The sequence below is a fragment of the Hemitrygon akajei genome, chromosome 20 (genome assembly GCF_048418815.1).
Source record: "Hemitrygon akajei chromosome 20, sHemAka1.3, whole genome shotgun sequence".
Lineage (NCBI taxonomy): Eukaryota > Metazoa > Chordata > Chondrichthyes > Myliobatiformes > Dasyatidae > Hemitrygon > Hemitrygon akajei.
In genome coordinates this window covers 15,786,770-15,930,948 of record NC_133143.1, presented here as the reverse complement: position 1 = coordinate 15,930,948, position 144,179 = coordinate 15,786,770, and the positions used below count along the sequence as shown (strand labels likewise).

The 144,179-nt window shown below is 41.0% G+C and overlaps 1 protein-coding gene across 2 annotated transcripts; it reads left to right on the top strand.

Moving 5' to 3' along the window:
- Window positions 1-26,415: 26,415 nt before the first annotated feature.
- On the top strand, window positions 26,416-111,203 carry tmem170b (transmembrane protein 170B). Of its 2 annotated transcripts, XR_012095675.1 has the most exons (4): window positions 26,416-26,711; window positions 66,442-66,612; window positions 101,437-101,657; window positions 102,216-111,203. XR_012095675.1 is itself a non-coding variant. In XM_073023914.1 (3 exons), the coding sequence occupies exons 1-3, from the start codon at window positions 26,567-26,569 to the stop codon at window positions 101,565-101,567; spliced, it is 447 nt and encodes a 148-aa protein (XP_072880015.1). In that variant the 5' UTR covers window positions 26,416-26,566; the 3' UTR covers window positions 101,568-111,203. The 2 variants fall into 2 exon arrangements, 1 of the variants encoding a protein (XP_072880015.1); XM_073023914.1 differs by having other exon boundaries at window positions 101,437-111,203.
- Window positions 111,204-144,179: the final 32,976 nt, after the last annotated feature.

Here is a 144,179-nt window from a genome sequence, read left to right as displayed (position 1 = left end):
CATATCGGGAGGGGGGGGGGGGAGGGGGGGAGAGATAATGCTTCAGTTTGATTCTGTGTACACATGATATGTATGATACAGCTATCAGATGACATATGCAGTAATCAAGTCCCTTTCTTTGATTACAATTTTCCAGTGTTTTCTTTTTTTCAAATTTCAGATTTAAAGCATCTGCCCTTTATTTTTGGTTTGTTTCATCAGGCATGACTTACTCATGTTTTTGGGCCATATGATAGAGTGGAAGAAGGAAGTTCTTCGCAAACTGAGACTTCTGCTTCTGTCGAGTTTGTTGTTGATCTGAACTCTGTCTTCTAAAAAAAAACTTCCTCCCAGTTCTAATGGTGAACTCAGGACCTAGACTGCTGGTAACTGGAGGCAACATAGTAAAATTGGTCAGGACTAGTCAAGTTGGATGATATATGGTTCTAATGAAATTTGATGTAGAATTATAATCGTTTTTCAAATCTCTTGCCTATCCAAATGCTTTGAACAAGTTGGAGAATATGGTGATAAAATATAGTAGACCATCAATTCAGTGAGGGCTGCATAATCTGTAAACAACTCTTAGCTCATCTACTTCAATTATTAAATTTACTAATTATTCAATTATTCATTGCAAAGTGTTACGAAAACCCCGTAACCAGGTAACTTACCAGCAAAGATAGATGGATCAGCTGAGTCGGATGCTACTATTTTCAAACGTTTTATTCAACAAGGGCACAAACGTATGGTTAATACAAAACATTCAAACCGTCAACAACTCAATCTAAAACACCGGTGTAACCATAATCAATCAGAAATAAGCTCTACAGTTGTCTAGGGGGTAATACTGAGTCCAACGGAAGTCTTAAGAGTCACTCAGAAGTTTGCAGGCTTTTTCCTTTATAATTTAGAAAAGATGCACACTTGCCCGTCGTCTTGGCAGAGCAAATCCTTGGAATCAGGGGAGCAGACTTCCCCGTTGTTATTTTAAAAGCAGTCTTTCGTTGGTTTTAGCCACAGATTCCAAGTCGGAATCTAGCGTACGTGGCTTCCTTCAAAATGGCGTCCCGCTCCCACGGGAATCGATCTCGTGTCTGCTGGGTGCATCTGCTGGGTGCATCTGAGGGTCCTCCCCTCAGACCCGCCTTTATACTTCTTCACGGGATCGCAGGTATCAATCAAGTTGCAGGTAATGCGATCTTTCTCTCAACCAGCCCACTTTGCCCGAGGGCTTTTCACGTGGTTTCCATGAGACAATAATCAAAGTCACCGTTATTCTGCTTCTTGAGAGAACGTGGTCTTCCGCACGTCTCTCTCTTTTGGGTCAGCTGACCCCCCCTTAACTAGAGTTCTTGCGATTTTCACAAAGGAGGGGGCCAACGGCATAACACCTCCCCCCATAATGGGTTTTTAACCAGCGGTTAAAAACAGGTTGACACCGGATTTTTTTTTCTCTTTCTTTTGAATCTACATACTACACAAGCTTTTCTCTTCACAGAGTACTACTGTTATACATTCAAGTCAGTATCTAAACAGGTAACAAGTACAGTGCCCCTTTTCTTTAATACCTTACCCTACCATGCCATACATCGTATACTTAATTCAGCACCTGGATAAACAATCCGCTAGCACATTATCACTCCCCTTTATGTGCTGGATCTTAATATCAAATTCTTGTAGCATCAGACTCCAGCTTAATAACCTTCTGTTTTTATTTTTCATATTGTTCAAGAATACCAGCGGGTTGTGATCGGTATAGACCACTAGGGGTCTTTGCGCCGGACAAATGTACACTTCGAAATGTTGTATCGCTAACACAAGCGCTAACAATTCCTTTTCCACGGTAGAGTAATTCCTCTGGTGTCTATTGAACTTCCGAGAGAAATATGCTACCGGGTGCTCCACTCCATCCCCCGCTTGCTGCAATAGGACTGCTCCTGCCGCCTCATCGCTGGCGTCCGTGGCCAAGGAGAAGGGGGTTAACAGATTGGGCGCTTTTAACACCGGGTCATGGCACAATACGGCTTTTAACTTTTCAAAGGCATTCTGACAAGAATGACCCCACTCAAATTTTTCCTCCTTCTGCAGTAATTTTGTAAGGGGGAGCGCAATGTCCGCAAAATTTTTACAGAATTTCCGATAGTATCCCACCATGCCCAGAAACCTCCTCAGGGCCCTTTTATTGGAGGGTACCGGGACCTCGGAAATAGCCCGGACCTTCGCCTGCACAGGGGCCAACTGCCCGTCTCCCACCACATACCCCAGATAGGTGATCGTGGCATGACCAAACTCACTCTTGGCGAGGTTTACAGTAAGGTGGGCTGCCGACATTCGGGTAAACAAACTTTCTACAGCCCCCAGATGCTCCTCCCAGGTGTCATTCCAAACTACCACATCGTCAAGATAAGCCTTGGTGTGGGTTAACCCCTTTATCACAGCGTCTATCATCCGCTGAAATGTCCCTGGGGCATTTTTCATCCCAAACGGCATAACGTTGTACTCGTACAACCCAGACGGGGTGACAAAGGCTGAAATCTCTCGAGCCCTGTCCGTTAAAGGAACGCACCAGTACCCCTTTAGCAAGTCAATTTTTGTGATGTACCTTGCCTTCCCCAGTTGATCAATGCAATCATCCACCCGGGGAAGAGGGTAAGCATCGGTCTGGGTAACCGCGTTGACCTTCCGATAATCGGTACAGAATCTTATGGTCCCGTCCGGCTTTGGGACAACCACGCAAGGAGAAGCCCACGCGGATGAGGATTCGCGGATTATCCCAGCAGCTAGCATATGTTCAATCTCCTTCTCTACCAGCTGGCTCTTTTCAGGATTCATCCGATAAGGGGCTTGTTTAATAGGTTGGGTTGAGGTAGCTATCACATCATGTTGCGTCCCATTACACCTTCGGGGAACATCTGGGCATAAGTCTGCATGCCGGTTAACGAGCTGTATTACCTGCTCCCGCTGTTCAGGCTTTAAGTGGCCAACTTTACCCGCAAGATTCGCCAATACGACAGAGTTCTCTAATCTGGTAGGGACTATACCTATCTTGTCGAACCGTTCTGGTTCCTCCTTACCGTCCCCCCCTACCTCATCGGCTTTCATGGCCGCGCCAACAACCGTGGGGGTGGGTTCGTGATACCCTTTTATCATGTTCACGTGAACTAACTGGGTCGGCTTTCGTCGGTCGGGGGTTTCGATCACGTAATTCAGCGAGTCTATTTTCTTACGCACTGTATATGGTCCTTGAAACCTCGCCCCCAGGGGGTGAGTAGCTACCGGGAATAGGACCAGGACCCGGTCGCCCACGTGAAACTCTCGTTCTCTCGCTCTCTTGTTATACCACTGACCCATTTTTTCCTGAGAGGCTTTAAGGTTTTCGTTTGCCAAGGCGCATACTTGACGCAGCCTTTCCTGGAATTTCAGCACATAGTCGACCACACTGACTTGGGCGGTCGGGTTAGACCATTTTTCTTTCAGTAGGGTTAGAGGTCCCCTGGGCCTGTGACCGAAAACCAGCTCGAACGGACTGAACCCCAGGGAGCACTGGACTGTATCTCGTACGGCAAATAACAAAAGGGGTAAAGCCTCATCCCAGTCTCGAACGTTCTCCTGGCAATAAGCTTTAAGCATGGTCTTTAGGGTAGCGTGGAACCTTTCCAACGCTCCCTGTGACTCCAGGTGGTACGCAGAGGCCATAATCTGCTTCACCCCGAGCTGGGTCATCATCTGCCGAAATGCGCTCGACGTGAATGTACTTCCCTGGTCTGATTGTATCTCCTTGGGTAGCCCCACGGTGGTAAAGAATTTGATAAGGGCCTTCACCACCGCAGAGGTCCTAATACTACCCAGAGGCACGGCCTCGGGAAATCGTGTAGCGGCACACATCAGGGTCATGATATACTGCCGCCCACTCGCAGTTTTAGGTAAGGGTCCCACAAAATCCACAATGATTCGGGAGAAAGGCTCCTCACATGCGGGAATAGGTCGGAGGGGGGCCTTAGGGATAACTTGATTCGGCTTACCCACCACCTGGCAGGCATGACATCTTTTACAATACTCAGTAACATCTTTTCTCAGATTGGGCCAATAGAATTCTCTCTGAACCCGCTCCACGGTCTTCTTTATTCCTAAATGCCCGCCTAAAGGTCCCTTATGGGCTAAGTCAAGAATGTCGTCCCGATATACTTTCGGGACTACTATCTGATGTAGCACCGCCCAGTCCTCATCGGCCTGCACCGCAGGGGGTCTCCACTTCCTCATCAACACCCCCTCCTGGAGATAATAACCCTCTGGCTCTGCCTCCAGTTCAGTCTCAGAGAGAACCGACTCTCTCAAGGCTACCAGCTCCTCGTCACCATTCTGTTCCCGTACAAACTCTCTTCTGGCTAAGGACCGGTCTACCTCTTCCCGATTTCCCACTCGTTCCTCCCTACTCTCCGTTTTCCTTTCCTCGGACTCTCGTTGGTACAGAGTTGGTAAAAAAGTTTCGGCCAAATCAAAACTGGCCAGATTCCACCCGCTCTCGGTCTCAGCGGCCCTTTTCGACATGCTGCGAGTGACCGCACATGCGGGATAGAATTTTTTTTTCTGAGGGAGGGTCTTCAACTCTCACGGGCTGGGTGGTCAGCTTCACGGCGGCACCCATCTTCCCACCCGCTAGGTCGTTACCCAGAAGGACGTCCACTCCTTCTCCTGGCAATTCCGGCAGGACCCCCAGATCTACTGGTCCCGACACCAACTCACAATCTAGAAAGACCCTATGCAAAGGCACGACCTCGGTTCGGTTCCCGATACCTCTAAGGGCTACCTCCCCCGTGCGAGGGCCGAATTTTAACACATTACGACTAATTAACGATAGTTCCGCCCCCGTGTCTCTCCAAATTCGTACGGGAATTGGGGGGTCCCCTTCCTTCAAAGCCACGGTTCCTTCGGACCTAAATGTCTCCCGCCCCTCCTGTATTCCATCTGTCTGGGGCCTGCTTGTCGATTTTCGGATCGACGCAACACAGCCTATGGAAATAGCTGCTTTCCCTCGTTCCGACTCCTTCCTCGGAGCAGTGCATTTTGATGCAATATGTCCCACCTTCCCACAATTAAAACAGTTTAAACCAGGAGATCTCCAGGTTTCCTGTCTGTTATCCTCACTTTTTGTGCTAGCTCCCGGTGGAGTTTCTCCCTTAGCCGGCGGACTTTCCCTACCATTCCGACGGTCTCTCGGGTAACTTTTTGGCGAGGAAAACTTTGTCTTGTGGGTTAGGGCATATTCATCTGCGAGCCTAGCCATCTCTGAGATGGACTGATTCGTCCTCTCATTTAAATACATTCGGATCTCTTCCGGAACGCAACCTTTAAATTCCTCAATCAAAACTAACTCCCTGAGACGCCCATAGTTCTCGGCCACCTTTTCAGCTGTGCACCAACGGTCCAAGAGCACACCCTTCTCATGGGCTAGCTCGGTATACGTTTGATTCCACCCTCTTTTTAAATTTCGGAACCTTTGTCTATACGCCTCAGGTACTAACTCGTAACCTCGGAGAATGGCCTCCTTTACTTGATCATAATTCCCGTCCCTTTCTGTGGGCAGCGCGGCATATACCCACTGTGCTTTTCCTCGTAACACACTTTGTAACAACGCCACCCATTGCTCTCTGGGCCACTGCTGATTCCCTGCCACCTTTTCAAAGAGCAAGAAATAACTATCAACATCCGTCTCCTCGAACGGGGGGACCAACCTCAACGCCTGACTAATATCAAACCCCTCCTCTCTCTCTTCCCCTTGAGTTCTTCGCTCTTGCTTTTGCCTGTCCAGCTCCAATTCATGGTTCCTTTGTTTCTCTTTCTCTTCTGCTTCTGCTTCTAGCTGCTTTAGTTTGAACACATGCTCTCTTTCCACAGCCCTTTCCCTCTCAGCTCTCTCGGCTTCTCTTTCCCTCTCAGCTCTCTCGGCTTCTCTTTCCCTCTCAGCTCTCTCGGCTTCTCTTTCCCTCTCAGCTCTCTCGGCTTCTCTCTCTGCAGCCTTCTCAGCTGCTTCTACTTCTAGCTGCTTTATTTTAAACTCATGTTCCAGCCTTGCTTTCTCCAACTCTGCCTGATTTGTCCCACTCACTAATCTCCTTTCGGGAATATTTTCCAAATCCTCAGCTGCAAACACCTTCTTCCCAACGTAATGCTGTTGTATGACCCTTCGCACTTCCTGCTTTTTCATTGCTGGCTTCACCGCTGTGAGGTCTAATGCCTGCGCCAAATTTACCAATTCTGATTTTGTAGCTTTCCATAGCGCCTCTACCGTCGGGTTTCTCCTAAATTCCTGCACATCCATCTTTGCTGGTTTCCCGTCTGGCTACCTGCGTAACCAGATTTAAGTTTGGACTTACAGCCCGATTCACTGACCCTCCCGTTTGGTTTCAAATCCCGGACGAGCCCCCACTTGTTACGAAAACCCCGTAACCAGGTAACTTACCAGCAAAGATAGATGGATCAGCTGAGTCGGATGCTACTATTTTCAAACGTTTTATTCAACAAGGGCACAAACGTATGGTTAATACAAAACATTCAAACCGTCAACAACTTAATCTAAAACACCGGTGTAACAACTCTTAGCTCATCTACTTCAATTATTAAATTTACTAATTATTCAATTATTCATTGCAAAGAAATTCAGCATGTCCCCAATGACCTTTACAGCTATACCATAGAAAGTATCCTATTCAAATGCATCATTAACACAAAAAATTCTACATATACTTGAAATCCAGAGCAACTCAAAGCAACTGGAGGAACTCATCAGGTCAGGCAACATCTATGGAAATCAAAGGTCCAAAGGTTCATTTATTAACAAAGTATACAACTCTAAAATTCTTCTTCTCCAGATAATCACAAAACCAAGAAAGAAAATAATGGCATGATTATGAACCCTGAAATCTCCCTCCCCCATGCAAAAAATGAACAAAAATGGAATAGGAATATCGACTCCCAAAAATAAGTCCATAGTCCAAGTCCATATCCATAGCCATATCCAGATGAACAAATATGGAATAGGAACATTGACTCCCAAAATATAAGTTCATAGTCTATAGTGCAAGTTCATATCCAGAGCCATATCCAAATCCGTCAGACACAGCAGGGGGCCACACAGGCACCCCTCTCCAGCAGTACATCGAACTCACTAGCAAACAAAAGGCGGGCAGCCAGTGCTCACCTTCCACATTTGCCTTGATGTTTCAAACTCCCTCATTGTGGTGACCCACTTTCCAGTGCACTCGAACCGGCTCACAAAATGGCACGTGCCAGCAGAGAGGCCGGCCCCAGAAAGGGTGTCAGGCCTTCTTCACCAGCAAGGGGAAAAGCCCGCATGCGGGGAGGGATTGTGAATATGCACCCTCTACAGCATTCCCGCCTGGGGAGGGCGGAAACGGGAAGGCTTAAAAGCGAGGCCACGAAGTTTGAATAAATCTTTTAAGTAACCGCAACTCACCGTCTACGTGTCATTATTCCAGCGCTGTGTGTAGCGCACCACTACAATTGGTGATTCCAACGGCCCAAATGATATTTGGACCGAAGATGAACGACGCTGCATCTGTTCATGCAGTTTCGTTAAAACTGCCAAGCTTCTGGACGTTGTGACCTCACCTATGGTTTCAACAAGCAGAAGCCCAATTCCACATTCAGCAGATAACCTCGGATTCCACACGTTACTACTACGTGGTGAGCTCCCTCGACCAGGAGACAGCCGCCCAGGTTGAGGAGTTCATACAATCGCCCTCGGAGGACGGCAAATACACAGCATTCAAAGCCCTGCTCATAAGGACTTTTGGACTCTCACGGCGCGAGCGAGCTGCCCGCTTACTGCACCTGGATGGTTTGGGAGACAGGCCGCCGTCGGCATTAATGAATGAGATGCTGGCCCTCGCTGAAGGATACAAGCACTTTAAGTGAGACATGCACATTTTAAGTGGCAGCACCATTACGTATGCAATTAACTTATTTTTACATATAACCCATATTGAATTATTTCAATGAACAAGGCTGCTTAATCAAACAATATATTCCAAACATTTAAAGATTTGAAGTACATTTATTATCAAAGTACGTATGCCATATATAATTCTGAGATTTGTCTTCTCCACAGTGAGCCTTGAAACATGGAACTAAAAGAAAAACATCAAACCTCCTCCATGCAAAAAAGCAAATAAAAACAAATTGTACAAATTGCAACAAAAGAAAAAGAAAACAGAATATAAAACACAAAATTGAAAGAGTCCAGGCATAATTCAGTTCAGCACAGTGTTCATTATCTGTAGGCTGCCCTGATTCACAATTGCCCAAAATAGCAACAAAAAAGGAGCAACCAGAAACACGATATAACATGAATACAGAGTAATAATTACAATATTACTCAAGTACTTCTGAAACATTAAATGCATAATACTTTGATGTACTTATGTATGGAATGATCTGTCTGGATGGCATGCAAATAATGTATGTTTTCAGAGTATCTCTGTAAATGTGACGATAATAAGTTAATTACGTTAGTAATTGACAAATAGACCACCATTTCATCTGAGGTACAGGGTAAATGAAAATCACATAAAATCTGAGGATGTTGGTAATCTGATATAAAAATGGAAAATGCAGAAAAAAGACTCAGCAGTTCAGGTATATCATCAGTTAGAAAGAGAAACAATTGTGTTTCTGGTCCAACTTCCTTCATCAGGACTGAGAAAGTAAAGAAACAAGTTAGTTGAGGCATTAGAGAAGCTGGGGGAGGGTAGTGGGTGGAACAAAGGGAATTGCTCAATGAGGTGGAATAATGAGGCATTTGAAGTGACCATAGGATTAGGTTGAACTTCCTTGTCTACGTTATATTGTTTTGTGTGGAATGTAATGCCTGAGCCAATGGGGCAAGTCTAGCAAACCTCACTATATAAATTTTTTTAAAAATCTTGTCAAATAAATGACAATAAATTACATCTAGTATAGAGAGATCACAATCCCGAAGTCCAGTCTTTCATTCTCAGCTATTTCATTTCAGCATTTCAACCATTGATACTTTTCCATACAGCTTCGAGGGTGCGGGCGCCATTTCTATTCACCTCTTCCTCGGAGAGCCAAATAGTCTCTTGTAAAGCAGTAATTCACTTGCACTTCTTCCAATCTAGTGCAATGCATTCAGTCTGCTCTACTTTTGGAAAAACCAAACAGAGACTGGATTATTGCTTTGTAGACCACCCATCTCAGCTCATGGCAGTGACTCTGAACTTCCAGTTGCTTCCATTTGAATTTGCCATCATACTTCTGCTTTGACCTCGCTCTGTGACCTCCTGCACTATTACAATAGAGCCCAACACAAGCTCAAAGAACAACACCTCATCATCCATCCAGGTGCATTGCTTTAGAAATTCGCCTGCTCTTAAAATAATTTATGCTTTTAGCTATCTGTATTACAACAGGCAAATTTTGCCTGCTACCTTCTTTTTCTTTCATTTTCAGTACAGTTGGATCTGCTGGACACCATTCCACAATTAAACAACATTTTTGACAAATCGCCAGTAATGAAACTTAATTTGATTTCAACTACATAAACGCAAGAGATTCTGTGGGCTGGAAATCCAGAGCAACAGGCATAAAATGTTGGAGGAACTCAGCAAATCAGGCAGCATCTATAGAAATGAATAAACAGTCGATGCTTTGGGTTTATACTCTTCTTCAGGACTGGAAAAGGAGTGAGATGCAAGAATAAAATGATGAGGGGGGCACGGATCATGTGCAGGCCAAAGAGATTCTGCGTTGTGTTCAATGCAGCTATCATGGGCTGAATGGCCTGTCTGGTGCTGCATTATGTTCTATTAGCAAAATACTCAGCTTCTCAAACATTACTGACACAAGTTGAAACAGGAGTGAGATTTAAATGCCAAACAAATGAGTGAGCCAGTGCTCAGTTCTGATTCACTCCAAGGCTGCTGTGGGCAGAGTTGCTTTAATATGTTTTTAGATACATTTATCCCTTCCTACAGCAGTATGCAATTGCTGAAAGAACTACCATAAGTGCATCAGGCAGCATCTGTGGAGAAAAAGGGATGGCCAGTGTTTCAGGTCGAAACCCTGAAACAGGACAGTGCAGAGTGAAATTAGCCAATGTCTATACGAGGGACGGCCAGTGATTGGTAGAACCCAGTGAGGTGGGGGGAGGGTTAATGGGCAGTTAACACCAGCTGGAGGAGGGAAATAGTTCTTTGTAATGGGGTAAGGTATGGAAAATGTGAATAGATGGTGATAGACCCTGACTGCTAAGAGTAGGAACGGAAAGTGGTGGGGAATTCCTGAAACTGGAGAATTCATTGTTCATACCATTCATCTGTAGGCACCTCAGATTGAATGTGACGTGTTGTTCTTTTAGGTTGCATTTGGCCTCACTGTGATGGTGAAGAATGGTGAGGACAGGTATGAGCATGGAAAAGAGTTGAAATGACAAGCAAACAGAAGCATGAGATGGCCATTTTGAACAGAATGGTTGCCTAATCTATGTTTGACCTTGCCAATGTAGAGGAAGCCACATTAAGAGCAGTGAATGCAATCAATTAGTTTAGAGGAGGTGGTGAAGAGAACCTCTACACCACCTGAAAGGACTGTTAAGATCCTTGGATAATGGTGAAGGAAGAAGTGTTGCATTTCCTATTTACTTGCTGCCCTTTATGCTGCTGGCATTTAGGGAAGCAATGAAGGTCTTCCAACTCTGTTTGTATAGAAGGATTCTTCATTGCTACTTCCACATTAATTTTTTTTTTGACCAGTCAGAGTTGTTAGCCCTGAGCACTGACCTGGACGACCAGTGAACCACTTTGTCTGGCCTCTACCCTTTGACCTATTTGGCATGGGTGACCCAACCAAGAACCAAAGCACAAGGCCTGACTCCAGTCAACAGATGTCCAGGTCATTGAGGCACACAAGCTTCCATGACAAGGTTATGGTCCTCTTGCAGATACACCTTCTACAGTTGGAGAGGAAACTGCCAGGATAAGTGAGGGGTGGGTAGAATGAATGAACAGACCAGAGGAAATGGTCAATGGGGAAAGCAGAAAGGATGAGGGAGGTAAAGCTGTGACTAGTGATGGTGTCAGGTTGGATATAACAAAAATGGTGAAGGATAATATGTCAGATGCAGAGACTTATGGGGTGAAAGGCAAGAAGCAAGGCAACTGCATTTCTGTCCTATTGGGGAGATGGGAGAGCAGGCATTTGTGAAAGAGGGAACCCTTGTAAGGGCTCCACCAATCACGAGAGAGAGAAAACCCCATATTTCCAGAAGCAGCAGCACATTTCAGAAGTCTCAGAGTGGAAAGACTCACCTTGAGAACAGGTTATGGACAAGCTGGGGGAAAAAAATGGCATCCTTACAGGGGACAGCTTGGCAGGAAGTACCTGTGGAGTCAATGATTTATACTAGATATTGGTAACTAGTTTGTCTCTTGAGGTGAAGACAGAGGAACCTAGAAAAGGAAGAGAAGTATCAGAAATGGTCCAGGTGAATTTGTAGGCAGTGTGGATGTCACAAGGTGACATGGGGACTGGACCCAAATGCAGGACACAGGCACTGAAGTACTAGGGGCAGGACAGGAACAACTGAAGGATAGAACAAGATGGGGAGACTGTGGCATGCATGAAGGATGTGGCATCCAAAGGTGATCCTAGGGTTCAGAGATAGTTCATGGCAAGGCAGGACCCTGGCTAGGCTAGAGGATGGGTCTATGGGACAAGGAATGCTGGGAGGATAGCCCCCTGGGCAGGCCACATAACTCCTGGGCAGGGCCCAGCCTCCCAGGCAGGAGCACAGGGGCCTGTGTAGGTCACAGGGCTCCTGGGTAGGTGCAGGGCACAACCCATCAGAAGAGAGGGGTAGGAAAAGGTCAGAGTCCCCCACCAGGCAACAGCAGTCCAGCCTGCTTACCTGACAGAGGCAAGGGATCAGAAGGGAGCTCAGTCCAGGGTGACTACAAGAACAGACTTACAAAACTAGTTGATTAACAGTGGGTACTCCAAGCCAGAGCAACCCCCAACCAGCCTCAGTCCCAGAGCTCCTTATATACACCTGCCAGCCGATAGGCATCAGGTGCGCCTCCTTAAACCAAGATGATCCTATTTGGGCTTAAGGATGAAAGGAGGGACGGCTACAAGACCCGGAGTCCGGAGTCTGGAGTCTGCAGATCATCCAGATCAAGATCCGGAATGTGGGCTCCGGACCAGACCATAACAGTGGAAGTCGATGACAAAGATGATAACATTGGTAAGTACAGGAATTGGCACCCATGCAGTCATCAATATAGCAGAGAAAGATTAGGGGAGGGAGGATTGGAATGAGAGCTATTCCATGTAGCCATCTCCTGCTGCAGCCCTGTGCTTGCATGTGGAGCTGCCTCCAGGGAGGGTACCGGAGGGGAGCTGCAGCTTGAAGAAAGATATAGAGGCAAAGGATGAAAGGATCCTTGGCATAGCAGTAATTCAGTGGACTTGGAATGCCAATTAGGCCAAAGTACGCTGACTCTGGCTGGTGCTTCTTTATACAGCTGCCATTCACACTGAAGCAAGTCCTGGATTTAATTAACACACACACACACACACACATTATGGGAATTAATCACAGAGGTTTGTGGGGAAGGGGGAGTATAGTGACTGGCCTGTCAACACTTGACTGTGGACTCCCCTTCAAGAAAAGAGTAGGTCCTGTCTTGCTGAATTTCCTTGTACTCACACTGGGAAAAATGACCACTCCAGTCCTACACCAGGTCTGACCCATTGCACAATCAAAATTCCATTCCCAATGTGCAGATTAAGATGCAAAGTATAGATTTTTATTAAAATAATTTTTCTTTAGTTTAATAACTTAAATTATTTTATTTTTCATTAATAATTTTCTTCATTTTATTCTATTTTAATTACTCCAAGCTTTTTCAATTCAGTAACAGTTTTAAAGCTAGCTGTGGTGTTTATCAATGTCTACCAGGGTAGTCTGGAGTGGGGACTTCCCCACTGTGTTGTCTGAGGCCCTGATGCCTCTAGAGTCGATGGGAGGTGCTGGGTTTTAGATATTTCAGAAAGGATAGGGAGGGAGGCAAAAGAGGTGGGGGCATGGCACTGTTGATCAGACATAGAGACACGGCTGCAGAAAAGGTGGACGCCATGGAGGGATTGTCTACAGAGTCTCTGTGGGTGGAGGTTAGGAAAAGGAAAGGGTCAATAACTTTACTGCGTGTTTTTTATAGGGCACCCAACAGTAACAGGGATATCAAGGTGTAGATAGGGAAACAAATCCTGGAAAGGTGTAATAATAACAGAGTTGTTGTGATGGGAGATTTTAATTTCCCAAATATCGATTGGCATCTCCCTAGAGCAAGGGATTTAGATGGGGTGGAGTTTGTTAGGTATGTTCAGGAAGGTTTCTTGTCACAGTATGTATATATCCCTAGGAGAGGAAAGGCTGTACTTGATTTGGTATTGGGAAATGAACCTGGTCAGGTGTCAGATCTCTCAGTGGGAGAGCATTTTGGAGATAGTGATCATAATTCTATCTCCTTTACAATAGCATTAGAGAGAGATAGGAACAGACAAGTTAGAAAAGCATTTAATTGGAGTAAGGGGAATTATGAGGCTATCAGGCAGGACATTGGTGACATAAATTGGAAACAGATGTTTTCAGGGAAAAGTATGGAAGAAATGTGGCAAATATTCAGGGGATATTTCTGTAGAGTTCTGTATAGGTAGGTTCCAATGAAACTGGGAAGTTATGGTAGGGTACAGGAACCGTGGTGTACAAAGATTGTAATAAATCTAGTCAAGAAGAAAAGAAAAGCTTACAAAAGGTTTAGAGAGCTAGGTAATGTTAGAGATCTAGAAGATTATAAGGCTGCTAGGAGGGAGCTAAAGAAGGAAGTTAGGAGAGCCAGAAGGGGTCATGAGAAGGCCTTGGTGGGCAGGATTAAGGAAAATCCCAAGGTATTCTACAAGTATGTGAAGAGCAAGAGGATAAGACATGAAAGCATAGGACCTATCAAGTGAGACAGTGGAAAAGTGTGTATGGAACTGGAGGAAATAGCAGAGGTACTTAATGAATACTTCACTTCAGTATTCACTGTGGAAAAGGATCTTAGCGTTTGTAGTGATGACTTGCAGCAGACTGAAAAGCTTGAGCATGTAGATATTAAGAAAGAGGATGTGCTGGAGCTTTTGGAAAGCATCAAGTTGGATAAGTCACCAGGACTGGATGAAATATACCCCAGGCTACTCTGGGAGGCGAGGGAGGAGATTGCTGAGCTTCTGGCGATGATCTTTGCATCATCAATGGGGACAGGAGAGGTTCTGAAGCATTGGAGGGTTGCGGATGTTGTTCCTTTATTCAAGAAAGGGAGCAGAGATAGTCTAGGGAATTATAGACCAGTGAGTCTTACCTCAGTGGTTGGTAAGTTGATGGAGAAGATCCTGAGAGGCAGGATTTATGAACTTTTGGAGAGGTATAATATGATTAGGACTAGTCAGCATGGCTTTGTCAAGGACAGGGTGTGCCTTACAAGCCTGATTGAATTTTTTGAGGATGTGGCTAAACACATTGATGAAAGAAGAGCAGTAGATGTAGTGTATATGGATTTCAGCAAGGCATTTGATAAGGTACACCATGCAAGTCTTACTGAGAAAGTAAGTAGGCATGGGATCCAAGGGGACATTGCTTTGTGAATCCAGAACTGGCTTGCCCACAGAAGGCAAAGAGTGGTTGTAGACGGGTCATAGTCTGCATGGAGGTTGGTCACCAGTGGGGTGCCTCAGAGATCTGTTCTGGGACCCTTACTCTTCTTGATTTTTATAAATGACCTGGATGAGGAAGTGGAGGGATGGGTTGGTAAGTTTTCTGATGACACAAAGTTTGGAGGTGTTGTGGATAGTGTGATGGGCTGTCAGAGATTACAGCGGGACATTGGTAGGATGCAAAACTAGGCTGAGAAGTGGCAGATGGAGTTCAACACAGTTAAGTGTGAAGTGGTTCATTTTGGTAGGTCAAATATGATGGCAGAATATAGTAGTAATGGTAAGACTCTTGGCAGTGTGGAGGGTCAGAGGGATCTTGGGGTCCGAGTCCATAGGACTCTCAGAGCTGCTTTGCAGGTTGACTCTGTGGTTAAGAAGGCATACGGTGCATTGGCCTTCATCAACCGTGTGATTGAGTTTAAGAGCCGAGAGTTAATGTTGTGGCTATATAGGACCCTGGTCAGACCCCACTTGCAGTACTGTGCTCAGTTCTGGTCACTTCACTACAGGAAGGATGTGGAAACCATAGAAAGGGTGCAGAGGAGATTTGCAAGGATGTTGCCTGGATTGGGGAGCATGCCTTATGAAAATAGGTTGAGTGAACTCGGCCTTTTCTTCTTAGAGTGAAGGAAGATGAGTGGTGACCTGATAGAGGTGTATAAGATGATGAGAGGCATTGATTATGTGGGTAGTCAGAGCTTTTTCCCAGGGCTGAAATAGTTACAACAAGAGGACACAGGTTTAAAGTGCTGGTGAGTAGGTACAGAGGAGATGTCAGGGGTAAGTTTTTTACTCAGAGAGTGGTGAGTGCGTGGAATGGGCTGCCAGCAGCGGTGGTGGTGGCGGATACAATAGGGTCTTTTAAGAGACACTTAGATAGGTACATTGAGCTAGTAAAATAGAGGGCTATTTTACTTATAAGGTAAGCCTAGTAATTTCTAAGGTAGGGACATGTTCGGTACAACTTTGTGGGCCGAAGGGCCTGTATTGTGCTATGTTCTATGTTCTAATGCCATAACATTAACACAGATAACTATGATCTTTGAAGCTCATTCACTCACTCATTGTATAGAGATTCAGATTAATTTATTGATCACATGTACATTGAAGCATACAGTGAAATGCAGGGTTTGTTTTAACAACTAACACAACCTAATGATGTGCTGGGGGCAGAGTCACAGACATCAAACCCCAGCCTTCTCAGTGGACTTGCTTTGGTCCTCAGGCCTCAACTTCTGGACTTGCCAGTTTCGTTCTTCAGTCAGGACGTTCAGCATAGGAATTTGGACATCATGTTGCAACTGGACAAGTTACAGGTAAAATCAGATTTTGAGTGTTGTTTGCAGATCTGGTCACCCTATGTTAGAACGAATGTTATTAAGATGAAAATGTTGCAGAAAGTAATTCCCAACGATCTTACCAAGATTGGATATCTTGAGTTTCAAAGAGACAGTAAACTATTTTCATGGAAATTAGGGTGCTGAGAGTGATGCTATAGAGATGTACAATCATGAGGAACATGGATAAAGTCTTTTTCACAGAGGAAGAGAGTATAAAACTAGAGGGTATCGGTTTAAAGTGAGAGGAAAAGATTTGAAAGGATCCTGAGGGACAATATTTTCACATAGAGGGTGGTGGGTGCTTGGAACAAACTGTAGAGGAAGCTGTAAAGGTGGGTCCAATTTAGAGGCCTTGGACAGATAGGTGGATATGAAAGATTTAGAGGGATATGGGCAAAATACAGGCAAATGAGATTGGTTGAGATTGAAAGTTGAAATCAGCCCCATTTCCCTGCATCTGAGACTAACTCAAGTGCTGTATAACTCCTATTCTCTACTCAGTGGATATGGGTGTGTTGTCAACAATTGCATACCCTTCAAGAGCAGACAAAGTTAGTAGATGGGCAGACACCAGAAATATATAACTAATAAACACCAGCCTTCAGTCCCATCTGTGTTTCTATGAAATGTATGTAAATGCACAACATTAAAAACCTTTGTCTTAAGTATACCTGTATCTGTGTGCTATAACAAATGATGGACATAATTATACATTGATCTTGATGTGATGCTTGATCCATCAGCTCCAGCTGAGATGTGGGATGTGACAGCTGAGAACAGCCAGGATTCAAGATGTCAGCCAACACCAAGGCTGAATCATCAAAGGCCAGGACCACAGACAAGGCTAAGGTGAGGAACGAAAGAAGACATGTTGAAAATTGTTGAAAAGGTACTAAAAAGTAATTAGTTAGGCTGTGTACAGTAATCTGTTTTCAACTACATAACACTGAAAATAAATAGGACCATGCAATTCTTTTCTGGGTCAATGATTCCAGCAGTAGTGAATCCTACTTTAAATTTATGTTGTGAGGTGTTAAGTGAATTTAATAACATAGTACTATCAAAGTTTAGTACTCTAAAACTGAGGGAAATGTTAATCTCAGCTGAATTGGATAAATACCATAGTAAAAGCTATAGTGTTGAATACTTTGTACATCTTCAAAGTTGGATAGATCATGGGGAGGGTAGTTTTAATATTTTTGCAATCAAAATGCAAATCCCAATAGAATATTAGGGAAAATATTTTGCTTTCCTCAACTCAAGAATGTTCATTTTCTAAGTTTTCTGGGGAGGCACGGCTATTGTGTCACAGCACCTGTCTTTCTAGTTTGCTTTTTTATGGGGGGTGTTGGGGGGAGGTTCCTTCCTGTCACACTGATTTTATCTGGAGTGGATACTACTTTAAGGTAATTGCTACAAGCATGATGATCTGGGAAGAGTAATTGAAAACTGGATGTTGACTGGGATACCAAAGGTCTAACCTTCAGAAAAGAGGAACATGTTTTTGGATCATGTAGGTTGTGAGAGTCTTGTGACAAATCCTACTTTCAAGAGCAAAGAGGAAAGCTGTTGAAACAGAATCTCCACTTCTTGGCATCTGATCACCCCATCTGGGGATATTCCTTTCACGAATGGGATTGGTTTGTGAAAATGACCGGGAGAAGAACCAAGTCCATGTCCCTTATCAACAAAATATACCTCATGATGGCCATCACTGGTCTGTCCTCTGTAAACTATGTATCTATATAATATGGCCCATGGTCTCCTCTTGTGCCACGATGAGGCCACCTTCAGGGTGGAGGTGCACCACTTTATATTCCATCTGGGCAGCTTCCAACCTGATGGTATAAAAATAGATTTCTCCTTCCAGTAAAAAACCCTCCTCCACCTCTCTCTTTCTATTCCCTACTCTGGCCTTACCCCTTCTCACCCGTCTATCACTTCCCCTGTACCTCTCCTTCTTCCATTTCTCTTACAGTCCACTATCAGATTCCTTCATCTCCAGCCCTTTACCTTTTCTAATCATCTGGCTACACCAACCACCTTCTTGTTATCTTTCTTCCCCTCCCTTTACCTTTTTTTAAATCCTGGTGTCTTCTCCCTTCCTCTTCATTACTGAAGAAGGGTCTCAGACCGAAACTTTGTCTGTTTGTTCATTTCCACAGATGCTTCCTGACCTGTTGAGTTCCTGCAGCATTTTGTGTGTGTTGCTTTGGATTTCCAGAGTAGCTTTTTTTGGTATATATTTTTCTTCCTGCTGCATTGCAGCTGATATAAATGATAACTGGATCTTACAGAAATTAGTTCTTCTCAAGTTGCCACTGATTGATATAATTGTGAATTTTTCCAATTACATAACTAATTTAACTCATATGTATTTAAATTTGATATTTTGCTCAGTGTTTATTCAGGTAAAGCATATACAATACTTTAATTATTGAACATTATGACACTACCTGATCCATTAAGTTCCTCCAGCATCTTATGTATTGCTCCAGGTTCCAGTGTCTGCAGTTTCTTGTGTCTCCAGTCATTTGAAATTACTCCTGGAAAACATTTCTGGTTGACCTGGTCTTTCTCCTGAAACTGCAGCATGAATCAAGGTCTGGGGTCATCAAGCCATGGAAGATGACAGAAAAAAATACCAAGAAATGTGGAAGATGGAAGAAATATGAAAAAATAAGGACCTATCAAGTGAGACAGTGTATATGGAACCGGAGGAAATAGCAGAGGTACTTAATGAATACTTTAATTCAGTATTCACTATGGAAAAGGATCTTAGTGATTATAATGATGACTTGCAGCAGACTGAAAAGCTTGAGCATGTAGATATTAAGAAAGAGGATGAGCTGGAGATTTTGGAAAGCAACAAGTTGGATAAGTCACCGGCACTGGACGAAATGTACCCAAGACTACTATGGTAGGCGAGGGAGGAGATTGCTGAGCCTCTGAAGATGATCTTTGCATCATCAATGGAGACGGGAGAGGTTTCGGAGGATTGGAGGGTTGCAGATGTTGTTCCTTTATTCAAGAAAGGGAGTAGAGATAGCCCAGGAAATTATAGACCAGTGAGTCTTACCTCAGTGGTTGTTAAGTTGATGGAGAAGATCCTGAGAGGCAGGTTTTATGAGCATTTGGAAAGCTATAATATGATTAGGAGTAGTCAGCATGGCTTTGTCAAGGGCAGGTCGTGCCTTACAAGCCTGATTGAATTTTTTGAGGATGTGACTAAACACATTGATGAAGGAAGAGCAGTAGATGTAGAGTATATGCATTTCAGCAAGGCATTTGATAAGGTACACCAAGCAAAGTTTACTAAGAAAGTAAGGAGACATGGGATCCATGGGGACATTGCTTTGTGGATCTAGAACTGACTGCCCATAGAAGGCAAAGAGTGGTTGTAGACGGGTCATATTCTGCATGGAGGTCGGTCACCTGTGGAGTGCCTCAGGGATCTGTTCTGGGACCCTTACTCTTCTGATTTTTATAAATGACCTGGATGAATAAGTGGAGGGATGGGTTAGTAAGTTTGCTGATGACACAAAGGTTGGAGGTGTTGTGGATAGTGTGGAGGGCTGTCAGAGATTACAGTGGGACATTGATAGGATGCAAAACTGGGCTGAGAAGTGGCAGATAGAGTTCAACCCAGATAAGTGTGAGGTGGTTCATTTTGGTAGGTCAAATATGATAGCAGAATATACTATTAGCGGTAAGACTCTTGTCAGTGTAGAGGATCAGAGGGATCTTGGGGTCCAAATCCATAGGATGCTCAAAGCAGCTGCACAGGTTGACTCTGTGGTTGAGAAGGCATATGGTGTATTGGCCTTTATCAATTGTGGAATAGAATTTAGGAGCTGAGAGGTAACGTTGCAGCTATATAGGACACTGGTCAGACCCCACTTGGAGTACTGTGCTCAGTTCTGGTCGCCTCACTACAGGAAGGATGTGGAAGCCATAGAAAGGGTGCAGAGGAGATTTACAAGGATGTTGCCTGGATTGGGGAGCATGTCTTATGAAAATAGGTTGAGTGCACTCTGCCTTTTCTCCTTGGAGTGAAGGAGGATGAGAGGTGAGCTGATAGAGGCGTATAAGATGGTGAGAGGCATTGATCATGTCAGAGGCTTTTTCCCAGGGCTGAAATAGTTGCCACAAGAAGACATAGGTTTAAGGTGCTGGGGAGTAGATTCAGAGGAGATGTCAGAGGTAAGTTTTTTTACTTAGAGAGTGGTGAGTGCGTGGAATGGGCTACCAGCAACTGTGGTGGAGGTGGATACGATAGGGTCTTTTAGATAGGTACATGGAGCTTAGTAAAATAGAGGGTATAGGTAAGCCTAGTAATTTCTAAGGTAGGGACATGTTCAGCACAACTTTGTGGGCCGAAGGGCCTGTATTGTGCTGTAGATTTTGTATGTTTCTATGTTCCTCCACACCAAAGCTTGACCAGCTTGAGCAGTTGATGTGTCCAGTGGTATGAGGGAAAAACTGTTCTAAAGAGAAACAGAAAATAAAATTTAAAAAATGAACTGTAGGTGCTGGATGTCTGAAATAAAAAGAGAAAACAAGCCAGATACTTTTGTTATTTAAGCTCTAAATGTCAGCCTACAATGTTTATTGACTCAGTGTTCCTCAGAACTGAATTGGACACTGTTGATGGCAATGGTTGAATACTGATCAAGTTTCCAAATCTGGACTTTCTTCTACCAAAAGTATGCAGGCATCCAGATTAGGGATAGTAAATTGTGGACATGCTATGTTGGCACACGGAAGCATGGAGGACATTTGAGGCTGCCCTCAGCACAGCTTTGGACTGTGTTGGCCATTGACATAAAGGTTGCATAAAGGTGAACACAGAACACAGAAATTTACAGCACATTACAGGACCTTCGGCCCACAAAGTTGTGCTGACCATGTAACCTACTCTAGAGACTGTCTAAATTGTCCTTAGAGTATAGCCCTCTAGTTTTCTAAGCTCCATTTACCTATCTAAGAGGCTCTTAAAAGACCCTATTGTATCAGCTTCCACCACCACCGCCGGCACCTACCACTCTGTGTGTGAAAAGCCTACTCCTGACATCCCCTCAGTACCTATTTCCAAGCACCTTAAAATTATGCCCCCTCATGTTAGCCTTTTCAGCCCTTGGAAATAGCCTCTGGCTATCCATATGAGCAATGCCCCTTAATTTCTTATGTACATGTGTTTTGATGTTTCACTGTACATGTGATAAATAAGGCTTATCTTTATTATCTTTATCTCTATCACTAGTTTATTTTCTGCTCCAAGCTTTATATTCAATCAAAGTCCTGGAATTCACTGTCAAAGAGGAGCAGTTTCACCAGATAGACCACTGATCTTCCAGATCATTACCACCATTTAAAGGGCAGTTAGGGACTGTAACAATGACAGATCTTCCCAAGAGTGTCTTGTTTTCAATATCTTGCCTTCTTTAGCTACTGAAGCTATGCCACTGAGAATCTCTGCAAGCAAAACATTCTGTGATGACCTGATGGAGAATCTCACCTGGTCCCTCAACACCAGCCCCATAGCAAAGAAAGCCCAGCAGCATCTCTACTTTTTGCGAAGGCTGAGGAAAGTCCATCTCCCACCCCCCATCCTCATCACATTCTACAGGGGTTGTATTGAGAGCATCCTGAGCAGCTGCATTACTGCCTGGTTCAGAAATTGCACCATCTTGGATCGCAAGACCCTACAGCGGATAGTGAGGTCAGCTGAGAAGATCAGCGGGGTCTCTCTTCCTGCCATCACGGACATTTACACTACACGCTGCATCCACAAAGGAAACAGCATTATGAAGGATCCCATGCACCCCTCATACAATCTCTTCTCCCTCCTGCCATCTGGGAAAAGGCTCTGAAGCATTCGGGCTCTCACGACCAGACTATGTAACAGTTTCTTCCCCCAAGCTATCAGACTCCTCAATACCCGAATCCTGGTCTGACACCTTGCCCTACTATCCTGTTTATTATTTATTGTAAAGCCTGAACTGTTTTTGTGCACTTTATGTAGTCCAGTGTAGGTCTGTAGTCTAGTGTAGCTTTCTCTGTGTTTTTTTTATTACGTAGTTCAGTCTAGTTTTTGTACTGTGTCATGTAACACCATGGTCCTGAAAAACATTGTCTCATTTTTACTATGCACTGTACCAGCAGTTATGGTCAAAATGACAATAAAAATTGACTTGACTTGACTTGAAGTCATTGGATCATAGAGCTGTGCTGTACACAAATAGGCCTGTCGGCCAACTTTATATAAATTTATATAAATTAACTAGTTTGTATCACTCAGTACCTCTACATTGAGGATTTCAATTTTGGCAGTGACAGACACCGTTTGGAGTTTGGAACCTTGGAAATACAGTTTCATTACTTTGAAAGAGATAGCAATACCTGGAGTGCAAAAGAGCTGGCAGATTATTCCAAAACATAACCAAAGCATTAAAAAATCAAAGATTTAAAAATCAAAGTTGATTTAAATATGTAGAATAATGGTTAGTTCATTCCATTAATCTTTGGGTTGAAAAATAGTTTTTTTTCCAGTGTGAGAATCAGCCTTCTGTATTTAATAAATGATGAATGATGTAGCCGGACAAAAAAAAATGGCATTAGCACAAAAAGTCTTGTCTACTGTATTCTGCAAACCAATTTCTATTTCTTTCCACAATCTTATCCATTCCCCAACATATCCATAGTTTTCAGCCACTGTAGCAGTTACTTGCAAACAAACCAAAAGTGCTCAGAGAATAAGCACAGGGGTTGATACTGTACGATGTGCTATCCACAATACCAAAGTTCTAAGTCAAAGAAGGTATATTGAATCCTTTATTAAGAAACCAGCAAAGATGAACAATCTTGTAACAATAAAAACTAACGAAACCGACTAAGTGCATTTAAAAGTATTTAAGTGTACTTAAGCATTCCAATTAGCGTTCTTCAGTGGTCTACAAAAAATATCATTCCCCCGACCTTCCTGCTGCTCCAGCTAAACTAAACTGACCCAAGACAAAGTGTGAATATGTAACTATACTCTTTCACTTCTACTACGCCCCAACCTATGTGACAGATTCCAATAACAACACCAAATATACAATATAGACAGACAGAAAATGGGTACATGGCTCCTACAGCCACTATAAGGCCACGTGCCCACCATAATCATTGCTCTCATTTAAAACTGTGCTTGTAAATTACATCAGATTAGAGGTGGGAATCTAAACAATAGTGGACATGCAAGAGCAAGACTACCAAAGAAATTTAAGTTTGCTATCTTCTGTAGGGGCATCGACTGTCAATTCGTTTCCTTAGATGCTGGCTGACCTGCTGAGTTCCTCCAGCACTTTATGTGTGCTGCTTTGCACTTCCAGCATTTGCAGACATTTTTTTTGTGTTTATGATTTTATGGGTTTAATGTCGACATGGCTAACCTTTAAAAGTTATATATTTTGGATGAATATTGGGGCTGGGGGAGTCCATCTCCCTGCTTGCCCAGACTTGCACACTTTCCTACTTTGCTGGGCAAACAAAATACAAAGGAATCAGAATATGTTAATGTAGATTCGTAAAGAACAGGTAAATAGTAGGAACACAATCAGATCCATTAGCAAAAACTGAGCATCAGATTTTATTTATATATGGTTCAAAGGTTCCATTTAATATCAGAGAATGTATACAGTATAAACTGAAATTCTTGCTCTTCACAGACATCAATAAAAACAGAAGAAAAACCCCAAAGAATGAATGACAGAAAGACATTAGAACCCCAAAGACCACTCACCCTCCCAAGCACAAGCAGCAGTAAAGCATCAGCCTTCCCCCTCCTCCTCACCAGACCTGTCTGAGCAAAAGCATCGGAACCCCATCATCCACCATGAAAGCTAGAGCAAAACCCCAAAGGGACCACAATCTAGAGTCCATCAACAAAACTACTGTTCATATCTCTCTCCCTCCCTCCCTCCCTCTCCCTCCCTCCCTCCCTCTCTCTCCCCCCCATCCCCCACAACAGCTTGCTGCTTTGATGTTAACTGGAAGAAGTCGCCCTCTGGTGCCATCTTAATATTCATCATAATATCCCTGCATATTTGAGAGAAACGTAGGCAAATAAAAACATTGATGCTGTGCCATACATGGTTACCGAGGGCATGTGGCCAAAGGCTTAGTCATGGAGCTATGTTTTAAGAAGCATTTTAAAGAGTTAATAGAAGTAGAAAGGCTTTTGAAAGGAATCCAACTGTAGGGCCTTGACAGTTAAAAGGCTCAGCCATCAATATCAAAGGGATTAGATTCAGGGTTGTTCAAGGGCTCAGAAAGGAGGACTACATGTCTTTGTAGGGGAAACACTTCAGAGAGAGAGGGAGGGGTGATGCAATGGAGGGAGTTGAAAGTAAGGATGAGAATTTTGAAGATAGGGCATTGTTTAAGCAGGAGCCAGGACTTTGAGTTAAGATTTAGACAGCAGAATTTCAGATGAGCTGAAGTTTACGGGGGCAGGTTAGAAGAGGAAAAAACAAGGAATGAATTAAGGCTTCAGCAGCAGGTGAGATGAAGTAAGAGCGGGAAAATGCCATGGAGAGAGGAAATCACAGCCTTGCCAATGGTATGGATATGGATCTGCAGCCCGAAACTTGGACTAGTATTATGATTGGTTAATTTCAGTTTTAAGAAGTTGTCTCTGAGACAGATAGAGTTGGTCAGTCTGGCTTGTGATGGGGATCTTTCAGTTTTCAATTGGAAAATGTTTCTTCTCATTCAGTGCCAGATATCAGACAATCTGGTGGTGGAGGGTTCAGGATATAACAAAAAACGAGTCTGCAACACTGGATAATTGAAACATTCAGCATTTTGTCTAACAACAATAATGTCAGGGAACAGGATATGTATGTATGGCTAAAGGGTTGACAGCTCTGGGTGGTAATATTACCACACCTGGAGTACCATATTCAGTTCTACTTGCTGTATTTCAGCAAGGTTACCCAGGCTTCCTTTAATGTGGTTGACATTACTCAAGTTGAAACAACTCAAGTTGCATCTCCCAATCCCCAAGGTTTGCTTAAAGTTATCTGTAAAGTTATCTATAACTGCTGAATGCAAGTGTCCTGCCTGAAATTTTGTTGCAATATTTGGTGTACCAAGTTCCCTAATAACTCATTCATGAGCAAAACCACCCAGGAGCTCACTCTCTGTTCTCCATTTAAAACCCTTTTCAAAACCTCTTGTTCACTCTAAATTTATTGCTTCTTGGGCCAAATACTGTCCCTGCAATCACATCACCATGTTAACTGTTCAAATTATTCCTCTACTTGATTCTGAATATTAGATTGCCAATCACCTGTATGGCACCCACTAATATCTAGAAATCCACAGTCTTGCATCAGGAAACAGGAAAAACTGCAGTGGGATGGATGAATAAATGATGATCTGAAGAAGGAAGATTCAGCTGTTTCTTTGGAGGCAGGAGCATCTGACACCCCAGGCATTAATGAGAGTAGATAACCCTGAAATCCAGTACCGCTGTATTTGGCCAGGTCAAGCCAAGTCACATCAAGACAAGTTTATTGTCATATGCACAAGTACAGCAATATACAGATAAGATGAAAACAATTCTTGCTGTAGCATCACGGCATGTAGATTCAGATAACACCCAGAACATCAATAAGAAAAGCCAGTGAAGAAAAAGATAGTGCAAGACAAGACAAGACATTAGTGGAAACAAAAGCACATTCAGAGACAAGTGGGCAGTAATGCAAGAAGTGGTCAGTGTTTTATTGCTGAAGTAGAATTAGGGTTAGATAAGTTGTTTGAAGAATTTGATGTTTGCAGGAAAGTAATTGTTCATATTCACAAAGTGTGGAACTTCATGCTTCCTGTCTGATGGAAGCAGGCAGAAGAGGAAAAGGCAAACCAAGACATCATTCACCAAGGAACCATGAATCCCTCATGATACATTACTATATTTATTATGACCCTGTATACTGTTTATTCTGTGAGTATCACTCCAGCTAGGAATTTCATTGTACCCTGCCAAAAGTGACAATAAATTTATCTAACTCAAAATCTAATCTAAATCATCAACCTGAAGCCTTTGCTTTCCTCTCTCCCAGATGCTTCCTGACTTACCGGCTTTTTTTTCTTTCAGATTTCCAGTACAGTATCTGCAGTTTTGTTTATTTCTGAAACAAAGCCCTTTAAGAGAAACATTGTGGCAGTCAGATATTTTTTCCCCCTGAGAGAGAGCAAATCCCTTTAAATGTGCCTGCCTTCTCTTAAAGGCGTGCTCTTCGTTGTTGGAGCGGCAGAGAGTGAGCGGTGTTGGGTGGCGGGCGGTCTTATGTGACTTTGCAGCGCCTGTGTAATCTGCGAGTGGGCGAACGGGAATTGTCGTGAACTGTGTGCTCGTCCATCTCAGCTGTCCTGGCCGTTCCCCTTTCCCGACTCCCTGCATCCCAATGCCGGCCGCCTCGAGTAAGAGCGGCCCCCAGCAGCAGCAGCGAGCGGGCCGTTCAGCCATGGCAGCCAGCGACTATTCCATCAACTTGACAGTGCAGCAAGTGCTGAGCCTGTGGGCGCATGGTACCCTGCGGCATTTCACAGGTAGAGAACGGTGGGGGTGGGTGGTGGGTGTAGGGGAAGGAGGGAGAGGATGGCGAGGCAGTGACTGGGTTTGTGCTAGAGCAGTTCGACACAAGACAACAGAGCAGGGGTAGAGACTCCCTATCTACCCGTACATCCCCTCCAGGCAGCAGAGGCGCCTTACTCATTCATTCCCTCCCAAGGACAAAGGGTTCCTATCTATCCACCCATTTCCTCTGAGAGGGTATCGGCTCCACATCCAACCAGAGTCTCCCCGCTGCGGCCCGAGCTGCCGGCGACCCAATCCGGCCAATGGACGCGCTGGGTTTAAGCTCCTCGGGGTGAAACTAACCATTCTGACGCATTGAAACCCAGCGCTATCGATTTAAAGGCCAGGGCTGCTCCTGGAACCAGGTTAAAGCTACTCTATATTGTTGAGAAAATTTGAGAGCGTTTGCACAATTTTGTTCTCCATCAGCTGAAGGAACGAAATTGCACAATTTATTTGATCTGTAGAGGAAAAGAGAACGTGCACATTTCAAAACTTTCTTTTTATATATTCCTTATTTTATGAATTATGCTGAATAAAGAGTTAATTACATTACTCACCGTGTAAGTGCTGAGGAAATAAGAAACTGCATCGTGAATTATACATCAAACTACCAGCCTGCTAGAGGAATCGCTCTTTGTCTGGGTTTAGATGACAGTAACACCATTGGCAGTCGGATTACTAAATACTATTTAGTAACTACTTGTACAGTATACAAAGTGCTTTTGAGTTGGAACCTTGTATATATTTAAAATTTATCTAAAATAATTAAAATAGTGTTTTAAGCAACTTTCATTGCAAGTTTTGAATTTAATTAGGCTATTAGAAAAAAATGGAATTTGATGTTGCCTTGAGTGCAATCAAATGAGAATGAAAATGCACTTTGAGTAGTTCATAAATGTGGGACAAGCAGCCCTTTGGCCATTTGATCTTGACACCTGTTTATATGCTGCGTGGGTATGTGAGCGCCAATGGGCTGCAGAGACATTTCCAATAGAATGGGATAGCTTGGAGTTGGTATGCACTTAATGGGCTGAATGGTCTTCCGTTACTTTAAATGGTTTAACTATTTGATAAAACTTTAGGTTGTAAAGCAGAGTGTGTGTCTTATCCAGTAATTAAAATCATATTTCTTTGGTAAATATATTTCCTTACTATTACTAATATTACTATGTAATATTTCTTTTAAAACTGACATATGGCAAAACCATCTAGCAAGTTGGTATGTTTTATTGGCCAGCACTGATGCACAGAGCTAGAGTGTGTTATGTGAAACCATTGGCGGTCATGCTTTTAGTTGTCTAGTCCTTGAGCTGTGGAGTTTCCCTCCCCTATACCTCTTAAACCACCCTCCCCCATCTGTCCTTGTGATTTCCTGCAGCATTAATACAATGTTATTGTGGGGGCTTCAAAACTGCTGGCATTCCAGTGTTTTGTAGTGTCGTGCCTGGCTACCAAATACTTGCACAGTTTACTATTTCTTGGTACACTCTCTTTGCTATGGCCTGGACTTGGTCTAGGTTTACATCCCACACAATTAGAGTGGATGTGATCAGAGGGAATTGCTTTTACTAATGCGAGGAAAGCTCTCTTTTCCACACCATTAGAACACACAGGTTGAAATAATTTCATCATCTATAGATCTGTATTGAGTATATTTTTAATGGTGCTATGAAGTCTGAATTTTAAAGCCGATTAATGCAGCACTGGCTTCATCTTGCAGGATTTCAGTTGATGAATGTTGACCTTGTTCAACTTTACAGTGCCTGGAAAGGGCCACCACAGCATTATACTTTGAACAATAAAGCTTGTTCCCAGTCCTCTTGACAACTTCCTGTTAGATTTGGGCATGAAAAGCAAGGGTATTATTGATTTTTGTTTCACTAGTTTGCCTTTCTAATATGGCTGCACTTTATGCCCAGAGTATGGCTGGGTTGGAGCCTTCTGCTTTTGATTGTAGGTTCCTTCACTCTTATTTGTAAATAGTTAAAATGAGTGTCCCATCATTTTTTTTTATTTTAAATTGCGCTTTTCAGTTGCATGGAAGAACGAGTTTCAAAGCTTGGTTTCACAGTTATTCAGCTGGAATAGGTTTATTATTGTCATGAGCACTGAAATAGAGTGAAAACTTTTTTGTATGTCATCCACACAGATGATTTAAAAACATAAGTAAATTGTTGTCATACAGATGGAAAAGCAATAACATTGCAGGGTACTGTATACAATTAGAGTAAGAGTGCAAATAAATAATGAGGTGCAAGGGCCATAACAAGGTAGATGGTGAGGTCGAGAGTTTATTTTTAATATACAAGAGGTCACTTAAGGGACTTGTAACTGCATGGCAAAAATTGTACTTGAGCCTGGTGCGATGTGTGGAGATTGACAGTGTGGAGAGACCTGGAGCATTTGTGAATTCTGGTAGCTTTGGAGAAAAGAGTTAAATTACGATTTCAGTCTTAGGGAGGTGGTCACACCGGGACCACAGGAGGCAGGTAGGTGGGTCATGGTTAGGAGGGGTAAGGGGAAGAGTGAGGTACTAGAGAGTACCCCAGTGGCTGTATCCCTTGACAATAAGTACTCCTGTTTGAGTACTGTTGGGGGGGACAGCCTACCTAGGGGAAGCAACAGTGGCTGTGCCTCCGGCACAGAGTCCGGCCCTGAAGCTCAGAAGGGTAGGGAAAGGAAGAGGAAGGCAGGAGTAATAGGGGACTTGATAGTTAGGGGGTCAGATAGATGATTCTGTGGACGCATTCAGGAGACCTGGATGGTAGTTTGCCTCCCTGGTGCCAGGGTCCGGGATGTTTCTGATCGCGTCCAAGATATCCTGAAGTGGGAGGGTGAGGAGCCAGAGGTCGTGGTACATATAAGTACCTATTCCTACATAGGTAGGAAAAGGGAAGAGGTCCTGAAAGGAAAATATAGGGAATTAGGAAGGGAGTTGAGAAGAAGGACCACAAAGGTAGTAATTTGGGGATTACTGCCTGTGCCACATGACAGTGAGAGTAGAAATGGATTGAGGTGGAGGATAAATGCATGGCTGAGGGATTAGAGCAGGGGGCAGGGATTCAAGTTTCTGGATCATTGGGACCTCTTTTGGGGCAGGTGTGACCTGTACAAAAAGGACAGGTTGTACTTGAATCCTAGGGGGACCAATATCCTGGCGGGGAGATTTGTGAAGGCTACTGGGGAGACTTTAAACTAGAATGGTTGGGGGTGGGAATCAGCTTGAAGAGACTAGGGGAGAGGAGGTTAGTTCACAAATGGAGAAAGCTAGTAGACTGTGTGAGGGAGGATAGGCAGGTAATAGAGAAGGGGAATGCTCAGACGGAAGATGAATGGGAGAAGGAAGAAAAAGATAAAGTTGTTTGCACCATTAGGGATAAACAGAGTAAGAGGTGGTGAGTTTCTTAAATGCATCTATTTTAATGCTAGGAGCATTGTAAGAAAGGTGGGTGAGCTTAGAGCATGGATTGATACCTGGAAATATGATGTTGTAGCTATTAGTGAAACATGGTTGCAGGAGGGGTGTGATTGGCAACTAAATATTCCTGGATTTCATTGCTTCAGGTGTGATAGAATCAGAGGGGCAAGATGGGGAGGTGTTGCTTTGCTTGCCAGAGAAAATATTACAGCGGTGCTTTGTCAGGATAGATTAGAGGGCTTGTCTAGGGAGGCTATTTGGATGGAATTGAGGAATGGGAAAGGTGTAGTAACAATTATAGGGGTGTATTATAATGGGGGCGAGAATTGGAGGAGCAAATTTGTAAGGAGATAGCAGATATTGGTAGTAAGCACAAGGTTGTGATTGTCGGAGATTTTAATTTTCCACACATAGACTGAGAAGCCGATTCTGTAAAAGGGCTGGATGGTTTGGAGTTTCTAAAATGTGTGCAGGATAGTATTTTGCAGCAATACATAGACGTACCGACTAGAGAATGGGCAGTGTTGGATCTCCTGTTAGGGAGTGAGATAAGTCAGGTGATGGAGGTATGTGTTGGGGAGCACTTCGGGTCCAGTAATCACAATACCATTAGTTTCAATATAATTAGGGAGAAGGATAGGACTGGACCCAGGGTTGGAGTAAGGCTAACTTTGAGGAGATGCGAAAGGATTTAGAAGGAGTGGATTAGGACAATTTGTTTTTTGGGAAGGATGTAATAGAGAAATGGGGGTAATTTAAAGGTGAAATTTTTAGGGTACAGAATCTTTATGTTCCTGTTAGGTTGAAAGGAAAGGTTAAAAGTTTGAGAGAGCCATGGTTTTCAAGGGATATTGGAAACTTGGTTTGGAAAAAGAGAGAGATCTACAATAAAGATAGGCAGCATGGAGTAGATGATGTGCTTGAGGAATATAAAGAATGTAAAAAGAATCTTAAGAAAGAAATTAGAAAAGCTAAAATAAGATATGAGGTTGCTTTGGCAAGTAAGGGGAAAATAAATCCAAAGGATTTCTACAGTTATATTAATAGCAAAAGGATAGTGAGGGATAAAATTGGTCCCTTAGAGAATCAGAGTAGACAGCTATGTGTGGAGCCAAAAGAGATGGAGGAGATTTTGAACAATTTCTTTTCATCGGTATTCACTAAGGAGAAGGATATTGAATTGTGTAAGGTAAGGGAACCAAGTAGGATAGTTATGGAAATGATGATGATTAAAGAAGAGGAAGTACTGGTGTTTTTAAAGAATATAAAAATGGATAAGTCTCCAGGTCCTGACGGGATATTCCCTTGGACCTTGAGGGAAGTTAGTGTAGAAACAGCAGGAGCTCTGACATAAATATTTCAAATGTCATTACAAAACGGGGATGGTGCTGGAGGATTGGCATATTGCTCATGTAGTTCCATTGTTTAAAAAGGGTTCTAAGCATAAACCTAGCAATTATCGGCCTGTAAGTTTGACCTCAGTGGTGGGTAAATTAATGGAAAGTATTCTTAGACATGGTATATATAATTATCTGGATAGACAGGGTCTGATTAGGAACAGTCAACATGGATTTGTGCGTGGAAGGTCATGCTTGACAAATCTTATTGAATTTTTTGAAGAGCTTACGAGGAAAGTTGATGAGGGTAAAGCAGTGGATGTTGTCTATATGGACTTCAGTAAGGCCTTTGACAAGGTTCCACACGGAAGGTTTGTTAGGAAGGTTCAATCGTTAGGTATTAATATTGAAGTAGTAAAATGGATTCGACAGTGGCTGGATGGGAGATGAAGAGAGTAGTGGTGGATATCTCTTTGTCAGGTTGGAGGCCGGTGACTAGTGGTGTGCCTCAGGGATCTGTACTGGGTCCAATGTTGTTTGTCATATACATTAATGATCTGGATGGTGGGGTGGTAAATTGGATTAGTAAGTATGCAGATGATACTAAGATAGGTGGTGTTGTGGATAATGAAGTAGGTTTTCAAAGCTTCCAGAGAGATTTAGGCCAGTTAGAAGAGTGGGCTGAATGATGGCAGATGGAGTTTAACGTTAATAAGTGTGAGGTGCTACATTTTGGTAGGACTAATCAATAAGGACATACATGGTAAATGTTAGGGCATTGAGGAATGCAGTAGAACAGAGTGATCTAGGAATAATGGTGCACAGTTCCCTGAAGGTGGAATCTCATGTGGATAGGGTGGTGAAGAAAACTTTTGGTATGCTGGCCTTTCTAAATCAGAGCATTGAGTATAGGAGTTGGGATGTAATGTTAAAGTTGTACAAGGCATTGGTGAGGCCAAATTTGGAGTATTGTGTACAGTTCTGGTCACTGAATTATAGGAAAGATGTCAGCAAATTAGAGTACAGAGGAGATTTACTAGAATGTTACCTGGGTTTCAGCACCTAAGTTACAGAGAGTGGTTGAACAAGTTAGGTCTTTATTCTTTGAAGTGTAGAAGGTTGAGGGGGATAGATAGAGTTGATGTGGATGGGCTTTTTCCATTCAGAGTAGGGGAGATTCAAACAAGAAGACATGAGTTGAGAGTTAAGGGGGGAAAGTTTAGGGGTAACACGAGGGGGAACTTCTTTACTCAGAGAGGAAAGAGCTTCCAGTAGAAGTGGTAGAGGCAGGTTAAAAAATTGGATAGGGATATGGACAGGAAAGAAATGGAGGGTTATGGGCTGAGTGCTGGTAGGTGGGACTAGGTGAGAGTAAGCGTTCGACACGGACTAGAAGGGCCGAGATGGCCTGTTTCCGTGCTGTAATTGTTATATGGTTATATGTTGTAACACCCATGCTCTGAAGCTTACCGTGGTTGTGGGTCAAAAAAGGCAAATTATATGTTTTATGGCACTAAATAAAGTTATTGTACAGTCCCCTTTTTAAATAAACAAGTGTACTTGGATTCAACTGCTAAACCTGATCGGGTTTCCAATATGACAGTGACAAAGGTTTTTTTAATCCTTCCCAAACCTGGCTGCAGCTTTTAATACCATTGAGACATCATTGTCGTCTCATCATCTGAGTGTTCTTGTCCAATTGGGGAGACTTGCCAGGTTGAATCTTCTTGAACATAGTCAATGAATTTGGGTGCAGCATGCTCCCCTTAAATAGTCACCTCTGGTGTCCAGTCACAAACAAGAGAAAATCTGCATTTGCTGGAAATCCAAGCAAAAATACACAAATGCTGGAGGAATTCAGCAGGCCAGGCAGCATCTTTGGAAAAAGAGTATTGTTGACTTTTTGGGCTGAGACCCTTCGACAGGACTGGAGGAAAAAGTGCTGAGGAGTGGATTTAAAATATACATAAATCTACTCCTCAGTTTTCTTTTCTCAGCCCGAAACATCGACAATACTCTTTTGCATAGATGCTGCCTGGCCCGCTGAGTTCCTCCAGCATTTTATATGTGTTGCCCAGTTTACTTGTTTAATGTTCAGTACTGGGTGAGCCAAAATTTCCTCCAAATAATTACTTGGAAGAGGGTTGCCATTATTTTTGGTCGCCAGTGTAATCTTCATTCCCTTCCCTGGCAACCACCTGAAACTGAAACAGATGGTTACATTTGCTCGGGTAAGTATGCTATATAACTCAATGAATCGATGAGTTTAGGACCAGACATCTGTGCCATCAGGAAGGCTAGTGTCTTTCATTCTAGCCTGTTGCTCTGCTGCACCCACTCCTTCCCCCTCACCTGCATTAGCTCCTTGTTAGCCCTCATCTCCATTTGTTTTTTTAACTTCCTCGTCTCCCTTGTTGTACCTTCTGTGAATTTGCAATCTTTGGGAAACTCTTTTCTGTTTGTCCCCGTTACTCACACTTTGATTTTCAAAATGATCAACGTTGCTTTCAAACTGTAGCCAAGCCTTTCCACTGCCCAGCACCCTCTCCCACTGTTGATCCATTGGTGACCCTGCCTCGAGATCTGAAATTTAATCCCCATATTATTGCAGTTCTTAAATGATCTTCCTTATTGATCAATGCAAGGAATCTGCTTTGCTGTCAGATTTTGGTCTTTGGGCACAAACATGAGAAAATCTGCAGATATTGGAAATCCAAGGCAAAATACACACAATGCTGGAGGAACTCGGCAGGTCAGGCAGCATTTATGGAAATGTATTTCCATAGATGCTGCCTGACCTGCTGGGTTCCTCCAGCATTTTATCTTTGTTCTTTGGGACTTTTTTTCTAATACAACTTGTTCTTTTCAAAGCAGTACCCCTTTGTCACCCAATGCCCCCTTTCCTTCGCCCATAAACTGCCTTCACTTTAGACCTAAACTTGTGAGGTGAGGACCAGAAGTTGCTGTACTTTTAGGCTTGGACAAAATAATATTAATTACACTTTTTAATGAATTCACACTGTATTCACAGTACATATTACAGGAACATCAATACAGTCATTGCGCAATGATGTTGATGGAGTCTTGTGAATAAAAGTCCTATTGATAGAACAAACCTATTTTAATAGGCAATGACAGAGAAGCAAATAGGTGGCATTAATCAAATTAGATGGGGAAAGATGTTAAGAGAATGACAACATTTTGTAACTTATTTGGGTTTAGTAATTCTTGAAGTTAGTGAATGGTAGAGTCCGGGATGTTTCAGATCATGTCCAAGATATCCTGCAGTGGGAGGGAGAACAGCCAGAGGTCGTGGTACATATTGGTATCAATGACATAGGTAGGAAAAGGGAAGAGGTCCTGGAAAAAAGACTACAGGGAGTTAGGAAGAAAGTTGAGAAACAGGACCCCAAAGGTAGTAATCTTGGGGTTACTGCCTGTGCCACGTGACAGTGAGAAAAGGAATAGAATGAGGTTGAGGATAAATGCGTGGCTGAGGGATTGGGGCAGGGATTCAGATTTCTGGATCATTGGGACCTCTTTTGGGGCAGGTGTGACCTGTGCAAAAAGGACAGATTGCACTTGAATCCCTGGGGGACCAATATCCTGGCAGGGAGGTTTGCCAAGGCTACTGGGGAGTGTTTAGACTAGAACTGTTGGGGGGTGGGAACCGAACTGAAGAGACTGGGGAAGAGGAGGCTGGCTCACAAATAGAGAATGCTTGTAGATGGCGCGAGAAGTAGGATAGGCAGGTGATAAAGAAGGGATGCGCTCAGACCGAAGGTTTGAAATGTGTCTATTTTAATGCAATGAGTGTTGTGAACAAGGCGGATGAGCTTAGAGCGTGGATTAGTACTTGGAGGTATCATGTGTCCATTACAGAGACTTGGATGGCTCAGGGACAGGAATGGTTACTTCAAGTGCCAGGTTTTAGATGATGCAGAAAGGACAGGGAGGGAGGCAAAAGAGGTGGGGACGTGGCACTGTTGATCTGACATAGTGTCACGGCTGCAGAAAAGATGGACGCCATGAAGGAATTGTCTACAGAGTCACTGTGGGTGGAGATTAGGAACACAAAGGGGTCAATAACTTTACTGAGTTTTTTATAGGCCGCCCAATAGTAACAGGGATATTGAGGAGCAGCTAGGGAAAAAGATCCTGGAAAGGTATATTAGTAACAGAGTTGTCGTGATGGGAGATTTTAATTTCCCAAATATCGATTGGCATCTCTCTAGAGCAAAGGGTGGAGTTTGTTAGGTGTGTTCAGGAAGGTTTTTTGTCACAGTATGTATATAACCCTAGAAGAGGAAAGGCTGTACTTGATTTGGTGTTGGGAAATGAACCTGGTCTGGTGTCAGATCTCTCGGAGAGCATTTTGGAGATAGTGATCATAATTCTATCTCCTTTACAATAGCATTGGAGAGAGATAGGAACAGAAGTGATAAAAGCGTTTAATTGGAGTAATGGGAATTATGAGGCTATCAAGCAGGAAATTGGAAGCTTAAATTAGAAACAGATGTTCTCAGGGAAAAGTACGGAAGAATGTGGCAAATGTTCAGGGGATATTTGTGTGGAGTTCTGCATTGGTAAGTTCCAATGAGAGAGGGAAGTTATGGTAGGGTACAGGAACCGTGGTGTACAAAGGCTGAAATAAATCTAGTCAAGAAGAAAAGAAAAGCTTACAAAAGGTTCAGAGAGCAAGGTAATGTTAGAGATCTAGAAAATTATAAGGCTACTAGGAAGGAGCTTAAGAAGGAAATTAGGATTGCCAGAAGTGGTCATGAAAAGGCCTTGGCGGGCAGGATTAAGGGAAAACCCCAAGGCATTCAACAAGTATGTGAAGAGCAAGAGGATAAGACATGAAAGAATAGGACCTATCAAGTGTGACAAAGGAAAGTGTGTATGGAACCGGAGGAAATAGCAGAAGTACTTAATGAATACTTCAGTATTCACTATGGAAAAGGATCTTGGTGATTGAAGTGATGACTTGCAGTGGACTGAAAAGCTTGAGCATGTAGATATTAAGAAAGAGCTTTTGGAAAGCATCAAGTTGGATAAGTCGCTGGGACCAGATGAGATGCACCCCAGGCTACTGTGGGAGGTGAGGGAGGAGATTGCTGAGCCTCTGGCGATTATCTTTGCATCATCAGTTGGGACAGGAGAGGTTCCGGAGCATTGGAGGATTGTGGATGTTGTTCCTTTATTCAAGAAAGGGATTAGAGACAGCCCAGGAAATTATAGACCGGTGAGTCTTACCTCAGAGGTTGGTAAGTTGATGGAGAAGATCCTGACAGGCAGGATTTATGAACATTTGGTGAGGTATAATATGATTAGTAACAGGTAGCATGGCTTTGTCAAGGCCAGGTCGTGCCTTACAAGCCTGATTGAATTTTTTGATGATGTGACAAAACACATTGATGAAGGAAAAGTAGATGTAGTGTATATGGATTTCAGCAAGACATTTGATAAGGTACCCCATGCAAGGCTTATTGAGAAAGTAAGGAGCCATGAGATCCAGGGGGACCTTGCTTTGTGGATCCAGAACTGGCTTGCCCACAGACGGCAATGAGTGGTTGTAGATGGGTCATATTCTGCATGGGGGTCGGTGACCAGTGGAGTGCCTCGGGGATCTGTTCTGGGACCCTTACTCTTCGTGATTTTTGTAAATGACTTGGATGAGGAAGTAGAGGGATGGGTTAGTAAGTTTGCTGATGATGCAAAGGTTGGAGGTGTTGTGGATAGTGTGGAAGGCTGTCAGAGGTTACAGCGGGACAGTGATAGGGTGCAAAACTGGGCTGAGAAGTGGCAGATGGAGTTCAACCCAGATAAGTGTGAAGTGGTTCATTTTGGTAGGTCAAATATGATGGTAGAGTATAGTATTAATGGTGTGACTTTTGACAGTGTGGAGGATCAGAGGGATCTTGGGGTCCGAGTCCATAGGATGCTCAAAACAGCTGCGCAGGTTGACGCTGTGGCATACGGTGTATTGGCCTTCATCAATCGTGGAATTGAATTTAGGAGCTGAGAGTTAATGTTACAGCTATATAGGACCCTGGTCAGACCGCACTTGGAGTGCTGTGCTCAGTTCTGGTCGCCTCACTACAGGAAGGATGTGGAAGCCATAGAAAGTGCAAAAAAAAAACTTAAGCAAGAAATCAGGAGGGCTAAAAGAAGACATGAGGTAGCTTTGGGAGTCAAGGTGAAGATTAATCCAAGGAGCTTCTACAGGTATATTAATAGGAAAAGGATAGTAAGGGATAAAATTGGTCCTCTTGAAAATCAGAGTGGTCGGCTATGTATGGAACCAAAAGAAATGGGTGTTTTTGTGTCTGTATTTACTCAGGAAACTGGCATGGAGTCAATGGAAATAAGGCAACCAAGCAGTGAGGTCATGGAAGCTATACAGATAGAAGAGGAGGAGGTTCTTGCTATCTTGAGGCAAATCAAAGTAGATAAATCCCCAGGACCTGACAGAGTATTCCCTCGGACCTTGAAGGAGACTAGTGTTGAAATTGCAGGGGCCCTGGCAGATATATTTAAAATGTCGGTATCTGTGGGTGAAGTGCCAGAAGATGTTGTTCTGTTGTTTAAAAAAGGCTCTAAAACTAATCCAGGAAATTATAGGCCGGTAAGTTTGATGTTGGTAATGGGTAAACTATTGGAAGGAGTACTAAGAGATAGGATCTACAAGTATTTAGATAGATAGGGACTTATTAGGGAGAGTCAACACGGCTTTGTGTGTGGTAGGGCATGTTTAACAAGTCTATTAGAGTTTTTTGAGGAGGTTACAAGGAAAGTGGATGAAGGGAAGACAGTTGATGTTGTCTACATGGACTTCAGTAAGGCCTTTGAAAAGATCCCGCATGGGAGGTTAGTTAGGAAGATTCAGTTGCTAGGTATACACGGTGAGGTAGTAAATTGGATTAGACATTGGCTCAATGGGAGAAGCCAGAGAGTGGTGGTGGTGGATTGCTTCTCTGAGTGGAGGCCTGTGACTTGTGGTGTGCCACAGGGATCAGTGCTGGGTCCGTTGCTATTTGTCATCTATATCAATGATCTGCATGATAATGTGGTAAATTGAATCAGCAAATTTGCTGATGATACAAAGACTGGAGGTATAGTGGACAGTGAGAAAGGTTTTCAAAGCTTGCAGAGGGATTTGGACCAACTGGAAAAATGGGCTGAAAAATGGCAGATGGAGTTTAATACAGACGAGTGTGAGGTATTGCACTTTGGAAGGAAAAACCAAGGTAGAACATGCAAGGTAAATGGTAGGGCACTGAGGAGTGCAGTAGAACAGAGGGATCTAGGAATACAGATACAATATTCCCTAAAAGTGGTGTCACAGGTAGATAGGGAAGTAAAGAGAGCTTTTGGTACATTGGTCTTTATAAATCAAAGTATTATGTATAAGAGTTGGAATGATTTGGTGAGGTTGTATAAGGCAATGGTGAGGCTGAATTTGGAGTATTGTGTGCAGTTTTGGTCACCGAATTACAGGAAGGATATTAATAAGGTTGAAAGAGTGCAGAGAAGGTTTACAAGGATGTTGCCAGGACTTGAGAAACTGAGTTACAGAGAAAGGTTAAATACGTTAGGACTTTATTCCCTGGAGTGTGGAAGAATAAGGGGAGATTTGATAGAGGTATATAAAATTATGATGGGTATAGATAGAGTGAATGCAAGCAGGCTTTTTCCACTGAGGCTAGGGGAGAAAAAACCAGAGGACATGGGTTAAGGGTGAAGGGGGAAAAGTTTAAAGGGAACATTGGGGGGGGGGCTTCTTCACACACAGAGTGGTGGGAGTGTGGAATGAGCTGCCAGATGATGTGGTAAATGTGGACTCACTTTTAACATTTAAGAAAAACTTGGACAGGTACATGGATGAGAGGTGTGTGGAGGGATATGGGCCAGGTGCAGTTCAGTGAGACTAGGCAGAAAAATGGTTCAGCACAGCCAAGAAGGGCTAAAAGGCCTGTTTCTGTGCTGTAATGTTCTATGGGTGCAGAGGAGGTTTACAAGGATGTTGCCTGGCTTGAGTATGCATTATGAGAATAGATTGAGTGAACTCTGCCTTTTCTCTTTGAAGTGATGGAGGATGAGAGGTGACCTGATAGAGGTGTATAAGATGATGAGAGGCATTGATCAGGTGGATAGGTAGAGACTTTTTCCCAGGACTGAAATGGTTGCCACAAGAGGATGCAGTTTTAAGGTGCTGGGGAGTAGGTACAGAGGAGCTGTCAGGGGTAAGTTTTTTTTTACTCAGAGTGATGAGTGCATGGAATGCGCTGCCGGCACCGCTGGTGGAGGCGGATATGATAGGGTCTTTCCAGAGACTTTTGGATAGGTACATGGAGGTTAGAAAAATAGAGGGCTATAGGTAAACCTAGTAATTTCTAAGGTAGGGTCGTGTTCGGCACAACTTTGTGAGCCGAAGGGCCTGTATTGTGCTGTAGGTTTTCTATGTTTCTGACAGTAAAGTGAATAAGCATTCTTGATATATGAGTTGTAGATTGTAATTGGGTCCAGGAGCATCTTGTGAATGCACCATTTCACTATTTTAATAATAAAGTGGGAGTTGCTGAATGTTTTGTTTCATTGTTGGAACTAATTTTAGAATTTAATGGGCAACAATAGATAAAAATCAAAGTCTTGCTTGTCATATGCACAAGTACATGTATGCAGAGGTGCAATGAAAAACTTGGTTGCAGCAGCATGACATGCACATATAAGCAGTATTCACAAGAAAAAAAGCATAATTATGCAGGTAATACGCTTTCCAAGAAAGAACACAATTAGAGCAAAAAAATTGGTCAATTTTAGCTTGTGCTGTTGTGATCTTTGTTTATCAAGGAGAGTCAGAATGGATTTGATAAAGGCCAATCAAGTTTGACTAAGATGATTGAAGGGCAGTTGATTAGATGTTATGAATGGGCATATGAAAGGAATGTGGCAAGTTCATAAATGTCGTGTTGAGCTGATACAAGCCATGGACTTGAGGGTTGACAGTATTATCATGGGTTTGGGCTAGTGATGGGGAGCGGATGGTGGTCGTGAATGGTGTGTTGCCCTTAAGGCATTTGTTTAGCTTTATTACATTTTTGCTTTAGTAATTTGTTTGTAATTATTTTCTAGTTAAAGTTAAGGTTGTTGAAAGTAAATTCGTTGTCTGTGATGTATTGTGGCATGCGATGACATCACACCCAGTTTTATATAACCATATAACCATATAACAATCACAGCACGGAAACAGGCCATTCCGGCCCTCCTAGTCCGTGCCGAACTCTTAATCTCACCTAGTCTCACCTACCCGCACTCAGCCCATAACCCTCCACTCCTTTCCTATCCATATACCTATCCAATTTTACCTTAAATGACACAACTGAACTGGCCTCTACTACTTCTACAGGAAGCTCATTCCACACAGCTATCACTCTCTGAGTAAAGAAATACCCCCTCGTGTTTCCCTTAAACTTTTGCCCCCTAACTCTCAAATCATGTCCTCTCGTTTGAATCTCCCCTACTCTCAATGGAAACAGCCTATTCACGTCAACTCTATCTATCCCTCTCAACATTTTAAATACCTCGATCAAATCCCCCCTCAACCTTCTACGCTCCAATGAATAGAGACCTAACTTGTTCAACCTTTCTCTGTAACTTAAGTGCTGAAACCCAGGTAACATCCTAGTAAATCGTCTCTGCACTCTCTCTAATTTATTGATATCTTTCCTATAATTCGGTGACCAGAACTGTACACAATATTCCAAATTTGGCCTTACCAATGCCTTGTACAATTTTAACATTACATCCCAACTTCTGTACTCAATGCTCTGATTTATAAAGGCCAGCGTTCCAAAAGCCTTCTTCACCACCCTATCTACATGAGACTCCACCTTCAGGGAACTATGCACTGTTATTCCTAGATCTCTCTGTTCCACTGCATTCCTCAATGCCCTACCATTTACCCTGTATGTTCTATTTGGATTATTCCTGCCAAAATGTAGAACCTCACACTTCTCAGCATTAAACTCCATCTGCCAACGTTCAGCCCATTCTTCTAACCGGCATAAATCTCCCTGCAAGCTTTGAAAACCCACCTCATTATCCACAACACCTCCTACCTTAGTATCATCAGCATACTTACTAATCCAATTTACCACCCCATCATCCAGATCATTTATGTATATTACAAACAACATTGGGCCCAAAACAGATCCCTGAGGCACCCCGCTAGTCACCGGCCTCCATCCCGATAAACAATTATCCACCACTACTCTCTGGCATCTCCCATCTAGCCACTGTTGAATCCATTTTATTACTCCAGCATTAATACCTAACGACTGAACCTTCTTAACTAACCTTCCATGTGGAACTTTGTCAAAGGCCTTGCTGAAGTCCATATAGACTACATCCACTGCCTTACCCTCGTCAACATTCCTCGTAACTACTTCAAAAAATTCAATAAGGTTTGTCAAACATGACCTTCCACGCACAAATCCATGCTGGCTACTCCTAATCAGATCCTGTCTATCCAGATAATTATAAATACTATCTCTAAGAATACTTTCCATTAATTTACCCACCACTGATGTCAAATACCAGTTTGGAGAAATGGGAAGGAGGGGGCTTGTGTGTGCAGGATCAGTGCGAGAAAAGTTTTCATTCTACGCACTAAGAAACATCATAGAAGCAACACCGTAAGTTTATAAGATAATTGATATGTTGAAGTAAAAATGTTAACACTGATACTGTTAAAAGTAATGACGGTTGATAAAGTTTATTTTCTTGTGTTATTGAAAGCGTTGCTGGATAGTTTGTGAAGTGTATTTAAAGCCAGTTGATGGCGTAGGTAGATTCTGACTGTATGTTGTACTTTAATGTAATATAGTTTGTTGTAGTTTTACTTTTACAAGTATTTATGATGTAAAGACAATGCCAAGAAGGAAACAAATACTGTATATATTTTGTATTGTTTTATCAACAGTTTTCACCATACGTTAATGTGGAAGAGTGAACAGTAAACGGTTAATCATACTACAATCATGCCTCATTGACTATGGTTTAAACTTGGTGTTTAGTTCAGAGTTCTTACACCTGAATGAGAACATTACAGATGGCTGTGTTGCATCTGGAATGTTGAATGCTCAGTTTTAGGATATCATTTGAATTTTTTTTAAAGTAGAAATGATCTAGGCTTGGGAGGAGGGAGTAGCATTATAAACTAATTAGAATATCTTAACATTTGATAAATTCACCCTATTTGCTGCTTTGCCATCTTCTATTATAAAAGCTTTTGGCCTGTCATTAGGAAATCAACATCAAAGTAGTTGAGGATAGTGATAGACTTCTGTGTGATTTTTAGACAAGGTGAGAAAGTAGAAGATTGGCAAATGTCATTTAGTGCAGGGAAGTGGGAAGTGATAGACTTCCAGGTAGACAATTGGAGAAAGGCTATATACCATGAATGTCACAATTGTTGAGTAGCAGGGAGATGTTGGAACCAGAGTGACTAGAAAACCATATATGGCATCGATTTTGTACCTGGTTACATAGTATATGAAAGTGAGTAGAGAGGTTGTGCTGTACAATTTGTAGATTAGGTCTGAGCTGTAGTATGGTGAACAATTCTTTGCACTTGACAACATAGAAAGATAATGGGACCTTTTTAAAAGAAAAAGGTAGATGGAAAATTTACCCGGATGTTGCCAAACATTAAGGAACTCAGTGAGGAAGACGGGTTGGAAAAGTGAAGTAAAGAATAACTGTTACCTCAAGTGGAAACTAATAGCTGAAAAAACACAAAAGATTGTAGGAATGTGGATGTGCAATCTTGCACTCTTCACCTTTTGTTGGTTTTACCTACGGTGCAGTGATTTTGTGCTTGAAATATTTAACTATGCCTCTAAAGCGTCCGATGTCATGTCCCGGGCCATCAGCTGAGCAGCAGAGAACCGCTTTAACACTTGGAAAAAATAAGTTGGAAATTATAAACAGCGCAACATCAGTTGAAGGTAACACAGCTCTGGGACGCTACTGCCGGGAACAGAATTCTGCCTTTAAAGTTCTTTCGTTGCTTGACAATGCGCCAGCCTAAACATTTGGACAGCATTCATCCTAACATAACTGCGTTTCCTGCAGCCTAACACAACATCGCTGATTCAACCACTTGACCAAGGTGTGATCCACATTCAAGGCGTTTTTTTTTACAGCCAACTATCTCTCAGATGCTGCAAGCAACAGACGATTTTGAAAATCCCGGGAATTTACCAACGGTGAGGGAATGGTGGAAGTTGGAACACTTGGCACAAATGCTGACTCCAATCTAAATTTGGGTCCATGTCCATCGCCATTTGTGCCAAGTGTTCCGACTTCCACCATTCCCTCACCTTCTTCCCTACAAACAAATTTATACTGAAAAACAAAATGCTGCCAAGCAAACAACCCTCACCACTTTCTTTAAACCGGTGTCATCTCCTGCTGCCAGCTGTTCTAAGAGTTCTGTGACTCTTCCTTCACCCCTTGCTGTGCTTGATATGATCCTGACGACCATAACCATCCACCTTATCCATGTAAAGCTGCCTGACACCACAACGACCACTCATCTCCCGGAGCGAACACACCTGCCACTGTTGGTGAGTACTGTACACCCTAGTATGTTAACTTTCTACAACTTATTACATTGAATATTACCTTAAATTTATGAAATATAATACGAATGTTACCTTGTGGTACTGCTTTTGTGTCGTATTGGTATGAAAATGTGAATAAATTACAGATAAAACATATTTAGGAAGCCCTCTGGAACACATCCCTATTTCCTCCATTTAAATAATTATTCACATTATGCGTCGACTGCGAGGAATGTATCCCACGCATATAACGAGGATAGGGTGCATATGGTGTAGCTGGGATCAGTCAAGGGAAGTTGAGGTGGAAATTATAGAGTCTGCAACAAGGGGAAATCCCAGTTGAAGAAAACTTTGGGGGAAATACAAACTCAAAATCACATTCTCCCTTCAAGTATGCTACAGGAAATCTGCAATCTCAAAAAGAGTGATGTCCAAGGGACCATTTTGCTTTGCCAGCAAAATTGCCTTCCAACATTGGCTACTGAGAATGCCAGAACAATCACAATATTAACAAGACAGATATTTTAAGAAAAACTCCCTTAAATGGTTTCCATTTTCACATTCTTTTTCAGATTGTAGCTTTCTGTGTCCCTGCTAGCACCTTCCAGCCTCTGCCTTCGTCTTCACCCTATCCTTACTGCACCACCAAATCTGCCCTGTTTTATCCCTTGTTGTGTTCCACCTATCTTCTAGCTCTTCCCTCTCTTTTCACAGCCTGGCTCCTTCTGCCCATCATCCCTTACCCTTCCCAGGGTCCACCTATCATCCGCTGATCTGTCTTGTTATTCCCCCTTTCCTCTTTACACCTGAAACATTGCCGATTTCTTTCCTGTGACAGATACCATTTGATCTGTTGAGTTCCTCCAGCAGTTATTTTTGTTTAAACCTCACCTGAATGACTTACTTTACTGCCTGTAGAAATGTGAATTCTGGGCTTCAGGAATTATTTGAGCCTTTAAGATTGAACATTCTGATTTAACATGGTAGCATTTGACGTGTGGACAGTACAATTCATGTCAAGATGAATGCTATGCCCAAGTTGTTCAAAAATAACTGAATCATTTAGGAAAATGAGACGTGGGCAGTATCATTAAATCAGTTGATATTTCCACTTGGGTTGTTTTTTCCTAAAATGAAGACAGATAGCATCTTCATGTTTGTTGAATGTCAGAAGATATCAATCAATAGACATGTAAAGGTATGCCCTTTACCCCTGATTAGTTTATCCAGTTAGGTAGGATACTTGTTTTCACAACACTTGATGTGCTGTGCATTTCAAAGGAAAGGTTTAAAAAAAAAGGTACAAAACAAAGACCAGGAACAAAGGTACAGAATCTCATGGGAACAAAGTTGAGGAAAGACTTGTATATCTAAAGAGGTTCAATTTGATTGTACATTGAAAGCCTGCACTAGTTGAGGGACCTGTCAGAACAGTTGAGGACAACTTGTCTGACAAACTTGATGAACATCTTGATGATTATGGACATTTCACACAATCTTCAAGCACTGCTAGGACAAGAGTTTCTGGTTGAACATGGAAATAGACAAAGAAGCAGAAAGCTGAGCTCTGAGAACTGGACCAGTTGCTGCTAAATTTTCAGCTTCTTGTTAGTAATGATCCGTGAAGTTGTTGTCATTAACCAGTGTTGGATCAGCTTGGTATTGGTATGTGATTTTTTTTTACTCTTTTTCCCTTGAACTGAGGAGAATGGAGTTGAATGGCTTGTTTTGTTTCAAGATCTCTTTCAAAATCAATAATGGAATCTGACAAGAATTTGGCAATTGCCTGTGGAATGAGAGTACTGGAACCACATGTATAGTGAAACTTTACCATATTTGCAGACCATAAGCCCCCGCAGAGCATTTCTTTTGGTGAATCCAAATAAATGAGAATGCAGATACAGAGAGGATTTGGTATTCGCAGTTGGTGCACTTCTGTGTGAGGCAATTGTGTGTAGGTGTGATTGTTTCTTCACCACTGTTATATATAGACTGTACTTCCAGTCACAATCTGCACAGCTGTCTGCTTTGAAGTTTCATCCTACCCTCTTGTGGTTCAATATGCAGTGGAAGGCAAATATGAAGATTATGCATTTTTGGCAATATTAGAGTGAAGGTTACATCTTTCTTTTAAATCAGGAGTAGTTCAGTAACCTCTTGAGCCAGCTCTTCCATCCATAAGACTATGGGTATTCCATTTGTGGATTCAACAGCTCTCACTCCCTATTGTACCTGCCTTGCTCTGAGATTTAAATGTCTCTGCCTTGAATGTATTCCCTGATTGATTTCTTTTTTGCCTGTATGGCTTTCTAGGTTAGAAAATACAAAAGATTCGAATGTTTGAATAATGAAGTTCCTTCATTGGTCTTAAATGAATTGGTGGCCTCTTATTCTGCAGTTGTCTCCTAGTTCTAGATATCCCCATTAGGGGAAACAACTGTTTGGCATCCACCCCCAGAATCATTTGTTTAAACAAGATCACCTCTTGTGCTTCTCAACTCCAAATCAGTATGGGCCTAACCTCACAACATGCTAATGCCTTCTTGGGAAATCAATCCTGTGAGCCTTCTCTGTTGCAGAGAAATCCTTGAATGTAGAGACTGAAACTGTGTGCAGTACCTCAGGTGGGGTTTTGTAGTGCCTTGTAAGATTACACCAACTCTTACCTACATTTATACTCTGTAGCACTTGCAATAGAGGCAAACATCCAGTTTGCATCAGTAATTATTTCCTGGACCAGCACACAAACCTCTTTCTTTCAACACTTTTACCACAATATTTGTAGATCTTCTCCATTCGACTGTTTCCACATTGTTCCTTTAAAAGTGGATCTTTCTCATTTTAATCTTCCCTATCAAAGTCTATTTATTTAACCTATCAATATCGCTTTTTTTTTGTAATTTATTTTTTTATTGAAGTTCATCAAACAAACATTTCCATAAAATGTATTTCAGACATTGTACATATATATCATATAATCATATATATCACAAAATCTCCACAAAGTATTTATCTGGGGTATACACTTATAGAAAAGAGTGGAAAGAAAAAACAAGCAAAAGGTAAGAACTATGTACAAGTAGGGAGTGATTTTTTTTTTTAACAACAGATTCATTGATTTGTGAGAATAAAATCAGGCCTATGAGGCATTATGTAGTTAAACCATTTTTCCCCAGTATGAATCAAATTGTTCCAGCTTATGATTAACAGATACTGTTATCTTCTCCATTTTGTAAATGTCCATTGTAATTTCCATCCATGTATTTAAAGTTGGGCTCTCCCGTGATAACCATTTCCTAGTAAGAGTCTTTTTACCAGCCACCAACAGTATATTCATTAAATATTTATCTCTTTTCAACCATTCTTGAGGTATATATCCAAAATATATGGACTTACTCTCCAAGGGTATTTCACATTTAAAGATGTCTTGTAGGGCATTGTGTATCCCCCTCCAATAGTTTTTGATAACAGGGCAGTCCCAAAAAATATGATAATGATTTGCATTTTGATTTCCACAATTTCTCCAACAAACAGGGAGGTTACTATCATAATGGGATTTCTGAGAGGGTGTAATAAAATATCAAGTTTTTCCATCCAAACTCCCTCCATTTCTGTGAATTGGTACACTTCCATTGATATCTCCATATTGTTGTCCATTCTTCCTCAGATATAATTATCCCTCCTTCCTTCTCCCATTTTGTTTTAATGTATGAAGTCGAATGTGTTTTAAGATTTGACAACCCCTTATACATGCTTGAAACGATTCTACTACCATTATCTGAATTATATGCTTTTCTAAAGAGCTCTATCAAGCATGTATTTGCCGTGGTTAAATTTTTAAGCGTCTTATTAACATATTGTCGCATCTGTAAATACCGATTTAAAAAAGAATCTTGTTTTTCCAATAAGTGTTTCTCTTTAAGCATTTCAAAACTGAACAGTGTTCCTTCTTTCATTATGTTGCAAAGAACTGTTATTCCTTTAGCTATCCAGTCTTTAAATCTAGCATCCAATTTATTTGGTGTAAAATCAGAGTCATATGCACACCATTTAAGAATTGCAATATCTCCCTCTAGATTATATTCTTTTATAGTAGTTTTCCATATTTTAAGAGTCAATTTCACCCATGGGTTATCAATAGTATTTATGTACCTTTGCAGGTTGTTATCAGCCAAAATTGCTTGTATGGGGATGGGAAGTACCCGCTCCTCAATGTTTTTCCATTGAGCGTCATATGATGGGTTGCACCAACATATCACAGCTCTCAACTGTGCTGCAAAATAATAATCTCTAAGAGAAGGCAAGCCCCATCCCCCCCCCTTTTCCTTTGCTAATTGCAAAGTTTTGAGATGAACTCTAGGCCTTTTACCCTGCCAAATATACCTTGATAGCATCTTGTTCCATTCATTGAATTGATTTTGATTAATCTCTATTGGTAGGGTCTGAAAGAAATATAACAGTCTGGGCAGTATATTCATTTTAATAGACTCAATCCTTGAACTGAGACTGAAAAAAGGAATCAGGCTCCATCTTGCCACATCTTCCTTAATTTTTTTATATAAAGGCTGATAATAACATTCTGATAATTTTGCCAAATTTTTTGGCATAATGATGCCCAAATATTTGAAAGACTCTGTATGCCATGCCCAGGGGTATCGACTTCCAATTTCTCTTGGTGGGCTATAGTAATATGAAAGTAATTGGGTTTTATCTCTGTTGATCTTGTATCCTGATAATTGACCATATTGTTCAAAGGATTGCATCAATTTAGGTAAAGAGTATGTTGGTTGCCCTAGATAGATCAAAATGTCATCTGCATAACAAGCCAATTTATGCTCTGTCCCTTTAATAGTAATTCCCCTGATATCTTCATTTTGTCTGATGTATTGAGCTAACGGTTCCAGATATAACGCGAAGAGTAGTGGTGACCGTGCACAACCCTGTCTCATGCCCCTTTCTAGGGTAAGACTATTTGATAAATATCCATTGATTTTAATCCTAGCAGTAGGATTGTCATATAGTGTCTGTATAGTTTTAATAATTGTGTCTTGGAAACCAAATCTATGTAAAACTCTGGAAAGAAAATTCCAGTTAACCGAATCAAATGCTTCTTCCGCGTCTACGCTTATCACTATTGCTTCGATTTTATTTTTTTGTGTATGATCCATAATGTGAAGTGTCCTTCATATATTGTCTTGAGTCTGGCGCTGTTGTATAAAACCTGTCTGATCATTACATATCAGTATGGGTAGAAACTCCTCTAATCGTTTGGCCATGATGGAGGTAAATAACCTGTAATCTACATTAAGAACGGATATTGGTCCAAATGACCCGCATTCCATTTTATCCTTGCCTTCTTTCGGTATAGCTGAGATTATCGCTTCCTTCCAACTGGGTGGTATTTGTGCCTTTTTTAGAGCCCAGTTCAGTGTGGGGTGTAAAACAGGAATTAACTCATTTTTAAATTCTTTATACCACTCTGCCATATACCCATCTGATCCTGGTGACTTGCTTAATTTAAGCCTACTAATTGCAGCTTTTAATTCAACTTCAGTTATGTCAGCAGTCATCGTTCTATTTTGTTCTTCACTTAAAGTGGGTAACTCTAGAGAATTCAAGAAGGTGTCAATTTGGGTTATGTTTCCCCCGGAACTTTGGAATTTAGCGTTTTGTAAAACACTTCAAAAGCTTCTTGAATTTCACTTAACTTATTTTTTTTTATCATTTTTGTTCTTGGGTCCCTAATTCTATGAATTGTATTTACTACTATCTTTTTTTTTCAGTTTCCACACCAGTATTTTCATAGATTTCTATCCACTTTCATAATGTCTCTGTTTCAGAAACATTAAGTTTTTCCTGATTTCTTGCGTAGCCAAATTATTTATTTCATTCCTAATTCTTTTAATTGTATCCTGTGCCAAATTCAATTTGTGTTTTTTCTCTCGTTCCTTCAGCCTATTTTGCAATTTCTCTAACGTTTTATTCCTTTTTTTTCCTATATGAAGATATCACTATAATTTTCCCTCTTAAGACCGCCTTCAGAGTATCCCATAAAATGGGAGGTGAAACCTCTCCATTATCATTAAATTCTAAGTAGAGACCAATTTCTTTTTTAATTTGTTCCTTAAAGTACAGATCATTGAGTAGACTTGAATTTAGTTTCCAAATAGTATTCTTTGGTTGTAGGTCAAAATCAACAGATAAATATATAGGTGCATGGTCACTTACATCTATTGTCTCAATTCCACAGGTATTTATTTTGTCTTTGTCTTTTCCAAATATTATGAAATAGTCTATTCTTGTATATACAGAATGTGGAGCAGAAGAATGAGTGTAATCCCTTCTGTCAGGGAAAAGGTCCCTCCATATATCAATTAAACCAACATCCTCAAAAAGTGTATTAACTTTCTTATGTAAAGATTTTGTTTCATAGGTTATTCTATTGGAAGAGTCTAAGTTTGGTTGTAATTGTAAATTTAAGTCTCCCCCATATATCAGGAGACCTTCTGTTTCCGTTACCATAATATCAGTAATTTTCTGTAAGAAACCAGTATCACTTCCCGGGGGTGCGTATATATTCAATAGAGTAAGTGAATTGTCGTCTATATTCCCCCTTGCCAGAATGTATCTGCCTTCGTTATCTCCCATTTCGAATATTTTTTCAAAATTTAGCTTACTTGAGATAAGAATAGCAACTCCTCTCCTCTGTCCTGATTTATATGAGGAGAAAAACAGATTAGTGAAGCCCATTCTCTTTAGTTTTTTATGCTCATTATCACTTAAATGAGTTTCCTGTAAATATTCTACATGGGCTTGTACTTTTTTCATTTTGGATAAAATTCTCTTGTTTGATTGTATTTAATAGCCAATTTACATTAAAAGAAATGAATTTTACCTTGTCTTTGGCCATCTGTATTTATTTGTTAATGTATCATTGAAATTAGAATAAAACTTAATCGATCTACTTGAACAAATAAGAACCAAGAAATGCAAATAATAACAAAAATGGCAACGAACGTGTGATTTCAAGGCTGAGGTCTCTAGTAAATGACCCTGCGTTGAGCTAGAGGAAATGTCTAGCTGTGGGGGATAACCCCTCCTCCTTGTGAGTTGAGGGCCCCCATTGCAATATTCATAAAAGTCAGTGAACAAATCCATTACACATAGAAGATTTCCCTGTGTACTCCTATATATACATATATGCGCACACACACACAAATATATATATATATATATATATATACGCATACATATATACACACGCACATACATACACACACACATACACATATATGCATACACACATTTATTTTCTTTTTGGTGAGGAAAAAGGAGTAAGTGAGCGAATAAAAAATAACAACTAAGTAATATAAAATCCACATTATAATAGGTATTTCTCGAGATGGGTATATCACCGTGTACTTTTGCTTCTATTTAGCTTCTCAACATTTTTAAAGTTAGCCAAACCTTATGGCTCTTCTGAAGGGGGTGAGGACTGTCTTTGGGAAACTCCCGGTTTCTTCCCGATATATTTCTCTCGGCTTCCTCCCGTCTCCTGCCTTCTCGTTTCTCGCACTATTTCCCAAGCCGAGCGGGACAATTCCTCAGCCAGGCTTTCTTTCATTTTGGTCATGCTGATGGGCAACCCTCTGGCCTTCATGTCTGTAGTCGCCTCTTCCACTGTCTGGTATAATTGCGTCCCGTTGTCATAAAACACTCCAAGTTTAGCAGGGTATGGAGTTTGAAATCTAATCTTATTTTGCTTTAATACTCGCTTTACTTCGGAGTATTCTTTGCATTTCTGGAGGACTGCGGGGGGGGGGGGTAATCTTGTTCGAAATATATTAATTTATACTCTAAAAACACTCCCTTTTTACCCCAGGCCCTTCGTAGAATCTCCACCTTGGTGCTGTACCGAAGGGATTTAATTATAATTGAGCGTGGCTTTCTATCCTGGGTAGGTTTTGGGACTAACACGCGGTGCGCTCTTTCGACTTCCAGCTTCAGAGCCGGGGGAAGCTCCAGCGCATCCCGCAGTAACTTTCCAACAAACTCCATCATAGACGGAATGTTGTAGATTCTGATATTTTTCCGCCGTGATCTTCCCTCCAGATCAAGCAGTTTGCCTTCTTGGTGATGTATGATTTTTATTGTCTTGCTCAGTATCCGTTCCACGTTTTGAACGCAATCTTCCACCTTCTCAATGCGAGTCTCTGCTACCGCTATTTTTTGATTAACGCTGGTGAGCTCTGTCTTAATATCACGGAGCTGCTGCTTTATATCTTTCTGGACCTCCATTATTTCTTTCAGGATTTCGAAGACATTCGCTGCTTCGTCTGAACGAGGCCCAGCAGCCACCTTGCTAGCACGCGGTCGGGTCGGAGAGCCGCTCGCTGCACTCCTCTCGGACGCAGGCTCTGCAGTGTCGCTTTTTTAATTTCCATTTCTTCTCCCCATTCTTGCCCCTCTTTTCAGTTCAAATATTTTTCGAAAAATATTATATTTGACGGGTTAATGGGGCTTAATACGCGTTTTTCCAGAGGAGCTAGTGACCTAAGCTGCCATTCTTGACAATGACGTCACCGGAAAAAACAGAAGAAAATCTGTTCTGAGGCTCTTACAGGAAGGATACACAAGTTTTGGTTTTGTTCTATGATTGTAATATTACTGATAAGCACTTCACAATGGAGCACTGTCGCAGGAAAGCAGCATCCATCATCAAGCTGCCTACCATCCAAGCCATGCCCTCTTCTCACTGTTGCTATCAGGAAGGTGGTACAGGAGCGTCAGGTCCCACACCACCAGGTTCAGGAATGCTTATTACTCCTCAACCATCAGGCTCTTGAACCAGAGGGGATAACTTCATTCACCCCAACAGCTTTATGGACTCGTTTTCAAAGACTCTTCATTTCATGTTCTCGATATTTATTACTTATTTATTATTATGGTTTTCTTTTTGTATTTGCACATTGGTTGGTTGTCCATCTTGTGTGTGGTCTTTCATTGTTTTGCCGGCATTCACAGTAAATAGAATGAATCTCAAGGTTTTATATGGTGTACCTTGCTTTGGAAATTACACTGTATATTTGCTTATTTTCTGAAAAGTGCAAGACTTTTTATTTCAAAAGCTTTCAGTTGGAAAGTGACAATTTTTATAATTTATAACGTGGTGGATTACACACTGTCCAAAGAAAATCTCAACACTGCTCAATTCATGGGAGAATATGCAAGTATTTTCCTGATCTAACAGTAAAAGATTTAAGTAGTCACAGTAAAGGATTTGCTCCTGATTATTTGAAGTGGCCTAATGCTGGTAGACCTAGTAAATCACCTTTAGCAGAAGGAAAGTTGGATCTAGTTATTGGAGTGTAGAAAAGCACAATTCATTGTACTCTGTCATTTTGAATTCACCTGCATGTCACTGATATCCAGAACAGCATATCCTCTTGAGTTGTGATATCAAAATGGGCTGTGGTGTCCTGATTGGATTTGTCCAAATGTTATTGAAAGTAGACTCAAATTCTTGTGATGTGATCTGCTCTGAGGAATAGATTTGATGTTTCCTTTTATGATGGGATCCGGTTAATTGGAGCAGCTGGCTATTTGGGACAACTCTTAAAGAACAAAAGCTAATCAAAAAATAGCCAGGATTTTCTTCATTTATTTGGAACTCTAAGCCATTTGAATGGGACAGGAGACTGTTGTTGAACAGCTTTTAAATAGTACCAGTTGCATGTGTTTATATTTTTTCAAAAGCAGTGATTTTTGTCATTGATAGTGAGAAATAAGCAGTAAGACAATTCAGAACTGTTTTGTTCATTGTGGTTTCAAGCATTCAGGCTTGGAGATGCCAGAAATGGCTGGGGGCGAAAATGAAACAATTTCACTACTTCAGGTTTGGAACTACAAAGAATTTGAAGGCATCAACAATCATCTTGAATGTTACAATGAAAGTGAATATTTGGAGGATGCAATTATCAAATGCGTAGTATGATAGCAGTCCATTATTTGCAATAGGTGTCTGAACTTGCTTTGTTCAAATCAAAAGAATACGGCAGCGTACACTGCATGAATTCCTCTAACTATTGGAAACTAATACAGTTTATAGTACTGTAGTAGTATTGGTAATTTTCTAATTTGGTCTGTATTTCATTTAAATACATAATTTGTTACTCAGTTAAAAGTTAGTTTTTTTTTATACCTTAACTATTTCCATGAAACTTCGTCTAATTGGGGCTGCCACTTAATTGGGCTAAAATGTGCTGGTCCCAATGTGTCCCAATTAACTGGAATCCACTGTATATAGTTTACTTGAGTGAGGCATCTATGGGTATCACATCTTTGTGTGATAAGATGTAAAAGCAACACTATGTGTCATAGTATAATCGTATTAACGTATAATCCTCCGTAACTTCCGCCACCTCTTACGTGATCCCACCACCAACCACATCTCTCCCCCCCCCCCCCCCCCACTCTCGGCTTTCCGCAGGGATCACTCCCTACGCGACTCCCTTGTCCATTCATTCCCCCCCATCCCTCCCCACGGACCTCCCTCCGGCCACTCATCCCTGCAAACGGAAGAAGTGCTACACCTGCCCCCACACTTCTTCCCTCACCACCATCCCAGGCCCCAGACAGTCCTTTCAGGTGAGGCACCACTTCACCTGCGCGTCAACTGGGGTGATATACTGTATCCGGTGCTCCCGATGTGGCCATTTATACATTGGGGAGATCCGCCGCAGACTGGGAGTCCGTTTCGCCGAACACCGGCGCTCGGTCCTCCAGCAGTGGTGGGATCTCCCTGTGGCCACACACTTCAATTCCACAGACCACTCCCACTCTGACATGTCTGTCCATGGCCTCCTCTACCATCAAGATGAGGCCACACGCAGGTCGATGGAGCAATACCTTATCTCCCGCCTAGGTAGCCTCCTTCCTGCCGGCATGAACATCCAACTCACTGACCTCCGTTGATACCCCTGCCCCCCACCCTTACCCCCATCCCTATCTATTATTTTAGTCTGGTTCTCTTTCTCTTTCTTTTTCCCCCCTCACTATAATCTCTCCCCCCAGCCCTACCTTTCTTTCTCTTTTATTTCTCATAATTCTCCACCTTCCCCCTAGCCCATTTCCCTCCAGCCTATCAATTCCCAGCTCTGTACTTTATCCCTCCCCCCCACTTCTTATCCCCCCTCGACCATCCCATGTTACTTCACTCCTGATGAAGGGTTTCGGCCCGAAATGTCGTTATTACCTCTGGCCTGCTGAGTTCTGCCAGCATTTTGTGTTTTTTTTTTACTATGTGTCATACTCATTCTGGTTATTTTTAAAAGCTGGTGACCTTTTCAATTCTTCCTGTTGGATGTGTTGGGTACCTTTATTTGGCTTTTCTTTCCCAATTTTCTCCAATAATCTATCTGTGCAGTGCTATAAGTAGTACTCCACAAGACTTGCAGTTCGATCAAGTTCACAAATTCTGTCTTGTACATAGCAAAAAGGTGTCCAGCAAAAACTTTGTCTGGGATAGGCTAAATCCCATTGACAATGTCCAGCTGTTCTGTCATTTGAGCTGATTTCTGGAACTTGAACATGTGCTAGGAATCTAGGACTTGAACATAGAATAGTACAGCACATTACAGGCCCTTCGGCCCACAATGTTGTGGTGACCCTCAAACCCTGCCTCACATATAACCCCCCCATCTTAAATTCCTCCATATACTTGTCTAGTAGTCTCTTAAACTTCACTAGTGTGTCTGCCTCCACCACCGACTCAGGCAGTGCATTCCACGCACCAACCACTCTCTGAGTGAAAAACCTTCCTCTAATATCCCCCTTGAACTTCCCTCCCCTTACCTTAAAGCCATGTACTCGTGTACTGAGCAGTGGTGCCCTGGGGAAGAGGTGCTGGCTGTCCACTCTGTCTATTCCTCTTAATATCTTGTGCACCTCTATCATGTCTCCTCTCACCCTTCTTCTCTCCAAAGAGTAAACCCCTAGCTCCCTTAGATCTAGGAAGGCAGATGTTATCAGTTTGTCTCATTGTTAGACAACTAATGGCAAGGCATATTGTAGCTAGGATTTCCTAGCATGTGCTTTGATCCTACACAAGATCTGTCACAGGATCTAAAGAGTCCATTTGTTAAACAAACTTCCCATTTTAATTCCGATTCCCACTCTGACGTGTCGGTCCACGGTCTCCTCTTGTGCCAAGATGAAGCCACCTTCAGGGTCGAGGAGCAATACCTGATGGCCTGAATATTGTTTTCTCTTTCTGATTTAAAAAAAATCCCTCCCCCCGCCCAGTTCCTTTTACTTTTACTACTTCTTTTACTTTTACTACTTCTTTTACTTTTACTACTTCTCACCTGCCTATTATTTCCCTCTGGGTCCCCTCCTCCTTTCCTTTCCTTTCTCCTGTGTCCACTCTCCTCTCTTATCAGATCCTTTCTTCTCAAGCCCTTAACCTATCACCTTCCATCTTTTCTCACCTCCCCCACCTTTTTATTCTGGCATCTTCCCCCTTCTCAGTCCTGAAGAAGGGTCTCGGTCACTATTGACTGTATATTCTTTTCCATAGAAGCTGTCTGACATGCTGAGCTCCTCCAGTGTATTGTGTTGCTTTAGATTTCCAGCATATACAGACTTTCAAGTGTTTATGATAAATTAAGATTCTAAGTTTGCAGAATGAAAAATTCTTTACTTAATAATATTTTTTAAAATATTTTCCTTAATTTCCAAACATCTTTGTGTGCTTCTAGTGTTTAAATCTTGCTTTAATTTTAGATTTTTAAATGTCTAAGAAACTTAAACATTGGAAGCTCCTTCCCAGCTTTGTCTTCTGTCAATGAGTGTCAGCAGCATTTCAGGGGTGATATCTCTGCAGTACATTGACTCAGTGCTCAGTGGTTACACAGATCTTGTTACAAATGGCTAGTGAGCTTTGGTCTCTGTATCCAACTTGGGAACTGTTGACGGGTTAGAATTTGAGCTAATTCAGCAAGATCCTGCCCAGTATCACTGATCTTGGACATACATCACCAATAAGGTTCCTTTTGGTTTTCTGGATATTCAAAACCATTTTAACACTTGGCATCTACATGAACCTATTGGCATGAGAATTTTTCTAAGGTGCATCACAGGAGTACTAATGAGCACTCTTTGATACAGAGATATGGGGATGGGGGATGGTTTTGAGAGACCAGGAGGAAAGGAGTTTTTCTTCTGGGGACGTTGATGCTGCCTCGGCATCAGCCAATCCTGAATCTCCTGTGATCTTGAAGTTCTTGAGGCTGTAGCGCTTTACATAGCTAGCCAGCCATCCCTTACTAGCTTTAAATTCCTTCCTCTCGCTCACAACACAAGTAGCGAATCATCTCTAGATTACAGTACTTATAATACCTAATACAATGGAAATGGTGTGTAAATAGTTGTTACACTGTCTTGTTTAAGGAATAAGGACGCTTTGGAGGAGGCTCAATAATACTAAAGTCAGGATCTGTGGAGGTTGAGGGCTGAGGACCATTTCAGCAAGCGACATGCCACTTTTCAAAAGATCTAACATTTCTACTTTCTCAGAGAGGGAGAGAGAGAGCACTTAGCCTTTGAGGCATTGCTTTGACCACCTAATTGCTTTTTAGGAGCCACTTTTTTACAGAAACGAAGTACTGACTGAACAAGATGCAAGCCGAGCAATGCTCAAGCAACGAGTGCTGGAGAGAGAACTTCTGGGTTTTCCCAATTCGTAGTTGGTTGAATCTGTGCTTGTGGAACCCGGGATAAGGAGGTCTGACTGTACTGTTCAAAAGTCTTGGGCACCATAGATAGATATATCTAAGATCTTTGCATGGAGCAGTAAATTAAACAAATTATACATAAAAATACTAATTAGAATTTTAAAAAAATGTTCGTTCCTGTGCAAAATGGCCAGTGCTGTCATACTAGGGTAATGAAACGGGACACGAGGAAATCTGCAGATGCTGGAAATTCAAGCAACACACACAAAATGCTGGTGGAGCGCAGCAGGCCAGGCAGCATCTCTGAAATGGGACATCTCTTTTCCTTTTGTCAGGAAGAGAGAGCCTCTGGTTTGCCAAGTTGTCTGGTGGATGATTAGTTTTTATTGTACAGTGGATCATGGTCTTTATTGGAGGCTTTGTTACTGCATGCTTGATTGGTTGATGGTGCTAATGGTTTTCTGTGGAAGTGGGTAGGGGAGGGTCGTTGCTTTGCTGCTTGTGTGTGGGGGAGGGGCGGATTTGGGGTTCTAATGTTTTAATTGTTACTCAGGCTTTGGGGCACACTGTTTTTCATGAATGTCTGCAAAGAAGAATATTGTGGACATTCTTCTGATATTAAAAGGACCTATTGAATAGGGTTGTACATTGGTTCAGGAAGGGAATAGTTGAAGGGAAGTAGCTGTCCTTTACCCTGATGGTACAGGATTTCAGGCCTCTACTTGTTGCCCATTGGTAGCTTTGAGATGGTGACTGGAATCCAAGATGGTGCCAAACTTGATTTCTGCGTCACAGCTCAGATTTAGTTGTATTTTTAACTAATTGTATTATTTCTTTAGGTGTGTAAGAATGTTTTTGGTGACGGGAGGAATTAGAGGGTCAAATTAGGGCTTTAGGAACAGGGACAATGATATACAGTGTATTGGAAAGATAGGTTAGTCGGCATAGGGGATGGGTGCGGCTTCGTGTAGAAGAAATAATATTAAATCATTAGGAAGAGATGACATTGGTTTGGAAGGTGTAGAGTCTCTCTGGGTTGAGTTAAGAAATGGCAAGGGTAAAACGACTCTAATGGCAGTGGTATACAGGCCTCCAAACAACAGCCGGGATGTGGATTACAAATTACAGCAGGAGATAAAAAAGCTGTGTCAGAAAGGTAAGGTCATGGTAATCATTGGGGATTTTAACATGAAAGTGGATTGGGAAAACCAGGTCAGCACTGGACCTCGAAAGAGATTTTGTAGGAGGTCTAAGGGATGGCTTTTGAGAGCAGCTTGTTGTTGAGCCCACTAGAGGATTGTCTGTGCTGGATTGGGTGTTGTGTAATGATCTGGAGGTGATAAGAGCTTAAGGTTAAGGAACCCTTGGGGAACAGTGATCACAATATGATCGAGTTCACGTTGGATTTTATTTTTTTTCCCTCTCAAATTTCAATGGTTCGGTATTTCAGTGGAATAAAGGAAATTACAACGGCATCAGAGGGGAACTGGCCAAAGATGACTGGAAAGGGACATTTGCAGGAAAGACAGTGGAGCAGCAATGGCTGGAGTTTCTGTGAAAAATGAGGGAAGTGCAATTCAGATATATTCCAAATAAGAAGAAATTTTCAAAGTGAAGAAGGACACTACCGTGGCTGACAAGTGAAGTCAGAGCCAAAGTAAAAGCAAAAGAGAGGGCATAGTGGAAAGATAGAGGATTGGGAAGTTTTTTAAAAAACTTGCAGAAGGGAACTGAGAAGGTCATTAGGAAGGAAAAGATGAATTATGAAAGGAAGCTGGCGACTATTATCAAAAAAAGATACGAAAAGCTTTAAGTATATAAAGGGTAAAAAAGACTAGAGGATATAGGACCAATACAAAATGATACTGGAGATATAGAAATGGCAGAGGAACTGACTGCGTATTTTGCATTGGTCTTCACAGTGGAAGATGTCTACAGTATACCAGACATTCAAGAGTGTCAGGGAAGTGAAGTTTGTGCAGTGAAAATTATGACTGAGAAGGTGCTCAGTAAGCTTGATGGTCTGAGGGTGGGAGGCAGCAGAAATGAAACTATAGACCTGTTAGCCTGACATCAGTGGTTGGAATCGATTGTGAGGGATGAGGTTATGGAGTACCTAGAGGCACATGACAAGATAGGCCAAAGCCAGCATGGTTTCCTGAAAGGAAAATCCTGCCTGACAAACCTACTGCAATTCTTTGAGGAAATTACAAGCAAGGTAGACAAAGGAAATGCAGTAGAAGTGGTGAACTTGGATTTTCAGATGGTCTTTGACAAGGTGTGCAGCACATGAGGCTGCTTAGCAGTACAAGACCCCATGGAATTGCAGGGAAGTTACTAGTATGGGTGGATCATCAGCTGGTTGGTAGAAAACAGAATGGGAATAAAGGTTTCCTATTCTGGAGTTACCAGTGGAGTTCCACAGGGGTCGGTGTTGGGACCGCTGCTTTTTTACGATGTATGCCAATGATTTGGGGTACAGTGTTAATGGAGTTGTGGCTAAGTTTGCTGATGATACAAAGATAGGTGGAGGAGTGGGTGGTGTTGAAGAAACAGAGACTTAGATAGTTTAGGGGAATGGGCAAAGAAGTGGCAAATGGATTACAATGTTGGAAAGTGTATGGTCATGCAGTTTGGTGGAGGAAATAAACGGGCAGACTATTATTTAGGTGCCGAGATAATTCAAAATGCAGAGATGCAAAGGGACTTGGGGTATCTTGCACAAGGACTCGCAAAAGTTAACCTCCGGGTTGAGTCGGTTGTGAAGAAGTTGAATACAAAGTTGGCATTCATTTCTAGAGGTATAGAATATAAGAGCAGGGATGTGATGTTGAGGCTCAATAAGGCATTTGTGAGACCACACTTGGAGTATTGTGTGCACTTTTGGGCTCCTTATTTTAGAAAGGATATACTGACATTGGAGAGAGTTCAGAGAAGATTCACAAGAATGATTCCAGGAATGAAAGGGTTACCACATGAGGAACATCTGGCAGCTCGAGGACTGTATTCCCTGGAGTTCAGGAGAATGAAGGGGGAATCTCAAAGAAACATTCCAAATGTTAAAAGGCCTAAACAGATTAGATATGGCAAAATTATTTCCCATGGTAGGGGATTCTAGGACAAGAGGGCTTGACTTCAGGATTGAATGACTTCCATTTAGAACTGAGATGCGGAGAAATTACTTTAGTCTGAGGGTGGTAAATCTGTGGAATTTGTTGCCACGAGCGGCTGTGGAGGCCAAGTCACTGGGTGTATTTAAGATAGATAGATTCTTGATTAGCCAGGGCATCAAAGAGTGAAGGCATCATGGAGTGAAGGCAGGGGAGTAGAAATGACTGGAAGAATGTTTGAATGGCAGAGCAGACTCGATGGGCTGAATGAATTGGAGCTCAGGCTGGAGTACAAAAACCTGCGCAAACATGAGACATCTGCGGTCAGATGTCAGACCAGCAGAGATCAGGTGGGGGGCAATTTCCCCCCACCCCCAGGTCAGAGAGATGTCTGCAGTTTCTAGAGTTAAGAGTCCCATGGCGGGAAGGAGGAATGAGTTCTGTTGACCCACTGGGTGCAGAGTTCAGTGAGACCAGAGTTTGAGGCCCAGTGTTCTGAATCCAGCCATCAGCGATTCTAGATTTTGAGGTCAGATGTTCATTGATTGGCATGTATTATGATTGATGCTGAGGACTGAAGCCAGAGGATGTATTGGAAGTCTGGAATTCAAAGCCTGTTGTCCAGAGTTGAGTGCTGGGGTCATTGAGTGCTCTGAGTCTGTAGGCCTGAGTCAGTGTTAGCTGATGCTGGAGGTCCATCCTGAGATTCAAGGACTGTGTGTGGGAGGAAGGAATGGGGCTTGATCTGTGTTGTTTTGCCAAACATGCGATGTTGGCAGTGGAATGTGTGGTGATACTTGTGGGCTGCCCCCAGCACACCCTTAGATATTGGTTGTTAACACAAATGACCCATTTCACTGTATGTTTTGATATGGTTGTGACAAACTTGAATCTTCAATCTTGGAACTCTGTTCTGAAGAGGGGTATGCGGATGATAAATTGGTATAATAATTACACTCTGCAGCATCTTTCATTCCTGCACACTCAGATTACTGACCTAGACTGTGATACAACCATTGTGGGTCTGGATACTTTCAACAATACACCTGCAGATATTTGGACTGTTGGATGGCATGCAGAACCCCATTTAAGCTACTATAAGTAGAAATGCTGTATGCTTTCCATAAGGTTGATTCTCCCTCCTGTCCCTAGAATTTGAAAAATCCTTTTCTGCACCTTTGAAGCCTTTGTAACTTGAGCAGTCCAAAATATTCCATTGGTGGCAGAGGCAGGACTTTATAAAGTTTTATGATGATTCCCTTGCTCTTGTTCTTTGCAGCTTCTTTTAAAAAGCCCAGGAGTCCCATGTGTTTTCACAAATCTACCCCAGATCTTTTGTTTTATACTTATTTTAGAAGTGTTCCTTCCAGTTTATGATCACCTTTTCTCATCTTACTATAAATTGCAACACTTCACATTTCTCCACACTGAATTTCACTTGCCACCTGTCTGTTTCTCCATGGTCTGTTGCTATTTTGAGAGTTCGCAATGCTTCCAAATCTTGTCATCTGCATGTTTGGAAATTGTGGCGTGTACAGTGAAGTCTCAATCCTCAAGGAAAGTGTTTTGTTTTTCAATTCAATTAGATTAAAGTTTAATTGTCATTCCACCATACATGAATACCCATGAATACAGCGAAACAAGACAGTGTTACTCCAGGGGCAAAACACAGTACTCTGTTAATCATAGTTCTGACCCCTGGGTAACTTCCCTATAGTCTTGAAAGATACTTTCATTGCTGTTGTTACCTAATTGACTACTCATGCTCTTGTAACCCCCTTTTGTTATTCTATGGTCTTCTAAGTAATGTTGGATGTTAGTTATTACATGTGAAATGTCATACAGGATGGAGATGGGGCCATTCAGGTACCGAGTCGTTTGGATCATCAATTACCCAACTAAATTCCATTTTCATTCTTCCTACCTTTCTATCGATGTTTCCAGATTTTGCTACTCAAATACATGCCAATAGCAAGTTGTGATGATTACCGTAGATGTCGGATTATAAGCCGCTACTTTTTTCCCACATTTTGAACAGCTTTGAACTCTGCGGCCTTTAATACATGATTTTTTTCATGCCGCCAAAAACATTTTGCCTCGTAACAGTAGACCAATAAAATTGATGAGTAGTTCACAGAGGTCCAATGAAATTGTACGATAAATCAAGCGCACTTTCACAATTAAATTATTGTAAATCAGTCATTTGTACTCACCCTCATCAACATGGAAAACACTCGAAGAAAAGCATTGTGCTGCCTTTATGGCAGTTATTTAGTTTATAATATTTTCGCTTAGTAATTCACTTTCTAGTTAAAGTTAGAAGTGTTTTAACTATATTTGTTTTCTGTACTACATCGCGGGATGCTATGACGTCACACCCGGTTTCGCCGCGTCTTGTGGGAAAAATGCCAGTTTGCGATAAACGGGAAGGAGGGGGGCGAGCGGCATTGGATCTGAGCGAACGCTGCTTTTAAGTTAAAGGCGATCAATAACTTTTCCTGGTAGGCTGCAGTATATATATTTTTTACCAGTCGTTAGGAGATATTGGAATGTTGTTCAGTAAAAAAGTATACGCAACGTATATTTAAAAGTAGCCGCGTTACAGGCACGGTTCGAAAAAAAGCATTTGCAATATGTATTTATTTATGTTACCATATGGATTTAATTAAAAGTTAAAAAATCCTCACATGTAATATCTTTCTGTGTAAATATCTCATATTACAACGTGGGACACCTGCGGCCGAAAATCCGGTGCGGCCTAAAATCCGGTGCGGCCTGTACAAGTAAAAAATTGATTTTTTTTCTAAAATTAGAGCCAGCGGCTTTTAATCAGGTGCGCTCTGTAGTCCGGAATCTACGGTAATTTACCTACTAGCTTGTGACTTTAGAATGTGGGAGAAAGCAGCTCGGTCACAGTAAGAATGTACAAACTCCACACCCACAGTAATGGAGGGCATGACTGAACCTGGGTCATTGGAATTATTCTACTAGTTGTGCAGTTGTACTGCCACCCTTTATGACTGCATCTCTTGAATGTTAAGGTTTTTAAGAATACACCTAATTTGTAGACACCCGCAGGAGAGGAAAGTTCATCAGTCTTATACCAAGCTAAAACTACCTTTTTCTGGTATATTTACAAATTTGACTGCTTGTTTAACATCCTTTAGGCGAAATTCCAGATAATCTCTATTTGAGCACGGTGGGAGGAAATTTATTCTTGCATGTAGATCTTTTTTTTAAAGAAAAGTTTTGCTGCTCTGTCACACTGCCTGCATTGCACTTCAAGATGTATGTATAATGAAATACGACAGAGTAGTGCCAGTCATTGACTAAGCAACACCTGCTCTCGCCCTTTCAGAAACCTGAGGGGTTAACTTAAATAGTTATTTATATTTTTGCAGCACTTTTCAGCAGACAGATTAGCAACTCCTAGCATGTTTACCTGAATGCAGTGTCAAAGAATCATACAAAATCTTTGACGTGGAGACCACTTACTTACTCTATATTCCATTTTGGATGAAAACAAGTGAGCCAGTGTAATCCCACTTTTTAGCCCTGGATCTGTAAAGGTTCTTAAATACTACTTGTGTGGTGATACCTTCTGCATCTACCAGTCTTTCAGGCATTACACTTCAATCATCAGTCCCTGGATTAAAAACTAACTTACTTTTTCCTTTTAATTTTTCTATTGATTACTTTCCATTGCACCCTTTTGGTTTTTAACCAGGAAGCTTTTAGCCATCCTGTTAAAGGAAAGATGTCATTAAGCTGGAAGGTGTGCAAGGAAGCTATAGGCGGAGGCTGCTAAAACTCAAAGGCCCAAGTTAAAGGGAGGGGTTGGGCAGACTAGGACTTTGTTCCTTGGAATGTAAGAGATTAAGTCATGATCTTACTGAGGTGTACAAAATTTATGAGGGACTTGGTCTGAATGCATACAATCTTTTTCCTAGGGAAAAGGAGCCAAAAACTAAAAGGCATATATTTAATTCAATTCCAGTTTAATTGTCATTCGACCATGCATGAATACCCATGAATACAGCCAAACGAGACAGCATTAGTTTGGGGTCAAGGTGCAAAACACAGTACCAACAGTCACACAGCAAGCCACACAAAAAAAGAAGTCCAGACCGAGTCCATAAAGGCCACAGAGATCTGTAGTCAATCACAATACAGCTTCTTTTCTGCCAAGTAAAGACTGGAAGGCAACACTGACTCCTGCCTGGGTGCTACGCCACACCGCTCCTGGCGGATTACACCGGCTTCACCTCTCTCCTCACAGAAACGGACAGCACTGTGATTTGAGGTTTAGTCCTTGCTACAACCAAGGCCATATAGCTCCATCGCCATTCACCTGTTTTCTGCCAATAAATCAGTGAATTAGACTCGTGGTATACCCCCATTAACAATGTCCAAAAGGGTCTTACAATCACAAGAAAAATGACCAAGGCAGTCACTCACTATTAAACTGTAAGCCTCATTCGACTCAGATAGCAGCAAGACACGCAGCTCCTTCATTTTCTCTGCCAACAAGCAATCCACTGATGGGGAAGACCTGCAGTGCTTTAAGTTCTTAATGTCTAACAGGACCTTGTGGTCATTTTAAAAAAACATTTAAAAAGGTCAATTGCACCTTTTGTTGACCCCGTAGAAGCTGTTGTGATCAAACTTGCTGCCATCTTACCAGAACTGGATGAGAGAACATATTATGTTAGTCATAGTTCTGACTGCAGGGCAACTTCCCTATAGTCTTGAAAATTTTTCACTGCTGTTGTTACCTAATTGGCTGCCCAAGTCAACGACAATACAGCTTGTCTCTTGCCGGGTGAAGAGTGGGGTGTGTTGGGAGCAGCACTGTCTCCAGCCTGGACCCGACGCAATGCCAGACTGCCCCCAATGGAGCGCATAAGCTCAGATTAGACAACGCTATGGCTTGAGGCCTGGTCCTCTCACGTACAAGATTGTGTGTGTGTGTGTGTGTGTGTGTGTGTGTGTGTGTGTGTGTGTGTGTGTGTGTGTGTGTGTGTGTGTGTGTGTGTGTGTGTGTGTGTGTGTGTGTGTGTGTGTGTGTGTGTGTGTGTGTGTGTGTGTGTGTGTGTGTTGAGAGGGGATTGTATATGGAATGAGCTGCAAGAGGAAGTGGTTGAGTCAAGTATAATAATAACTCTTAAAAGGCTTTTAGATAAGTACATGGATAAGAAAAGTGTAGAGGGGGAAGTGAGACTAGTTTAGCACCTTGCTCAGCTTGGGTGATCTAAAGGGCTTGGTTTCATGCTGCATTACACTGCCTCTAATAGAATAAGTTTCTTCAAAAGGAGACCCACTCTGGGCTTGCACTTCCTTTGAAAGGTGAATTGGTTTATTTTCCAAGCTAATTTTAAAATGGGGCCCTGCACTCTTAGAGAGTGCCAACTCCTGAATTTATCCCCTTTTTATTTCAGTTGTGTCATTTGTCTTATTTATTTTTATTCACAGAGATGTGGTACTGGGTTTTCCTTTGGGCCCTCTTCTCCTCCCTCTTCGTTCATGGTGCCGTTGGTCTCCTGATGTTTGTAATGCTTCAAAGACACAAGCAGGGCAGAGTAATATCTGTGATAGCCATAGTTGTGGGCTTCCTGGCATCCATAACAGGAGGAATGATCACAAGTAAGTACTCGAAATTTGGACAGTGCCTTTTTGTTATCTGGATAGTTAAACCCTGGAACTTTTCATGCTGCATGTTAATGTGTTAATATGAAGATTTTAAGCAAAAATTTCTGTAAGTCCTTTGCTTTGTCCCCAGGGTTTTTCCACTTGTGGTTTACCATAGATTTCCATTTAAGAGTGCTTGAGCCATTCTCAGTTTGATTAAAATATGTGTTAGTACTCTTTAGAGTTTTTTAAAAATGTGACATTAGGTAAGCTATCAAATGTGGGAAAAGCCAGTTGGCAGGAAACCTTTGAACTTCCTTTGAAATTAAGCTCAATTCAACTAGATCCTTTCTGACTTCATACAACACAGTTCTCTTTTGAAAATTGAAGCTTTACCTCTCTAATCTTGATATTTAAAGTTGACTTAAGCATTTGAAGGGATATGAAGTGTTATTGGGGGTTGGGGAAATTAATGGGGCTCTAATAATAAAAATGGTGGTGGTAGAAGAAAGTTTCGAAGGATTGAGGAATAAAGATAGGTTGGAGACCTTGGGGAAAGAATTAATTGAGTATAAATGGTTATTACTGTAACCCAGACTTTTAGTTCAATCCCCCAAAGTCAGCTAATAATCTGGATTTTAAGAATGGTATCGTTAGATTTGGTATATACAGCATGTCTTTGAGAGAAACAAGTTTGTTGGTCTGGCCCAGGTGTGAATCCAGACCCAGACCAGATGGTTGATTTTTCCTTTCTAAATCTGGTAAGAAGGGAGAGAAAATCCTGATAAAGTGTAGAATTGAAGGAACTGAGAGTCTAGAGGAGAAGTTGGCATGGAGGAGTATGTTATGAAGGAGGGATAAGCCCTTGAGAGGAGTATAAACTTGAGTTTTAGAAATGGAGTCGGTGAAGTAAAAGCACTGGTGTCTGAGCAAGAATAGGAATAACAGGTGAATTTATTCTTGGGATAAATGTTATAAAAGTAGCATTGCACCAGATTCTTAAATTGCTTAACCAACCATATAATAAATTACAGTTCCAACTATAAGATTCCATGACTCTGAGCAGTCAACTAACGACGATCCGAAGTTCAAAATATTGTATACATAAATATACCATCTGTACCATATATAACCCATTTACACCATATCACCATATACAATCCTGAGATTCATTTTCTTCTGGGCATACTCAGTAAATCCAAGAACCATAATAGAATCGATGAAAGACCGCACTCAACAGGGCAGATGTATAACCAGTGTGCAAAAATGCAACAAACTGTGCAAATACAAAATAAATGATAAGAAATATCGAGAGCATGAGGTAAAGAGCCCTTGAAAGTGAGTCCATGGTTTGTGGGAACATTTCAATGATGGGGGAAATAAAGTTATCTCCTCTGGTTCAAGAGCCTGGTGGTTGAAGGGTGCCTGGTAGTATGATTCCTGGCACTTCTGTATCATCTTCTTGATAGCAGCAGTGAGAAGAGAGCATGTCCTGGGTGATGGAGGTCCTTGACGATGCATATAGGAGGAAGATTGAAAATCTGACTGAATAGTACCATAACCACAACCTCTTGCTCAATGTCAGCAAGACCAAGAAGCTGATGATTGACTTGAGGAGAAGGAGGAAACCAGAGGTCCATGAGCCATCCCTCCTCAGAGGTGGAGAGAGTTAGCAACTTTAAATAGCTCACTGATATCAGTTTGGAGGACCTGCCCTGGGCCCAGCCCCCAGTGCAATTATGAAGAAAGCATGGCAGTGTCTCTGCTTAGGAGTTTACAAAGATTTGCCATGACATCTAAAACTTTGACAAGTTTCTATAGATATAACCATATAACAATTACAGCAAGGAAACGGGCCATATTGGCCCTTCTAGTCCGCGCTAAACGCTTACTCTCACCTAGTCCCATCTACCTGCACTGAGCCCATAACCCTCCATTCCTTTCCTGTCCATATACCTATCCAATTTTTTTAAAATGACAAAATCGAACCTGCCTCTACCATTTCTACTGGACGCTCGTTCCACACAGCTACCATTCTCTGAGTAAAGAAGTTCCCCCTTGTGTTACCCCTAAACTTTTGCCCCTTAACTCTCAACTCATGTCCTCTTGTTTGAATCTCCCCTACTCTCAATGGGGAAAAAGCCTATCCACGTCAACTCTATCTATCCCCCTCATAATTTTAAATACCTCTATCAAGTCCCCCCTCAACCTTCTACGCTCCAAAAAATAAAGACCCAACTTGTTCAACCTCTCTCTGTAACTTAGGTGCTGAAAACCAGGTAACATTCTAGTAAATCTTCCCTGTACTCTCTCTATTTCGTTGACATCCTTCCAATAACTCGGTGACCAGAACTGTACACAATACTCCACATTTGGCCTCACCAATGCCTTGTACAATTTTAACATTACATTCCAACTCCTATACTCAATGCTCTGATTTATAAAGGCCAGCATACCAAAAGCTTTCTTCACCACCCTATCCACATGAGATTCCACCTTCAGGGAACTATGCACCATTATTCCTAGATCACTCTGTTCTACTGCATTCCTCAATGCCCTACCATTTATCATGTATATCCTATTTTGATTAGTGTCATGACCTCAGCCCCCTCCTTTGTGAGAATCGCAAGAGAGAGAGCCTCTCACAACCCGATGGTATTCTTGGACAATATGAAAAATAAAAACAGGAGGTTATTAAGCTGGAGTCTGATGCTGCAGGAATTCGATATTAAGATACAGCACATTAAGGGGAGTGATAATGTGCTAGCGGATTGTTTATCTAGGTGCTGAATTAAGTGTAAAATGTATGGCTCTGTAGCTAAAACGAAAAGCTGGTGTGTTGTGTTAGATTCAAAAATCCTATAAGACTCATTGAGCTGAAGTTTGATGCTACCAGACTTTAGTACGGTACGTGATGTTAAGATATTAAAGAAAGGGGCACTGTAATTGTTACCTGTTTAGATACTGACTGGAATGTATAATGGTAGTAGTCTGTGAAGAGAAAAGCTTGTGTAGTATGTTAGAGTCCAAAAAAAAAATCCTGTACCAACTTGTTTTTAACCGCTGGTAAAAAAACTTTTAAGAGGGGAGGTGTCATGACCTCAGCCCCCTCCTTTGTGAGAATCGCAAGAGAGAGAGCCTTACGGTTTGGAATGTGGGCTGGCCGCTCAGCAAGACAAAAGCCTTGGACATAGCCATTGTCTTGGGAGACACCTTTGTGGAATAAGGAACTGGACTACGTGCAAACCCTCAGGGCAATGTGAGATGGGTGATGGGGGAAAGATTGCCTCACCCCCACCCTGATTGACATCTACAACCCTGCCAGTCCAGATAAAAGGTGGGCTGCCGAGGCGGGGCCTCAGACGCACCAAGGAGACACACGAAGAAGACACGATAGTGCTTCCCGTCGGAGCGGGAAGCCATTCTGAAGGAAGCCACGTGCGTTAGATTCCGGATCGGGAGTCTGTGGCTGGACCCAAAAGGAAAAACCGCTTTAACTAACAGCAGGGATTTGCTTCGCAAGGACGACGGGCAAGTGTTCCTTTTCTCTCTCTCCAACACGTGAAATGCCAGCGGTTCCCGAAACGGGGAAACCTGCAGACTTTGAGTGACTCTTATATTCCATTGGACTCAGTATCCCCTAGACAACGATAGAGCTTATTTTTGATTGATTATTACTATACCTGTGCTTTAGATTGAGTTTTGACGAAGTATATGATCTGAATGTTTTGTATTAACCATACGTTTGTGCCCCTTTATAAATAAAACGTTTGAAAATAGTATCATCAGGCTTCAGCGGACCTCTCTATCTTTGCTGGTAAGTCACCCGGTTACTGGGGAACGTAACAATTAGTCATACCAAAATGTAGCAGCTCACACTTATCAGCGTTAAACTCCATCTGCCATCATTCAGCCCACTCTTCTAACTGGCCTAAATCTCTCTGCAAGCTTTGAAAACCTACTTCATTATCCACAACACCACCTATCTTAGTATCATCTGCATACTTACTAATCCAATTTACCACCCCATCATCCAGATCATTAATGTATATGACAAACAACATTGGACCCAGAACAGATCCCTGAGGCACACCACTAGTCACCGGCCCCCAACCTGACAAAGAGTTATCCACCACTACTCTCTTCATCTCTCATCCAGCCACTGTTGAATCCATTTTAGTACTTCAATATTAATACCTAACGATTGAACCTTCCTAACAAACCTTCCATGTGGAACCTTGTCAAAGGCCTTACTGAAGTCCATATAGACAACATCCACTGCTTTACCCTCGTCAACTTTCCTAGTAACCTCTTCAAAAAATTCAATAAGATTTGTCAAACATGACCTTCCACACACACATCCATGTTGACTGTTCCTAATCAGACCCTGTCTATCCAGATAATTATATACACGATCTCTAAGAATACTTTCCATTAATTTACCCACCACTGACATCAAACTTAAAGGCCGATAATTGCTAGGTTTACTCTTAAAACCCTTTTTAAACAATGGAACCACATGAGCAATATGCCAATCCTCCGGCACCATCCCCGACTCTAATGACATTTGAAATATTTCTGTCAGAGCCCCTGCTATTTCTACACTAACTTTACTCAAGGTCCTAGGGAATATCCTCTCAGGACCCGGAGATTTATCCACTTTTATATTCTTTAAAAACCCCAGTACTTCCTCTTTAATGATCAAAGTTTCCATAACTACCCTACTTGTTTCTCTTACCTTACACAATTCAATATCCTTCTCCTTAGTGAATACCGAAGAAAAGAAATTGTTCAAAATTTCCCCCATCTCTTTTGGCTCTTTTGGATTCTCTAAGGGACCAATTTTACCCCTCACTATCCTTTTGCTATTAATATAACTGTAGAAACACTTTGGATTTATTTTCACCTTACTTGCCAAAACAACCTCATATCTATTAGCTTTTCTAATTTCTTAAGATTCTTTTTACATTCTTTATATTCCTTGAGCACCTCATTTACTCCATGCTGCCTATATTTATTGTAGATCTCCCTCTTTTTCCAAAGCAAGCTTCCAATATCCCTTGAAAACCATGGCTCTCTCAAACTTTTAACCTTTCCTTTCAACCTAACAGGAACATAAAGATTCTGTACCCTCAAAATTTCTCCTTTAAATGACCTCCATTTCTCTATTACATCCTTCCCATAAAACAAATTGTCCCAATCCACTCCCTCTAAATGTTTTCATGTCTCCCCAAAGTTAGCCTTTCTCCAAACAAAAATCTCAACCCTAGGTCCAGTCCCAAGTCCTATCCTTCTCCATAATTATATTGAAACTAATGACATTGTGATCACTGGACCCGAAGTGCTCCCAAACACATACCTCCTTCACCTGACCTATCTCATTCCCTAACAGGAGATCCAACACTGCTCCTTCTCTAGTTGGTACCTCTATGTATTGCTGCAAAAAAACTATCCTGCACACATTTTAGAAACTCCAAACCATCCAGCCCTTTTACAGAATGGGCTTCCCAGTCTATGTGTGGAAAATTAAAATCTTTCACAATCACAACCTTGTGCTTACTACAAATATCTGCTATTTTCTTACAAATTTTAAGAATTTCCTCCAATTCTCGCTCCCCATTAGGTGGTCTATAATGCACCCCTATAATTGTTACTACACCCAATCCTCAATTCCACCCAAATAGCCTCCCTTGACAAGCCCTCTAATCTATCCTGCCAAAGCACCGCTGTAATATTTTCTCTGACAATCAATGCAACACCTCCTTCTCTTGCCTCTCCAATTCTATCACACCTGAAGCAACGAAGTCCAGGAATATTTAGTTGCCAATGACACCCCTCCTGCAACCATGTTTCACTAATAGCTACAACATCATATTTCCAGATATCAATCCATGCTCTAAGCTCATCCACCATTCTTACAATGCTCCTAGCGTTAAAATAGATGCACTTAAGAAACTCTGCACCTCTTACTCTGTTTATCCCTAATGGTGCGAACAACTTTATTATCTTTTTTTATATGTGATGGAGAGTATATTAGCTGGCCGCATCACTGCCTGGTATAGAAACAGATTGCCCTTGGGGGGGGGGTGGGGGGGACTCCTACAAAAAGTGGATACTGCCCAGTCCATCCTGGGTAAAGCCATCCTCCCCTTTGACAGTATTTACATGAAGCACCTTCATAGGAAAGCAGCAACCATCATCAGGGACCTCCACCACCGCTGTCGTCAGGAAGAAGGAACAGGAGCCTCAGGACATGCACCTCCAGGTTCGGGGATGATTATTACCCCTCAACCATCAGGCTCTTGAACCAAAAGGATCAATTCACTCAACTTCACTTGCTCTGTCTTTCCAATATTCCCTCAACCAATGGACCCTCTTTCAAGGACTCTTAGTCTCATGTTCTTGATACTTATTTACAGGAGGCCTCCATTTTTCAAATGTTTGCTTTACGACAGCTTGCTGTTACAAAAGATCTACATTAATACCTGTTTTCGCTAACCGAAGAGGATTTTAACTTTTACGAAAAAAAGACGCCTGCTTTATACGTGTGTTTACCCTGAGAAAAACTACCATGACCATGAAGCCTTGTGTGGGCAGTTGTGTGTGGATGTGCATATGTGTGTACGTGCCGATTCTTCCCCCCTAAATCGATTTTGGCTCAGTGTCTTCCCCATTCTGATAAGTGAAACTACACCGTACATACAATATTTCAGTGGTCCCCAACCACCGGGCCACGAAGTATGTGGGCCGCGAGGAAACGATATGATTTGGCAATATGAAACAATATGAGTCGGCTGCACCTTCCCTCATTCCTTGTCACGCCCACTATTGAACTTGAATGCACATGAGATCATTACGCACGTGAGGTCATCAGTCGCCTAAACGCAGTGATACTCTCGCATCAGGGATCTCTGGTTGGCCTCGGGTAACTGGCCGCCTCGCGCGTCCGGTGAGAAGTGCCATTGCTACTGGCCTCATGACAGATGGGCGCTGCCTCTAAACCTGTTTAGCACACCGAATGTTCTTGGGGAACCCAGTGCTAAAATATTTGCAGACAACCTAATTTGGGCTCATGATTTCATAAGTAGCAGAGCAGCTACCTCGCTGCGATCTACTGAAGGTCATCCCTCAAGCCAAACTTTTGTCAGCCGCTCTCTCTGGACTGCGACCACCGTGGCCCCAGTATGGGAACCTCCAGCCCTTGCCTTGTCCTCTCACTGGTGTGTTGCAATGATTTTATATGTTCATGCAAGGAAAGTATGTGCTGTGTGTTTAATATTAAATTCGTTAGATAAACCCTTTTAGAAACAAAATTGAGTGTATTAGCTACTTATAAGTGACTTATAGTTGACTTAACAAACACCTATATTCCGGTTGTGATGCCCCCCCCCCCCCCCCCCACATCAGCCAGGCCGCAAGGATATTGTCAATATCGAACTGGTCCGCGGTGCAAAGAAGTTTGGTGACCCCTGCGATATTTCTACTTTATATAGGCTGTATATTTATCATATTATTCCTGCTTTTAATATGTTCATGTTATTTTAGGTTTTATGTGTTATTTGGTATGATTTGGTATGTTTTTTTTGGGTCTGGGAACACTCAAATTTTTCCCATATTAATTAATAGTAATTGTTTCTTCGCTTTACAACATTTCAGCTTACAAGTGGTTTCATAGGAATGCTCTACCTTTGGATAGTGGGGGAAACCTGTATTATTATTATTATCTCCTTTTTGCAAAGTTTGTTGTCTTTTGCTCACTGCTTGAAATCTGAAGTTGGTGCAGTCTTTTAATTGATTTGAATGTGGATTTATTGAGTATGCCCACAATAAAATTAATCTCATTGTTGTATATGATGACATGTATGTACTTTGATAATAAATTTACTTTGAACATTTATGGATACTGTGTTCCTGTGACAGCACTCTTGGAACTGAGTTCATTTTAATCCTCTGAAGAGAGACTCCTGAAATGGAAAGAAGTTTTGGATAAAGCTGACTTCTAGAACATGAGATAGAAGAATAGCCATTGCAAAGTGAGCAGGTCTGCTCATGGCTAAGAACATTCCAGCTGGAAATCTTTTGCTTACATTTAAAAAAACAACAATGTTATTGAATTCTGTTTTGCATCCCTCATGGAATTCTAATGACCAAAAACAGTCATAGACGTCTAGAGGCAAGAACCTGTAATAAGATACAAGTCTAGCAGGATTTCTGGTGATTGGCCCTTTCCTCCTCATCAGGGTTAGTTCTACAGAGAAGTACTAACATAAAGAAATGAAAATCTAGACAAGGTTGATAAGGATTTTCAGAATATGTTTAATAGTGACAAAATGAGAATATGGGAGGCTTATTTAATACTTCTAGTAGTTGTAGCAGAATATTGCATCTTGGGGAAACGAGTTAAGAAAGGAACTTGTTAGATTAAGCAAAGTAACAATAATGGCATTAATGAGTGACCAAACCCTAGTTTTCTACCCAGGAATTAAAGGGATAGCTGTTAAAATTGTAGGTGCCTATTTTTGATGTGGGAACTGATTTTTGTGAATTGGTAATTTACTCAGGATATTTCACTAAAGAAGGATGAGAGAGCAAAGCTGGAGAATTGTAGACTAACACACACAAAATGCAAGAGGAACTCAGCAGGCCAAGCAGCATCTATGGGGGAGAAAAAGTACAGTCAATGGTTTGGGCTGAAATCCTTTGGAAGGACTGGAGTTAAAAAGCTGTGGAGTAGACTTGAAAGGTGGGGGAAGGGGAGAGAGAATCACCAGGCGATAGGTGAAACTTGGAGGAGGAGGGATGAAGCAAAGCGCTAGGAACTTGATTGGTGAAAGAGACAGAAGGCTATAGAAGAAAGGAGGAGGAGCACCAGGGGGAGATGGTGGGTGATCAAGGAGATAACATGAGAGAGGGACAAGGTGGTGGGAAATGGTGAAGTGGTGGGGGCAGAATTCCCCTCCACTGATGAGATAAGGCCACACTTAGGTTGGAGGAACAACACCTTGTATTCCATCTGGGTAGCCTCCAACCAGATGGCATGAATATTTCTCAAACTTACAGTAATGCCTTAAATCCTCCCCCCCCCCCCCCCCCCCCAACCACCATCTGGCCTGCTGGGTTCCTCCAGCGTTTTGTGTGTGTTCCTCAGATCTCCATCATCTGCAGATTTTCTTTTGTTTGTGAATTGTAGACCAATTTGCCTAACATTCACTAAATGAAAATCACACAATCACACAATTTGAAATTGATGGATTGATTATTTTGAATGTACAGGAGTGTGCATAATTCTAAGTGTTTAGTAAGATCCCTTGCAATAAGCAGTTACCTAAATGGAATTGAAGGATATTTAGTAATCTAAATAACAAATTAATTAAGATCAGGGGATTGAACAGGGATATTGTACACTTGAGCCAGTAGGCTGTGACTAGTCATGTCTTGTAAGGAACCATGCTGGGCTGGAATTGTTTGTAGAGCCAAGTTGCCAATGACAAAAATAGGCAGCTTTGTTAGTCTTGTGAATGGGTCTTCTATGGTGATGCAAAACGATCATTCAGGATAATGGCATGGGTCCATGTGTAGCTAAGGACTTTTCTCATTTAGCAAGTGACTACATCTTGCTCAGCCCTTTGTATAATTCAAGCCTTTCCCAGAGGCCAAAAACCAGCCCTCCTGTGTTCTGGTCCTGTAGCAGAGCAGCTGGTTAATTAAGAATTGCACTAATTATGTACCAGCATGATTTGATATTTGTTTTGGTGCTACCCAATTTCCTGGCTACCTACAGTATTGTACTCCATTCCTGGAAGGTTTTGGGTTTAATTTTAGTGTCACTAAGTCTGTTTCACATTAATTTATAGATTGACTTTTGAATGGGGAGACTTTAAAGCAAATAGATTTTAATGTAAATAAGTTTATTCCTTGGATTGGAGACTGAGTGGTGATATAAAAATGTTTCAGATGTTGAGGGACATAGATGAAGTGAATGGACACCTTTTTAGGTTTGGGAGATCAAGAAATAGAGGGCATGGATTTATAGGAACCCAAGGGACAACTTTAAAAACAAAGTGAGGCTTGTATGAAATGAACTGAAAGAAGTGATGATTGTTGTATCTGCCCATATAAGACACTTGGACACGTACATGAATAGGAAAGGTTCTGAGGGATATGGGTCAGCCCAGATGATTGGAGCTAGCTTAGGTAGGCATCTGGATCTGCATGTTTGAGTTAGTCCAAAAGGCCTATTTCTGTGCAGTGTGACTCTGTAACTTCATAACTACCGGTAAGTACATTGAACCTAAAGGTGATGGAGCAGAGTGCTTCTAATGGGCCAAAAAACTGATGGCATAAGTGGTCTAAAGAGATATCCATTTAAAGTGTCTTGGACAGGTATGGGGAAACAACCAAGATTACAAATTCAATTCTGTTTTATTTTTGGCTGGAGTATGGGCATGCAAGAGGCTGGAAACTGCTGTAGTTACGTAACACCTGTTACGTACCCCGTAACTGGGTCACTTACCAGCAAAGATAGAGAGGTCCGTTGAAGTCTGATGGTACTATTTTTTTAACAGTATTTATTGATAAAAAGACATAAAATAATATTAATGCAAACATACAGATAATATACTTTGTCAATACTAACTCTAAAAACGCGGGTATAATAATTAATCAATAAGAAATAGCTCTATCGTCTAGGGGATAATGTATTGTCCGATGGAAATATAAAAGTCACTGTCATTCAAGCTGCAGCTCTTTGGGTTTAAGAGAGACGGTTTTAAACTTGCCCAGGTCTTCTATGATGCCAGTCCTTTGAGTCGGGGGAGTTGATTTCCCTGTTGCTAGCTAAAAGCCGTTTTCCGTGGTTCCAGCCACCAGTCCCAAGCAATGGAACTGAACACACGTGGCCTCCTTCAAATGGCTTCCAGCTATTACGGGATCGCTAGCGTTTCTTCTGGTGCGTCTGAGGGGCTGTTCCTACAGCCCCTCTTTTATCCTGACTTGCAGGGTTGTAGATGTCAATCAGGTTGGGGTGATGCAATCTCTTTCTCACCCAGCCCACTTTGCCTGAGGGGATTCACGTAGCATAGCATCTCAATCCACAAATGTGTCTCCAAGAGACAATGGCCATGTCCCATGGCTTTGAATCGCCGGGGAACGAGGCATTCTGCATGTCTCTCTCTCATTTCCTGGGTCCCCTGACCCTACCCAATAGTGATCTTGCGATTCTCACAAAGGAGGGGGCTGCAGGCATAACACACCTTAGACCACATCTGGAATACTGAAATGTGTAGACACATTTTAATAGCCTTGAGTGAAGCACAGAATTGCCAGATTGGTACCAGAGCTTTAGGAGTTGAAGTACAAGGTAGCACACATGCTAGAGTTTGTGGTAAAGGTTGGTTTGATTTGAAGCTTTAAGATGTTAAGACATGAGATACTCCAATTCAAAATTTTTTAAAAAAACACATGAAGTCAGGCATTTGTACTAGGAAACAACAGAATTAAGTGTTTTGAGAAGCATCAGATTGCCCAAGAAATATGTTTGATCCAATAGCAATCATATCCAATGTCAGAAACGAGCCACGCTCCCAAATAATGGCTTCAAGACAAATTCAAGGAAACAAAGTTTATTAACAGTTCTGCAGAGCTGGGCCCCTTCAGAGAAGGGAACCCTGAACCTTACAGGGCAGCAGGTTTTATCCTTCTTCCTTACCACCCCTCCCCTCCCTGACTCGGGAGGTACACAGTGTTTTCCCATTCCATATTTGGAGTTGTTTTTTTACACGTTTCTGTAAAACAATAGTCCATATCTCCGGACTTCAATGATTCTACAAACAGTTAATTTTGTCAAGGCTTCTGCATTCATAATTAGATCACACTTGTTTACAGACTTTAACCCAGACATAATTAAATCACAGTTGTCCCTAGACATAATTAAATCACATTTGTCCTTTGACTTTAACCCGGACCTGTCAGAAACGCACATCTTAATTTTGAATCTTACAATACCTAACCCTTTTTCTTTTTAAGATGTGCGTTTCAGCTAGCATTTCTCTCACTTCCAGGGGGCCCACTTTCTTCTTTAATAGCATAAGTTTTAGCTCGTTTGTCCCATGATGGGGTATCGCTACTGCCTGGAGCTGGAATATACTGCGCCTGATCAGTGTTCGTATACAAGGAATCAAACACGGCAAAAGTAAGAGAATCATTAGACCCCCGCCTGCTACTAGGAGAGCGGTGCGCCACCAACTACCTCCCAGTAGCCCGTCTAGCCAACTCATGTTCCCCAGGGATCTCCAGGTTTGTACTGGCACGTGGGCCAGTTTCCGAATTTTGTCGGATATTTTTAACACGGCCTTTCCACTGTCGTCTATCTTAAGGCAACAGTTTGTAAGATTGAACTTCCCACATACCCCGCCTTCAGAGGCCAATAGGTAATCCACAGCCAGCCTGTTCTGGTATATTGCTGTTCGCATCTGACTCTGCTGTTTTGCCAACAGCTCCAATGCCAGTGCCGTTTGATTGGTTATCACTTCCACCACCGCCTGCAGTCTAATAATTCGGTTTAACATGTAGACAGGAGTGCGATACCCCCACGACCCATCCTGGGCCCAGGTCGCTGGCCCATAGTATTCAATGATGCGAGCCGGTGGCCACTCATCACCCCACTCGCCCACCTTTATCTCCCGTGAATCAAACAGCTTAATTCCCAGCTTCCGGTCACCCTCCTGATGCAGGAGGAAGAACTCCGGTCTTTCCTGGGACAGCTGAGACTTCTCATGGTCCCCCCCTGTCCCATGTATCCTTTATTATAGACTTGGTAATAAGGTTTACTATTCTCCCAACATGTTTCTCTCTTGCTTAGATCATAGCATCGATCATACACATGCGAGTGGGATACAAATGATCCTGGGAACACCCTCTGCCCCACTCGTACCACGGTTCTGCACTTGTCACATTTCCCTTCAATTTCCCCGACATATAGAATCAAATATATTACAGTCAATAATGTTACAGTCCACATAGAGTTCATTTTTGCTGCCTTTTTAGCCTCACCACCATCGGTTCTTCACCGGGAACACAGGTCCACTCAGTGCGGCTTTCGGGCTTCACCGGTCCTTTTACCCTGGATGCGTGTGTCCACCCTTTTTCTTTTGTCCGTACAGCCGCCTCTGTTGTTAGCAGGACCTGGAAAGGGCCTTCCCACTGTGGCTGTAACTTCTCCGGCTTCCAGGTCCTTACCAGAACCCAATCTCCAGGCACGATCTGATGTAAAGCAAAATCGAGCAGCGGAGTCTGGGCCAAGAGACCCTTTTTCTGCAGTTCTGCAAAGGAACGGGACAGTGCCAGTAAATAGTCCCTTACAAAGATATCACCCCCTTGTAGCGTGGGGTACCCTTCCACCTTATTCCAATACGGGAGTCCAAACAACATCTCATATGGGGATATTCCTATGTCCTTGCGGGGCGCTGTTCGTATTCTTAAAAGGGCAATAGGGAGACACTTAGTCCATGGTAGTTTGGTTTCTAACATCAACTTGGTCAGTTGTGCCTTTAGGGTGCTGTTCATTTGTTCTACTCTTCCCGAACTCTGGGGATGCCACGGGGTATGGTACTTCCATTCGATATCAAGTGCATCGCAAATTAACTGGTGCGTATCTCCTTCTTGGTACGTGGTAGTGACATTCCCGTTATTCCAGCTATCCTTTCTGGGGTAATGCATCGCTGTCCTTTACTGACCCGGTGTCCCAGATACCTTACTTCCTTTTCTACAAATTGTAACTTTTTCTTTGAGACCCGTAGCCCCTGCTTCCCCAGGAAGTTCAGTAGTCTGATGGTGTCTTCCTGCACCCCTTCCTGTGTTGGCCCGGATAGTAATAGATCGTCCACATACTGTAGCAGTTGGCTCTCTGGAGCACATTGGAATTCTGCTAGTACTTGCTCCAAGACCTGCCCAAATAGGTTAGGTGATTCGGTGAACCCCTGTGGCAGGACCGTCCACCGGAGTTGTCTTTTCCGCCCTGTCGTAGGATTTTCCCATTCGAATGCAAACATGTCACGACTGCTCTCTTTTAGCGGGCAACTCCAGAAGGCATCTTTTAGATCTATTACACTGAACCATTCATGGTCAGGGGAGATCTTACTCATCAGTGTGTAAGGGTTGGGCACTACCGGGTATCGGGTTTGGACTACTGCATTTAGGCCCCGCAGGTCTTGTACCATCAGATAAGTCCCATCTGGCTTTCGCACCGGGAGTATTGGGGTATTATACGGTGACATACATTCCTCCAGTAGTCCGTCAGCGATCAGTCCTTCAATCACCGGCTGCAGCCCTTTTCTTCCTTCCATTGAAATAGGGTACTGTTTTCTCCGTACTGGCGAACTGTTAGGTAATAGTGAGATTTGCAAGGGGGGACGTTCAAACCCCCCCGGTTCCCTTCCTGGTACCATACCTCCGGGCTTATTTTCCTATCGTCTTCTTCCTTGAGGGCAAACAGCTGTACCATTATCTTCCCGTTCCTGGGCACAGTCCCGATACCTAGCCTGACTTGCAGATCCCGCCCGAGCAGGTTGAATCTCGCAGAGGGTAACAAAAGTAGGTCCTGTCCCGTTACCCTATCCTCATGTTCAATTTTCAAGTTTTCTATAACAGGTACTTGTATTATTTTGCCTCCAATACTGGATACTCCCATTACCTTTGTTCCGGTTAGGGCGCCAGGAGGTATCTGGATTACGCTAGATCTTTCGGCACCCGAATCTACCATAAAGGTTGTATCTGACCCTTGGGGACCTACTTTTAAATTTACCAGGGGTTCCTGCCGATAATTCATCCCCAAGGGGTGGAACCCCCGACCTCCCTAGTCTTCATCTTTCATCATAGCGTACGAGCGCACTTCCCGTCGGTATCTGGGGCACTCGCGCCTGAAGTGTCCTTCTTCGTTGCAGTGAAAACATCTTAAAGCCTTCCTTAGCCCTCCTCCTTGCTCCTGGCTACTACCTCGATCCAACCATGGTCCCCGTCTCTCTCTCTACTATCTGCGGTTACTTGTCGCACTGTCTGGACCATTATCCTTGCAGTCTTCTGCTTCTCTTCATCCCTTCTTACAAACACTTTCTGTGCCTCCCTAAGTAGTTCACTTAAGGGTTTAGTATTCCAATCTTCTAGTTTTTCCAGTTTTTTTTTCTGGCCATGCTTTCGATACAAATTCAACACGAATCAGCTGTTGGCCAACCTCCGTCTCAGGGTCTTCGATTTGCGGAGCGGTAGGGGGCACATATGGGGCGGCAGGTGGTCGAGCACCTCCCATGTATTCTTTTTCTGTCCCCCTTCATTTATCGTTTTCAATTTATAACTATTTGTCGTTGGTAACCAGCATAGGGCATAATCACTTTCTTCGGGTTTAACGTTAGGTTTTGAATTCACGTACAGATTAAGGGCTTGTTGTACCCAATCCTCGCTAGACCCGAACTTAGGCCATCACACAGCCGACCCTTGGATCGGCTGGCGGGACCAGAATTCACAGTACTGTATCATTTTTTCTTTGACTTCCCTTTTCGCCTCCCATAATCCCAATTTTCTAACATCCGTCCCAACGGACTATCAGGGGGTACCCCGGGGTATTTTTCATCATTGGCGCCTTGATTTCCTTTACCCTTTTCTCTCTTAGACCCCTTATTCCCCATCTCGAGGACTTGCTCGGTTCCAATCCACCCGCAGGCACCCCGTAATTCCACAATTCTCGTGCACTACGTCTCTGCAGGAATTTAATTTGAATGTGACCCACCTAGCTCGGTCACTCCTGTCCAATTCCGGAACCTGTATTCCCGCGATCGCCCAGGAATTCACCTGCAGGCACCCAGCAGTTCCACAATTCTCGTGTACTACGTCTCTACAGGAAGAATCACCTGCAGGAACCCCGCAGTTCCACAATTCTCGTGTACTACGTCTCTACAGGAGAAATCACCTGCAGGAACCCCGCAGTTCCACAATTCTCGTGTACTACGTCTCTACAGGAGAAATCACCTGCAGGAACCCCGCAGTTCCACAATTCTTGTGTACTACGTCTCTACAGGAATTCAATTTCTTACCTGGGTCCTGTGCACAGAAATTACTCGATCGCTCACTGTCTCAACTGCCTCGACAACCCCTCTTTGTTTCCTTGAGTCCGCCGGATATCACTTGCTCAAGCCGCGCGGGGCGACGAGCAAGGAATCAGGGACTGCCGAACTCGGCAGGGTGCACCTTCTCCGATGTCCTTCCTTGCCCCCCTCACGGCTGGAGTGTGGATCCCGGACGAGCGCCCCAAGTTGTCAGAAACGAGCCACGCTCCCGAATAATGGCTTCAAGACAAATTCAAGGAAACAAAGTTTATTAACAGTTCTGCAGAGCTGGGCCCCTTCAGAGAAGGGAACCCTGAACCTTACAGGGCAGCAGGTTTTATCCTTCTTCCTTACCACCCCTCCCCTCCCTGACTCGGGAGGTACACAGTGTTTTCCCATTCCATATTTGGAGTTGTTTTTTTACACGTTTCTGTAAAACAATAGTCCATATCTCAGGACTTCAATGATTCCACAAACAGTTAATTTTGTCAAGGCTTCTGCATTCATAATTAGATCACACTTGTTTACAGACTTTAACCCAGACATAATTAAATCACAGTTGTCCCTAGACATAATTAAATCACATTTGTCCTTTGACTTTAACCCGGACCTGTCAGAAACGCACATCTTAATTTTGAATCTTACATCCAAGTTTGAATGTTAACCTAAGTTGAGGTAGTGCTACAGTCTGGTTAAAAGTGATTTGGATCGTTGTTTCAATAACTACCGTAGATTCCGGACTACAGAGCGCACCTGATTAAAAGCCGCTGGCTCTAATTTTAGAAATAAAATCAATTTTTTACTTGTAAAGGCCGCACCGGATTTTAGGCCGCACCGGATTTTCGGCCGCAGGTGTCCCACGTTGTAATATGAGATATTTACACAGAAAGATATTACATGTGAGGATTTTTTAACTTTTAATTAAATCCATATGGTAACAAAAACAAATACATATTGCAAATGCTTTTTTTCGAACCGTGCCCGTAACGCGGCTACTTTTAAATATACATTGCGTATACTTCTTTACTGAACAATATTCCAATATCTCCTAACGACTGGTAAAAAATATATATACTGCAGCCTACCAGGAAAAGTTATTGATCGCCTTTAACTTAAAAGCAGCGTTTTCGCTCCGCTGCTCCCCCCCGCCGTCCCGTTTATCGCAAACCGGTATCCCACAAGACGCGGCGAAACCGGGTGTGACGTCATAGCATCCCGCGATGTAGTACAGAAAACAAATATAGTTAAAACTCTTCTAACTTTAACTAGAAAATGAATTACTAAGCGAAAATATTATAAACTAAATAACTGCCATAAAGGCAGCACAATGCTTTTCTTCGACTGTTTTCCATGTTGATGAGGGTGAGTACAAATGACTGATTTACAATAATTTAATTGTGAAAGTGCGCTTGATTTATCGTACAATTTCATTGGACCTCTGTGAACTACTCATCAATTTTATTGGTCTACTGTTACGAGGCAAAATGTTTTTGGCGGCATGAAAAAAATCATGTATTAGCCGCACCGTATTAAAGGCCGTAGAGTTCAAAGCTGTTCAAAATGTGGGGAAAAAGTAGCGGCTTAAAATCCGGAATCTACGGTACTTAGAATGTAAACAATGCAACTTTGGTTCAAAGAAGCAGATTTACACCAAACTAGATCATCCTTAGGTTCTTGTTCTCATTACATTAGTTCTTGAGTGGTTTGTACGGGCATGACTGCGCAAGCACATGGAAGTCAGCCAGTGAGAACAGCGAGAAGAGTTTAAAAAGAAGACAGATTTATACAGCAGGTGTTAGAGAAGCGGGCAACGGAGTAGAGGGAGATGGAGTAGGAAGGCTTTTGCTCAACAGGGCTTCAGCAATAAAGGGTTGAGGCGAGGTAGGTTATCTGTGGAATACAGACAGGAAGTATGTGTGTGAGGCCGATTTTCTGTGCTTGGTGTCAGATGTGGGAGGTCTGAGAGACTCCCAGCCTACTGGAGATGCAGCTCAATGACCTTCGTCTGGTCAGGGAGAGTGAGAAGGTGATAGGGAGGAGCAATAGGTAGGTAGTTACTACGGAGAGATGTGGGTAACAGTCAGGAGAAGGAAGGGCATGGCTGTCCCCCTTAACAATAAGTACTCATGTTTGAGTACTGTTGGAGGGGGTGGACGACTTACCTGGGGGAAGCAATAGTGGCCGCGCCTCTGGCACAGAGTCTGACCCTGTGGCTCAGAAGGGCAAGGAAAGGAAGAGGATGGCAGCAGTGATAGGGGACTCTATAGTTAGGGGGTCAGACAGGCAATTCTGTGGACGCAGGAAGGAAACGCGGATAGTGCCAGGGTCCAGGATGTTTCTGATCGCATCCACAATATCTTGAAGTGGGAAGGAGAACAGCCATGGGTCGTGGTACATATTAGTACCAAAGACATAGGCAGGAAAAGGGAGGAAGTCCTGAAAGCAGACTACAAGGAGTTAGGAGGGAGGTTAAGAAACAGGACCTCAAAGGTAGTAATCTTGGGATTACTGCTTGTGCCACGTGACAGTGAGTATAGGAATAGAATGAGGTGGAGGATAAATGTGTGGCTGAGGGATTGGAGCAAGGGGCAGGGATTCAGATTTCTGGATCATTGGGACCTCTTTTGGGGCAGGTGTGACCTGTACAAAAAAGGATGGGTTGCACTTGAATTCCAAGGGGTCCAATATCCTGGCGGGGAGGTTTGGTAAGGCTATTGGGGAGAGTTTAAACTAGAATTGCTGGGGGGTGGGAACGGAACTAAAGTGATGGTGGAAAGGGAGGCTGGCTCACAGATAGAGGAAAAATAGAGAAAGGGAGGATAGGCAGGTGATAAAGAAGGGACGCGCTCAGACTGATGGTTTGAGATATGTCTATTTTAATACGAGGAGTATTATGAATAAAGCGGATGAGCTTAGAGCGTGGAACAGCACTTGGGCCATTACAGAGACTTGGATGGGGCAGGAATGGCTATTTCAAGTGCCAGGCTTTAGATGTTTCAGAAAGGATAGGGAGGGAAGCAAAAGAGGTAGGGGTTGATCATGGGTAGTGTCATGGCTGCAGAAAAGGAGGAAATCATGGAGGGGTTGTCTACGGAGTCTCTGTAGGTGGAAGTTAGGAATAGGAAGGGGTCAATAACTCTACTGGGTGGTTTTTATATACTAGCCAATAGTGACAGGGATATCGAGGAGCAGATAGGGAGACAGATTCTGCAAAGGTGTAATAATAACAGGGTTGTTGTGGTGGGAGATTTTAATTTCCCAAATAATTGATTGGCATCTCCCTAGAGTGAAAGGTTTAGATGGGGTGGAGTTTGTTAGGTGTGTTCAGGAAGGTTTCTTGACACAATATGTAGATAAGCCTACAAGACGAGCGGCTGTACTTGATCTGGTATTGGGGAAATGAATCTGGTCAGGTGTAAGGTCTCTCAGTGGGAGAGCATTTTTGAGATATTGATCACAATTCTATCTCCTTTACCATAGCATTGGAGAGGGCTAGGAACAGACAAGTTAGGGAAATGTTTAATTGGAGTAAGGGGAAATATAAGTCTATCAGGCAGGAACTTGGAAGCATAAATTGGAAATAGATGTTCTCAGGAAACGTACGGAAGTAATGTGGCAAATGTTCAGGGGATATCTGTGTGCGGTTCTGCATGGGTGCGTTCCAATGAGACAGGGAAAAGACGGTTGGGTACAGTAACCATGAGGTAGAAAGGCTGTTGTAAATCTAGGCGAGAAGAAAGGAAAAACTTACCGAAGGTTCAAAAAACTAGGTAATGATGGAGATCTAGAAGATTATAAGGCTTGCAGGCAGGAGCTTAAGAATGAAATTAGGAGAGCCAGAAGGGGTCATGAGAAGGCCGTGGCGGACTGGATTAAGGAAAATCCCAAGGCATTCTACAAGTATGTGAAGAGCAAGAGGATAAGATGTGAGAGAATAGGACCAATCAAGTTTGGCAGTGGAAAAGTGTGTATGGAACCAGAGGAAATAGCAGAGGTACTTAATGAATACTTTGCTTCAGCATTCACCACGGAAAAGGATCTTGGTGATTGTAGGGATGACTTGCAGTGGACTGAAAAGCTTGAGCATGTAGATACTGAGGAAGAGGATGTGCTGGAGCTTTTGGAAAGCATCAAGTTGGATAAGTCACCGGGACCAGACGAAATGTATCCCAGGCTACTGTGGGAAGCGAGGGAGGAGATTGCTGAGCCTTTGGCGATAATCTTTGTATCATCAATGAGGATGGGAGAGGTTCTGGAGGATTGGAGGGTTGTGGATATTGTTCCCTTATTCAAGAAAGGGAGTAGAGATAGCCCAGGAAATTATATACCAGTGAATCTTACCTCAGTGGTGGTAAGTTGATGGAGAAGATCCTGAGAGGCAGGATTTACGAACATTTGGAGAGGCATAATATGATTAGGAATAGTCAGCATGGCTTTTTTAATGGCAGGTCATTACAAGGCTGATTGAATTTTTTGAGAATGTGACTAAACACATTGATGAAGGTAGAGCCATAGATGTAGTGTATATGGACTGCAACAAGGCATTTGATACCCCATGCAAAACCTATTAGGAAAGTAAGAAGGCATGGGATCCAAGGGGACATTGCTTTGTGGTTTCAGAACTGATTTGCCCACAGAAGGCATAGAGTGGTTGTAGATGGGTCATATTCTGTATAGACGTCGGTGGGCAGTGGTGTGCCTCAGTTCTGTTCTGGGACTGCTGCTCTTCATGATTTTTATAAGTGGCCTGGATGAGGAAGTGGAGAGATGGGTTAGTAAGTTTGCTGATGACACAAAGGTTGGGGGTGTTGTGGATAGTGTGGAGGGCTGTCAGCGGTTACAGCGGGGCATTGATAGGATACAAAACTGGGCTGAGAAGTGTCAGATAGAGTTCACCCAGATAAGTGTGAGGTAGTTAATTTTGGTAGGTCAAATATGATGGCAGAATATAGTATTAATAGTAAGACTCTTGGCAGTGTGGAGGATCAGAGAAATCTTGGGGTCCGAATCCATAGGACACCCAGAGCTGCTACGCAGGTTCACTCTGTGGTTAAGAAGGCATACGGTGCATTGGTCTTCATCAACCATGGGATTGAGTTTAAGAGCCGAGAAGTAATGTTGTAGCTCTATAGAACCCTGGTTAGACCCCACTTAGAGTACTGTGCTCAATTCTGGTCGCCTCACTACAGGAAGAACACTACAGTAGAAACTCTAGAAAGGGTGCAGAGGAGATTTACAAGGATGTTGCCTGAATTGGGGAGCATGCCTTATGAGAATAGGTTGAGTCAACTCGGCCTTTTCTCCTTAGAGTGACTGAGGATGAGAGATGCCTAATAGAGTTGTACAAGATAATAACAGGCATTGATCGTGTGGATAGTCAGAGGCTTTTTCCCATGACTGAAATGGCTAGCACAAGAGGGCATAGTTTTAAGGTGCTTGGAAGTAGGTACAGAGGAGATGTCATGGGTAAGTTTTTTTACGCACAGAGTGGTGAGTGTATGGAATGGGCTGCCTGTGGTGGAGGTGGAAACAATAGGGTCTTTTAAGAGACTCCTGGATAGGTCCATGGAGCTTAGCGAAATAGTGGGCTATTGGTAAGCCTAGGCAGTTCTAAGGTAAGAACAAGTTTGGCACAGCTTTGTGGGCCGAAGGTCCTGTATTGTGCTGTAGATTTTCTGTGTTACAAATCTTCCACACCCAATCTGTCTCTATGTTAAATGTACCATAATCACAGCAAATGGCTTCTCTGAATGGGTGACAAAGTTGACCTTTTCAACACTACCATTGAGGACAACGTAAACATGTGTTGTCTGGACAATGGCTCTAGCAGATTTGTACTGACTTCCTTAGGTCAAAGAATTAGGTCGAAGCATCGTCTTTTGAAGATGTACTCTGTGTTGGGGAGGCTAATGCCTATGATGGAGCTGGCCGAGTTGACAACTTTCTGCAGCTTTGTCCGATCCTGAGCAAGGGCCCCATCATACCAGACAGTGATGCAACTAGTTAGAATGCTCTCCATAGCACATCTATAGAAATTTTTGAGCTTGTAGACTAGAACTGAGGGTAAGATTGTGTTGAACACTGAGCTGTAATCAATAAACAGCAGCCTGATGTACTATTGTCCAGGTAATCCAAGACCGAGTGAAGAGCCAGTGAAAGTGCATCCACTGTAGGCTTAATGTGGTGAAAGGCAAATTGCAATGGGTCCAAGTCTTTATTTAGTCAGGAGTTCATTCTGGCCCTGACCAACCTCCTTAAAGCACTTCATCACAGTTAGGTGCCAATGGGTGATGGTCATTGGGCACTGATATAATTACCACCCTTTTGAAGCAGATGGGAACCTTCAACCGCAGCAGTGAGAAATGAGATATCCTTGAACCCTCCTGCCAGTTGGTTGGCACAGGTTTTCAGTTCACTACCAGGTACACCATCAGGGCTTGATGCCTTGAGGGTTCATACATCTGAAAGATATTCTGATGTCTGCCTCCAAGACAGAGATCATAGGGTCACCAGATGCTGCAGGGATTCACACGTGTAGATTTATTCTCCCTTTTCAAACCGTACCTAAAAGACATTGAGTTCATCTAGGAGGAAAGCACCAGAGCATCAGGTTGTGCTGTTTCGTGTACGCTGATCATGGTGCTCAGTTCCCTCAGTGCCTGGCTGATGATCGCCAGAGGTGGAATGCACACCACTGCCTGGATGGTGATGGATAAAATGGATGAACATGACTGTAACGTTCTCGCCCGGGTGTAACGAACCTGACAGATAGACCTCAGTATGTGCGGTTGGGAGACTGTAGGTCTGACACAGTGGTCAGCAGCACAGGAGCGCCACAGGGAACCGTACTCTCTCCGGTCCTGTTCACCCTGTACACATCTGACTTCCAATATAACTCGGAGTCCTGCCATGTGCAGAAGTTCGCTGATGACACGGCCATAGTGGGGTGTGTCAGGAATGGACAGGAGGAGGAGTATAGGAAACTGATACAGGACTTTGTGATATGGTGCAACTCAAACTACCTGCGTCTCAATGTCACCAAGACCAAGGAGATGGTGGTGGACTTTAGGAGATCTAGGCCTCATATGGAGCCAGTGATCATTAATGGAGAATGTGTGGAGCAGGTTAAGACCTACAAGTATCTGGGAGTACAGTTGGACGAGAAGCTAGACTGGACTGCCAACACAGATGCCTTGTGCAGGAAGGCACAGAGTCGACTGTACTTCCTTAGAAGGTTGGCGTCATTCAATGTCTGCAGTGAGATGCTGAAGATGTTCTATAGGTCAGTTGTTGAGAGCGCCCTCTTCTTTGTGGTGGCGTGTTGGGGAGGAAGCATTAAGAAGAAGGACGCCTCACGTCTTAATAAGCTGATAAGGAAGGCGGGCTCTGTCGTGGGCAAAGTACTGGAGAGTTTAACATCGGTAGCTGAGCGAAGGGCGCTGAGTAGGCTACGGTCAATTATGGAAAACCCTGAACATCCTCTACATAGCACCATCCAGAGACAGAGAAGCAGTTTCAGCGACAGGTTACTGTCGATGCAATGCTCCTGAGACAGGATGAAGAGGTCAATACTCCCCAATGCCATTAGGCTTTACAATTCAACTGCCAGGACTTAAGAACTTTTTTTTAAAGCTATTATTAATGCTTTTTGAGTTAGTGATTTAGATGCATATCATATTATTACTGAGTTAAGTATTGTATGTAATGAGTTTTTGCTACAACAAGTGTATGGGACATTGGAAAAAATGTTGAATTTCCCCATGGGGATGAATAAAGTATCTATCTATCTATCTATCTATCTATCTAAACGTCGAGTTAAACCGGAGTCAATGAAAACAAGGTCGCAGTAAGATTAACCATTTACTGTTCACTCTTCACATTAACGTATGGTGAAAACTGTTGATAAAACAATACAAGATTGGTACAGTGTTTGTTTCCTTCTAAATATCACATTTACATCGTGAATACTTGCAAAGGTAAAACTACAATAACTACATTACATTAAAGTGTAGCATACAGTCAGAATCTACCTGCTCCATTGACTGCTTTAAATACACTTCAACACAAACTATCCCGACTCTTTAACTAACGAAAACATAAACCTTATCGACCGTCGTTACTTTGAACAGAATCAGCGTTAACATTTTAACTCAACATATCGATTATCTAATGACTTACAGCGTTGCTTTCACTGTGTTTCTGGTGCATAGAGAAAACTTAACTAGTGCTGTGGCGCCACATGTGAGCGACCCCCACCCTTGCGTTTATCCCAAACCGGTATTTTCCCACAAGACGCGGCGAAACCGGATGTGATGCCATCGCAGCCGCGATATATTACAGACAAATGAATTTACTTAAACAATCCTAACTTTAACTAAAAATGCTAACAAACGAATTACTAAGTGAAAATATTATAAACTAAATAACTGCCATAAAGGCAGCACAATGACCACTAGATGTTCCAGGTTGGATGAGCAGGATTGAAGTAGAACTGCCCTGTGCACCACGATGGAGTTGATCACAAAGCATGCTCCACTTCCATTACCTTTAGGAAACTCAAAAGGAGACCTGTCTTTTCAATGGATAGTGAAGTCCTCTGGCTGCAGTGCAGTGTTCAAGATAGCCAGGCGCAAGCCATGTTTCTGTGAAGCAAACTAGACAGCAGTCTCTGATGTCCTTCTGGTACTGCAATCTTGCCCTAAGGTCTTCAGTTTTGTTGTCCAGAGATTGTCATTTCGCCAGCTGGATAGTCAGAGTGGGGGGTCTAAGGCTTCTGCATTCCAATCCTACTTGTAGCCCAGAGTGCCTGCCCTGTTTCCATTTTTTTTTAAAGGTAAACTACACTTGTGTCCTGAGTCTGTCATCCGGGGTCCACCAATTTGAGGATTTATAGATTTTTTTAAAAAAATCATCTTTAAAATAATGTTGCTTACTGAAGCACCCATGGCTGTGACTATGGATTTTAGCTGTAAACTGGAATATTTGATGATTCCCATCGGAGCTACATGCAAAGAATTGCCACTTATCTGTACCATCTTAACTTGGAGATGCTCTTTGTATCTGCACAGTTGTTTGTTTGTTTTTACTTGTTCTGTTTAAGTACCTCTGTGATAATTGATTCACTTGCTTCCCATGCTAGTGATTTCCACTTTCTGACCACTTTGGATAAAAGTTTCTGCTGAATACCATCACCAGGAGCTAAGGAGTGAATGGACTTCATTCACAGCCAGTTTTTTAAAACATAATCCTCAGAGATTTTGGATTAAGTGGCTGATGGCATATCATCATAATTATCCTTGCCAAGGTAATTTGTGAGATTACAAGACAAATCCAGAATTTTAAAGTGCTGCTGTGATCAATGTGTTTAAATTGCATAATGCAGCAGCAGCACAGCACAAAACAAAGCGATGGCAATTGCAAAGTAACATAAACAAGAGGTTATACATACCTGTGTGCAAAATAAACAAAATATAACAATGCTAGTGCAAGATTGCGAGACCAAATAAAAAGTCTGAGGTTGTGGAAGATCTTACAGGTCTGTTCAAAAACCTGATGGCAATGGGAAAGAAGCTATTTTATCTTGCGGTGGGTCGTCAAGTTCCTATATGATGGCAGCATCGAGAAGAGGGCTTGGCCTCTTAGTGGATAGTGGAGGTCCCTGATGTTTGATGCTTCTGACTTGAAGATGCTCTTAATGGTGGGGAGAACTGTACCCATGTTGGAACTAGCTGAGTCCACCACCCTGTATAGTTTCTTCCATTCCTGTGCTTTGGCATTTGCATACCAGGCTCTGATGCAACTAGTCAGAATGCTTACCCTCCATAGAAGTTTGTCAGTCTTTGACATGCCAAATCTCCTTAAACTTCTAAGGAAGTAGAGACACTTGCACGCTGCTTTCATGATTGCATCAACATGCTGGGCCCAGGATAGGTTCTCAGATGCTGACACTAGGAACTTGAACCTCAAGTTCAAGTTCACTGTCATCTGACTGTAAGGGGCTCGCCTTTTCCACTGCAGACCCTTTAATGAGGACACATAGTGTTTGATTACTTCATCTTCCTAAATTCTGCAATCAGTTCCTCAGTCTTGCTGATGTTGAGCACAAGGTTGTTCTTATGACCTCGTTCAACCAGCTGACCCGTCTTGGTCCAATATGCTGCATTATTGCATCTGTGGGATGGAGTTGGAGAAGAGGGTATTTTCCTTCCCTGCTTCTCTCACCCCTTTGAAGTAGAGAGAAGGATGCATAGTAATGGTTGGTGATGGCCTTATTTGTAGTGAACACATAAGCTCTATTGTGTGGTTGTATCGGGGTAGAGAGTTTGTTTTGTTTAGGGAAATCAAACTTGGCATTTTTTAAAAACTTTGAACATTTACAGTTGCTTTTAGGTGCAGATATTGAGGGAATTGAAACATGGTATTAATGCAGGAATGTGAATTGAAGGTTGAGAATTCCACCCCCCACCCCCCCAATTCAATGGAGGAACATGCCTGACTGTGAGGATTTTGACTTCTGAATGTTCCATTTTATGGAAAAAGAAAATCCAAACTTGTGGATTGTTCTTGCAGTGCTTTTACTGTAGAGAAGTAGCAAAGTATCACAGTATAACAATTGAGCAGCAGGGATGAAAGTACTGGTGTTCCATGTGAAAAGCTGGTCTACACCAAACTACGCCAACATAAGTGATTAAAAACAAAATACTCTTATCTTTCTATCTTGCCATTGCTTCAGAATGTCCAAATGTAGCCAATAGCTAAACTATTCTGCCTTCACCAACTGTGCAGTTGTGGCATGTGCTTTGTTTTCCCCTCCATGTGGGTATTTCGTGGGAGCAGTCAGCGTTGAATCAGAAGCAGTTTCTTTCAATTGTATAATTCTTTTTGTCTTCATGGTTCTTATTGTGGTAGTTTGTTTGACTTTTGTCAATCCTGGGGGTTTTCTATACTGTTGGAAATTATAAACTCCCAAGATTTCTGACACAACACTTGCCTTTGCTTCCTGCGTAGCAACCAGAATCCAACAATGCCACTTGAACAACACTGTGATCTGAAGAATAGAAGTCACTTGTTGTTTGAACCTTATGACCTTATTACAGTGGATTGGTACATTTTGCATGTATTTTTGTTTAGGAAAATTAAGAAATTACCATTTAAGGAAAACACTGCAGATGTTTGCAATCTTAAAAACAGAAAATGCTGAAAGCATTTAGCAGGTCAGGCAGTGTTTGTGAAGGGAGAGACAGGAATATTTCAGTTGGGTGGAAAGTTAGTTGTCTTGGAAAATAGCATTCTGAACAAATACTGCGAGAGTTGCTGATCATTGATTCAGAAAGTTTCTTGACTTCAGAAGGAGCTTACTATAACTATCCTTCTGTGTTAATGTCAGTTTTTTAAGCTTCTCAACTGGCTATTGTCATGACCTCAGCCCCCTCCTTTGTGAGAATCGCAAAAGAGAGAGAGAGCCTTACGGTTTGGAATGTGGGCTGGTCGCTCAACAAGACAAAAGCCTCGGACATAGCCATTGTCTTGGGAGACACCTTTGTGGGATAAGGAACTGGCCTACGTGCAAAATCTCAGGGCAATGTGAGATGGGTGATGGGGGAAGGATTGCCTCGCCCCCCCACCCTGATTGACATCTACAACCCTGCCAGTCCAGATAAAAGGTGGGCTGCCGAGGCGGGGCACCAGACGCACCAGAAGACGCGCTTGAGATCCTGTGACAGCGTTTTGATAGCGACAGCCGGTGGTGGAGTTCGTGTGCGTCTTTTCCTTGCCTGGGATTGGCGACCCCACAACGGAAGAACGGCTTAGCTACAGGGGAGGCCACAGATGAGCGTTCATTCCCCCAATGAGGCTCCGACAAACCGAACTCCTCCAGGTTGGAAAACCTGTCGGGTAACTCTTTCATTCCCCCCCTCCCTCTCTGTCTAACAAAAGTGCACCAACGCGACACCACAACGACGGCAGCGGGTGGAACTGCAGTGACCGCAAAAAGACTTTTAAATATCCAGTAAACAATATATATCTACATTACCCCTAGACAACGATAGAGCTTATTTCTGATTGATTATTACTATACCTGTGCTTTAGATTGAGTTGTGACGACGTATATGATCTGAATGTTTTGTATTAACCATACGTTTGTGCCCCTTTATAAATAAAAACGTTTGAAAATAGTAGCATCAGGCTTCGGTGGACCCATCTATCTTTGCTGGAAATTTACCCGGTTACTGGGGAACGTAACAAGTGGGTTGCTCGTCCCGGATTTGAAACCAAAGGGGAGGGTCAGTGAATCGGGCTGTAAGTCCAAACTTAATTCTGGTTACGCAGGTAGCCAGACAGGAAACCAGCAAAGATGGATGTGGGTGAATTTATGAGAAACCCGACTGTAGAGGCGCTAGGGATGGCTACCAAATCAGACTTGGTAAATCTGGCAAAGGGGTTAGGCCTCACAGAGGTGAGGTCATCAATGAAAAAGCAGGAAGTGCGAAGGGTCATAAATCAGTATTACATTGAAAAGGAGGTGTTTGCAGCTGAGGATTTGGAAAATATCCCCGAAAAGAGATTAGCGAGTGGGGCAGATCAGTTAGAGTTGGAGAAAGTAAGGTTGGAACATGATCTTCAAGTAAAGCAGCTAGAAGCAGCTGCAAAGGAAAAGGCTGAGGAATGAGCTGAAAAGGAAAAGGAAAGGGAGCAGGTGTTCAAACTAAAGGAATTAGAGATGAAACGGGGTCATGAGCTCCAGCTAAAGCAGCTAGAAGCAGAAGCAGAAGAGAAAGAGAAACAAAGGATCCATGAATTGGAGCTGGACAGGCAAAAGCAAGAGCCAAGAGCTCAAGGGCAAGAGAGAGAGGAGGGGTTTGATGTTAGTCGGGCGTTGAGATTGGTCCCCCCCCCCTTCGAGGAGACGGATGTTGATAGTTACTTCTTGCTTTTGAAAAGGTGGCAGTGAATCAGAAGTGGCCCAGAGAGCAGCGGGTGGCGTTGTTACAAAGTGTATTACGAGGGAAAGCACAGCGGGCATATGCCGCGTTGCCCCCAGAAGGGGAAGGGAATTATGATCAAGTAAAGGAGGCCATTCTCCGAGGTTACGAGTTAGTACCTGAGGTGTATAGACAAAGGTTCCGAAATTTAAGAAAAGGATGGAATCAAACGTATACCGAGCTAGCCCATGAGAAGGGTGTGCTCTTGGACCGTTTGTGCACTGCGGAAAAGGTGGCCGAGAATTATGGGCGTATCAGGGAGTTATTTTTGATTGAGGAATTTAAAGGTTGTGTTCCGGAAGAGATACGGATGTATTTGAATGAGAGGACGAATCAGTCCATCTCAGAAATTGCTAGGTTCGCAGATGAATATGCCCTAACCCACAAGACAAAGTTTTCCTTGCCAAAAAGTTACCAGTGAGACCGTGGGAACGGTAGAGAAAGTCCGCCGGCTGAGGTGGAGATCCCGCTGGGAGCTAGTGGTAAAATTGAGGAGGAGAGGCAAGACGGCAGGAGAGGTCCTGGCTTGACCTGTTTTAATTTGGAAAGGTGGGTCATATTGCATCTAAATGCCAGAGAGAGGGAAAGCAGCGATCCCTATCGGGTGTGCAGTGGTAATCAGAAAATCGGCAAGAGGGTCCCAGGGGAGCAGAGAGCGCGAGGGGTCGGAGATTTATATGTCACACGGAACCATGTCTGTGAGGAAGGGGGACCCGCCAATTCCCGTACGGATTTGGAGAGACACGGGGGCGGAGCTATCATTAATTAGCCGTAACGTATTACAATTCGGACCTCCGACGGGCGAGGTAGCCCTGAGAGGAATAGGAAAAGGGACAGAAAGGGTGTCTTTGCGTAGGGTCATTTTGGATTGTGAGCTGGTGTATGGATCAGTTGAAATGGGGGTGCCATCAGAATTCCCGAGAACTGACGTGGATGTCCTCCTTGGGAACGATTTAGCAGGAGGAAAAGTTTGGTCGGCCATGACTATGACCCGCCGACCGGTGCGTGTTGAGGCCCCGCCCATAGAGTCCCCGAGCTATCCCGCATGCGCGGACACTCGCAGCCTGTCGAGAGCGGCAGCTGAGAACGGGAGCAGTTTAAAATTGGCCAGTTTTGATTTGCCCCAGACGTCTTTATCGACCCTGTGCCACGAGGGTTTCGAGGGTGGTAAAACAAGGGATAGTAACGTAAAAGGGGGTAAGGGAGAGAAGGTAGAGCTACCCTTAGCGAAGAAAAAGGTCCTAGAGGTAGGAAATAAAGATGAGAAACAGATAAAGCTGTTAAAAGATCCAGGGTTGGACATGGATGATCTGTCTGGTTTGGCAGGACTGTTTGAAGAAGTTGAAAATTCTAAAGGTGTTCCCGATAATGAAATGAGGGCAGTCCTAGATGAAAAGGATGCCATTACCTTGAAGAAGTCTGCTGGGTTGGCAGATGGGGTTGTTTCAGCCCGCGGGGTTGAGTTTACTCCGGAAGTGAGTTGCCCAGAGAGTAACTGGGAGGATCAGGGGAATTTAGAATTTGAAAAGGGTACGGGTATTGAAAGCCTGGAAGAGGCCAATGCCCCGTTTGAGTGTGTCCAAGATGGGGATGCACGTGGTCCTGAACCTAGTCACGGAGCTCAGAAAAAGTCTGAGGTATTTGACTCAGCTGGACGAGACGGTCGTCCTTTTGGAGCAGATAGACTTGGTTCGGAAAAAAAGGGGTTAACCTTGGGAAGTGTGAGTTCCCAGATGGTTGTGCTGAAGGGGGTGTTCAGAGTTACTGTGGAGTTTACGAATGGGGAGATAACTGTTGTTGTGGAGGAGAACGGTAAATCTGTAGTTCCCAAATCGAATGAAAAAAAGCTTAAGAACTTTTTTTAAAGCTATTATTAATGCTTTTTGAGTTAGTGATTTAGATGCATATCATATTATTACTGAGTTAAGTATTGTATGTAATGAGTTTTTGCTACAACAAGTGTATGGGACATTGGAAAAAATGTTGAATTTCCCCATGGGGATGAATAAAGTATCTATCTATCTATCTATCTATCTAAAGTCTAGATTGATGCCTGCGCATCGATTACAGGTTGATTTGGAATGTAAGGGTGCCTCACACACTATTGTTATTCAAGAAAGCGCTGTGAGGAAGACAAAATTTAAATGCGGCCGGAGAAAAAGGTTCGAACTGAACCACATCAGCCTGCATGGTCTTGACAAAAGGGTTAACTACCTGTGTAGCATTAAAGAATTGGGTGGAAATTCCCATGATGGACTAGGTTGGGGACACGGAGTTAAGAGAATAACCCTCGTGGAAAGGAAAGGCAGGAGAGTACCTCGCCAAATTACTCAAGTTCCCCACGGGGAGACTCTCCGGAAAAGAGGCGATGGTTAATAGAAAATGCCATTTTTAAACAGCAACGCCGTTTTTACAGGTTTGCGCCAAAGCCTCTGACTAATAAAGACAACCCCTTTGGAGACCTGCCGGTGAAATAACACGACCGAAACGATTAGTATTTGTATAAACTTTTGTAGATGCACCTAAGCTAAGATCACACCTCCTTAGTTTTGTTGCTGAAGAAAATAAATAAATAGGTGGTTATTGAGCTGAAGTTTGATGCTACCAGACTTTAGTACGGTACGCGATGTTAAGATATTAAAGAAAGGGACACTGTAATTGTTACCTGTTTAGATACTGACTTGAATGTATAACGGTAGTACTCTGTGAAGAGAGGAGCTTGTGTATTGTGTAAAAAAAATAAATCCTATAAAATCCTGTACCAACTTGTTTTTAACCGCTGGTAAAAAAACTTTTAAGAGGGGAGGTGTCATGACCTCAGTCCCCTCCTTTGTGAGAATCGCAAGAGTGAGAGAGAGCCTTACGGTTTGGAATGTGGGCTGGTCGCTCAACAAGACAAAAGCCTCGGACATAGCCATTGTCTTGGGAGACACCTTTGTGGGATAAGGAACTGGCCTACGTGCAAAATCTCAGGGCAATGTGAGATGGGTGATGGGGGAAGGATTGCCTCGCCCCCCCACCCTGATGGACATCTACAACCCTGCCAGTCCAGATAAAAGGTGGGCTGCCGAGGCGGGGCGCCAGACGCACCAGAAGACGCGCTTGAGATCCTGTGACAGCGTTTTGATAGCGACAGCCGGTGGTGGGGTTCGTGTGCGTCTTTTCCTTGCCTGGGATTGGCGACCCCACAATGGAAGAACGGCTTAGCTACAGGGGAGGCCACAGATGAGCGTTCATTCCCCCAACGAGGCTCTGACAAACCGAACTCCTCCAGGTTGGAAAACCTGTTGGGTAACTCTTTCATTCCCCCTCTCTCTCTCTGCCTAACAAAAGTGCACCAACGCGACACCACAACGACGGCAGCGGGTGGAACTGCAGTGACCGCAAAAAGACTTTTAAATATCCAGTAAACAATATATATCTACATTACCCCTAGACAACGATAGAGCTTATTTCTGATTGATTATTACTATACCTGTGCTTTAGATTGAGTTGTGACGACGTATATGATCTGAATGTTTTGTATTAACCATACGTTTGTGCCCCTTTATAAATAAAAACGTTTGAAAATAGTAGCATCAGGCTTCGGTGGACCCATCTATCTTTGCTGGAAATTTACCCGGTTACTGGGGAACGTAACACTATAAATTTATTTAATACATCAAGAAAATGTGCCATTTCACAGTACATCTCTTCACACACATATCTGCATCTAACCCCTTTTGGTGAAATTTATCTAGACCATTTGTACACTGCACTTGCTGAACATTGAATTGTATTTCTGTTTGTGGTAATGAATACCCCATATGGTTAGTAATAGCCTTTGCCATTCCATGTAGTTTGACCATAATTGTACAAGTACAGTCTAACCAATATTTTGTGCAAATGCAATGTAACATCCTAGCCTTTGTTTTCAGTGTCTCTGCTTAAAGAATGTATTTTTCACTTTCCTGTGTAATTATATCTTCACTTTCATGAAGATACGGTCATGCACCCCCCTGGTTTTAAATTTTATAGCTCCATTCTAAACTCATCTCACCACTGTTAGGATGCTCACTTCCAGCCTGTGGCCATAAAAATAATAGAAACATAGAAAACCTACAGCACAATACAGGCCCTTCGGCCCACAAAGTTGTGCTGAACATGTCACAACCTTAGAAATTACTAGGCTTACCTATAGCCCACTATTTTACTAAGCTCCATGTACCTATCTAATAGCCACTTAAAAGACCCTATCATATCCACCTCCACCACCATTGCCGGCAGCCCATTCCATGCACTTTCTGAGTAAAAAGCTTACCTCTGACATCTCCTCTGTACCTACTCCCCAGCACCTTAAACCTGTGTCCTCTTGTGGCAACCATTTCAGCCCTGGGAAGAAGCTTCTGACTACCCACACGATCAATGCCTCTCATCCTCTTAAACACCTCTATCAGGTCACCTCTCATCCTCTTTCGCTCCAAGGAGAAAAGGCCAAGTTCACTCAAACTATTCTCATAAGGCATGCTCCCCAATCCAGGCAACATCCTTGTAAATCTCCTTTGCACCCTTTCTATGGCTTCCACATCCTTCCTGTAGTGAGGCAACCAGAACTGAGCACAGTACTCCAAGTGGGGTCTGACCAGGGTCCTATATAGCTGTAACATTACCTCTTGGCTCCTAAATTCAATTCCACAATTCATAAAGGCCAGTACACCATATGCCTTCTCAGCCAGAGTCAACCTGCGCAGCTGCTTTGAGTGTCTTATGGACTTGGACCCCAAGATCCCTCTGATCCTCTACACTGCCAAGAGTCTTAACATCAATACTATATTCTGCCATCATATTTGACCTACCAAAATGAACCAGTTCGCACTTAACTGTGTTGAACTCCATCTGCCACTTCTCAGCCTAGTTTTGCATCCTATCAATGTCCCGCTGTAACCTCTGACAGCCCTCCACACTATCCACAACACCTCCAACCTTTGTCATTAGCAAACGTACTAACCCATCCCTCCACTTCCTCATCCAGGTCATTTATAAAAATCACAAAACGTAAGGGTCCCAGAACAGATCCCTGAGGCACTCCACTGGATGCACTCCAGATCCCTGAGGCACTCCATGCAGAATATGACCCATCTACAACCACTCTTTGATTTCTGTGGGCAAGCCAGTTCTGGATCCACAAAGCAATGTCCTCTTGGATCCCATGCCTCCTTACTTTCTCAATAAGCCTTGCATGGGGTACATTATCAAATGCCTTGCTGAAATGCATATGCACTACATCTACTGCTCTTCCTTCATCAATGTGTTTAGTCACATCCTCAAAAAAATTCAGTCAGGCTCGCAAGGCATGACCTGCACTTTACAAAGCCATGCTGTCTACTCCTAATCATATTATACCTCTCCAAATGTTCATAAATCCTGCCTCTCAGGATCTTTTCCATCAGCTTATCAACCACTGAGGTAAGACTCACTGGTCTATAATTTCTTGGGCTATCACTGCTCCCCTTCTTAAATAAAGGAACAACATCTGCAACCCTCCAATCCTTGGGAACCTCTCCTGTCCCCATTGATCAGCAATCTCCTCCCTCGCCTCCCACAGAAGCCTGGGGTATATTTCGTCCGGTCCCAGCGACTTATCCAACTTGATGCTTTCCAAAAGCTCCAACACTGGTCAATGAACTTTGTCCTGTTGAACTAGCATTTTGATCAATGACATCTGATTATATTTTGATGGCTTTAATACTTTTCTGCTTAATCATGCCTTTGCTCCTCTGCAGGTGCAGCAGTTGCTGGTGTGTACCGGGTAGCAGGGAAGACGATGGCTCCACTTGAGGCATTGGTATTTGGTGCTGGACAAACAGTGCTCACAGTTGTCATCTCATTCTCGAGGATTCTAGCCACCCTATAAGGGCAGAATTCTGAAGAGTAAGCAAGTATCGTTGGAGCTCTTTAAACATGAGGAGACAGAAGAGTTTGAGAGACAGATTTGAATGCCAAGGTGTGTAACCAAGAGATGGCATGAAAGAAGCAAGCTTAGGTGACCGTCAGGCGAGCAGAACCAAGCCATCTGCTGTTTAAATGTCTGCACTACAGCACCATATGTGCTTCCTTCGTAAAGGAGGGTGTGAAGATTACTAATGAGCCTATGAAGCCTCATGAGCAAATCATCCTGTACAGTTATCAATCCCCAATGAGTATTAGTGGTGACTGATGCACACAGATGTGAGTGCACTCTAATGGAAACTGCAGGGATAGCGATAGTATTACTTGTGCCAAACTTGGAAATTTTTAACACATTATTTTGGAACTGTGAACTGCGGCCCGTGGTATTGAGGCAAAAATTAGTCTTTGGGAAGGGGGCTGGTGTATACTATTGTATATTCATAAGGTTTCAAGTATTGGATGCATTTCCTTTCCTGCCTTTCCTGACGCTTGAAAATATTCTGATGGTATTTGTGTTGATGAAAAATCCCAGTCCCTGTAATCATGTTTAAACACTGCTGATTTTAGATTCTAATGACCAACTTACCTTTCTGTTCATTAATTCTGCTTCCAGCTGCACCCAGGGCATCTGCTACTCAACTGCACTTTACAGATGATTTTGGAATGGAGCCACTATATTCTGTACGTGAGCAGAGAATGCAACCAGGGTTCCCATTATTGTTTATTGAGTGTGTCACATTAATCAGAAGAATGGATCCAGGTTTGAGAGGGGCATATCGGCAGCAATGCAAATGGACATTATTATTTAAAAACAGAATATCCTAAAAGTTGCTCAGCAGGTTTAGGTTGCATGTGTGAAGTGGAACAGTTAGTATTTTTGGGTTCATTCATTTTCCAGTTCATTATTCTGTTTACAGTTCATAATGCAACATCATTGGACATTTGCTATAGAGATTGGGGAAGGAATCTCCTGTTCCCAGCACCATGTTACGAGTGGAGTTTCAATCTTCTGCTATCGATGACTACAATGATTTGAGGGTTGTTTTCCAAGGGATATCTAAGTGACCATATCAGGTCAGTAGATATTGAGTCTGGATACAATTCAAATGAATTCTGCTTCGTGGAATATCCTCCTTTTGTCTTGAGAATCAGGTGCATGTGAGCAAGATGCACCTTGAAGCACTGAAACATGCCTATCGTGCACAAACCTTGAGTTTTATCAGGGTGATAATAATTATAATTCCTTTTTGTTTAGTGCAAGGTAAACCCCTGTTTTGCAAATTCCTTGATTTCAAATTCTGAGCTGTTGGAGGCTGAGCCTTTCACAGCATTTGGATTACTTGCAGATGCACGTTAAAACTTAACACCTTACTGACATGACTTCAGTCTTCCTTCACTTCAGTATTAAAAATAATCTTTAAAGAGCATGTTCCAGAAATTCACTTTATATAAAATAAATTGAAACGTCTTTCAGAAATACATTGCGAAGAGACATGCTTGCTGGAAGCTTTTAGTTTTTGGTGGCTTCAAGAACAAAAAGCTCTTTTCCTAAAGTTGAATGTAGGATTACCAAGCTTGTTTTTTAAAATCATTGCAGACTTAGTGGCAAAGAACATTGAAGCTGTTGAAATTACTTCTTCAGGCACTTAAAATTTCAAAACAAAACTGGTTACTTTCTGTTTGAAACATTCTTTGGAGAGGGAAATGGGCTAAAAACTTTAATTGAACCAGAATATACAAGTCCATCCACTGATGATGTTGCACTGATGATGTTTTCTGTCTGTTGGGCTTTGGCCTGTTTTTCCCCTCTTGGTATGTGTTCTGTTTGTTTTTCTATGAGAGGAGAACATCCAATCAAAAATTGAAGATCACCTTTGCATTCTGGACCCAATCTTCAGCCATCATTGCAAGCTCAAATTGGTTTTGATTGGTCCTCTCTGAAACTTGATGATAACTAGAGATGGTGAAATCTGGACCAACACATGAAGCTGGAGGAACCCTGCAGATTAGGCATCTGCAGAGGGAAAAGATTACGGAACAGTTTTTTGGGTGAAGACCCATCTGAATGAAGTTCTCGACCTGAAATGCTGACTTTCTATTTCCCTCCATGGATGCTACCTGAGCTACTGAGATCTTCCATTTTTTCTTGTGTTTGCTGTGTGGTTCTTCCTGGGTGGAACATCTAAACTCTTATAGGCAAGTGACTGAAAGTATTGGTGCTGCAAGCATGAACTTGAGAAATGTGATAATTTCCTGTTTACTCATTTGTTTAGGAAAGTATTAGGTGAAAAGTAAAGTACATTTCCACAAGACCAGGGGCCCTTCAGTTAATGGTAAGGGTCAATGGTAATTTTTTTAAAAAAAGGATGTCACTCCTTGTCACTCCCAAATTGTAATTGCATTTGTGACTATTTTGGTTAATTAGTTGGCTCACTGTTGCTGACCAAGACTCCAGAGCTTTAATTTCCTCAAATGTAACTAAAATGTCAGTGGGAGGATGACCTTGTTGGTTTTACAAAAACAGCAGCATGACTTTGAACCAGAGGATCTTGAAGGCTCTGGAGAGAAAAAACCATGGCAGAACTGCCAGCAATGAAATGTTCTGCGAAGTTGGTGCTTAGTGAAAGATGTATTTGTTTCTTTCAGTTTACAGATGGGGGGGTTGTGGGCTGTACAGTTAGTTGGAGTGTGAAATTGTCCACATGTGTTGAATCCTAATGGCACAAAACTCTCTTTCTAAACAAATGGCCCAAAAAATATTTGGTTTCAGCTGATCCAAAACTTTAGCTTTTAATCAACGTAGATCTTCCTATATTTGAACCACTGGGGCTGATCTTTGATTACCTTGGTATCACTGGTTACTTGCCTTGAGTTAGGCTGTTGGTTTCAGCCTGTCCTCAGTGCAGTCTATTACTGCAAGACCAGCACTTGCCCTGGTACGTGGTAGCAGATAGGTTATCTCTGAGTGGACAGCAGGTTACTCTCACACCATGGCTTTGGCAACTGGTAAAATACCCACTTTTCCATAGGTCACAAAACTGTCAGTGTGATTGCAAGTTGGCAAATGCTCGTGAATGTGTTTGATGTTCATGAAGATTTCAGTAACACTTGGAACATTTGGGGGTTGGAAGTAAAGTAAAACTTAAACATTTTAAATCTAAAGACATGCTCGTACACCAAATCAATCAAGTTTATTAAAATTGAAATAATTAAAAATATGCCTGCTTGCTGTTCTCTTGTGAAAAACTGTCAATGTCAAATGGGCACTGTCTTGTGATGCCAAGAATACATAGTGCAGCCAAAAAGCTGAGCCTGAGTAGAGCTAGAAACTCGAACTGCCCAGAGCCAGATGCACTGGCTCTTTAATCAGGGCAGAATATCTGCCATGGTACAATCAGGGATGCTTGCTTATTGCTAACTCCTGCTGTTTCCAAACACTAAGCTTCTAATGTGGATATAAGTCCATAAAACGTGGGAGCAGACAAGCTATTCAGTCCATCGAGTCTGCTCTGCCATCACATCATGGCTGATTCCTGATCCCACTCAATCCCATACACCTGCCTCTTGCCAGCTGCAGGAACATAGAAATGAAAGAAGGAGTAGCCCCTTGTATCTGCTTCCTATTCAAGATGAGATTATTAGCACTACTCTCTTATACTTTCCTCCACTTCTCTTAAATCAATAGTTTTCTTGAGCCTTCACAGCTTACCAGGGTACGGAGTACCAAATATTCAGTCCTGAGTGCAGAAACCCATCTTGATCTGCAGTGGCTAACCTTAAATTCCAGCCCTTAGGGTAGACCTACATATATCTATCAGACTCCATAAAATTTGTTGGTCACAGTGCAATCAATTCTCATCTATCTAAGCTTGTGTAGATGTGTTTGTTCAACATCACAGTAGCATTATGTTCCCAGTAATCATGATGAATTGTCATCCTCCCTTTATCCTAAATACCCCTGATAAAGCAAACACGAGGAAATCTGAAAATGCTGGAAATTCAAGCAACGCACACAATATGCTGGTGGAACACAGCAGGCCAGTCAGCATCTACAAGGAGAAGCACTGTTGACGTTTCGGGCCAAGACCCTTCGTCAGGACTAACTGAAAGGAACGATAGTAAGAGAAGAGTTCTTTTATAGATGCTGCCTTACCTGCTGTGGTCCACCAGCATTTTGTGTGTGTTACCCCTGATAAATATAGTTTTAAAAGGGCTGCATTTTATGCTCAATCTGGTAGTAAGAAATTTTAAATAGGCTTAAAGTCCCGCAAAGCACTTTTTCAGTGGATGGAGATGTGCGTTTTTGGATTTCATGCAATTCCATAATTTCTTAGGCCAAGGTGTTGTTTTTTAAATTACAAATCCTTGAAAATTCAATTGAAAAATTCTGGAAAACATTCTCCTATCAAGAAACAAATGAGCATCCAGTGATGGCTTAAATTGGACAGATTAAACTGCATTAATCAATCTTGTAAAATGGGTTGTATCCTGCAGTATTTGCTCACAAAACTGTATGGAGAGCAACATACCTGGATACCTAATTGCAAGCATTCATTTGGCATTATGGTGCTGGCAGTAAATGTCAATCCTTATACAGTGTTGAATTTAATTCCTCTCTGCCTTTTTATTTACAGAAATTTGTGGAAAGTCCTCTAACGTGCACGCACATGCTTGGTTGTGATGAATGGTTGCTGAGTCAGAAAGGGGAAGGGGAACTGGGGCCTTAAGCCATACTTGTGAATCCCAGAGAGAAGAAATGACTGACCCAAAGGGCTCAAGTGACAGGGAGTTTCTGGCCTAGCTGTCCTGCATTAGACCTCTTTTCCTAAAAGGCCACCATAGAGATGTACTACAATGAAGCCTGCATCTGTTCAGCAGAGCCAATGCTGCCACACTGGTGCTACTCAAATTCAGCATGGCTGTAATCTTCTGCTCCCTGCCCAATAAGGCTGACATTGAAGATCACAGTTGTACTTCCCATTTGCCTATGTTTGGGAAGTTACGCAGGTGCTCTGCACAGCACAAGCCAAATTTACCATCTTATTGTGCAATAGACCATCTAGTATAGGGGAATCGAAGGTGATGGCTGCATACAAGTTGCACTGTAAATTCCACGCTAGAACTTGGTTTTAAACAAAGGCATTAATCCTTTCACATTCAGCCTGAATGTGACTACAGTCAGAAGATTTTAATGACTAACTTTCAGTACGATTTTTTAATGTTGTCATGCACTAGCCTGCTGTGCCTGACCTTTTACAAGCATCTTGTCAAACCAAAAGATGTCTACAATGAAGCCCTGTAACTCTGGGTTTGGCTTCCTATCGTTGATCATGAGAAATGTGAAGGAAAAGCTGTTGAGAAGATAGACAAGGTTAATAAGACTGCTTCAATTTTTCTGGAGCATCAGGTCCACTGTCTGAATCAGTTAGTGAGTGCACAGTGCTGCTAATGGGCTTTATCTTCTGTCATTTTGCATTTTTTAGCCTATTAGCTGACTGCTTTCCTGTTTCTCCTGGATCATGTAGATCACTGGCGCTAGCTGCCTCCACAGTGAGGGAGATAAGACTCTATGCTTAGAGGGTCTACAGTTGTGAACTAGAAAAGTTTTAATGAAAACCCAGTGATGGCATACTCACAGATTTTAGTTCCCATCAATACTTTGAGAACTTGAGTTCCAGGTGGGATTCGCACTTGTATTCCTGGGCCAGTGCTCCAGAACTCTAGTTGCTGCTCTGATAATCCATCCTTTACATCATCATTCATGTGATCTGTTGTCAGCACTTTACTAGGAAAGCAAGAGATAACATTAGGAGCCCCTTTTCTACCTTGACTGTGGGAACAGACTACTTACTGTGGCATTTTCAAAGATTCATTTATTATCAAAGTATGTTTCCATATACAACTCCAAAGTTGTTTGTGGATACTGGGGGAACAGATCTTTTGCTGTCACATTTTCAATGAAGGTATTAATGCAACTATTCTCCCTTCTTGATTTGGCATGCAGCAACACCAAGCGAATGCTTGTGGTTAGGTTGAGAGCCACTATACACCTTGCCAGGCATTGACTCTGTGAATAATTGTACATTCCCCATTAATATCCAGGGTATTGCTATTAGTGATTTGAAACTGGATATTTAGCAGTGGAAAACGCAATCCCATCTCCATATTTTTGTCTATGAGCCAAAAGCTAACAATAATGGAATGCAGTTCATTTGAAGCTTCTTCTACACAGGAAGTTTGGCATCTAAATCAAACCAAACTGCTGAACAGGACTTGGCCCCTACCTAAAAAAGGTAGGTTAAGATGTTGGCAAAAGAAAGACAAGGTAATAGGTGTATATTCAGTCTGCAGATTCTGATACTGAAGAGGTTACAAAGGACAATCTGTGTGAAGGTTAGATTGAGTACTTAGTCTTCAGTGATTTCTGGCTTGCTATGGTGACCAGTGAACCTAATCTTGTCTACTAATATTATGGTGTCAGGAGAAACCATAGAAAGGAAAGTGCAAAGTGTGCATTAGTGCAATGTGTTGAGTAGCTAGCAGTACATGTACATGTGTGTGGGAATGGTGGTAATTATGGAAGGTGTACTGAGATGTCAAATGCAAGAGTTAGTTGCCCACAGTTGGTGGGTGGAAGGAAGGGATGGTATGAAGAAGGCCATAAGATCGTGGCAGGCAGGAGAGCTGGGACTTGTGCTTGTTGACCATGTGAGAAGAATAAGTTTTTCAATGTATCCAGTTCAGTATGTTTTTCTCCCAGTACTGTCCTCAGTAATGACCTCCCACTGGGCTTCTAAGCTGGAACTGGATGACATCACTTTCTGTAAACCTATCAGAAGAGGATCTCCCTCTTCTATTCCAGCAATGAAACTCACTCTTCATTCTGTTCTCCCAAACTTTTGAAGCCCAAAAGCATTTCCTTTCCAACTAACTAGCTCAAACTGGCCCTAGTGACATTCACCCTGTGGAGATGTGCTACAATGAAGTGTGTCCCACTAAGTAGTACAGGATGGGCCTTTCTAACTATTATAACATTCAAACTATTATTTCTGTCTCAGTTTACCAAATCTCCCTGCATCTCATTTGTGTGCATCAACTAAGCAGAATGGATGGGTGGTGGTGGAGCAGAGGTGGTGAAAAAAGCTGCTAGTCGAAATCCTGTACTTTTGCTACCCACTTGTGCCAGTGAATTGGATATCAGTGCAGTTGTCCTAAGGAGATAGACTTTGTCACAATCCACATCTAATTGCATTTCAGAAATCCCATTCTTTTTCCCACACTGTCTGGAATTGCTGTTGTTTTAGTCACTGGTTTCTACAGAAACCTGGGGGAAACATTTGTCAAAAAATCTAGAAAGAAACTGTCTCAAGATGAGGGTGTCAAATTCTGGATGGCATCTTTAAATGCAGACACATCATTGGGCCATACCTCAAGCAAATGGAGGGTGTGTTATCATCCAGTTAATGCTCATGGCACAAAGCTCTTGTGTATTTTTATCAGAGTTATTGGAAAGGCTAATCCAACTGTTCTTGTTTTTCTGTGAACTAAGTTCTTGGAATGCCCTTTCCAATTTATGCATGGAGAATTGAGTTCTTGCATTTTGGGACATTTGAATTAACTGTGCTTTTCGTAAATGTAAACTGCAAGTTCAGAAGTGAAGTTACTGGCTCCATATTTCTGGAGATGAGTGGAGTGAAGTTTTCCATCCTAAAACTGGCATAAATCAGTAAGGCAAAAAATTCCCTCAGGGACAGATTTGTACCCTTACGATTAAGAATGAACCCAAGCTGCAGTTTTGTGCAAGTCACCTTCCCGTAGCCACTGATATTCCCTGCAGATGGTATGGTTGAGTAGTAGTTAGCACAATGCTTTACAGTACCAGTGACCCGGGTTTAATTCCTGTCACTGACTGTAAGGAGTCTGTACTTTCTCCCTGTGACTCTGGGTTCCTTCCGGGTAGATAGATAGATAGATAGATAGATAGATAGATACTTTATTCATCCCCATGGGGAAATTCAACATTTTTTCCAATGTCCCATACACTTGTTGTAGCAAAAACTCATTACATACAATACTTAACTCAGTAATAATATGATATGCATCTAAATCACTAACTCAAAAAGCATTAATAATAGCTTTAAAAAAAGTTCTTAAGTCCTGGCAGTTGAATTGTAAAGCCTAATGGCATTGGGGAGTATTGACCTCTTCATCCTGTCTGAGGAGCATTGCATCAACAGTAACCTGTCGCTGAAACTGCTTCTCTGTCTCTGGATGGTGCTATGTAGAGGATGTTCACCTCCCACAGTCCAAAGATGTACTGGTTGGTAGGCTAATTGGTCATTGTAAATTGTCCTGTGATTAGGCTTGGGTTAAATCGGCAGTTACTGGATGGCACAACTTGAAGGGCTGGAAGGGCCCCTCCACTGTAAGTGCTCCAAGGCCACTGTATCCAAATGGGTAAAACAGAATTGACCCTTGCTCAGTGACAAGAATGTTCGGTTCACAGATTTTTTTGATGCATTCCACTCAATTAGTAGATCAGTGAGGAAGCTATAACTGATTTTGTGTTGTTTGATCCTGCCTCTGGAAGCTGCAGCTACCCACAAAGTGTATTGATGGAATAAATACCAACAAGACAAAATAGCAGTATTTGCTTTAGGCATGCTGCAAGTGAAAGTCTGTCTCTTTAATTGTAGACTACTTGTTTCTTCTCTTGCAGTCAATTTTCCTAACCCTGTAAACTGAAAATAAACTGAATGCAGCTGCATCATCTGATCCTGTTTAACCAGAGTAATGCAAGAGCTGTTATCCATCCAGTAGTCAGATTGAGACCCTTTAGAATTTTAAACTGCTACCTAAAATGAAACCCTCCTCTTTACTATGGTAAGCTGCAGGTATTTGTATTACAAATTTTAAAAGGAATTTCATATTTAAAAAAAAGGTAACAGGATTCATAAGGTATCCATGGAAGCAAATAATTCAATGAAGATATTTGGCCTCCACATGCTAATTCCAAAAGACTACAGTTTGACAGAACACATTTAGGTTCCAGGGAAACAATTTTTGTACTTAAGATACTTAGAAAGCATTTATTCTAGATGTTTAGTATGAGTGTCTGTAAAAGGGACTGTCTCACCAGTATTATGATTTCTAAAATCTTAGTTTAATGAGATTAAGAATGGAAGCAGTAATCTTAGTGTGATTGTGTTTATGATTTCAGTATTAACTGCATAACCAGTGCAGTAAGTTGCTTTTCCCAAGCAACCTCATTTTATAGTTGCTATCTTCTGAATGAACTTGCAGCCATTTGAACATTCACTTAGATAAGCCTGTTTTTTTAAAAGTAAATTACAATATGCAGTTTCATACTTTTAACAAGTAAAACTGTATTGGCTTGAGCACATGAAACATTTAAATTGTGCTGCTCCCGGGTAATTTGGGGTATGTTGTATTCTTGGACTGGATTTGGTTATTCTTATGATAATTAAAGGTCTGAGTTGTAAATAATGTATTTTTTTTATAATCAACCATTTTTATTTCCCTATTTACACACAGCCTTGTACATCAGTACTTGGAGAATAAAGTTTTGCAATGAACAGTTTTGATTTTGTCTGGTTTCATTTGTAATTTGAAGGTTTAAAAAAGATAGTTTTATCTATGCGTTGTTCAAAGATATTGCCATATTTTAATTAGTATGCCAATGTGCCGTGAAACTCAAGGACATGTATACTATTTGACCTTGAACTCTTTCTACCAACAAGACAGCTGACTTGTAAACCAATTTTGTATCTTTGCTTCTCTCCTCCCCTGCCCCCCATGACCTTAAATCATTAAGATCTATTGAATTTTGGATTTCAAACTAAGAATTAATGCAGCATCAATTATGACTTGTGGAAATATTCCAAAATTCCACTACCCTTTCACTGAAAGATCTGCCTCCAACATTCAAATTATTTCCTTTCTAGTTCCAGAATCACCAGCCAGCAAAACCACTCCTTTAATATTCTAGATTAAAACCCAACTTTTCAAAAGGTTGGTGAAAAAGCCTCACTAGAACCACCATTTCCCATTTTGTTCAGCTTGAACTTGAGCAAGTTGAAGTTAATTTGGTTAAGTAAATTACAGAAAGTAATATCACACTTTTTGCATTTAAACTGTGCTTCTCACGGGTAATTTGGGGTGTGTTGTAGAGCATAAGATATAGGAGCAGAAGTAGACTATTTGACCCATCAAATCTGCTATTCCTTCCACCTCCCATGGTGTCAAACAGAAATTTTGCTTCATGTGGGTGGTTACTTAATTGAAATAATTGAAGCTTCTGAGCTGTTCATTTCTCAGAAGGTTCTAATATATTTTCCCTCCACATTTAGACATGATAAAGACGGAGGGTGGCATTACTAGGTGGAAAATGCCATGGCAGGCTCAGATAGGACAGAGTGGAGGGCTTGTCGACTGAGGCTGTATGGGTGTAACTGAGAAAGGGATGACCACATGAATGTGATTATACTATAGACAACAGGTGCAGAAGTAGACCATTCAGCCCTTCGAGCCTGCACCGCCATTCTGAGATCATGGCTGATCATCTACTATCAATACCCGGTTCCTGCCTTGTCCCCATATTCCTTGATTCCCCTATCCATAAGATACCTATCTAGCTCCTTCTTGAAAGCATCCAGAGAATTGGCCTCCACTGCCTTCCGAGGCAGTGCATTCCAGACCCCCACAACTCTCTGGGAGAAGAAGTTTTTCCTTAACTCTGTCCTAAATGACTTACCCCTTATTCTCAAACCATGCCCTCTCCCAGGTACTGGACTCTCCCAGCATCTGGAACATATTTCCTGCCTCTATCTTGTCCAATCCCTTAATAATCTTATAAGTTGCAATCAGATCCCCTCTCAATCTCCTTAATTCCAGCGTGTACAAGCCCAGTCTCTCTAACCTCTCTGTGTAAGACAGTCCAGACATCCCAGGAATTAACCTCGTGAATCTACGCTGCACTTCCTCTACAGCCAGGATGTCCTTAACCCTGGAGACCAAAACTGTACACAATACTCCAGGTGTGGTCTCACCAGGGCCCTGTACAAATGCAAAAGGATTTCCTTGCTCTTGTACTCAATTCCCTTTGTAATAAAGGCCAACATTCCATTAGCCTTCTTCACTGCCTGCTGCACTTGCTCATTCACCTTCAGTGACTGATGAACAAGGACTCATAGACCTCTTTGTATTTCTCCCTTACCTAACTCTACACCATTCAGATAATAATCTGCCTTCCTGTTCTTACTCCCAAAGTGGATAACCTCACATTTATTCACATTAAACATAATCTGCCAAGTATCTGCCCACTCACCCAGCCTATCCAAGTCACCCTGAATTCTCCTAACATCCTCATCACATGTCACACTGCCACCCAGCTTAGTATCATCAGCAAACTTGCTGATGTTATTCTCAATACCTTCATCTAAATCATTGATGTAAATCATAAACAGCTGTGGCCCCAAAACCGAGCCCTGTGGCACCCCCACTAGTCACCACCTGCCATTCCGAGAAACACCCATTCACCGTTACCCTTTGCTTTCTATCTGCCAACCAGTTTTCTATCCATGTCAATATCTCCCCCCCCCCCCCCTCAATGCCATGAGCTCTGATTTTACCCACCAATCTCCTATGTGGGACCTTATCAAATGCCTTCTGAAAATCGAGGTACACTACATCCACTGGATCTCCCTTGTCTAACTTCCTGGTTACATCCTCGAAAAACTCCAATAGATTAGTCAAGCATGATTTGCCCTTGGTAAATCCATGCTGGCTCGGCCCAATCCTATCACTGCTATCTAGATATGCCACTATCTCATCTTTAATAATGGACTCTAGCATCTTCCTCACTACTGATGTTAGGCTGACAGGATGATAGTTCTCCGTTTTCTCCCTCCCTCCTTTCTTAAAAAGTGGGATAACATTAGCCATTCTCCAATCCTCAGGAACTGATCCTGAATCTAAGGAACATTGGAAAATGATTACCAATGCATCTGTAATTTCCAGGGCCACCTCCTTTAGTACCCTAGGATGCAGACCATCTGGACCTGGGGATTTGTCAGCCTTTAGTCCCTTTACTCATCACCGTTTCCTTCCTAATGTCAATCTGTTTCATTTCCTCTGTTACCCTATGTCCTTGGCCCATCCATACATCTGGGAGATTGCTTGTGTCTTCCCTAGTGAAGACAGATCTAAAGTACTTATTAAATTCTTCTGCCATTTCTCTGTTTCCCATAACAATTTCACCCAATTCATTCTTCAAGGGCCCAACATTGTTCTTAACTATCTTTCTCTTCACATACCTAAAAAAGCTTTTGCTATCCTCCTTTATATTCCTGGCTAGCTTGCGTTCGTACCTCATTTTTTCTCCCCGTATTGCCTTTTTAGTTAAGTTCTGTTGTTCCTTAAGAAATTTCCCAATCATCTGTCCTCCCACTCACCTTAGCTCTGTCATATTTCCTTTTAATGCTATGCAGTCTCTGACTTCCTTTGTCAACCACTGTGGCCCCTTTCCCCCCTTTGAATCCTTCCTTCTCCGGGGGATGAACTGATTTTGCACCCTGTGCATTATTCCCAAGAATACCTGCCATTGCTGTTCCACTGTCTTTCCTGCTAGGATATCCATCCAGTTAACTTTGGCCAGCTCCTCCCTCATGGCTCCATAGTCTCCCCTGTTCAACTGTGACACTGACACCTCCGATCTGCCCTTATCCTTCTCAAATTGCAGATAAAAACTTATCATATTATGGTCTCTACCTCCTAATGGCTCCTTTACTTCAAGATCGTTTATCAAATCCTGTTCATTACACAAGACTAAATCCAGAATAGCCTTGTCCCTGGTCAGCTCTCGTACAAGCTGTTCCAAGAATGCATCCCGTAGGCACTCTACAAACTCCCTATCCTGGGGTCCAGCACCAACCTGATTCTCCCAGTTCACCTGCATGTTGAAATCCCCCATAACTACTGCGACATTACCTTTGCCACATGCTTAACTCCCTATTCAACTTGCACCCAATATCCATGCTACTGTTCGGTGGCCTGTAGACAACACCCATTTGGGTCTTTTTGCCCTTACTGTTCCTCAGTTCTATCCGCACAGACTCTACTTCTCCTGATCCTATGTCCCCCCTTGCAAAGGACTGAATCTCATTCCTCACCAACAGAGCCACCCCACCCCCTCTGCCCACATTTCTGTCCCTACGATAGCATGTATACCCTTGTACATTCATTTCCCAGGTCTGATCTCCCTGCAGCCATGTCTCCGTTATCCCAACAACATCCTAGTTACCCATTCGCGCCTGAGCTTCAAGCTCATCCGCCTTATTTCTGACACTTCGTGCATTCAGATATAAAATTTTTAGCCCATTTCTCCTCTCTCTGTTTAAATCGCTGCCTATTGTGCTTAACCCAGCTCCCCGAACTCTCTTCGGGCTATACGCCCCTTGAATTTTGTTGTCCTTTCTAAATTTACTTATTCTTTCAACACATTTAACTCCATGTTCCAACAGACCATCCCTCTGTACATGTGTCCTCCTTATCACTTGTTCCGCCTCACCTTTCTCTACTACACACTTAATATTCCGGAACCGAGTAGTGCCCACCTGTCCTTTATTCTTCATCTCGCTGTCCTCTCTCGCATTCTGGATCCCTGCCCCTTGCAAATTTAGTTTAAACTCCCCCGAGAAGCACTAGCAAACTTTCCTGCAAGAATGTTAGTACCGCTCCAGTTCAGGTGTAAACCGTCCCATCGGAACAGATCCCACTTTCCCTGGAACAAAGCCCAATTATCTAAAAACCTGAAGCCCTCCCTCCTGCACCATCCTCTCAGCCACGTATTAATCTGTATAATCCTTCTGTTCCTTGCCTCACTCGCACGTGGCACAGGTAGCAATCCTGAGATTGTTACCCTGGAGGTCCTGCCCTTCAGCTTCGCACCTAACTCCCTGAACTCCCTACGCAGGACCCCCTCACTCATCCTACCCACATCGTTGGTACCTACATGGACCACAACATCTGGGTTCTTGCCCTCCCTCTCGAGAATAACCTGCACCCGATCTGAGATGTCCCGGACCCCGGCACCAGGGAGGCAACATACCATCCGAGACTCCCGATCTTCCTCACAAAATTTCCTATCCGCCCCCCTGACTATAGAATCCCCTATCACTACCGCTCTCTTCTCTTCCCTCCTCCCCTTCCTAGTCGAGGGTCCAACCTCAGTGCCAGAGACAGGACCACTGCAACTTATTCCTGGTAGGTCATCCCCACCAACAGTATCCAAAATGGTATACTTATTGTTGATGGGAACAGCCACAGGGGTGCTCTGCTCTCTCTGTCTGCTCCCCCTGCCTCTCTTGACTGTCACCCATTTGCCTACCTCCTGACTTTTCGGTGTGACTACCTCCCGATAACTCTTATCTATCTCAGCCTCTGCCTCCTGAATGATCCATAGTTCATCCAGCTCCTGCTCCAATTCCCTAACTCGGTCTGATAGGAGCTGCAGTTGAATGCACCTTTTGCAGGTGTGGTCATCAGGAACAACTGTGTTGACCCTGACCTCCCACATACTGCATACGGAGCACACCACTGCTCTAACTGTCTCCCCCATTACCTGATCCCAGATTAGTCAGAATAAATGAAAAAAGTACCTACTGACCTTACCTTTTTTACCTCAGCAAGCACGTACTCAGGCTCACTGATTTCCTCTCACTGAAGTCCCCTTGTGCCGAAGCCTGCTGAGCCAAAGCCCAGCACTCTGCTCCCGCGCTCTCCACTGCCCGCTCCTAAAAGTGGGCCTCTTTTCAAACCCCGTGCTCACCGCTGACGTCACCCGTGCAGTTTTACCTTTCTCCTCAGGTACTCTCCAGGTAGGTCCGACGGTCTCGGCCTATCTACAATGGCTGATCCTCTGATCCTCTGATCTCCAGTCGTCTGTCGACCTCGAGCACTTCTTGCTCCTGCTCCGCTGCCTGCACCGACACTCATGACCTGTTCATAATGGGCAGGATTTAGAGGAGCAAATTGTAGAGAGATCGCAGAGAGTTTAAAAAAAACAAGACTGATAGAAGATTCTAATTTTCCACATATTGATCGGGACTCCCATACTTAAAAAGGGTGGATGGGAGTTTGTCAAATATGTTCAGAAAGGTTTCCTTATTGAAATATCGAGGTCCTAAATAGAGTGCAATAGTGTATCTCCTATTAGTAATAAGACAGGGCAGGTGACAGTGTATCTAGGAACACACACAAAATGTTGGAGGAACTCAGCAGGTCAGGCAGCATCTATGGAAATAAATAAATAGTTGACATTTTGGGCTGAGACATCAACTATTTATTCATTTTCATAAATGCAGCTTGACCTGCTGAGTTCCTCTGGTGTTTTGTGCGTATCGCTTTGGATTTCTCGAGTGGAAACAATTTTGATAGAGTGATCATAATTCCATTAGTTTCAAAATAATAATGAGAAGGATGGGACTGGTCCTTGGATTGAGATTCTATATCAGAGAAAATCCAATTTGATGGTATTAGAAGGGATAAGGCAGGTGTAGATTGGGTAACTTGTTTTCTGCCAAAGATGCTTGGTAACTGGGTGGCTTTCAACAGTGATATGTTGAGAATTGGTATGTTCCTATTAAGATGAATGACAGAGTTAACAAGTTTAGGGAGCCATGGTTTTCAAGGGATAGTGAGGCCCTGGTTAAGAAGTAGTAGATACATAGAAAGCATAGGCAGCAAAGAACAAATACAGCACTTGTGTAAAAGAAATGCAAGAGAGAGGGCCAAAAGAAGGCATGAGTTTGCTCTATTAGACAAGGTGAAAGAGCTTCTACTGATTATATTAGACTTGGAGCGATAAGAGCAGAATTAGGCCATTCAGCCCATCAAGTCTGCTCCATCATGTCTGATCCCGAATCCCACTCAATCCCATTCACCTGCCTTCATCCTTTGATGCCCTGACCAATCAGGAAATTATTAACTTCCATTTTAAATATACCCATGGACTTGGCCTCCACCACAGCCTATGGCAGAACATTCCATAGATTCACTACTTTATGGCTACAGAAATATCTTTCATACCTCCATTCTAAAAGGACCCCCCTCAACTTTGAGGCTGTGCCCTGTAGTTCTGGGTATCTCCACCATAGGGTGGATGTGGAGAGGATGCCCTATCTAATCTTTTCAAAATTTGGTAGGTTTCAGTGAGATCTCCATTTTCTCCTAAATTCCACTGGGTACAGGGCCAAAGCAGTTAAATGCTCCTTGTATGTTAACCCTTTCATTCCCAGGATCATCCTTGTGAATCTCCTCTGGACTCTGTCCAATGACAACATATCCTTTCTGAGATACGGGGCCTAAAACTGTTGACACTATTCCTAGTGTCTTATAAAGGCTCAGTATTATCTCCTTGCTTTTATATTTTACTCCCCTTGAAATGAATTGCATTTGCCTTCTTTACCATAGACTCTACCTAATAATTAACCTTCTGGGGTCTTGCATGATTACAGTACTCCCAAATCCCCCTGCACCTCTGAGGTTTGAACCTTCTCCCCATTTAGACAATAGTTCCTTTTACCAAAATGCATTATCATATATTTCCCAACTCTATTCAATCTGCCACTTTTTTGCTCATTCTTCCAATTTGCCTAAGTGCTGCTACAATTGCATTGCTTTCTCGGCACTACCTACCCCTCCACCTATCTTCATATAATCTGTAGACTTTGCCACAAAACCATAAATTCCATTATCCAAATTATTGACAAACAATGTGAAAAGTAGTGGTGCCCTGAGGAACACCACTAGCCTCTGGCAGCCAACTAGAAAAGGCCGCCTTTATTCCCACTTGCTGCCTCCTCCCTGCCAGCTATTCCACTATCCAGGCCAGTATCTTTCCTGTAATGTCATTGGATTTTATTAAGCAGCCTCATGTGTGGCACTTTATCAAATGCCTTCTAAAAATCCAAGTAAATGACATCCTTTGTCCACCGTACTTGTTACTTCCTCAAAGAATTCTAACAGATTTGTCAGGCAAGATTCCCCTTTACAGAAGGTGCTGACTTTGACTTATCATTAGTCTCCAAGTACAAGTACCCCAAAACCTCATCCTTAATCATCCAACACTTTCCCAACCACTGAGGTTAGGCTAACTGGCCTATAATTTACTTTGTTTTGCCTTCCTCCCTTCTCAAAGAGTGGAGTGACATTTGCAATTTTCCAGTCCTTTGGGACTATGCTAGAATCAAGTGATTCTTGAAAGGCCATGACAAATGCATCCACCATCTCTTAAGCAAGCTCTCTCAGGACTCTGGGATCAGGTGACTTATCCACCTTAAGACCTTTGAGTTGGCCTAGCCCTTTGTAATAGCAATGGCACTTACACTCCCTGACACTCACAGACCTCTGGCACACTACTAGAGTCTTCCACAGTGAAGGCAGATGCAAAGTACCCATTAAGTTCATTTGCCATTTCTTTGTCCTCCATTACTACCTCACCAGCATCATTTTCCAGTGGTCCAATATCAACACTCATCCCCCCCCTTTTACTCTTTAAATAACTGAAAAAGCTTGTGGTATCCTGCTTTATATTATTGACCACTCTGCCCTCATATTTCATCTTTTCTCTTGTAGCCTTTTTAGTTGCCTTTTGTCGGGTTTTAGAAGCATCCCAGTTATCCAACTTCCCAGTCACTTTTGTTACCTTATATGCCCTTTCCTTAGCTTTTATGTGATCCTTATCTTCCCTTGTCAGCCATGATTGCCTACCCCTGCCATTTGAGAACTACTGTACTTCTGTGGGACATATCTATCCTGCGCCTTTTGGGAACTATTCCCAGTGTTATGGATTCAGCAACAATAAATATATAAGTGAGGCAGGGTTTTTTTAATAACAAATAAAACATTTACTAAACAAATCCCAAAAGTAAACAAACGACTAACGCAACCGAAAATCAGCTGCTGTGCAGCAGCTTAAACAGTTCTAAAAGGGATAAAGCGAAAACAGTTCTTAAAGCGATGTTGCAAAAACAGTTCTTCAAAGTAGTACTGCGAAAGTTCAAAATGCTTACAGTCCAGTAAAGGAGAGACTTTTTTTTTGACAATTTAAATTCTCTTTCATGTCGTGTCCCAGTCGAACTATACTTTTCCTGGAGAATTTACGAAGATGAAAATGAAACGGCTTAAAGGCACTGACCTTTCCTTGATGAAACTGTACCCAACCCTTTCTGCTATTATTACAGGGGTTAACATGGGCACAGCCAGCAAATTCCTTCCAAATGAGGATCAAACAAGGTCAAGCCTGTTTCACCATCGAAATCGACTTTCCTCGATCTTTTAGCTCCTGAACTCCGATCTTCACTCTCCACTGATTTTTAACTGGCAATATTGTAATGAAATTGCCAGCAATGACCTTTTAAACTTTAGGCAGAAAATAAAACTTTACCTTTCCGAAACTGCGTCATAATATTGGACCACGCTGTAGCATGGAGTCAAAATGGCAAATCCAGCCACGAACTGCCCCTACTCACAGGGAGGGGTCCTCCTTTTATACCCTGTTGAAAAAAACTGTCACATGACCTCTACTGGTAGGAAAATGATGTCACTCCACCATCACAAGACCATTACCTTAGGTCCAGTATAGCTTCAACACCAGTGTCACATGACAAGTACAAGATACCCATGGGTACGTAACACCGGAAACTTCAGCCATCTCTGCTCTACTGTCATATTGCCCTCCAATCTACCCAGGTAAGCTCCTCTTTCATGCCTGTGTAATTCCCTTTATTCAATTGCGATACTGATGCATATGAGTTATGCTTCTCCCTTTCAAATTGCAGTATGAATTCAATCATACTATGATCACTGCCTCCTAAGGATTCCTTTAAATTAAGCTCCCTAATAAGATCTGGGTTATTAGACAACACCCAGTCTAAGGTGGCTTTCCTTTGGAAGGCTCAGGCAAAGCAACAGCAAGGGACAAAATTGGTCCACTTGAAGATCAGTTTGATCATCTATATCTGGAGCCAGAAGAGATGGGGAGAATCTTAAATGGATTTTTTTTTTTACTGTGTACTTACTCAGAAAATGGTTCAAAGTCTAGAAAAGAAGCAAAGAAGGTCATGTACAATATCTGGATTACAGAAGAGGAGCTGCTTGCAATGTTGAGGCAAATTAGGGTGGGTAATGTGTCTTCTTGCACTTTGTAGGTTAGTGCAGAAATTACAGGGGCCCATTTAATATGTTGAAAATGTCCGTAACTACAGATGGGGTGCCAAAGAACTAGAGGATAGATAACGGTGTTCAAGAAAGGCTCTAAAAACAAACTGGGAAATTAGAGGCTAGTGATCCTGTTGTTAGTACTGGGAAGATAATTACTGGAAGGTAATCTAATGGACAGGATATATGAGTATTTGGATAGATGGTGCCTGATTAGAGATAGTCAACATGGCTTTGAGAATGGTAGGTCATGTCTAATAAATTTTATTGTTTTTTTTTGAGAATGTTACCATGAATGTTAATGAATGAAAGGCAATGGGTGTTGTCCATGTGATCTTTCACAGGGTCTTTGATAAAATCCTATACAGGAGGCTGGTCAAGAAGGTTCAGTCGCTTTGGATTCAGAATGAATTAGTAAATTGGACTCAAAGTTTGCTTTGCAGGAGAAGACAAAGAGTGGTAGTGGATGGTTGTTTGTCTGACTGGAGGGTTGTGACTAGTGGTGTGCTGCAGGGATTCGATTCAGATTCAGATTATATGTATGTAGAAGCATATAGTGAAATGTGTTATTTGTGTTAACAAACAACTCAACTTAAGGATGTGCAGGGAATAGCCTGAAGGTGTCACCACACATTCTGGCACTGACATAGTGTGCCATCAATGTTCAGCAAATCACACTCTCACACTCAGCCAGGTCTTTGACCTTTGGGCTCGCAGACAGTGGATTAGCAGACTCAGAGCTTTAGCCTTTGGGCTTCAACTTTAAGGCTTCGATGTTCAGTATCATCTCCAGGACTCTGATCCTGTGGGTGCATTGCAAACTGGGTGGGAGTTGGGAGCAGCATCCCTCATTCTTGGTGGTCTTTGTCTACTACGCTTATCAGCCCATCATCAGTCCACCAATGTCTTTTGTCCATTTCATTTAGTCCAGATGGAAAAATTGGTAAAAAAAAAAACAGCAGATGGAATTTAATGCAGAAAAGTGTGAGGTGTTGCACTTTGGGATAACAAACTTGCACAGGACTTGCACAGTGAATGGTAGGGCAAACCGAGAATACAGACCCTTGAAAGCAACGTCATAGGTAGATAGGATGGTAAAGAGCTTTTGGCTGTCTTAAAGTATTCAGTACAGGAGTTGGAATGTTATGTTGAAGTAGTATAAGACGTTGGTGAGACCAAATTTGGAGTATTATGTGCAGTTGTGGTCACCTACCTACAGGAAAAGTTTCAATAACATTGAAAGAATACAGGGAAAATTTGAAGTATGGTGCAAGGACTTGAGGTCCTGAATTATAGGAACGTGGTGAATAGGTTAGGACTTTATTCACTCTGGTTCCCCTCCCCCCTCGTATCTAGTTTAAATCCACTGGAGCCTCTCCAGCAAACCTACTTTTGTCCCCCTTCAGTTCAGATGGAAACCATCCCACCAGAACAGGTCCCACCTTCCCTGGAAAATTGCCCAATCTATAAATCTGAAACCCTCCCTCCTGCACCATGTCTTCAGCCACGTGTTGATCTACACTATCTTACTATTTCTTTTTTCTTTTAAATTTTTTTATTGAGTTTTCAAATGATTACAGGAAGAAGAAAAAAAGTTATCAACCCTTCCCCCCTCCCCTTAACCGCTCCCCCCTAACATATCCCTATAGAAGGAAAGAAAAAGAAAGAGAAGAAGAAAGAAAGAAAGAAAGAAAGAAAGAAAGAAAGAAAGAAAGAAAGAAAGAAAGAAAGAAAGAAAGAAAGAAAGAATGCCTGGATATCGGAAGATCTCCACATGCTCCACGGAGTTCATAATAACTTTAGTATATATATTTATTTCTTTCCCAAAATAACCAATTATTTTATCTTCGGAGCACCTATATATTTAATCCTGTCTTTTGTAAATAAGGACGCCAAATTTTCAGAAATGTTTCATATTTATCTCTTAAATTGTAAGTAATATTTTCAAGTGGAATACAGCTGGAAATTTTGTTCTTCCAATGATCTATACTTAAGTATGAATCCGATTTCCAAGTAACTGCAATAGCCTTTTTGGCTACTGCCAATGCAATTTTTATGAATTCTTCCTGATATTTATTCAATTTGGGTTTCGGTTTTATCCCTTCAATATCACCTGTTATGAACCCCATAACTGGGTCACTTACCAGCAAAGATAGAGAGGTCCACTGAAGTCTGATGGTACCATTTTAAAATGTTTTTTATTTATAAAGGGGCACAAAATTAAGGTTAATACAAACATTCAGATAATATACGTTGTCAATACTCAATCTAAAGCACGGGTATAGTAATAATCAACAATTCGAAGTAGGTCTATCGTTTGTCTAGGGGTAAAACTATTGTGCGATGGAAATATAAAAAGTCTCGCCAGTTCATGAAGGCTTTTAGCCATTTGAGGGACCGCTGGGTGTTCACGGGTTGGAGAGAGAAAATAAACTTGCCAGTCTGTTGGACTCAAATCGTGGAATCGGGAACGTGAGTTCCCCGTTGTCAGTTCGGAATCCTTTTCGGGGTTATTATCCACTCGATTCCCTAGCTAGGGGATCCAAATCACACGTGGCTCCCGAGCAGCTTCCCATTCTTACGGGAACGATGAGCAATGGTGTCTCCATCTGGTGCATCGCTGGAGTACCGCCTCCTGCAGTCTCTGTTTTATTATGGCTGGCAGATTTGTAAATGTCAATCAAGGTAGGGTGATACAATCCCCACCCCCACATTGCCAGAGGGTGTCCATGTCCCTGATAACTGGCCCGTACTATAGAGTTCCAATTCACACAGGTGTCTCTAAGAACAATGGTCAAATCAGTTGCATTGTCTCTCATTTCCTGGGTCCAAGACCCGAATTAATAGCGATGTTGAGATTCTCCGGAAGGAGGGGGCTGGTCCCGCACCCTTCGGCCCCTCAGAGCTGTGGTACATTCATAACAGTGCTAACTTGATGTAAACCTTATTATTTTACTTACCATATGATTTAGAGTAGTATGCAACGGATTTTATGACTGTGCTTCCAATGTTCGAGAAATTACTTTCAGTACATCACCTTTTGTACACAATGAAACATTAGCGTTTACAGAACTAAGCAAAGATATAGGCTGTTCCACTCTCAATGTTATGATATGTGTTCCTGAATTCAGCTTCCATTTGAGTATTCCATAGCTCTGAGTGTTATATATGCAATATCTATACAGTTCCAGCTCACCCTGAGTAGTTATGTACACATCCTTAACTCAAAATGCATAGAATACAAAGTAATGCATTCAGCTCAATAGAGTGTAGAGTTGAATGTTGCTGTAAACTACTATGTGCTAACTTGATGTAAACCTTATTATTTTACTTACTATATGATTTAGAGTAGTATGCAACCAATTTTATGAGTGTGCTGCCAATGTTCGAGAAGTTAGTTGCAGTACATCTACTTTAGAACACAATGGAACATCAGCATTTACAGAACTAAGCAAAGATACTGGCTGTTCCTCTCTGAATGTTAGGATGTAGGTTCCTGTATTCAGCTTGCAATTGGGTATTCCATGGCTGTGAGTAGTATACATGCAATATCTATACAGTTCCAGCTCACCCTGTGTAGTTATGTACACATCCTTAACTCAAAATGCATAGAATAGCAAGTATTGCATTCAGCTCAATAGGGTGTAGATTTCAATGTTGCTGAAAACTACTATGTGCTAATAGATGTAAACCTTCTTATTTAACATACCATTTGCTTTAGAGTAGTATGCAACCAATTTTATGAGTGTGCTACCAATGTTCGAGGTTACTTTCAGTACATCACCTTTTGTACACAATGGAAAATTAGCGTTTACAAAACAAAGCAAAGATATAGGCTGTTCCGCTCTAAATGTTACGATATTGGTTCATAATCTCAGCTTGCATTTGAGTATTCCATAGCTCTGAGTGGTATACATGCAATATCTATACAGTTCCAGCTCACCCCGAGTAGTTATGTACACATCCTTAACTCAAAATGCATAGAATAGAAAGTAATGCATTCAGCTCAATGGAGTGTAGAGTTGAATTTTGTTGAAAACTACTATGTGCTAAATTGATGTAAACATTATTATTTTATTTACCATATGATTTAGAGCAGTATGCAACCAATTTTATGAGTGTGCTACCAATGTTTGAGAAGTTAGGTTCAGTACATCTCCTTTAGTACACAACGGAACATCAGCATTTACAGAACTAAACAAAGATACTGGCTGTTTCTCTCTGAATGTTAGGATGCAGGTTCCTGTATTCAGCTTGCAATTGGGTATTCCATGGTTGTGAGTTGTATACATGCAATATCTATACAGTTCCAGCTCACCCTGTGTAGTTATGTACACATCCTTAACTCAAAATGCATAGAATAGAAAGTAATGCATTCAGCTCAATAGAGTGTAGAGTTCAATGTTGCTGAAAACTACTATGTGCTAAATTTTTTAAATATTATTTATTTATTGAATTTTAGAAATTACATTAATAAATGTAATAATAAAATAGTAAGAAAAGTGATATTAACCCTCCCCCCTCCCCTTAACCCTTATCTAAAGAAAAAGAAAAAAAAAGAAAGAAAAGAGAAGAAAGATTGCCTGGATATCGGAGGATCCCCACATGTTCCATGGAGTTTAAAATAATTTTGATATTTATTTTCACTTTCCCCAATTACTATAATTTTATCTTCAAAGGACCTATGTATCTAATCCTATCTTTCGTAAGTATGGTGACCAAATTTTCAAAAATATCTCATATTTATTTCTTAAATTATACGTAATTTTTTCAAATGGAATACAACTATGTATTTCATTATTCCAGCGATCCATAGTTAAATTTAAATCAGATTTCCAAGTAACTGCGATAACTTTTTTGGCTACTGCCAAAGCAATTTTTATAAATTTTTTCTGATACTTATTCAATTTAAATTTCGTTATTGTCCCTTCAATGTCTCCTAATAAAAATAGCAATGGACAATGTGGAAGTTGTACTCCAATAATTTGTTCCAATAAAAATCTTAAGTTAATCCAAAATGGTTGAATTTTAGAACAAGACCAAGTAGAATGTAAAAAAGTACCAATCTCTTGTTTACATCGAAAACATTGGTCAGACATATTTGAATTTAATCTATTTATTTTCTGTGGTGTTATATATAATGTAAAAAATTATATTGTATTAATCTAAGTCAAACATTTATTGTATTTCACATACAATCAGAACATAATCTTGACCAATTTTTCCATCAATTTTAACATTCAATTAAAAGCTTATTTACGAGAAAAGCTGGGACAAACAATGTAGATGCCAAAACCTAGTGAAATAGAAAAATTAATTCAGAAAGGAAAACTTTAAAAAATTACATCTTGTATGTATACTTTGATTCAAAAGCAGACAATTAAATTAGGAATTCATAAATCAAGACAAAAATGGGAATCTGATCTATGTGCTAACATGATGTAAACCTTATTATTTTACATACCATATGCTTTAGAGTAGTATGCAACAAATTTTATGAGTGTGCTACCAATTTACGAGGTTACTTTCAGTACATCACCTTTTGTACACAATGGAAAATTAGCGTTTACAAAACAAAGCAAAGACATAGGCTGTTCCACTCTCAATGTTATGTGTTCCTGAATTCAGCTTGCATTTGAGTATTCCATAGCTATGAGTGTTATACATGCAATATCTATATAGTTCCAGCTCACCCTGAGTAGTTATGTTCACATCCTTAACTCAAAATGCATAGAATACAAAGTAATGCATTCAGCTCAATAGAGTGTAGAGTTCAATGTTGCTGAAAACTATGTGCTAACTTAATGTAAACCTTATTATTTTACTTACTATATGAATTAGAGTAGTACGCAAACAATTTTATGAGTGTGCTACCAATGTTCGAGAAGTTAGTTTCAGTACATCTCCTTTAGTACACAATGGAACATCAGCATTTACAGAACTAAGCAAAGATACTGGCTCTTCCTCTCTAAATGGTAGGATGTAGGTTCCTGTATTCAGCTTGCAATTGGGTATTCTATGGTTGTGAGTAGTATACATGCAATATCTATACAGTTCCGGCTCACCCTGTGTAGTTATGTACACATCCTTAACTCAAAATGCATAGAATAGAAAGTAATGCATTCAGCTCAATAGAGTGTTGAGTTCAATGTTGCTGAAAACTACTATGTGCTAACTTTTTTAAAATATTATTTATTTATTGAATTTTAGAAATTACAAGAATAAATGTAATAATAAAATAGTAATTAAAGTGATATTAACCCTCCCCTCTCCCCTTAACCCACCCCCCTTAACCCTTATCTAAAGAAGAAGAAAAAAAAAAGAAAGAAAAGAGAAGAAAGATTGCCTGGATATCGGAGGATCCCCACATGTTCCATGGAGTTTAAAATAATTTTGATATTTATTTTCACTTTCCCCAATTACTATAATTTTATCTTCAAAGGACCTATGTATCTAATCCTATATTTCGTAAGTATGGTGACCAAATTTTCAAAAATATCTCATATTTATTTCTTAAATTATACGTAATTTTTTCAAATAGAATACAAATATGTATTTCATTATTCCAACGATCCATAGTTAAATTTAAATCAGATTTCCAAGTAACTGCGATAACTTTTTTGGCTACTGCCAAAGCAATTTTTATAAATTTTTTCTGATACTTATTCAATTTAAATTTCGTTATTGTCCCTTCAATGTCTCCTAATAAAAATAGCAATGGACAATATGGAAGTTGTACTCCAATAATTTGTTCTAATAAAAATCTTAAATTAATCCAAAATGGTTGAATTTTAGAACAAGACCAAGCAGAATGTAAAAAAGTACCAATCTCTTGTTTACATCGAAAACATTGGTCAGACATATTTGAATTTAATCTACTTATTTTCTGTGGTGTTATATAATATAAAAAATTATATTGTATTAATCTAAGTCGAACATTTATTGTATTTCACATACTATCAGAACATAATCTTGACCAATTTTTCCATCAATATTAACATTCAATTAAAAGCTTATTTACAAGAAAAGCTGGGACAAACAATGTAGTTGCCAAAACCTACTGAAATAGAAATATTAATTCAGAAAGGAAAAATTTTAAAAATTACATCTTGTATGTATAATTTGATTCAAAAGCAGACAATTAAATTAGGAATTCATAAATCAAGACAAAAATGGGAATCTGATCTATGTGCTAACATGATGTAAACCTTATTATTTTACATACCATATGCTTTAGAGTAGTATGCAACCAATTTTATGAGTGTGCTACCAATGTTCGAGAAGTTAGATTCAATACATCACCTTTAGTACAGAATGGAACATTAGGGTTTACAGAACTAAGCAAAGATATAGGCTGTTCCATTCTCAATGTTATGATATGTGTTCCTGAATTCATCTTGCATTTGAGTATTCCATAGCTCTGAGTGTTATACATGCAATATCTATATAGTTCCAGCTCACCCTGTGTAGTTATGTACACATCCTTAACCCAAAATGCATAGAATAGAGAAGCAGTTTCAGCGACAGGTTACTGTCGATGCAATGCTCCTCAGACAGGATGAAGAGGTCAATACTCCCCAATGCCATTAGGCTTAACAATTCAACTGCCAGGACTTAAGAACTTTTTTTTTAAAGCTATTCTTAATGCTTTTTGAGTTAGTGATTTAGATGCATATCATATTATTACTGAGTTAAGTATTATATGTAATGAGTTTTTGCTACAACAAGTGTATGGGACATTGGAAAAAATGTTGAATTTCCCCATGGGGATGAATAAAGTATCTATCTATCTATCTATCTATCTCAGTAGAGTGTAGAGTTCAATGTTGCTGAAAACTACTATGTGCTAACTTTTTTAAAATATTATTTATTTATTGAATTTTAGAAATTACATTAATAAATGTAATAATAAAATAGAAAGAAAAGTGATATTAACCCTCCCCCCTCCCCTTAACCCTCCCCCCTTAACCCTTATCTAAAGAAAAAGAAAAAAAAAAGAAAGAAAAGAGAAGAAAGATTGCCTGGATATCGGAGGATCCCCACGTGTTCCATGGAGTTTAAAATAATTTTGATATTTATTTTCACTTTCCCCAATTACTATAATTTTATCTTCAAAGGACCTATGTATCTAATCCTATCTTTCGTAAGTATGCTGACCAAGTTTTCAAAAATATCTCATATTTATTTCTTAAATTATACATAATTTTTTCAAATGGAATACAACTATGTATTTCATTCTTCCAGCGATCCATAGTTAAATTTAAATCAGATTTCCAAGTAACTGCGATAACTTTTTTGGCTACTGCCAAAGCAATTTTTATAAATTTTTTCTGATACTTATTCAATTTAAATTTCGTTATTGTCCCTTCAATGTCTCCTAATAAAAATAGCAATGGACAATGTGGAAGTTGTACTCCAATAATTTGTTCTAATAAAAATCTTAAATTAATCCAAAATGGTTGAATTTTAGAACAAGACCAAGTAGAATGTAAAAAAGTACCAATCTCTTGTTTACATCGAAAACATTGGTCAGACATATTTGAATTTAATCTATTTATTTTCTGTGGTGTTATAATGTAAAAAATTATATTGTATTAATCGAAGTCAAACATTTATTGTATTTCACATACAATCAGAACATAATCTTGACCAATTTTTCCATCAATTTTAACATTCAATTAAAAGCTTATTTTCGAGAAAAGCTGGGTCAAACAATGTTGATGCCAAAACCTACTGAAATAGAAATATTAATTCAGAAAGGAAAAATTTTAAAAATTACATCTTGTATGTATAATTTGATTCAAAAGCAGACAATTAAATTAGGAATTCATAAATCAAGACAAAAATGGGAATCTGATCTATGTGCTAACATGATGTAAACCTTATTATTTTACATACCATATGCTTTAGAGTAGTATGCAACCAATTTTATGAGTGTGCTACCAATGTTCGAGAAGTTAGATTCAATACATCACCTTTAGTACAGAATGGAACATTAGGGTTTACAGAACTAAGCAAAGATATAGGCTGTTCCACTCTCAATGTTATGATATGTGTTCCTGAATTCATCTTGCATTTGAGTATTCCATAGCTCTGAGTGTTATACATGCAATATCTATATAGTTCCAGCTCACCCTGAGTAGTTATGTTCACATTCTTAACTCAAAATGCATAGAATACAAAGTAATGCATTCAGCTCAATAGAGTGTAGAGTTGAATGTTGCTGAAAACTATGTGCTAACTTGATGAAAACCTTATTATTTTACTTACTATATGAATTAGAGTAGTATGCAAACAATTTTATGAGTGTTCTACCAATATTCGAGAAGTTAGTTTCAGTACATCTCCTTTAGTACACAATGGAACATCAGCATTTACAGAACTAAGCAAAGATACTGGCTGTTTCTCTCTGAATGTTAGGATGCAGGTTCCTGTATTCAGCTTGCAATTGGGTATTCCATGGCTGTGAGTAGTATACATGCAATATCTATACAGTTCCAGCTCACCCTGTGTAGTTATGTACACATCCTTAACTCAAAATGCATAGAATAGCAAGTAATGCATTCAGCTCAATAGAGTGTAGATTTCAATGTTGCTGAAAACTTCTATGTGCTAATAGATGTAAACCTTCTTATTTAACATACCATTTGCTTTAGAGTAGTATGCAACCAATTTTATGAGTGTGCTACCAATGTTCGAGGTTACTTTCAGTACACCACCTTTTGTACACAATGGAAAATTAGCGTTAACAAAACTAAGCAAAGATATAGGCTGTTCCACTCTCAATGTTATGATATGTGTTCCTGAATTCAGCTTGCATTTGAGTATTCCATAGCTCTGAGTGTTATACATGCAATATCTATATAGTTCCAGCTCACCCCGAGTAGTTATGTACACATCCTTAACCCAAAATGCATAGAATACAAAGGAATGCATTCATCTCAGTAGAGTGTAGAGTTCAATGTTGCTGAAAACTACTATGTGCTTACTTTTTTAAAATATTATTTATTTATTGAATTTTAGAAATTACATTAATAAATGTAATAATAAAATAGTAAGAAAAGTGATATTAACCCTCCCCCCTCCCCTTAACCCTCCCCCCTTAACCCTTATCTAAAGAAAAAGAAAAAAAAAAGAAAGAAAAGAGAAGAAAGATTGCCTGGATATCGGAGGATCCCCACATGTTCCATGGAGTTTAAAATAATTTTGATATTTATTTTCACTTTCCCCAATTACTATAATTTTATCTTCAAAGGACCTATGTATCTAATCCTATCTTTCGTAAGTATGCTGACCAAGTTTTCAAAAATATCTCATATTTATTTCTTAAATTATACGTAATTTTTTCAAATGGAATACAACTATGTATTTCATTCTTCCAGCGATCCATAGTTAAATTTAAATCAGATTTCCAAGTAACTGCGATAACTTTTTTGGCTACTGCCAAAGCAATTTTTATAATTTTTTTCTGATACTTATTCAATTTAAATTTCGTTATTGTCCCTTCAAAATCTCCTAATAAAAATAGCAATGGACAATGTGGAAGTTGTACTCCAATAATTTGTTCTAATAAAAATCTTAAATTAATCCAAAATGGTTGAATTTTAGAACGACCAAGTAGAATGTAAAAAAGTACCAATCTCTTGTTTACATCGAAAACATTGGTCAGACATATTTGAATTTAATCTATTTATTTTCTGTGGTGTTATATATAATGTAAAAAATTATATTGTATTAATCTAAGTCAAACATTTATTGTATTTCACATACTATCAGAACATAATCTTGACCAATTTTTCCATCAATTTTAACATTCAATTAAAAGCTTATTTTCGAGAAAAGCTGGGTGAAACAATGTTGATGCCAAAACCTACTGAAATAGAAATATTAATTCAGAAAGGAAAAATTTTAAAAATTACATCTTGTATGTATAATTTGATTCAAAAGCAGACAATTAAATTAGGAATTCATAAATCAAGACAAAAATGGGAATCTGATCTATGTGCTAACATGATGTAAACCTTATTATTTTACATACCATATGCTTTAGAGTAGTATGCAACCAATTTTATGAGTGTGCTACCAATGTTCGAGGTTACTTTCAGTACACCACCTTTTGTACACAATGGAAAATTAGCGTTAACAAAACTAAGCAACGATATAGGCTGTTCCACTCTGAATGTTACGGTATAGGTTCCTAAATTCAGCTTGCATTTGAGTATTCCATAGCTGTGAGTGGTATACATGCAATATCTATATAGTTCCAGCTCACCCCGAGTAGTTATGTACACATCCTTAACCCAAAATGCATAGAATAGAGAAGCAGTTTCAGCGACAGGTTACTGTCGATGCAATGCTCCTCAGACAGGATGAAGAGGTCAATACTCCCCAATGCCATTAGGCTTAACAATTCAACTGCCAGGACTTAAGAACTTTTTTTTTAAAGCTATTCTTAATGCTTTTTGAGTTAGTGATTTAGATGCATATCATATTATTACTGAGTTAAGTATTATATGTAATGAGTTTTTGCTACAACAAGTGTATGGGACATTGGAAAAAATGTTGAATTTCCCCATGGGGATGAATAAAGTATCTATCTATCTATCTATCTATCTCAGTAGAGTGTAGAGTTCAATGTTGCTGAAAACTACTATGTGCTAACTTTTTTAAAATATTATTTATTTATTGAATTTTAGAAATTACATTAATAAATGTAATAATAAAATAGAAAGAAAAGTGATATTAACCCTCCCCCCTCCCCTTAACCCTCCCCCCTTAACCCTTATCTAAAGAAAAAGAAAAAAAAAAGAAAGAAAAGAGAAGAAAGATTGCCTGGATATCGGAGGATCCCCACGTGTTCCATGGAGTTTAAAATAATTTTGATATTTATTTTCACTTTCCCCAATTACTATAATTTTATCTTCAAAGGACCTATGTATCTAATCCTATCTTTCGTAAGTATGCTGACCAAGTTTTCAAAAATATCTCATATTTATTTCTTAAATTATACATAATTTTTTCAAATGGAATACAACTATGTATTTCATTCTTCCAGCGATCCATAGTTAAATTTAAATCAGATTTCCAAGTAACTGCGATAACTTTTTTGGCTACTGCCAAAGCAATTTTTATAAATTTTTTCTGATACTTATTCAATTTAAATTTCGTTATTGTCCCTTCAATGTCTCCTAATAAAAATAGCAATGGACAATGTGGAAGTTGTACTCCAATAATTTGTTCTAATAAAAATCTTAAATTAATCCAAAATGGTTGAATTTTAGAACAAGACCAAGTAGAATGTAAAAAAGTACCAATCTCTTGTTTACATCGAAAACATTGGTCAGACATATTTGAATTTAATCTATTTATTTTCTGTGGTGTTATAATGTAAAAAATTATATTGTATTAATCGAAGTCAAACATTTATTGTATTTCACATACAATCAGAACATAATCTTGACCAATTTTTCCATCAATTTTAACATTCAATTAAAAGCTTATTTTCGAGAAAAGCTGGGTCAAACAATGTTGATGCCAAAACCTACTGAAATAGAAATATTAATTCAGAAAGGAAAAAATTTAAAAATTACATCTTGTATGTATAATTTGATTCAAAAGCAGACAATTAAATTAGGAATTCATAAATCAAGACAAAAATGGGAATCTGATCTATGTGCTAACATGATGTAAACCTTATTATTTTACATACCATATGCTTTAGAGTAGTATGCAACCAATTTTATGAGTGTGCTACCAATGTTCGAGAAGTTAGATTCAATACATCACCTTTAGTACAGAATGGAACATTAGGGTTTACAGAACTAAGCAAAGATATAGGCTGTTCCACTCTCAATGTTATGATATGTGTTCCTGAATTCATCTTGCATTTGAGTATTCCATATCTCTGAGTGTTATACATGCAATATCTATATAGTTCCAGCTCACCCTGAGTAGTTATGTTCACATTCTTAACTCAAAATGCATAGAATACAAAGTAATGCATTCAGCTCAATAGAGTGTAGAGTTGAATGTTGCTGAAAACTATGTGCTAACTTGATGTAAACCTTATTATTTTACTTACTATATGAATTAGAGTAGTATGCAAACAATTTTATGAGTGTTCTACCAATATTCGAGAAGTTAGTTTCAGTACATCTCCTTTAGTACACAATGGAACATCAGCATTTACAGAACTAAGCAAAGATACTGGCTGTTTCTCTCTGAATGTTAGGATGCAGGTTCCTGTATTCAGCTTGCAATTGGGTATTCCATGGCTGTGAGTAGTATACATGCAATATCTATACAGTTCCAGCTCACCCTGTGTAGTTATGTACACATCCTTAACTCAAAATGCATAGAATAGCAAGTAATGCATTCAGCTCAATAGAGTGTAGATTTCAATGTTGCTGAAAACTTCTATGTGCTAATAGATGTAAACCTTCTTATTTAACATACCATTTGCTTTAGAGTAGTATGCAACCAATTTTATGAGTGTGCTACCAATGTTCGAGGTTACTTTCAGTACACCACCTTTTGTACACAATGGAAAATTAGCGTTAACAAAACTAAGCAAAGATATAGGCTGTTCCACTCTCAATGTTATGATATGTGTTCCTGAATTCAGCTTGCATTTGAGTATTCCATAGCTCTGAGTGTTATACATGCAATACCTATATAGTTCCAGCTCACCCCGAGTAGTTATGTACACATCCTTAACCCAAAATGCATAGAATACAAAGGAATGCATTCATCTCAGTAGAGTGTAGAGTTCAATGTTGCTGAAAACTACTATGTGCTTACTTTTTTAAAATATTATTTATTTATTGAATTTTAGAAATTACATTAATAAATGTAATAATAAAATAGTAAGAAAAGTGATATTAACCCTCCCCCCTCCCCTTAACCCTCCCCCCTTAACCCTTATCTAAAGAAAAAGAAAAAAAAAAGAAAGAAAAGAGAAGAAAGATTGCCTGGATATCGGAGGATCCCCACATGTTCCATGGAGTTTAAAATAATTTTGATATTTATTTTCACTTTCCCCAATTACTATAATTTTATCTTCAAAGGACCTATGTATCTAATCCTATCTTTCGTAAGTATGCTGACCAAGTTTTCAAAAATATCTCATATTTATTTCTTAAATTATACGTAATTTTTTCAAATGGAATACAAATATGTATTTCATTCTTCCAGCGATCCATAGTTAAATTTAAATCAGATTTCCAAGTAACTGCGATAACTTTTTTGGCTACTGCCAAAGCAATTTTTATAAATTTTTTCTGATACTTATTCAATTTAAATTTCGTTATTGTCCCTTCAAAATCTCCTAATAAAAATAGCAATGGACAATGTGGAAGTTGTACTCCAATAATTTGTTCTAATAAAAATCTTAAATTAATCCAAAATGGTTGAATTTTAGAACGACCAAGTAGAATGTAAAAAAGTACCAATCTCTTGTTTACATCGAAAACATTGGTCAGACATATTTGAATTTAATCTATTTATTTTCTGTGGTGTTATATATAATGTAAAAAATTATATTGTATTAATCTAAGTCAAACATTTATTGTATTTCACATACTATCAGAACATAATCTTGACCAATTTTTCCATCAATTTTAACATTCAATTAAAAGCTTATTTTCGAGAAAAGCTGGGTGAAACAATGTTGATGCCAAAACCTACTGAAATAGAAATATTAATTCAGAAAGGAAAAATTTTAAAAATTACATCTTGTATGTATAATTTGATTCAAAAGCAGACAATTAAATTAGGAATTCATAAATCAAGACAAAAATGGGAATCTGATCTATGTGCTAACATGATGTAAACCTTATTATTTTACATACCTTATGCTTTAGAGTAGTATGCAACCAATTTTATGAGTGTGCTACCAATGTTCGAGGTTACTTTCAGTACACCACCTTTTGTACACAATGGAACATCAGCATTTACAGAACTAAGCAAAGATATAGGCTGTTCCACTCTGAATGTTACGGTATAGGTTCCTAAATTCAGCTTGCATTTGAGTATTCCATAGCTGTGAGTGGTATACATGCAATATCTATACAGTTCCAGCTCACCCTGAGTAGTTATGTACACATCCTTAACTCAAAATGCATAGAACAGAAAGTAATGCATTCAACCCAACAGAGTGCAGAGTTGAATGTTGATGAAAACTACTATGTGCTAACTTGATGTAAACATTATTAGTTTACTTACTGCATGATTTAGAGTAGTATGCAACCAATTTTATGAGTGTGCTACCAGTGCTTGAGAAATTACTTTCAGTACATCACCTTTAGTACACAATGGAACATCAGCACTGACAGAACTAAGCAAAGATACTGGCTCTTCCTCTCTAAATGGTAGGATGTAGGTTCCTGTATTCAGCTTGCAATTGGGTATTCCATGGCTGTGAGTAGTATACATGCAATATCTATACAGTTCCAGCTCACCCTGTGTAGTTCTGTACACATCCTTAACTCAAAATGCATAGAATAGAAAGTAATGCATTCATCTCAGTAGAGTGTAGAGTTCAATGTTGCTGAAAACTACTATGTGCTAACTTTTTTAAAATATTATTTATTTATTGAATTTTAGAAATTACAAGAATAAATGTAATAATAAAATAGTAATTAAAGTGATATTAACCATCCCCTCTCCCCTTAACTACCCCCCTTAACCCTTATCTAAAGAAGAAGAAAAAAAAAAGAAAGAAAAGAGAAGAAAGATTGCCTGGATATCGGAGGATCCCCACATGTTCCATGGAGTTTAAAATAATTTTGATATTTATTTTCACTTTCCCCAATTACTATAATTTTATCTTCAAAGGACCTATGTATCTAATCCTATCTTTCGTAAGTATGCTGACCAAGTTTTCAAAAATATCTCATATTTATTTCTTAAATTATACATAATTTTTTCAAATGGAATACAACTATGTATTTCATTCTTCCAGCGATCCATAGTTAAATTTAAATCAGATTTCCAAGTAACTGCGATAACTTTTTTGGCTACTGCCAAAGCAATTTTTATAAATTTTTTCTGATACTTATTCAATTTAAATTTCGTTATTGTCCCTTCAATGTCTCCTAATAAAAATAGCAATGGACAATGTGGAAGTTGTACTCCAATAATTTGTTCTAATAAAAATCTTAAATTAATCCAAAATGGTTGAATTTTAGAACAAGACCAAGTAGAATGTAAAAAAGTACCAATCTCTTGTTTACATCGAAAACATTGGTCAGACATATTTGAATTTAATCTATTTATTTTCTGTGGTGTTATATATAATGTAAAAAATTATATTGTATTAATCGAAGTCAAACATTTATTGTATTTCACATACAATCAGAACATAATCTTGACCAATTTTTCCATCAATTTTAACATTCAATTAAAAGCTTATTTTCGAGAAAAGCTGGGTCAAACAATGTTGATGCCAAAACCTACTGAAATAGAAATATTAATTCAGAAAGGAAAAATTTTAAAAATTACATCTTGTATGTATAATTTGATTCAAAAGCAGACAATTAAATTAGGAATTCATAAATCAAGACAAAAATGGGAATCTGATCTATGTGCTAACATGATGTAAACCTTATTATTTTACATACCATATGCTTTAGAGTAGTATGCAACCAATTTTATGAGTGTGCTACCAATGTTCGAGAAGTTAGATTCAATACATCACCTTTAGTACAGAATGGAACATTAGGGTTTATAGAACTAAGCAAAGATATAGGCTGTTCCACTCTCAATGTTATGATATGTGTTCCTGAATTCATCTTGCATTTGAGTATTCCATAGCTCTGAGTGTTATACATGCAATATCTATATAGTTCCAGCTCACCCTGAGTAGTTATGTTCACATTCTTAACTCAAAATGCATAGAATACAAAGTAATGCATTCAGCTCAATAGAGTGTAGAGTTGAATGTTGCTGAAAACTACTATGTGCTAACTTGATGTAACCCTTATTATTTTACTTACCATATGATTTAGAGTAGTATGCGACCAATTTTATGAGTGTGCTACCAATGTTCAAGAAATTACTTTCAGTACATCACCTTTTGTAGACAATGGAACATTAGCATTTACAGAACTAAGCAATGATACTGGATGTTCCTCTCTGAATGTTATGATGTAGGTTCCTGAGTTGAACTTTCAATTCAGCATTCCATGACTCTGAGTAGTATACATGCAATATCTATACCGTTCCAGCTCACCCTGAGTAGTTATGTACACATCCTTAACTCAAAATCCATAGAATAGCAAGTAATGCATTCAGCTCAATAGAGTGTAGAGTTCAATGTTGCTGAAAACTACTTTGTGCTAACTTGATGTAAACCTTATTATTTTACTTACTATATGAATTAGAGTAGTATGCAACCAATTTTATGAGTGTGCTACCAATGTTCGAGAAGTTAGTTTCAGTACATCTCCTTTAGTACACAATGGAACATCAGCATTTACAGAACTAAGCAAAGATGCTGGCTGTTTCTCTCTGAATGTTAAGATGTAGATTCCTGTATTCAGCTTGCAATTGGGTATTCCAGGGCTCTGAGTAGTATACATGCAATATGTATACAGTTCCAGCTCACCCTATGTAGTTATGTACACATGCTTAACTCAAAATGCATAGAATAGCAAGTAATGCATTCAGCTCAATGGAGTGTAGATTTCAATGTTGCTGAAAACTTCTATGTGCTAATAGATGTAAACCTTCTTATTTAACATACCATTTGCTTTAGAGTAGTATGCAACCAATTTTATGAGTGTGCTACCAATGTTCGAGGTTACTTTCAGTACACCACCTTTTGTACACAATGGAAAATTAGCGTTAACATAACTAAGCAAAGATATTGGCTGTTCCTCTCTGAATGTTAGGATGTAGGTTTCATGAATTCAGCTTGCATTTGGGTATTCCATGGCTCTGAGTAGTATACATGCAATATCTATACAGAACTAGCTCACCCTGAATAGTTATGTACACATCCTTAACTGCATTCAGCTCAATAGAGTGTAGAGTTGAATGTTGCTGAAAACTAGTATGTGCTAACTTGATGTAACCCTTATTATTTTACTTCATATCATTTAGCGTAGTATGCAACCAATTTTATGAGTGCGCTACCAATGTTCCAGAAATTACTTTCAGTACATCACCTTTTGTACACAATGGAACATTAGCGTTTACAGAACTAAGCAAAGACATAGGCTGTTCCACTCTCAATGTTATGATATGTGTTCCTGAATTCAGCTTGCATTTGAGTATACCATAGCTTTGAGTGTTATACATGCAATATCTATATAGTTCCAGCTCACCTGAGTAGTTATGTTCACATCCGTAACTCAAAATGCATAGAATACAAAGTAATGCATTCAGCTCAATAGAGTGTAGAGTTGAATGTTGCTGAAAACTATGTGCTAACTTGATGAAAACCTTATTTTACTTACTATATGAATTAGAGTAGTACGCAAACAATTTTATGAGTGTTCTACCAATGTTCGAGAAGTTAGTTTCGGTACATCTCCTTTAGTACACAATGGAACATCAGCATTTACAGAACTAAGCAAAGATACTGGCTGTTTCTCTCTGAATGTTAGGATGCAGGTTCCTGTATTCAGCTTGCAATTGGGTATTCCATGGCTGTGAGTAGTATACATGCAATATCTATACAGTTCCAGCTCACCCTGTGTAGTTATGTACACATCCTTAACTCAAAATGCATAGAATAGCAAGTAATGCATTCAGCTCAATAGAGTGTAGATTTCAATGTTGCTGAAAACTTCTATGTGCTAATAGATGTAAACCTTCTTATTTAACATACCATTTGCTTTAGAGTAGTATGCAATCAATTTTATGAGTGTGCTACCAATGTTCGAGGTTACTTTCAGTACACTACATTTTGTACACAATGGAAAATTAGCGTTAACAAAACTAAGCAACGATATAGGCTGTTCCACTCTGAATGTTACGGTATAGGTTCCTAAATTCAGCTTGGATTTGAGTATTCCATAGCTGTGAGTGGTATACATGCAATATCTATACAGTTCCAGCGCACCCTGAGTAGTTATGTACACATCCTTAACTCAAAATGCATAGAATAGAAAGTAATGCATTCCACTCAATAGAGTGTAGAGTTGAATGTTGCTGAAAACTACTATGTGCTAACTTGATGTAACCCTTATTATTTTACTTACCATATGATTTAGAGTAGTATGCAACCAATTTTATGAGTGTGCTACCAATGTTCGAGAAATTACTTTCAGTACATCACCTTTTGTAGACAATGGAACATTAGCATTTACAGAACTAAGCAATGATACTGGATGTTCCTCTCTGAATGTTATGATGTAGGTTCCTGAGTTGAACTTTCAATTCAGCATTCCATGACTCTGAGTAGTATACATGCAATATCTATACCATTCCAGCTCACCCTGAGTAGTTATGTACACATCCTTAACTCAAAATCCATAGAATAGCAAGTAATGCATTCAGCTCAATAGAGTGTAGAGTTCAATGTTGCTGAAAACTACTATGTGCTAACTTGATGTAAACATTATTTTACTTACTATATGATTTAGAGTAGTATGCAACCAATTTTATGAGTGTGCTGCCAATGTTCGAGAAGTTAGTTTCAGTACATCTCCTTTAGAACACAATGGAACATCAGCATTTACAGAACTAAGCAAAGATACTGGCTCTTCCTCTCTAAATGGTAGGATGTAGGTTCCTGTATTCAGCTTGCAATTGGGTATTCCATGGCTCTGAGTTGTAAACATGCAATATCTATACAGTTCCAGCTCACCCTGTGTAGTTATGTACACATCCTTAACTCAAAATGCATAGAATAGCAAGTAATGCATTCAGCTCAATAGAGTGTAGAGTTCAATGTTGCTGAAAACTACTTTGTGCTAACTTGATGTAAACCTTATTATTTTACTTACTATATGAATTAGAGTAGTATGCAACCAATTTTATGAGTGTGCTACCAATGTTCCAGAAATTACTTTCAGTACATCACCTTTTGTACACAATGGAACATTAGCGTTTACAGAACTAAGCAAAGACATAGGCTGTTCCACTCTCAATGTTACGGTATAGGTTCCTGAATTCAGCTTGCATTTGAGTATTCCATAGCTGTGAGTGGTATACATGCAATATCTATATAGTACCAGCTCACCCTGAGTAGTTATGTTCACATCCGTAACTCAAAATGCATAGAATACAAAGTAATGCATTCAGCTCAATAGAGTGTAGAGTTGAATGTTGCTGAAAACTATGTGCTAACTTGATGAAAACCTTATTATTTTACTTACTATATGAATTAGAGTAGTACGCAAACAATTTTATGAGTGTTCTACCAATGTTCGAGAAGTTAGTTTCGGTACATCTCCTTTAGTACACAATGGAACATCAGCATTTACAGAACTAAGCAAAGATACTGGCAGTTTCTCTCTGAATGTTAGGATGTAGGTTCCTGTATTCAGCTTCCATTTGGGTATTCCATGGCTGTGAGTCGTATGCATGCAATATCTATACAGTTCCAGCTCACCCTATGTAGTTATGTACACATGCTTAACTCAAAATGCATAGAATAGCAAGTAATGCATTCAGCTCAATGGAGTTTAGATTTCAATGTTGCTGAAAACTTCTATATGCTAATAGATGTAAACCTTCTTATTTAACATACCATTTGCTTTAGAGTAGTATGCAACCAATTTTATGAGTGTGCTACCAATGTTCGAGGTTACTTTCAGTACACCACCTTTTGTACACAATGGAAAATTAGCGTTAACAATACTAAGCAAAGATATTGGCTGTTCCTCTCTGAATGTTAGGATGTAGGTTTCATGAATTCAGCTTGCATTTGGGTATTCCATGGCTCTGAGTAGTATACATGCAATATCTATACAGAACTAGCTCACCCTGAATAGTTATGTACACATCCTTAGCTGCATTCAGCTCAATAGAGTGTAGAGTTGAATGTTGCTGAAAACTAGTATGTGCTAACTTGATCTAAGCCTTATTCTTTTACTTCATATCATTTAGCGTAGTATGCAACCAATTTTATGAGTGCGCTACCAATGTTCCAGAAATTACTTTCAGTACATCACCTTTTGTACACAATGGAACATTAGCGTTTACAGAACTAAGCAAAGACATAGGCTGTTCCACTCTCAATGTTATGATATGTGTTCCTGAATTCAGCTTGCATTTGAGTATACCATAGCTTTGAGTGTTATACATGCAATATCTATATAGTTCCAGCTCACCCTGAGTAGTTATGTACACATCCTTAACTCAAAATGCATAGAACAGAAAGTAATGCATTCAACCCAACAGAGTGCAGAGTTGAATGTTGATGAAAACTACTATGTGCTAACTTGATGTAAGCATTATTAGTTTACTTACTGCATGATTTAGAGTAGTATGCAACCAATTTTATGAGTGTGCTACCAGTGCTTGAGAAATTACTTTCAGTACATCACCTTTAGTACACAATGGAACATCAGCACTTACAGAACTAAGCAAAGATACTGGCTCTTCCTCTCTAAATGGTAGGATGTAGGTTCCTGTATTCAGCTTGCAATTGGGTATTCCATGGCTGTGAGTAGTATACATGCAATATCTATACAGTTCCAGCTCACCCTGTGTAGTTATGTACACATCCTTAACTCAAAATGCATAGAATAGAAAGTAATGCATTCATCTCAGTAGAGTGTAGAGTTCAATGTTGCTGAAAACTACTATGTGCTAACTTTTTTAAAATATTATTTATTTATTGAATTTTAGAAATTACAAGAATAAATGTAATAATAAAATAGTAATTAAAGTGATATTAACCATCCCCTCTCCCCTTAACCCACCCCCCTTAACCCTTATCTAAAGAAGAAGAAAAAAAAAAGAAAGAAAAGAGAAGAAAGATTGCCTGGATATCGGAGGATCCCCACATGTTCCATGGAGTTTAAAATAATTTTGATATTTATTTTCACTTTCCCCAATTACTATAATTTTATCTTCAAAGGACCTATGTATCTAATCCTATCTTTCGTAAGTATGGTGACCAAATTTTCAAAAATATCTCATATTTATTTCTTAAATTATACGTAATATTTTCAAATGGAATACAAATATGTATTTCATTATTCCAATGATCCATAGTTAAATTTAAATCAGATTTCCAAGTAACTGCGATAACTTTTTTGGCTACTGCCAAAGCAATTTTTATAAATTTTTTCTGATACTTATTCAATTTAAATTTCGTTATTGTCCCTTCAATGTCTCCTAATAAAAATAGCAATGGACAATATGGAAGTTGTACTCCAATAATTTGTTCTAATAAAAATCTTAAATTAATCCAAAATGGTTGAATTTTAGAACAAGACCAAGTAGAATGTAAAAAAGTACCAATCTCTTGTTTACATCGAAAACATTTGTCAGACATATTTGAATTTAATCTACTTATTTTCAGTGGTGTTATATATAATATAAAAAATTATATTGTATTAATCTAAGTCGAACATTTATTGTATTTCACATACTATCAGAACATAATCTTGACCAATATCTCCATCAATTTTAACATTCAATTAAAAGCTTATTTACGAGAAAAGCTGGGACAAACAATGTAGATGCCAAAACCTAGTGAAATAAAAATATTAATTCAGAAAGGAAAAATTTTAAAAATTACATCTTGTATGTATAATTTGATTCAAAAGCAGACAATTAAATTAGGAATTCATAAATCAAGACAAAAATGGGAATCATTTTTGCTAACATGATGTAAACCTTATTATTTTACATACCATATGCTTTAGAGTAGTACGCAACAAATTTTATGAGTGTGCTACCAATGTTCGAGGTTACTTTCACTACATCACCTTTTGTACACAATGGAAAATTAGCGTTAACAAAACAAAGCAAAGATATAGGCTGTTCCACTCTGAATGTTACGGTATAGGTTCCTGAATTCAGCTTGCATTTGAGTATTCCATAGCTGTGAGTGGTATACATGCAATATCTATACAGTTCCAGCTCACCCTGAGTAGTTATGTTCACATCCTTAACTCAAAATGCATAGAATACAAAGTAATGCATTCAGCTCAATAGAGTGTAGAGTTGAATGTTGCTGAAAACTATGTGCTAACTTGATGTAAACCTTATTATTTTACTTACTATATGAATTAGAGTAGTATGCAAACAATTTTATGAGTGTGCTACCAATGTTCGAGAAGTTAGTTTCAGTACATCTCCTTTAGTACACAATGGAACATCAGCATTTACAGAACTAAGCAAAGATACTGGCAGTTTCTCTCTGAATGTTAGGATG

What these genes read in the sequence shown, in the direction of transcription:
- tmem170b (XM_073023914.1), top strand. Translation starts at nt 26,567, where the DNA reads ATGCCGGCCGCCTCGAGTAAGAGCGGCCCCCAGCAGCAGCAGCGAGCG. An exon ending in TACCCTGCGGCATTTCACAG is followed by an intron (nt 26,712 to 66,441) that starts GTAGAGAACGGT and finishes TTTTATTCACAG; the next exon opens with AGATGTGGTACTGGGTTTTC. An exon ending in AACAGGAGGAATGATCACAA is followed by an intron (nt 66,613 to 101,436) that starts GTAAGTACTCGA and finishes GCTCCTCTGCAG; the next exon opens with GTGCAGCAGTTGCTGGTGTG.